A 144,179-nucleotide genomic window follows, 5' to 3' on the forward strand; every position below is an offset into this window, starting at 1 on the left:
TGAAACTGATCAATGATCAGCTGATCGGCTTTTCTCTCTTGTTTGTTTATCGCCCACTTTGCGCCAGAAAGAGGAAACCAGCGGATATTGCGCTAAACAACAGCAGCACGTTTAAGCTTGATCAGCTGTTGTTAGAATGTATTTAATATTAATTTCTAGTATCAGCTGATGTTTGCTGGAGCCACAGCTGTAAAGCTGCTGGTCATGATGTCTGTTTAGATATGTGGTGAGAGGGAAACATGAAGATGAAACCAGGAGATGTCCTTACTGAACCATCAGAGCTGAACAGGTGATGGAGAAACAGGTTTACCTTTTAGGTGACATGAATGAGTTGAAGTTATCAACTGTTTCTGAGAGATAAATAACACCAGGATCCTTTTTTATGTAGCTGACAGCTGGTAACTGTGCAGGGGCGGGTCTAGCAAAGTTTTGCCAGGGGGCCAGGTAGGGCATTAACAGGGAAAGGTGGGCACAAAGAAATACTTTTCTTTCTTATTCTCATTTAAAATACCTAGTTTTTATTAAATAATTATCTAAATCTTACAACCAAAGTTTTTATCTGATGTAAAATGTATAGAAATCATACATATACCAACAAGACTGTACATCACTGTCACAACAGCATTTGTTTTCATTCAAAGGCTTTATGGCTTTAATACCTGGTGGGTCGGTCTGTAGTAAAAATGCCCAATTTTTTTGTCCCAGTCCAGCCCTGCAGGTTAATACTGGCAGTGTCACCATGCCAGCTGACTGTATTTTATCATCAGCCAGTGTTGTTCTTTATCAATATTACCAAAGTTTACCATAAGGCAGCATAGAAAGTATTTACTTGCTTTCAGGTTTTATTCAAATGTTAGTCTTTTCAGTTGTTTCCCCACTTTTTTCCTGTTTCAAAATCAAACACCAGTTTGTGAGAAGATTATCTTCTTTTTTTAACAGGCAGATAAAGTTTTGCATTGGCATTGGCTAATTTGTCAATTGTTTGTTACAAATGTTCGTATTTTAATTTTCAAAAATGTTTTTGCCCAAAACATATGTGCACTATATGTCAGTAAAAATACTATGCAAATATTGATGTCCTTGAATGCTGAGTAAGCACTGACAAAGCACTGATTGTATCTCTTGTACTTTATCAACGCAGTATCTAAAAACTTTGCACCGTAGTGGTTAAAATCTCATTCTAATAAGAGTTAAAAGTGCATTTGGTTATTAGGTTTATAGGATTATTGAATTATGGTTAAGGGTTGGTAGAATTTTTTTTTTAAACATTATCTGCCAATTAAATATGCCACCCTTCTCCAAATCTGTGCCCCTACCTGGCCCCCCCAACAAAAATTTTCTAGACACGCCACTGGTGTGAAGACCCCATACCTCCCGCTCATGCACAGTGTTGCTGCGTGTTGTTCTAAAGTGCATTTAAAACACGGGAGGGCATGGTGCTTGCTGCCAGAGAGCAGCAGGTGTCAGCACGGCCCCTCCCGAGAACCCTCAATGTCTACATGCATTTAAAATTGAGAGATGGGCACCGGCACCAGAGGTGAGGTTGAATACACAGACCGTCCTTCCTCTTCCCCTTTGAGAAACACGTCAACACCTGCAACCAAACTGTTCTCATCTCTTTATACTGTCTTATCTTCTTCCTTAATGTCTGTCAACACTACCCCTGTATATCTTTTAAAAAATGTCTTCACACTTTGACCTTGAAAGTTAGACTCTTAATTAAAGACACTTTTTTTCATTTCCCACTGTAGAATTGAACACGTTCACCACCAGGGGATGTGTTGAGATGTTTTGGATGTCAACTTGTTTGAAATTTCTTTGTTTCTCAGCATTTCTTCAACAGACTTTCTTTTGCAGAATAGCATTATAAGAACATGCTCTTACATGCCTGACCACCTTCTGGTAGATATTAGTATTACACAGCACAAAAGCATAGTCTCAGATCATCTCCAGCTTGGGGTTTTGGAGAGAAATTTATACTGTAGTGGATGTTTCTGCATATCCTGCTGATGGTTTTAGTTTATTTTTGGAAAGGAATGATAGTGTAACCACACATGCTATGTCTCCTTGCACAGTCTTGAGAGTGTAGATACATCCTGTTCCAGTCTTGAGATACTGGGCCTTTATAGAGAGGAGAGTTGAACAGGTCCACATACAGGCATATACCCAGTAGAATCGATATCTGCTCCTTTGTCTGAGTAGGAACAGGGTGAAGAATGCCTCCTCCATCTGGCTATTAATTTGCATGTCTCTGACCAAATTGTTAGAAAACAAAACATTCCCCAAGCATCAATTGGGCCCAGCCTCCTTTAATGAGACATGTCCTCACAGCCCAGCCCTGTGCAGCTTGACTAGCCTACCAGAACAGGCAGGTACCCCACTCCTTCGTGTCTGTCACATCACGTTTTCTTAAAAGCTTTATTTTAGTTACTGCTTTCATTTACTGCTTCTGTTGCTGTAACTTTCATGCTATGACCTGCTAAACCTATTATGTAACTGCATACTTTGGCGCTGTTTTTGACATGCATCTATTATTACATATGTTAAAGGGACATTCTGCCATGAGGCAAACAGATGCACTACTGCTTGTGGTTTCTTTAAACAACACCTGCAGTCTCAGTAAGCTACACTAGCCAGAGTTTGCAGAGTTTGGAAAGCAAACGTGCATGGATCCTAGTAATGCATGCATATCTTGGCTATACATAGAGCACTAAATAATGATGCATCTGTTTATTAAACAGCTTGAAAACACAAGAGACAAAATATATGTCACAGTTTAAAAGTACGAAACAGAAACATTTATACATACAATAAGTTGAAGTTGAGCTTTCATTAGTGACAAAATGTTCACAATATTCACATGATAAAAACAGATTCAGCAGATATTTTCTTCAATTTCTTCAATAGATTTTCATTAGTTAAAATGCATCTGACTTAATTTCCCACATGCATTAGTATAAAAATTCCTATTTTGAAAATCTGTCACACACATTTTACACTATGTTTATGTTATTTTTAAGCACTGAAATCTGATCATTTTACACATCCTGAGGGATTCTGGGGCGTACGTCAGTGCACTCGCACTCCTCTTTGTGATGTGAGGTCTCCTCGGACTGAGCCTGACCTTTGGTCTGGCACGTGGGGCAGCAAGCGGTGTGGCCGTCCTGTCTGCAGCTTGGACAGGACAGAACCAGCTGGCAGCAGTACTGGGTGGAGCAGAGCTTGTACTGGTCCCACGGATGGCCGCAGTACCTGCAATCTAAACAGAGTCTGTTATCTTATTTAAAAAAATACATGTATATTAAGAGAATATTAGATCTTATGGATGCTTTCTGGTACTTCTAACATGCAGAGAATGGGCTCTGTTTACACACTAACCTGAGATGATGTCACTGTTTGAGGAGATGGCGTAGCGTTCATCAAACACAAAAAGCTTTCCACGATAGAACCCCTCGGGGAAACGCTCCAGGTACTTATGAATTCCACCTTTCAGCTGGTAAACCTCCTTACACACATCCTGGTACCAGATTTAAGAGATAAATATGAACAAGAACTTAAAATATTTGATGCAAACATTTCAGAAATATGCATTTCTCAATACCTAAACTACTAGTAAAAGGCTCCCCCTTGTGGAGAATCAGCAACCTGCAACAAGTGAGCGAGTGAACCCAGCTCCACTAAAAGCTTTCCAGACTGATGACTGAACAGCTTACTTTGGAGCGGAGGTAGGCGGAGCCACGCTCACAGCGGATCCCTCCTGTGCAGTACATCAGAACCTTCTTGTCTCTGAACAGCTCAAGGTTCTGGTCCACGTAGTCTGGGAAGTAGCTGAACTTACGGATATTTGGCGCCAGGCACTGAGTGAACTGCCCCTGAAGGCAAAAAAAACAGCAATTATTAACTGTTACAGCCTTTGCACATTACTCTCTAATAGCACAACCTCAATACCGCTGCTTCTGGCTAAAATACTGAGGCTTATGAAATTGATCCCAGTCATGCTTTTCTGTTTGGATACAGACTCATTATTTCCAGCTACAAATATCAGTGTTCTGCCCATCCTTACTATTTGCTCATGGTAGCTTGTGTAGATGGTGCACAAAAAACTTAAATTACAACATAAATCTCTGGGCATGTCACAAGTATGCCAAGATCATACATTACCCTGAAACCACCAAAATGATCGGATTACAGTTGAATGAAGTCAACAATCTCCTAAAGAAAACAAATTTACTACTCACAATTTTACTCTCATAATAGTTGCGGCAGTCCAGGAGGACGGTGTCATTGCATGAATCTCCTTTAGTCAGAAGAGCCTCCACTTCTTTATGAAACTCGTCGGGCTCCAGATGAACTCCTGAGAGGCAAAACAGACACATACCTGACATTATATACAAGCACAGCATAGAGTTTGTCATCAGCTGGTACAAGAGCACAGCTATGGCTGCAGAGCAGCAATCAAAGCAGACATTTTGCACCTTATTATGATAATAAAGGCAATGATATTAGTAAATCAGCTACAGGTGTCACTTACATTATTAATAATTTCTGTAGGCTTACAGTGTCAGTACAAATAGTACCTGCCAGCTGGTAAGATATAAGATCTGGGTCCACTCCCATTGGGACAATCTCCTTGTAGACCCCAACCTTCAACTCTGTAAAACACTCTGCGCCACCGTCACTGGTCTGAACAAACCCACATAAACAGCACCATTAATATTCAAAGATTAACAAAAATAAATTAATAACTGCTTAAAGTCTGATTATGGACAAACCACACCCTGATGGAGCCTATAACAGAGTCCTACGATCCTATGAAGCAATATTAAGAGAGGGAGGTGACACTAGTATATAAAATTTCCCTTTATCTGATTCTGACCTTAAAATCCTCCTCATCCATCTCGAACAGCGGATGTGAACGCATTGCTTCTATGTAAATGTCAGTGGCCAAGTTTGTGCCACCAACTGTTCCGTTGATGCCTTCAGTCGCCACCCTCACCTGAAGAAAAAGATCAACACATATTTTAATGGCACGGTTTCACTGAAATTAAGAGAAAAGCCTTTTTTCTTTGCTCTTTCATAGAAGTGTTCCTCAACCCAAGACTGGATGGGACAATTCATTCACCTTGCCCGTTAAGTGGAGCTTCTCACAGAGAGCTTTCTGCCAAGCACAGATGACATGTGGCTCCTCGACGCGACAGTAGTGATAGTAAAGCAGAACCCTGCCTGGACCGCTGATGGAGAACGAGAGAACAAAGAACAAAAATAAAACATCAAATTCAAAAATTAAAACGGGACACATTAATAATCTACATATATAGATTAGAAATATAGAATATAGTGAAATAACTGTATTGAGATTGTCTTTACTTTTTAAGTTGCTCCTCAGAGATGTGGCTAATATCGGGAATCCACACAGAGACGTCCACCGTTTCTCCACTGTGCTCATTCACCTGCGTTGCTTCGGGCTCTTCTTCCAGTTGGCTAAACAAATGCTCATACTCGTCCTGTGCGAGCTGCTGTATTTCAGCATTGTGCACTCTGGCCACGTGTTTGTGAATGGCGGCGTGCTCGATGAACGTCTGGCCGCAGCAGCACCACAAAGGGCTTCCTTCCTCGTGACTACCGTCCTTCTTGGATGCCACAAAGGCAGCAAATGACTGAGGGGATAACATAAAAAACAATTAAAGAGTTAAATCTTTAACATGGTCAAATAGATGTTTAAGATTATAAGACAGTGGCTGTGTGATCGTATGCCACAGTTTGGTGCATATGTTGCCCAATATGCGATAATATTGAAATTTGTCCAGAGTAGTTTAGAAACTGTATCCGTTTCTAAAATAAATGACTCAAAAGTTGGTAAATAATGACCCTTCCTTCTTAACAATATATTACTATTGTATTATTATTATATTATCCAACTTAGAGTGGTTGGGCGAGATGGAGCCTATCCCAGCTGACATTGGAAGGTAGGTGGGGCACACCCCATCTGTCAGTCCATCACAGACTGTAAAACAGGACATGGGAGCATATCAAAGTACAAGGAGGAAACCTATTGGGGGGGGGGGGGGGGGGGGCTTCCTTGGCCTCTAAGTTATACAACAACAACAACAACAACAATAATGATGATAATAATAGGAAAATATAGTTTTTTAAGTAGAAGAACTACTTTTTTCTGCTACACTCCCAGCACACAGCTGAGAAACCACTGATTAAAAATACAAAATTACAGAATGCAAAACAGATCATAACGGTTTTTTTTTTTTAATATTGTTGTTCATAAATATGTAAACTGTCACCAATTGTCTTTTGCAATTTGAAGTTTTTTTTCATGAGTGTGCTCAAATGTGTATGTATTTTCAGATTTTAAATAGAAAATACAGATTACAGATCAGATTCATTTAGATGCTTAGAGAGGCCAGTGACAATTTAAGGCTTTTATCTTTCTTAGATTTTGAGATATTAATGTTCAAACATTGCCTCAGACTTCAATGTGCGAAAAACAAAATTAAATATCTTGAAATTTCACAATAATCGTTATATATGTCCAACAATTGAACCATAAAACAGGGATTCCAGTCAGTGTGTCCTGATGCTCACCTTTCTCCTGCAGAAGCTGTAGTATCTCCTTTGTGGGGCAGAAAGTTGCTTCTCCTGTTTGAATCCATTACAAATTGAAGAGTCAACCTCCCAGTTTATAAACTCTGAGCAGGGTGTATCATCCGCCGCCATTGTGTTTTTAAAAGAGCTTTTAAAACAGTTGGCGACTAACCCGTCTCACCAGAATTAAAGATAAATTCTAACATATTATTTTAAGGAAACAAACAAACACATCCTCCAAACGTGCACCGGAAAACTCAGCACAAGACTCCGGACACCAAAGACGGGTGCACTTTCCGGGTTAGCCGGATGTGCTTCACTTGAATCAGACCGCTTTTATTTTTCTCTGAGCGGCTGGCTGCTGAATGATCCATAGATAAACTCGTTTAACGGACTCATTGTTTTGTTTCTCGTTCAACACATATTTTGGCTTTGTTACATTCACATCGAAGCGGGGTGAAACATGTCCAGGAGGCGGCACAGCGATGAGAACGACGGTGAGTCGGTGCACGTTAACGGCGTGTTATTCACACCGTTAGGCTAACCAGCGGTGGCTAGCTGGCGTTAGCGAGCTTTTCATGCGTCCCCTACGCACTGTTGGGAGGGTTATTTTACTAGTTTAATGTTTGGGTTTTATCGGCGAGATCCAGAAAGTTCAAAACCAGTGATGACCGCAGTATTCAGTTACATTGTGGCGCACTGAAAGCGAGAAAAGTACTCAAACAGTCGCATGCAGCCGCAAAATGAACCGGTGCAGCTAGCTGCAGGATTAGCTGGCGTTAATCAGAGTAGTCAGCGACTATGGGGGCGGTAACCAAACACTTCAAAACATGCACGAGATTTAGTGTTAACATCTGATTGAAAGTTTAACTATGGATCTGGATTTATGGGCGGGGAAAATCACCTAAAAATATCAAATATTTTCCCGCAGAGTGCAAGATCCTGAAATTAAATGTGACCTGGTCTGTTTAAAGATTAAATCAGATCTCTTCTCTTAATCTGGGACTATGGTAACTTTGCATATGTACATGGGCAAATCAAGTTTCTTAATATAGCACTTTTCAAATACTACAGTCATTCAAGATGCTTTACAAGATTAAGATTAAAACAGAAAAGAAGGGAAATGCAGAAATAGTAGTAATATTCATAGCAACCACAATAATAGCAATGATGGTAATAAAAAGCAGAGATGTCAAAAGTTATTTTGTGTCTTGGTTCACACACAGCCGCACATACAGTTTGAATTATAAAACAGTTTTTGTTAATTCACAGAAAATACCCTGTCTTTTTTTTTTTTTGTCACGTCTCTCTTTTAAAAATTATACATTTGTACAGTAAACGTAAACATGTCTGTCATTTAATTGTTCGCCTGTTGCTTAATTACTTTGGCATAGGATCAGTAGCCATGGAGTTCTTTATCTGTATAAAAACCTATAAAAGTTATGAAAATACAATCAAGAAGCCAGAATTAATGCCCTCCTTCACACTTTTGAAAGCTGCCCATGGAGGCCAGACTGGAGTATTTCCTGGGCCGATTGTGGCCCCTGGCCCTTATGTTTGACACCCCTGGTTAACAGCATAGCAGCTAAGTGCTTTATTAGCCTGTTTTGTTTAAGATTCAAGCAGCATTAGGTGACCAGATCTTGCAAACCTTAGGGTTTGTATCTATAAAACAACTCGGACATATATTTAGGGCTGAAGCCCTTTAATGAGTTGTGTAGTGTGATGTGTAGTTTCTTTTCCAGGAAGGTGCACATCAGGTTAAGTCATCAGATTTTGAAGGAGTTTGCTAGTATGAAGTACCTACGCCGTGCACTTAAGACAAGTATAGAACTGCTGTTAGGTGTGGCAGTCTGCATGCGACACCAGGAAAATAACTTATTAATCCCAGAAAGAGAACGCTGTTGATACAGTGCTGTTTGGTTTGATAAGACATAACGAACAACCACTCGAGACTACATCCTTACTTTTAATATATTAACAGTGTTAATAAACCTTTATATAAATAACAGAAAATAGAGAAAAAATAATGTAAAAATAATTTGGTCCCCTTTAAATGTTCAATTCAATTGCTGGATTCATGTTTTGTTAATGCTCTTATTCTTTAAATGACAGTGTAAGTGTGCTTTTCTGAACTTCTCATAGCTTTATTTTATCAGACCATTGTTCAATTCATAGTCCTGTGCTGTCTGAAAACCACTGAACGTGAAATGACGGTGTAACTGATGAACACAGCGGAGAATTTATCATCCTTACTTTGAAAAGACTCATTGAGATTAGAGTGCACTAGCTAAGAGAAACTGACAGATAATTCCTACAGGAGCTGGTTGAGCCTCTTCTGGCTCTGATTATTGTGTTACTCTTTCACCTTTCCAGGAGGTCAAGCCCATAAGAGGAGGAGAACATCGGAGCCGATTGAGATCGAAGACCGTCTGGAGTCACTGATATGTCGTGTTGGGGAAAAGGTAAGGAGACTCTACAGGAAGGACACATTTTTATTTTCAGGATGAGTAGCTTCATTTTCCACTCTAGAGAGATGAGCCACACAAGTTCAGTGCAAAACTTTGCTTCTAAAGTAAATGCCAGAATGTTCTTTTTAAGTCTTCTTTGCTTTGTGTTAAATTGCTTTCTAGTGACAAATTGCTCTTGTGCGAAAATATTTCCTTACAGAGCACATCATCCCTCGAGAGCAACCTGGAGGGCCTCGCTGGCGTCTTAGAGGCAGACCTCCCAAACTACAAAAGCAAAATTCTGCGCATTTTATGTGCTGTGTACGTTCACACCTCTCACCCTTTGATTTCTAATAAATTTTGCAAGTGTGTTTTGTGTGGCGGCAGTCATTATATGTTGTCATTTGTTGACAGTGCCCGCCTCCTGCCCGAGAAGCTGACCGTTTATACGACCTTAGTCGGCCTCCTTAACGCCAGGAACTACAACTTTGGGGGCGAGTTCGTTGAGGCCATGATCAGGCAGTTGAAGGAGACGTTAAAAAACAACTTGTACAGTGAAGCTGTTTACTTGGTATGCTGGCTTTTATAATAATCCTACAGATTGCTTTTAAACTAATTAACATGGCCACTTTGTATTTATTTTACATAATGACATCTCTTTCTTTAGGTGCGTTTTCTGTCTGATTTGGTCAACTGCCACGTGATTGCTGCTCCCTCTATGGTGGCCATGTTTGAAAACTTTGTCAGTGTTACTCAGGAGGAAGATGTGCCACAGGTAGGCAGATGGTTTATGGTGTGAAACAAGCTGCATTGTACCCAAAAGCAATTTAAATAATTTGTAATGTTCACATTTGAGCCAGACCTTACATTAAAATAGTAATTATTTGATTTATCTGTTTCTTTCTTTCTTTTAATTTTGGTGAGTCTTTATCATTATGGAGCACATTTTGATCTTTTTTCACTAGCCCATGGCTGTGTCACAGTCCACACTGTGGTGGATTATGATCCAGTCCTTTAATTGGTCTCTTTTTTGTCAGGTTCGGTCGGACTGGTTTGTGTACGTCGTTCTGTCCTGTCTGCCCTGGGTCGGGAAGGAGCTCTATGAGAAGAAGGACGTGGAGATGGACCGGCTCCTCAGCCAGATTGAAGGCTACCTCAAGTACGTTCCCCGGTTTGGTTAGATTTTAATTAAGCAATCATCGTTTGCTGCCGTTGTTCCGTTTTTATTCTTGGCTACATCCACATTTTTCAGGAGGAGAGTAAAGACCCATGTCCCCATGCTGCAGGTGTGGACTGCAGATAAACCCCATCCACAAGAGGAGGTGAGTCTTGCAGTCGGTTAAACAACAGCAAATATGTGCAATGGTCAAAACAGTAAAAGTGTCTCCTTATGGCCTCATGTTTACTAGAGCTTGCTGTTTGGATACAGCAATGTTTGTTTTCGTCTGAGTAAACGGATCGTATCTTCCTTCCTCCAGTACCTGGACTGCCTTTGGGCTCAGATTCAGAAGCTGAAGAAAGACCGCTGGCAGGAGCGTCACATTCTTCGTCCCTACATCGCCTTTGACAGCGTGCTCTGCGAGGCCCTGCAACACAACCTGCCCCCCTTCACCCCACCGGGCCACATGCCCGACGCCCAGTACCCCATGCCCCGGGTCATCTTCCGCGTGTTTGACTACACCGACGCCCCAGAGGTTCATTACAAATAAAACGCTGTCTGTCAAACTCTTCTTCTGCAACTTTTTACATATTCATCTCTTTCTGTTCAGGGACCTGTTATGCCCGGCAGCCATTCTGTGGAGAGATTTGTTATAGAGGAAAACCTGCACTGCATTATCAAAACTCACTGGAAAGAGAGGAAAACATGGTGAGCAATGAGGGCTTTTTGTTTTTTGTTTACACCTGAATGTGTGAATAAATAGTGACTCGTATTAATTTTTTACTAAAATGCTTAAACAAATTTTTTGTTGTTCTATTCCTAACGCTCAGCGCTGCCCAGCTCCTCAGCTACCCAGGGAAAAATAAGATCCCACTCAACTATCATATCGTCGAGGTATATTTTCTTTCTTGTTTCTGGCATCAAAAAGTAGAAACAGTGCAGAGCTGTTTTAGTCTAATCTGCTGGCTTAATGGCTTTTTTTTTCTCTTGTAGGTGATCTTTGGGGAACTTTTCCAGCTGCCCTCGCCGCCTCACATCGATGTCATGTACACCACACTGCTGATCGAGCTCTGCAAACTGCAGCCCGGATCGTTGCCCCAAGTCGTATCCTTGATTATTTTATCTTAAAAAATAACCTTTAGCTGCTCCTTTGAAAAATTTGAACACTTGTTTGAATTAAATACACCAAACTGTTGCAAAAGGCAACCGTGGCCATCTTTAATTTAGATTAGTTTTAGAGATTAACAGGGCCTAAGTATTTTAGCAGTCGGTCTTATGTAATCATTGTTCAAACCCCAGGATTCAATACTGAGACGCTGAGAGTTTGGTGAAATAGTTTATCGTGGGTAACCTTGGCTGTGGGGCTAAAAGGTTAGCATTTGAGTCAAATGTGTGACTGGATTCTCCTCTCTGTTGTTCCTGTGACATTTTCTTCATAATAATTTAATACAGGCAGCAAAAATATGCACCAGATAATGCAAAAACACATATTTGCCATGTCGCGATCAAATTGAATAATTCTTCTAGGGCATCCATTCTCATCTGCTTATCCTTGTCAGGGTCACAGGGGGGCTGGAGCCTATCCCAGCTACCATACAGCGAGAGGTGGGGTACGCCTCGGGACAGGTTGCCAGCCTGATTAAGGGCTGGCAACAGAGAGACAGACAACCATTCACACACACACATTCACTCACACACATTCACTCCTATGGGCAGTTCAGTTAACTTGAACTCACTAACTGTAACACAACAAGGAGCTTAATGAGTAGAAGTGTCTGTGAAAGGACACAAATGGAGATCAGATTTGACTTGTCTTAATGAGCACATATGTAGAAAACACACTCTAGTTGGGAAATTGTTAAAGGTTTAACAATTAGAAGTTGTTATTGGAGCCTTAACACCTGCCCGTTAGTTGGCCCAAGCCACAGAGATGCTTTACATGAGACTGGACACCATGAACACCACCTGCATAGACCGGTAATGTTTCTGTGTCTTAACTTTAACAGTACAAAGAGGTTTCCTGACTCTCATTTAACTCTAATGTGATCACACTGCTAATTTTTGCAGACTAATCAACTGGTTTTCTCATCATTTGAGCAACTTCCAGTTCCGATGGAGCTGGGATGACTGGTGAGTGACTGACTGGGAGCATTTAAAGTGGCTGTATTTATGTTTTGCCTTTTTAATATTATAACCTAAATCATGCTCTGTCTTAAAGGTCTGACTGCTTGACCGTGGATCTAGAGAAACCCAAGCCCAAGTTTGTCAAAGAGGTTCTGGAGAAGTGCATGAGGTATTGGGGCACTATTTATGCTTTCTTTGTTTTCCAGTCCTGTAGAGGAGATCAGGACACAAGTCAGGTGTAGTAATATAGTTAGAGAGGGTTTATCTTCTTTATCTTGAGTGTTTGTGACGGTGTATCAGGGCCACTATAGGGAAGAGAGTACAATAACAAGAAAACATTTAAAAAGCCCTTTGGATTAGAAAATTGTAGCGGAAAGAACGTCTGTGTTTTTGCTCATTTCTCTGCTGTTCTCTGTTGTGCTGCTTTAATTGCAGACTTTCATACCACCAGAGGATAGTGGACATCGTGCCTCCAACCTTTTCGGCCCTCATTCCTGCTGACCCCATCTTTACATATAAATATCCAGACGAGAGCGCCTGTAAGACTGCCAGACATTTTGTTTTCTTGTTACTTAAAAACAAAAAGGAGCAGACTGATAACTAAATACTGGACTCTGCTGCTTCGTAGCCTCGTTACCGGGTTACCCCATGTCCATCACCGTCAGTAACGCCATCAAGAACAGAGCATCTAACGAAGAGATCCTCACCGTCCTCAAAGAGGTCCCCAACCCCAATCAGGAAGATGATGATGGTTTGTTTCTTGTTTCGTTTTACTTGCTCCTGCATGAAAAGTTCATTTGTGCAGTGCTGTCTTTCTCCTACACTTCTCCCTTCTTTGATTACATTTCTTTCTCGGTCCCTCCAGACGAGGGCGAGAGCTTCAATCCGCTGAAGATCGACGTGTTCCTGCAGACTCTGCTCAACCTAGCAGCCAAATCCTTCAGCCACTCGTTCAGTGCGCTCGGCAAGTAAGGAACATCTGTTGCCACCAAAATGTTGTATTGTATTCATCTATGATACAGAGAGATGTATCAGATGCTTTTCTGCTGTTATACAAAGTGCCAGAAACTATTATTTTTTAAGAGCTGAAATAAAAGGAAAATTATTTAATTTAGTTGCTTTTTATGCTCTGAATGCACATGCAGTGACTGGAGAGCTGCTGGCCTCACCTGCGTCTGATTGCTTTCAGGTTTCACGAGATCCTGAAGACTCTGGCCAACAGTGACGAGGGAAAGCTGCACCTCCTCAAAGTGTTGTATGAAGTGTGGAGGAACCACCCGCAGGTACAACAAACAGACCCACGAGCATGTAAATGAAGCCAGTTTTTTTTTTTTTTTTGTGGTTCATGTAAACTCTGCTGATTGGCAGATGATCGCCGTGTTGGTGGACAAATTGATTCGGACGCAGGTTGTGGACTGTGCTGCAGTCGCCAACTGGCTCTTCTCTCAGGACATGGCCCACGAGTTCACCAGGTGGGACACGCAGATGTTTAGGTTTTAGCTCTCATGACGCAAGCGCAGCGTCTTCTCTGTAAACTGAAAGACTTTGTGCCTCATCTAGACTTTTCATCTGGGAGATCCTGCACTCGACCATCCGAAAGATGAACAAACACGTGCAGAAGATCCAGAAGGAGCTGGAGGAGGCCAAAGACAAACTGGAGAAACAGCAGCACAAGAGGGTAACCCTCCCCCCAATATGCAATCATCATTATTTTAACGTTAAACTTAAAATAATGAACAAATTGTGTAAAATGAATTCAAATTTTTGTTCACTACTAGCGCGACAGCGGGGACGACGAGGATATGGACAAGAACAGTGAAGATGAGGAGGGTCAGCTGGAGGAGCAGATCGAGAGACTCCAGGAGAAGGTGGAGTCTGCTCAGAGCGAGCAGAAAAACCTCTTCCTTGTCATCTTCCAGGTACGGAAGACTACAGTTTATCTTCTTAACTACTTAACCGGTTTCAAGGTTGCAGCTCTCCAACTTATGCAACTTCTGCAGGTGGAAGTAAACAAGGGATTTAATCTTTTGTAGTGCCCTCTAGTGGCCCTGTGTCAAGTGGCTTGTGTCTGTGTTAAATCTGAGCAGATCCCCACATCACTGCAGCTGATTGCTCCTTAGAAGGTAAACATTGTGTGCTAACAGCACTGTAGAAAGGGTTAGATCTATATCATCACAAGTGAAGACACATGAAACAACTGCTGGGTTTGAATCTGACCCGCCTCCTCCGGCTCAGTCAAATGTCAGTGAAGGAAGAATGAGGGGACGGATTAAATTCTGGGATTAGACCAAAAAAAAAAAAAAATCTCCGAACAGAATTGATTTTCTACCAGGGTTGTGTTCAAGAAAGTGGAATCAGTAAAAACTGAGGTTTTCAGTTCCCCAACAACAGAAGTTAAACTCTGGTTTAGTTTCTGGTTTTGGCCTCCTCTCGTCACCAAAGCAGCTGACTGCCACTTTATTTCATTTCCTCATTAGAGAGACAAGGTCAAAACTCATATCGGACCACAGTAACAGACGATGTTTTAAAAGATAAATGCGATCACTTAGAGTGAACACACTCAGAGCTGACTGATCAGTTTTTCTGGAACTGAATACTCCAAGGTTGTTAAACTTCCTGGATTCGTGTAGGCTAAAATGGTTGCCAGCGTCATGACAGTCACCACTGCCGACTCTTTCTTCTTTCTCGAGCTGAAGAGATTAAAATGCAAAGATAAAAGCTTGCTCCATAAAAGCATTTTTAAATGAGGCTTTTCCCCATCCTTAGCGTTTCATCATGCTGTTGACGGAGCACCTGGTTCGCTGTGAAACGGGCAGCGTTGACATCAGCACGCCCTGGTACAAAAACGGCATCGAGCGGCTGCAGCAAATCTTCCTCATGGTAAAAGCACAAAACACTCTCACACACATCATTAGATTTCTTTTATTAATGCCCACTTAGTCTGATTTTAGTTTTCTTTGGGTGAGTAAAAATTTTGACTTTCTTTACTCCTCCGGAAAAGGACAAGCAATTACTTTCTTTGTAGTTTTAAGACTTTTGAGACAAACACAAATTTCACACACATTATTAGGTTCAATGGGACTTATGGCATCCATAAAGCTACTTGGAAAATCAGAAAAATATAAATGACGAAGTTGTCTGCCACATTTTCATAAAAAAAAAAAAAAAAATTTATGTAATTTCAAGCATGCATAGCACACTGCATGCAGGCCAGTAGTGCTTACATGCAAAGTGAGCCACTCTGACTCTAAAAATCTAAAATATCTGAGAGCAGAGAGGCTGGAATCTCATTTATAAAGGCTACTTTGTCTTCTATTATCCAATTTATTTTTCTTATTTAATTAACAACATAGGGGTTCCTTATATTATAAACCAGGGGTGGGCAACTCCAGGCCTCGAGGGCCGGTGTCCTGCAGGTTTTAGATCTCACCCTGGGTCTACACACCTGAATCAAATGATTAGTTCATTACCAGGCCTCTAGAGATCTTCAAGACATGCTGAGGAGGTAATTTAGCCATTTAAATCAGCTGTGTTGGATCAAGGATTCATCTAAAACCTGCAGGACACCGGCCCTTGAGGCCTGGAGTTGCCCACCCCTGCTATAAACTAAAGGCCTTTCATTTTGAGGGACCTAGCAGCACTTGGCAAGTGGGGGAAGGAACAACTCTTTTAACAGGAAGAGATGTCCAGCAGAACCTCAGGCTCAGGTGCAGGCTTTAAGCTGCTAGGAGTAGCACTGTAAACATGAGGCAAATACTGCTATGCTGGACATGAGCCAATATAAACATGCCAGCTTTATGTGATTCACTCAGTTCCAGTTGGCTTTTGGTTCAACAGGAGAACGGGCTGGAACCCTTTACTACCAAAAGAGACATTTTGGGGGGGGAAGAAAAATCTTTCCACACACTGCTAAGTTCTGTACCTTTAATGTATCTGAATATGGAAACCAAGGCTAGCTTTACCCTAAACTCACTCTGTGAACTCTATTGTGACGTCTCCCCCTCGTTCTGCAGCACCACGCGACCATCCAGCAGTACATGGGAACCCTGGAGAACCTGCTGTTCACCGCCGAGCTCGACCACCACATCCTGGCCGTGTACCAGCAGTTCTGCGCCCTGCAGCTTTGAGACACACGATCCCGATGAAATGTGTACTTGTGTTCACCCGATGTGATGAAGCGACACATTAGAAAAACCAGCTCTTGCATCAAGAATCTCCTCTTCAGTTTTATTTTTATTTTCCTGTCTGGTGCCATTCATTTCACTCATGTGCAGCCACATCAGAGGATGTCTGTTGAGAAAATCTTTAATTTGTGGTAGCGCTCCTTTTTTTTTCTTTTGGATGTATTTCTTTGTTTTCTCTTTTGTTTATTTTTACCTCCTGGCCGTATTGTTATGAATGGATCTTTTTAAAAACTGTATGAAGACGGAGCTACAGAAATAATCTTCATAGGAAGGGAGGTTCCAGGTCGGTTCTGACTGATTCTGAATCTAGAGAGTGCTCTACTTTTTTATATTTGTTTTATGTGGAATTGGGAAGTAATTAAAGCTCTACAGAGTCTTTATCCATCCACTCGTTTGTGTTATTGAGTCTTCATGAAAATACAGAATGGGGGGGGGGGGGGGGGGGGGGGAGCATCCAGTTTGAGGTTATCTGAACATACCAATGTAAATAAAAATTGAAATATTGTTATAAATGCCTAAAAAGGACAAGTAAACATTTACACAACATCTAGTGCTTAAGTGCATAAGTACAGCCTTACTGCTTTCATAGAACTAAGAGGTACTGCTAATCTAATCCACTTCATTTATCATCAGCAAGCTTGAGCACCTCTATAAATGCAGAAGCTTTGTCAGTTTGCCGCTCTGGAGCAATTGGGTGTGTATTCAGACATTTCCACAATCCTCACAGGAGCAGAAATTCACCCCAGAGATTGGAGCAAGCAGACAGAGTCAGTAACTCCAGAAAGCTCATGACTCCTCAGACTCTACAGGCCTCTGTTAGCATGTTATTTGATAACAGTACAATTAGACAAAGACTGATCAAGTATTGCGTGTTAGGAAGAGTTTGAGGACACAGCCTCTTGTCTCTAAAAAGAACATGGCAGTGCAGTTTAGTTTTGCAAAGCTGAATCTGAATAAACAATAAGAAGCTGTTGTAAGACTTTAAGAGAACTGCATGAATTAATGCCATAAAACTTGATGAATCAAATGAATTTTATTGTAGAGATGGGATTCTGCAAGGTACTCAAACATAGTGTGAACTGCACAGTCCTGTCAACCTTTGCACAAAATGAGGCAAAGCATCAGTATCCTGTCCTGTTGCCTCTTAGCTCAAAGAAAGCATCAGATTTGAACTCAGTAACATGAACAAACTCAAGCAGGAAAGATTAACAAATTTAATGGTAAAAAATAAGATTTACATGATTTAGAAAAGTGTTCTTATTTACTGTGTACATGTTTTTTGTCATAAAGTGCCCCACAGCTGAAACACTGTTTTCTTTTATTGCACAAAGCCCACATGTCTCACCTGTGAGGTTTCAACATTATTCAAGGGTTTTAAAACATCTGCAGTCCTTAAGAAGGCCACACATTTACAAAAAGAAAGCATTAAAGTGGTTAAAACACTTTTTAGGAGTTTTTTCTTATTTTATTGTTTACAGCGGTAGAAAGATGTTATGTTTATTTTTAACAACATTCAGGTAGTCATGTTTGAAAAACAGTTTTCAGAAACCTGCAGAAAACCCGTTTAACACGTAAAGGTAAGACATGATATCTGGAGAATATTTGTGATTTTTACAGTGATTTTTCAAAAATGTATGCAAGTTTCCTTCCTACGATCTATAAAGTCAAGTCTCTCACTGTACTAGGATGGCATCAGGAGTTATTTCAAGCAGCACGAGTGCTGACTGACGGCACAAAGTCAGTCCCTGAGAGGCAAAATGAATCTGCACACGAACGAGTGTGCTGAGTCATGTGACTCACAGTTTATGACCTTTACATGTTTGCTGTTCAAAGGAAGACTGTAAGACTAAAGTGGAGTGCACTGAAGGACAGTGGATACATGAATGCTGACACATGTGGTCTACATGTGAAATTTAACTTAATCCATAAAAGCAGGTTTTGTAACGAAGCACCGAACTCCCATTACCATTTACTCTACTGTACCTGGTCAGGTGTGGGTGGGTGTTTTGTACCCGTGTACACAACGAACTTCATTTTGAGGTAACATTTCATTTATATTAAATCTGAGTGAGTAAAAGTGCAGTGTCCTGTATTAAAATGGTTTCCTTCTTTTTCTTCTCATAATAATAATAATATTATTATTATTATTATTATTATTATTATTATTATTATTATTATTATTATTATTATTATTATTATTATTATTATTATTATGAGAAGAAAAAGAAGATGGAAATTATTTTAATGTATTGACACAGATTATTTACATGCCAAAGTGGCTGGAAAATAATAATTTAAACTTTTTTTGAGGATTGGAAATTTGGATTATTTACTTGTTACATCCAACAATGTACCAAAAGTTTGTGACTTAATCAAACTACACACAAACATCTTTATTTAAAAAACAAAAACAAAACAAAAAAAGATCATCTGTTCGAGTACCTTTCTGCTCTCACTCATAGTGGCATGTTTCCTCTGTATTATCAGCAGCTTTATGCCTCCACGGAGGGTGCTCATTCCTGTATAGATGCTGGCTCTCTCTGGTCCCGTAAGTCGCTTGTTCTTCGGCCTCCAGTCGCCTGTAGCGGGTGTTGAAGAAGACGAGGAAGCAGCAGGTGAACAGAGTGCACAGCCCTGCCATCACCATCATGGGCACTGAGGGTAGGAGACGACAGGAAGGTCGAGTTTTAGTCCAAACGCTCTCCTCAAAGACATTACGCGTCTATTACAAAACATTTCCACTTTCATGGAGGCTTCTTGTGTACAAGCGAATGTCCTCATTTTTCTCAGAAACCAAAATCAGGTACAAAACAAAAAAACAAAAAAACCCCAAAAAAAACCCCAAAAACAAAAAACCAAAATCAGGTAATTCTTTGTTTGTACATTCATCAAGTCGCAATCAGCCCAAATAGCAAAGAGAAATTAGAAATGCATGCCATGAAAGAGTTTGGGACCGACTCTATCCAGCACGGACCTCAGATTAAACTAATGCACATCAATAAACTTTAAACCGACCAGCAGCAGACAGAGGTTTGATGTAACATCATGCGACCTACCCTTCCAGCTCAAGGCTGCTTCCCCGCAGGTGGACAGGGGAGAGTCTGCGAGCCGTGTGGTCAGAGCTTGAAGGAGGACGATGTAGACAACCGATTGAACCTGTCTGGAAGAAGAAAACGGTCACATCAGTCTCAGTAATGCAACTTCACATTTTTCTATTTACTATCTAATCTCTGAGGCACATGGTCGACTACAGGCACACCTGATATAACATGATCTGTCAACATCAGCACAAACTTTTTAAATGGGTCATGAAAAGCTGAAAGCCTTTGAGTGCATCTCCAGGTGACGTCAGGCTACATTTTACTGAAACACCCACAACAGTGACCCAAAACATTTTGCAGGTGACAGCACAAATATGAAAGCCATTTGTTATGATGTCAGCTAAGCAGCTGATTTTTACAGTAAGCAATCTCCTGCAAAATTAAAGCCAAAAAAAAAAAAAAACTAGACAAAGATTTTCTAAGATGACTCTGTGCATCGTTTGAAGATTTAGTGAAAATTTAGTTCCCCCCCATTCTTTAATAAGACTTTAAGACACAATTAGATGATAAATACATTCCTCATATTGTCTCTGAAGTGGTTTTACGATCTTCAGGATAATTTACAGCAGAATTTTGCAAGAACTCCAGTATTTTTAAAAAATGAGATAAAACCATAAGTATGTGTTGCTCAGACATTAGTACCCCGATACAAAGACGAGTCCAGCTGACGTGGCCTCTCCAACGGGATACGAACACTCCACCGACAGCTCCATGGCAACCGGGTAGATGGAAAAACCGAAAAAGCCGAAGAAAGAGCAGACGGCGGCCACGGCGACTTTCTGCTGCGGCATCAGAGACACCTGAGAGGCCGGGACCAGAAAGAAAGGGGGTCTTTTAGGCTTTGATACAATATAATATATGTTTTTTCCACATATTAAAGTACATCAACAGAGTCACCTGAGTCTTTTTGTTTTAACACTCAGGTGAAGGTTTACTATAATACTGGATGGCCACTCTTGGTCACTCTCGAGCGTTCTTAATATTCTGCCACCCTCGTGTATTTAAACAGGGGTTGTTTAACTGCGTTTACAATCAATAAACTACAGACTTGTTTATTTTGGGGCTCGCTGGCACCCACAGCTTTTTAATTTCTTTCTATTAAGTCAGACACATTAGAAGTGAGAGTCAGTGGGAGACTAATTAAAACCTGTGAGGGGAAAAAGCTTTTTAAAACTTTTCATCACCTCTCACTGACGACACGCAGCCTTCTTGATGACCACTGACCGTTAATGCTTCAGAATAAATACCCAAATAAAGTCCTGAGATTCTCGAAGCTTGTTTTCAAGTGTTTATAGGAGAGCTTTGATTAAATTCAGTCATTGATTCATACCAGTCGCTCGTCTTCTAGTGCCTAAATTTTAATGCATATCCAACTCTGTACATTTAGATGTATTTACATACAGGCTGTATTTATTATTATTTTTAAATATTTATATTTTATTTATAAGCTACACATTTCGTTGTTCCCTTCCTCACACCTGCAAATGTGTGAGAGTATATGCCAGAGTCATTTTACTGATGAACCAAAGTGGCTCCTCAGTGGATTTTTCTAATGTTAGTTCAGTTTCCTGTGATGAAAACATGCCTTTCCATAAAATTTAAAATGTGAGCTCCAAGGAGGGCAAAAAAACAAAAACAGACCACTATATTCATAACATAATATTTTCCTGACTTTCAAGTTTATTTTTTCCAATTTATGTAACACACATTAGTTGGTGTGAGACTTTCACCTTCACATCACTGTTTTTTGTCTTTTATATCAGTTAACGATCATTTTAAAAGTTCATTATTTTGTCCATAATACTGGAGAAGAAGGGTTTTGAGCATTTAAGAAAGTATATGGAGTAAATTATTTGTGTTTATTTGAGTTACTGTCTGCTGCATATAAATCCCGCGTCTGAAGACAGTTTTCTTTATGTAGTGGATGTCCTCTCAATAACCTGATATAGAATTTTAATTTATGCTGTATTTTACTGAAACACTACATTAACATAACAGAGCTGTCAGCATAACCTGATAAAAAGACCAAACAAGCCTTCTCTTCAAAGTGTTTGCACATCAAACACTGACTCTTTCCATTTCCTTTAAGCGCCCTCAACTTCTGTCTGACATACACTTCACGCAAATATAAACGTCTGCCTGGAAAAAACTGTACGTTAGTCTGCGAGAGGCGTTTACCAGTTTTAATATAGACAAAAAATTAACTTCAAGAATCTGCCGCACATTTCTGACAGCATGGTTTGTGTGTCAGCACACAAAAAATACTTTAGATTAAGAAATAATCATTACAATCTGTCGTGAAATGAATACAATCCTGCTGAAAAGAGTTCAGCATTAATGTTCATATTAAATATCAAAATCAGAGGAGAAAAAGAAAATATCCATAATTTCCTAGATTTCCATTGCAGCAGTCTCTAAAACTCGGAACAACAGCAGAAGACTGGCGACTGACTCACCTTTGGAGCCAGCTTCAGTGGCGAATGGCCGTTTTGAGATCTATCAATCAGTCCAATGGTTTTTATGCCATAGATTATTCCTGCTCACTATGCGCCCGTCTTTATGGTCACAGTTTACACTCCATATCATAACGAAAGGCTTAATAGTTTCATAAACTTGACAGTCGCTTGATTTGATCCAGGACCAAGGCTTTTTTAGGATAAACAGTACCTAGTATTACGTCATTCTCACATTAGCCGATCTGTAGCATCCAAAGTCTAGTTTATATGCTGTGCCTGGGAACAGTTGTGTGAACTGGAAGAGGACTCTTAATCAATGACAGCTGTATCCATGAAAATCACTGTAAGTAATTAACAAATCTATACAGCATGTGAGAGGACAGCATGTCACCGCTTCACAAATAAAGCCACAAAATGCTTAAAAACCAAGAACATCGTGCTCTGCAAGAGTGCTTTGTGCATGAAAGAGAAAATGAAGGAGGCTGAGGTGGAGCTGGAATGCTGAGATGGACTGAAGCATACTTAAGCCAAGATCATCAGAGGTAGTATTAGCAGTGGTCAGTGGGAAAGCAGACAGGAGGGATGATCATGAAACACTATATCTCCACGTTATATAAAAATTCAAATGAAGACATCACATCACAGCTTTAAATCTGCAGTTTATCAAACACCACTGAGCAGTCCTTGCCTTTAAATCTAACCTCTCGTCTTCCTCTCCTGTCCTCCTACATCTTTTTCCATCTCTAAGTTACCTCACTCTCGTTTCTCTCCGTGTGAAGTGCAGATACCTGAAAATTCTATTTAAGTAAAGTAACTAAGTATTTGTACTTCGTTACTTTCTACCTTTGCCCCTCAGTGAACGTAACAATCAAAAGTCTTAATGCAGAGCCTTCTTCCTGGCCTGACGAACAGTCAGGGACCAGCTACGTTTCTTTGTGTAATAAATGAATGTTCTCACCACTGAGAAGGCGATGCACGCCACAGCACAGAAGCTCATGTTGATCTTTGTGGCTTCCATGAACTTCTTGGTTTTGTCGACATAGAGACCCAGAATACCGGCGCCGATGATGCCAAACACAATGAAGAGGGCGCCGCACAACCCAGCAAAGTCCTGCAGTGGTCAGATTTGATAGGTTCAGTAGGTAAATAACTGTTGTAAGTCATGTTTTCTACAGCAAATAGCATCTATGCAAGACTGGGAAAAGCTTTCTTTCACTTCGTTCAATAAGATGTTAGATTACTGTGCAAAGAAATTACACATTCATCAACCTTTTTCTTAATTTATTCAGTTTGAGAGCTGTAACATCACCACCATCTAGTCTCAAATATACCGTCTGGGTTGCTTTTTTTTTTTCCATTTATCCTTCGATGACATTGATTTGGAGTCTTTCTCCTGGCATATACTTACGTTGGTGTATCCTTTTACACACAGGATCTGATCCAGCAGCGTGGAGAAGCAGGTGAAAACGGCGATCCCTGAGCCGAAGCAAAGCAGCAGGACGAGGTAGGCTCTGTTCGTCAGTAACTACAGAAGAAACAGACCGGACGATTTGTAAGAGAAGCCTCAGGGGAAAACAAGCGCACTGCGGCAACATCAACAAGGGAAACATGTGCAAAGAAAATGAAATGAAGCGGTGAAACAACAGCGTGCTGGCTGCTGTTTACTCTGTCTGCGACTCCACGCTCACCTGGCACAGGTAATGCAAACACATTTGTGCAGAGCCTGCAGACATAGCGCACAAACTGTGTTGTTGGGAAATAAGATGCTAAAATCAGCACTGTGCAACTCGCATTAATAACAAAAGCTGCGTACTGTATAGAGAGATAATCACAGCAGGTGCAGGGAAAGTATGAGCGGCACGTTTGGGGGGGAAATGTCACGGATGCAGAGAGAACATCCTCACTTCAGAGACACTCATCGCCGCCTCTGTTAGAGACGTCACTGCTGCCGATGGAAATGTCAGTCGCTGCAGGAAGAAACGGCATCAGTGCAGCCAGACGAGCGCTCGCAAATGTCACTGTCAGCGAAATCACTGCTGCTGCTGGAAATGTCAGTGGGGTTTGAAATTGATCGTTATTTTCATTATCATTTATTATTTATGTCAATGTCAGATGCCGCAAGTGTTGGTCATTAACTTTTGTCTTCCCTCCTGCAGTTTGTATTTTGTTGAGTTTGTTGTTCGTGGTCTCTCCATGCTCCTCTTAGATGCAGATGCCAACCCCCTCCCCAAGCCTGGTTTCTGCTGAAGGTCTCTTCCTGTTAAAATGGGGCTCTTCCTCTCCGCTATCGCTAAGCTCCTAGGTGTTTGCTCATGTGGAATAGTCTGATTGTTGGCTACTGTTATTAGTGCTACATAAATTAAGAAAATAAACTAAATTATGAGTTTTTCTATGAATTTATTTTGTGTTATCACCTCCAACCAGTCACGGCAGATGGCCCCGCCCCTCCCTGAGCCTGGTTCTGCTGCAGGTTTCTTCCTGTTAAAAGGGAGTTTTTCCTTCCCACTGTTGCCAAGAGCTCACCCAAAGGAGGGTGTTTGATTGTTTGGGTTTTCTTGCTGTTATTGAAGGTTCTTTACTTTATGACATACTACTCCTTGAGGTGAGTGCTGTTGTGTTTGGTGTTATATAAATCAAATTAAATAGAAATTTTTAAAAAAGGTATCAAAAAAGCAAAATTTGCTTTATCCGAGTTTATCATTACATTTGCTGAAGTGTACCAGTAATGACAGAGGTAGATACCTCAGGTTTTGTTGTCACGTCATTTAGGAGCTTGTTTGATTGGTTTCGACATTTTAGATTAAAGAATAATATAACTCCAGTTTGCCGTCACTCTGTACAAAAATGACAATTAAGGGGAGTAATTACACTGCAGGAGCATGCAGGTGGATGCTGGAGTGGTGGTGGGGTTAAACCATCAGACGGAGATGCAGAACAGGCTAATGATCACTTATAATCGCTGTCTATTCTAAACATGTGTATGGAAAGAATATTATATAGTTATGTAATTAAATATTTTAGACATTTGAGTTTTTAAAATTCATAATCGCTTACAGCAAAAAAAGAAAAAATCTCACATGAAGAGTGCTAAGCTACATTTTCACCAGAAATAAATCAGCCGAGCAGCTGAAGTTATAACATTTACCTGGATTGTGTTTTTTTAATATCTTTAATTCAACTCTTAACCTTTTCACGTTGTTTTTATCTGCTTAAATACTGACTAACTGTAACAGTAAGATAATTACAGGCAGGACTAGCTTAACAGTTGTAGGATATGTCTAAAAACATCTTAAACACCCCTCCATGGTTAGGCTCACAGGAAGCAGAGGTCTTTAGTTTGTTATTCATGATACTAGGCCAGTTTTGACCACACTAATAACAGATCCAAAGTGTGAAACAACAGTAAAGTTGAGGGCCAGAACTGAACAGAACTGTGAACTGAAATTCACTCTAAAGCCAAATGAATCTTCAGTTTCAGAGATTAGAATAACTGAAATATCAGTTAACCAGGAAATCAGTAAATATGGCTCGATGACACACCTCAGGCTCTGTTTGCACTCAAATGTTTAGAAGTGTTTTTCTGCTTTGTGTTTTCTTACCAGCTTGATCCCTTGTACAAACGGCTCTGAGTTGGAGGTCTCTGCGCTGGCTGAGGGCGGCGTCGGGGGGGCACTGCTGCGTATCCCCACTGTTGCTAGGACACAGATGATGCATGTCGGTATTGCATAGGCTAGAAGCTGGAAGAGGAGAGAAACACACATAACGTAAAGAATAATGGGTGATTGCACCTTATCTGACACAATTTATCATCATTAGAAGGTGAGGAGATCAGAGGCAGAGTGCAGGGTGAGAAGGTGCAGTCACACAGTTCTCTGTAGCAATCACCTAAATCCAAAACAAGAGCTTTTTAAAGGTTTTAATAATTTCGCCCATACCAGACAGTTACCAGTCAAGAAGGGTTAGCGAAAGAAAAGGAAAAACAAATATTGTGATGATAAATGGGTGACTGCAGCTTAAATCAAACACCATTTATCATCGTTAGCAGCCGAGGTGACCAGAGCCATATTTCAGTTTTATGTACACTGACAAGCCACAACATTAAAAGCAGTGACAGGTGAAATGAATAACATTAATCATTTTCTATTAATACAATTTTATGCTTGGGACACAAACTGTATATAAATGATGGACATTTCGCATTTTTGATGACTCGAGCTGAGCGTTTTAGCCGTTGCCATCCAAGTTTTGATCTGAGAAACTGAAGAGTGGTTTACGAAGCTATGGTAACGATTCATGAATCACAACAATAAAGCTACCCCGTTTAATGCCTGCTTTGACTTAAATTTACAGAAGGAGCAGCCGTGTGTAACTACAAACTATAACTAGAAAAATTTGCATTTCCTGCGAAAATGCAGTGTGGATGCCTTAACGGCTGAAGATATCTGCTGAAAAAAGCTGAAAAAGTTGAAACAAAAAAAAAAAAAAAAAAAAAAAAAAAAGATGCCCTGAGCAGGATTCGAACCTGGCCCTCCTGATCAAAGGGCAGCTATTTAGCTCAATGAGCCAAACACTTTCTCACAAAGAAAAGGTGGAGAGATTGACAATTGTGCTAGCAGAATTTGGGCAAAAAAAAAAAAAGGGGTGAAAATTCTGCTGAAAAGAGTTCCATCAGCAGAATTTCTGCTGAAAAGAGGTGAATGAGCAGAATTCTGCTGAAAAGAGTTTTTTTCTGAAAACAGCAGAAAAAACTGAAAATTTTGCTGAAAAGAGTTGAATGAGCAGAATTCTGCTGAAAAGAGGTTTTTGCTGAAAAAGAGCTGATAAAGTTTGGATTTGTGCTGAAAAGGGGTTAAAAAAACTGAAAATTTTGCTGAAAAGGGGTGAATAAAATGAAATTTGTGTTGAAAAGAGTTTAAAAAAAGTTTAACTGTTAAGTGAAAGAAATGTTGCCATAAGCTGGATTTGAACCCAGGCCTCCCAGTCTGAGAACGGATGCTTATCTCACTGAGGTAAAGCACAGCTCAGCCCATCATGCAAAATCAGTGACCACATTGATAATGTGTTCCATTCATTTCAATGGTCAAAAGTCATAACACACATCAGCAGAAATAGCAGAATTTTTTAAAGTTTAAACATAGCATTTCTGCTAAAACTTAGTATTTATACTAAATAATATTTTTTTTCCTGCCAAATCATAGCATTTGTGCTGGAACACAGAAAGTTCCACCAAATCATACAATTTGTACTAAAACATTATTTATGATTTAGCAGAAACATTGGGACTTGGTAGAAATACTATGATTTACATGAAATACTTTGACTTAGCAGAAGTACTACAATCTAGGAAAAAAGTACTAAAGCATAGCAGAAATTCTATCATTGAGCAGAATTACTAGGATTTAGAAGAAATACTAAGATTTGGCACAAACACTGATGTGGCTCAAGAACCTTTATTGTGCAGTTATACTATGATTTGGAAGAAATACTATGTTTTAGCACAAATACTATGATTTGGCTCAAATACTATAACTATCCTCGGTCAGAAGGAGAGGCCGACATCCAAGGATTAGATTACCACAGGTGGAGTTTATTGCGGTCAGATGGATGGTACAGGGAGGTATGGCATACAGTAGGAGGATGTGGAGAGGTGATATGGTGTGGTTTCTATGATTAAGAACAGGGTATGCATTACAACATGCATACAGATTAAAGATTAAGAAAACTGGTAACAAATTCCTCCACTACAAATCAGTCTGATGCCACTTTTTACAGGGTTCCCGTTTACTAAGGCACTACCCAAAAGGCGCCACAAGAGGGCACTCCAACACAAGAGATGACCTATTTACACTGATGCACTTAGTAAACAGCCCCTACTTAGCCACTACATAATACAGTGATATTACAGTATACAAATTCACACGAATACTATGATTTGGCAGAAATACTATGACTGAGTAGTAATACTATAACATAACAGTTCAATGTTCTTGCACAAATACCACAATATGGCAGAAATACTATGTTTTAGCACAAATACTGTGATTTGGTATAAATACTATGATTTGGCACACATACTATATTCCGCAGATACACTATAACATAACAGATATGCTACAACTTAGTAGTAATACTATAACATAACAGAATTATTATTTGGGCACAAATACCACGATTTGGCAAAAATACTATGATTGGGTACAAATACTATGATTTGGCAATAATACTGCATTTTAACACAACTACTGAGATTTAATTGAAATACTATGATTTAGAAGAAATACTATTACTCCATACAAATACGATACTTTGGGACAAATACTATGTTTTGGTTCTAATACTATGATGTGCAACAAATACTATGATTTGGCACAAGTACTATGATTTAGTACAAATACTATGATTTGGCAGAAATACTATGACTTAGTAGTAATACTATAACATAACAGATTTCCTAAAAAAAAAAAACTATGAAATTGCATTAATTCTATGACTTGGCAGAGATACTACGTTTTAGCACAAATACTATAACAACACAGAAATACTATGACTTAGTAGTAATACTATAACATAAAAGATATACTATGGTTTTGCAGACATACTATGATTTTGCACAAATACCATGATTTGGCACAAATGCTATGATTTAGCAGAAATACTATGATTGGGTACAAATACTATGATTTGGCAATAATACTGCGTTTTAACAACAACTACTGAGATTTGATTGAAATACTATGATTTAGAAGAAATACTATGACTCCATACAAATATGATGCTTTGGCACAAATACTGTGATTTGGCAGAAATACTATGACTTAGTAGTAATACTATAACATAACAGATTTCCTAAAAAAAAACTATGAAATTGCAGTAATTCTATGACTTGGCAGAGATACTACGTTTTAGTACAAATACTATAACAATGCAGAAATACTATGACTTAGTAGTAATACTATAACATAACAGTTCAATGTTCTTGCACAAATACCACAATATGGCAGAAATACTATGTTTTACCACAAATACTGTGATTTGGTATAAATACTGCGATTTGGCACACATACTATGATTTGGCAGAAATACTATGCCTTAGTAGTAATACTATAACATAAGAGATATACTATGGTTTTGCAGACATACTATGTTTTTGCACAAATACCATGATTTGGCACAAATGCTAGCAGAAATACTATGATTGGGTATAAATACTATGATTGGGCAGAAGTACCATGTTTCAGTACAAATACTATGATTTGGCAGGAATACTCTGGTTTAGCAGAAATACTCTGATTTAGCAGAAGTACTATCTTTTGGTAGAAATTCCTGCTAAAAGGTACAGTATTTCTGCGTTTTAGCAGAAATACTGTAATTTGGCATAAATATTATAATTTGGGATAAATACTATGATTTGGCACATATAATATATTCAGCACATATATTATAAAATAACAGAAATATTTGGCCCCAAAACCATGATTTTGCACAAATACCATGATTTTGCAAAAATACTATGAATTGGCAGAAATACTATGATTTAGCAGAAATACTATGATTTGGCAAAAGTACTTAGATGTAGTAGAAGTACTTTGCTTTAGCAGAAATACTATGATTGAGGAGTAATACCTAAACATAGGAGAAATATTGATACACAGACACACATACACAGACAGTAAAGGGAACAGGAGCTGTGGAGAGTCTGGGCTTGGTATATGTAGGTCAGTTAAATTAGCTGCACCTGCTGTAGTCAGCCCTTACACACACAGACACAGAGAGAGGTGTGAGTTTTCTTCAGTGTATTTCTGACATTCAGGATTCCCCTCGAACAAATGGCCATAATTTCCTAACCGTAGAGGCTAGAACGGTCATTCAGACATTGTTTTGTTCAGAAGAGATGGGGGAATCTTCAGGTCTTCATAATTCAGAGATAAAATATAAATTATTAAAGATATATGACTTGTAATACACTGTAACTGAGTAGAGGCGAAGCAAAAACTGCCTTGACTTGCTCTCAAACAACCTTTGGTAACTCTAAATCTATATGGAGCATCAAAATCATTCTTTCACCGTAAGAAACAGCAGGCTTTGGTGAACAGTCATGGAAATTTTCAGGGCTCTGTGGAAATCCATCAAAAAGATATGACGAGAGAAAAAAGTGGTTCATTTCCAGAGATTGAAATCTGATGAAATCTGAGCGAGGGACAAATTTCCTACCCTCAAACAAGTCTAACTCATCTCCTAACGGTAATAGGTGAGAAAGAAATTCTTGAATTGTGAGCGTCAGGAGTGTCTGAAGATATACGGGGACAAGCATGATGTCTTAACTTTGCTTCGTTAAGGAGATATGACAATTTGAAAATGCCTCTCATCAGAGAAATCCAGCGGTGATTTTGAACAAACTCTCCATTGAGTTTATATGGAGAGTTTTCTGACTTTGTGTTACTCTGAGGAGATTTGCAAAGTATCTATAAGTCCCACAACAATGATAGTGACATTTTCTGAAAGCCAGCAAAAATACCTACGTCTTGATGTATAATTTGTGGGGCTTGAGTGGAAATTGAGCGAGTAGCAAGAAGTTGTTTGGACATGAAGAGAAAATTTAAACAGTTTCACTGTCCCCTCTGAGTTAATTGCATAGCAACCATAGCAACGCATGTATTTTCTGAAAAATCACAATTTTGCAACTGAAGACTTAAAGAGAGATAAGATGAAAACGGTAGAAGATCTGAAAAAGCTGAATCACACAGGAATAGCCCAATCATTTGAGAACGTTTTAAAGTTTGAATGGAGTTTCTAGGTGAAAGTATGAGGAAGTAGTTAAGTTTCAAAGACAAGAAAGTTTTAGCAGAATTGTGGAAGTTTCCCATTCATTTCAATGGGACAAATTAAAGGAAAAAAGTGTAATATTTTAAAAAGTATAATAGTAATAAACACCAAAAGTCAAAGCCGGCATTAGCAGAAAGAGCAGAACAGTTTAGAGTTTGAACGGTGAAAATAGCACAAAAATTGTGGAAGTAGATCCACGGCGAAAAGTGTACGGAAACACCCGGAATAATAAAGAATAAAGAGAAACAGGAACTCAATAGTGTGGATGCCTATTAAGGCATCCACACAATAACCTGGCTAGACTAGAGGACATGCCCCCTGCTGGCTATAGTGCATAATCCACGCTCTGGTTGCCTAATGTAACTGCCACCTGCTTTTATATATATATATATCAGTAGTCACTTCAATTTGCTCGCCTCAAAGCTGAGAAAAATGTAAATCAGGACCCGCCCACTCGCCGGCAGTTATGTTAATCATCGTCATTTGAAGTTGTCATCATTGACTTTCTGTTGTCTGAGTGGATGTTAGGAGCTTCCATCATCTTTAATATACAGTGTAGATCTGGGTTAAAAAAAAATAAAATAAAAATAGCACTCCCCGAGGACAGGAGTCTCTCTGTGTAATGCACATAACACAGCATTGTCTTGTCCTGTAGGATCTGGGCCTGATGCACAAACATTATGGCAGGCGAAACATTGTGCTGTTGGTTTGAATGTTGTGGCTAATCAGTGTATTGGAGCACTTGTCCTGTAATATTCTGGGGATCTGTCACAACCACCAATGTCCTTCACACTCACAAATCTTTTTATGAAACAGCCAAACCCGGTTGTCCAATTACTGGTGTTCTCATTTATTATAAGCATCACAGACTACTCTGCTTTCTGAACACCAAAGGTTTCTTTGTTAAACTCACCAGCTTTGGGATCTGTGCAGATGTTTCAGCCATCACAGGAGAGATGATGTTAGCGAGGAGGATTCCCAGGGGATTAGCTGAGGACAAAAAAAAGAGAAGTGGAGTTTTACTGCTGTCCTATATCACTTTCTGTTCCCCGTTTCATTCACAACACAACATCTGAGCAACATATCTGACCTTTAATCACCCTTTAACATCAGCTTCCCATTTTAATGTCTTTAACAGGCATACATATCAATAGACCTTGTTAGCAGTCATTTTAATAATGTAACAGCTGCGTCCACACAGGAGTTTGCTGACATGCTAAAATGAAAGCGCTTTGTAAGCAAACCTTCAGGGAGCATAAGCATAACGCAAAAAATAAGAATGACCATGATGATCAAACCAGCCTTTATTTAACTACAGTAGTTTTACCCATTAAAACTCCAAAAGGATTAAGAAACATGACAACTTTTGGTTAAAGCCACAGCTCTCAAGTCTCCCTGTCCTTAATTGTGCATTTTCTATTTATTGCATGTTAAATTTTAAAAATAAATAAATAAATAAAAAATGGTGGTGGTGGTGGCTAGAATGTTACGTAGCCTTGTTCTCAAGTTCATGCATTCACAAGAGTTATGTTGAGTTATCGCAGTTACAAACTTGGGTGTCCTGCCCGCATCACAACATTACCCCATCGGCCGTTTACAGGTGAGGGGTAAAAGCCCACCATCAGCAGCCCTCACATTTCTAAAACTGCCCAGTTAGCAGGTGGCCAACAAAGAAAAAATTAGCTCTGTTGTTCCTGCTGTCAAGAAATTCCATGAAAGCTGGAAAAAATATTCCCTCAGGAATAAATCATGTGAAAAGTAAAAGTGTTAATGATGAAAAATTATCACCCAACAAGTTAGAACAGGTCCTAGAACTTTCTATGAGGAAATCTAGACTTTTTTCTGTCTATATGCTGTGCTGTAACATAAAGCAATCCATTTAAATGCTGTATGAAGGTTTCATTTATATGTATTTACCACTAGAGCAAATGCATTTATCTCATTGCAGAAAACACACGAGGGTTGAGGTTGTTTAGTTTTGCTTTGTGAACATTAGAGCCCAGACTGAGATGTCCACAGCCCGGTTCTGGCCCTCGGGCCATAGTTTGCCCAAATGTTACACAAGAACACTAGAACCACCACAATCAGGAGCTACAACTCAGTGCCCACAGACTCCAGTGTTAAAGATCTGACCTTCATAGATAACTTCCAGCTTCATAACAGCTGTAGCCAGGGTTTGGTTCAAAAAGGCTCAAAGTTTGGTGTTTGGCTGCTTTGATTGATGTTTTTTTGGTAGTTATTTTAAGCATCCAAGAAGATTAGATTAGATTGTTACTCAGCATTTTTAACAGGTATTTATCAGTTTGATGCAGTCATTCAATTTATGCCGATCCTTCATCAAAACTGGTCATTTTTATTCCAGAAAACCAACATGGAGAGAAACATAAAAATAAAGTGGTTTCTAATTAAACCTCCATCTTTGTACAGACTATTATCCTTTATATTTCTATACCTTATATCTCTGTCTGTTTCCTTTTCACTGGCTTTATTTACACTCTAGAATTTCAAACTAACTTTGGAAAAAAGTCTACATTTATTTATCAAATTCAAAAATATTTGAATTTTTTTTTTTTTTTTTTGTGAATTTGCCTGAAAGTATAAACTTAAAAATGCTTCAAAAGCCAAATTCTGTGAACTCCTTAATTAAAACTGCCATAACAGATTTTTTTTTTGGCATAAAAATAAAATAAAAAGAGTATTGCCCCTTTGTTGTTTGACATGCACATGACTAACACACAGCAGAACATCTGCACAGGTTTGTAGATGCTGTACTGAAGGTGTGAAAGGTAAAATCGCTCACCCATCGAGGCGATCATGTTAGCTGTGGCCCGCTGATGGTCGGGGAACCACAGGGCTGCCAGCTTGGTGGGAGCGAAAACGATGAGGGGCTGAGCCAAGGCGCCGAGGGTCTGTCCCAACATCACTATCGGGTACTGGATTTTAAAACTCTCACCCGGAAGCGTGCCGAGGAACCGCAGCACGGCTCCGAGCATGTTCAGCCAGGCACCCAGGATCAGCTGTGACAGTCAGAGGACAGAAGGGTGAAAGTTTACGAGAAAATCCCTTCATATCTGGGAGTGAAATAACTGTCAGACAGTTTCAGAAGGTCTTCTCAAAGATCAGTCCAAGACAGTGGGAGGTCTTCATCTTTAAAAAGGTGCAATTAATCTCAGATTCACGAAGTAAAACTAGCTTGCATGGTGTGGTCAGAAGCAGGTGGGACAGGATGTCATGTGGGTGAAGTGACAAATATAAATGGTAGGGGTTTGCATGCCTTCTGGGCTAAAAACAGCAGTCCACAACATTTTCAATTACTCATAGTTTTATTAATCATGCCACTATAACTAACTGGTGTCAGAGTCATTGCACTCACTGGTGCTCAGTCGCAGGTCACCTACTCTGTATTATGTGTCACTAGATTCAGAGAAAAAGAATAAATTCCTTCATGAACACCTCATCTCCAAAGTTTCCTGCAGTTTCTGCATAATCTCGTTATCAGACATGCTAACAAACATTACCGCTGCCAATGGCCTGCGTGCTTATTGGAGGTAGCGATCCATTTTTCCTGACTCAGAGGTCATCCGCCTCCTCTCCCTCTCCTATGGCTGGTTGAACTGGTTATTGGGAAGCTGAATCCGGTCTGACTGCTGCGTTTATCAGTTCACTTCATCTTCTGTTTACTTTAAACAAATCAAATTTGCAGGACAATTTCCTGTACAGCATTTTTCCTGGGAGATGACTCCAGGATGAAAGGAGCATATAATGGCCATATCTCAGGCTTCATTCATTTTTAACTTGTACCCATTTCCATCAAGCCTATGTTTATATGCACGCATACAGCACTAGCTCTAAACCATTAAAATCCTCCCCTGGAAGGTTTCTTCTCTCTTCTAAAATCATTCACTACTCACTTAAAACTTTGTGTTCTAGAGTTTAGAATAAACCTCACACTGTGCTCTGAGGTTTACCATCTCATACTAAAACATATAATATTAACAAAAAAAACCAAGCAGTTGGTACCGTTATCCTCAGTCCAAGAGTATCCAGCATCCAAGTGGTTGCAAAGCTGAGCGGTATGGCCACCACCATGTAGACCAGTGATAGCCAGTTGATCTCGTCCAGAGTAACTTTCAGGTACTGGGCAGACTGGTTCGCCACTGGTGCAAAGGTAAGCCATATCTGAGGAGACACCAAGATTTTTTTTTTTTTTTTTTTTAAGTATGGAAAGCTACACACACACACACACATACATACATACATACACACACACACACACACACATACATACACACATACATACATACATATATAGTGAGAGTGCGGGAGGTCCAATGCATTCAGATTTTGTACAAAATATTAAAAGGACAAAAAAAAATGCACAATAATGGCTGACGTTTATACAAAGTGTACAAACTAAATGTGGCAGGGCAACATTTCAGGGAAATCAAATAATAATTTTATTTTTTTATATGAGGACAGCAATACAAAATCACTTAAATAAAAGAAGTGTATAAAAATACATATATACTTAAAGAAATTAAGGAGTAAATATAACTGATAATACATTAGACCTGATAGATCTGGCTGTATTCCTGATATAAATATGATCAGTGCATTTCTATATATTGATATATGATAAGTATGGCATATGAGACCAGGCTGCGTGTTTAGATCCACCGTAGAAAAACCACAGCAGACGGGGCAAAGCCTGAACGACCTTTTGTAAATCTGCATTGTGTAAAGGTTTGCAGTGACTCTAGCCAGCAATTTAAAATGTCAGCTCTGTCAAAAAAGGTAAAACCGAAGGTTTACTTCAGCAGCGTGCCAACATGGATATTTCAGAAGCTGCTTTCCATTCAGTGCTGTCAGCTTAGTTTTGTGCAGGTGGAGAATAATTACACTAAAGTGCTTTATCACAGTGCCAGTCAGGTACAAATCATTTAGGTGGATATTTAACAACCACTCTGTTAGACATCATCGATTACATGACATATACAAAGCATCCCTATTTCAGTACATCATCTTAGTGGTCACTCCTCCTAAAGCAGGTGCACTTTAGTGATCAGATTCCTGGAGCCTGTTTTAGTCTTGTGATCTGGACACAACTTTAGAAAAAGAAAGGAAGTGACAAGACATGCTCATCTCACATGAGAAGGAGATGATTTCTGTTGCTTATGTTCCTAGTGTCATGTGTCTGCCCTCACATGACACCACTTAGCATGCATGAGACAGGAAATAATAGGACACTTTCATCATACTCTACAAGCTGGACAAAGCTACAATGCTGTGCTGAGCTGGTGAAAAGACATGTTCAACAAAAAGACTTCAGCCTTTAGAAAATTCTCTCATATTTCACCTTGATTGTGGATGAATAAGAGTGAGTTTATCAATAGAGGCCTACAACATTTATTCAAGAACAATGTTGAAGCACTTACATTTGTGGTGAGAAGGTTACATATGCACCCATCATGGGCATGCATGTCATGTTCATTTTGGGCTGTCAGTGATTTCTCTGAACTGTTCTTTTTCCAGGATGAAATGATTCTACAGCATATTTGATGGCTTTAAAAAATTATGAACTTGGTGCACAAGTTTGAATTTATTTTGGATTTTCTCTAATCTACACAGGCTCACATATACACTTATACTCACTCAAATCTTTTAATAAGTGGTGCTGAAGGTTTTACAATTTCGTTTAACTTGAACTTAACAATTGACTTCAACTGGTAGTTTCTATTTTCTCTACTTTTTTGACAACACTTATGGGATTGACCAACACTCAGAACAATGGGAAAGTCCAAGGAACTGAGTGAAGACCTGAGGTTTGTAACTTCTAGTTGAATGCAAAGTAGGTAAATTATATTAGTCTTTGCAGTTTTGCTGTCGATCAAAAGCAGAGACATGAGTGGGAAAATCCTCATGGATGAAAAATACTTCAAAAAAAAAAGAAAAAAAGAGCTGCGGTTGTGTAAGCCGGTTATAAGCTACGACTAAAACCACATGCTGTGCTGACAAAAAGGAAACAACAGCTGCTCTCCTGCTAGATAGTAAACCAATGTAATAAATGTAATAAATAAACTCATTGTAAATGTAGGAGCTTTATGTATTCACATAATAATGACATCTTTGATTATTTAAAATTGCTGCTGCGATTGCATTTCTCTGCTAATAAACTCCTCCAGACTTTTTTTTAAAGTAGGGCTTTACTGTGAAAAGTCTTGAATGTGAATTTATCTGCAGAAGAAGAAGCTGAAACTTTAATGTGCACACGTACTAAGCAGTAGGAGCTACCCACACTCCCGCTGAGATTTTGCCAGACTTGTGCGTCAGACTACACCGTGTTACATGACAAGAATTGTACCTGATAAACATCACCATGTTGTCACTGTAACTGATGATTTTCGTGTAGAGCAACTAAAAAGTGCACTAAAAATAGCTGAAATATCTCGAATCTAACCTGAATTTGTATAAAGAAGTCCTATTTTCATGACAAACATATAAAATACTTAATAATTGTAGCTTCTCAGGACAAACCAGGACATGTTTATACTTCTATTGCTTAAAAGGTTTAAATTATCCGTGTGTGTAACACCTTTTCAGACAGAATCCAATGTCACGCTTATTTAAACATGTTTAAAAAGGAACGTATCCATGATTTTTTTTTTTTTACTACACATATAACCTATAATTCACCTGGAAACAGGCAGCACATGTGTATGTGTGTATTTTTGGCCTGATGCACAAACAAACTGAATGAATTTGACCTGTAAACTCTACACCGAGACCACAAAGGCAGTACCAGTCCTGTCCTCTATTGTGTGGACGGTGAACAAATCCTAATTCATGCCGAGCTGGCGGGAGCTGGTCAGCTGATTTGAACACACAATGCTAGTCTTGTCCCCAGCAGGGAGGAATGCTTCTAGAAACGGTTTTCACACATGCCCCTGTTTTGTTATTTCACAGGTCGTATCAGATCAGAGTATCGCTTCCTCTCAATCCCACACGCGTCCATGTTTCAAACTGTGCTAAAATTAGATTTCATGCAGACTCAGACACCTAAAAAGCATCAAGGCGTGCACAATAACTGTAGGCAACATTAGGGGTGGGGGGAAAAAATCGATACTGTGTAGTATCGTGATATTTTGTTTGCTAATAATGTATCGATACAGGGACAGGAGAAATCGATATTTTGTTACAAAAAAGTTTTTGTGCTCTGACTTCAGAGCATGTTGATCCTTTTTCTCAGCAAGAATCCTGACATTCCTTCACTGTCCAAATGTGTTTAACTTTTTTTTGGCAGCAATAAACATGACAGTTTACTTATTTTAATTTAAGACATGTTTTATTTTAATTAAGTTTAAAACTTTTTTTATTTTATGTAAAATTATATTTTGTTTTCATTGACTTTCAAATTCTTCAGTTGCTGAAGGGGCTGCATAGTTTTCATAAATTGCATAGTTCAGAATAGCTATAATTGTACCAGATGGTTGCATTCAGTTAAGTTGGACTAGACTGTAATACAAACCGTTCAGTTTGTCAACAATAAAACTGACTGAAATGAGAGAAAGACTCAGTGCAGACTTTGATATTAGATAAAATGAATATTGATAACGTTTACCTTTATGTACAGAATCTGAATATCGCAAAATATTTTTTAAAAAATTGCAATAATATCGTATCGTGCGTTAAGTATTGTGATAATATCGTATCGTGGGATGTATGGTGATTCCTACCTCTAGGCAACATGCGATGCTAACACGCTAAAAATGAAAAATCCTAAATTATCTGCAGAGATTACAGTTAATGCAATCTTGTCACAAGTGAAACTTTAATTTCAATATTTAAAATGTTTTAATTTAAATATGTTAACAAATTTTTTATCTGCAATTTGTAAAAACTGTTAGATGATAAAATAAAATTGCTTAGATTTGTGATTATTCATGACTTGGGATTATGTTTTTCCATGTTTGTAGCACCTTTTAAGGTCTGTTAGAATAAACTAACAAACAGAAATAAACTGCATTAGAAGAACTGGTTTATGACCTTCTGTTTTCTAAGTATTATTATTAATATAATTTGAACTTTAACTTAAGAGGGACTTACTTTGCAGGCCCAGCACGTTGATATTTGATCATTCTAGTAAGCTCTTAAGCAACAAACTCTATTCTTTGTCATGACACCGTGGGCAGAAATGTTCACCTGTTAACTCTGTAAAGACTCCAACAGCAGCTCCGTCAGGCTTACAGATCACTTCTCTTTCAGTACCTGCTTTAGAGAAGCCACAGCTTATGTGCACACTTTATGAATGACTGCAGGAAGACAACAACCGCTAACTGCTTTCACTTTTCTGTCACTGTGGAAACTTCGCTGACACGCTGAGTAAAAACTCACTTCCCACAATAAACCCACTAAGGTAGTCTGAGTCACAGCTGTTGTTATGTCGTGGAATAAAACACCAGACAAGGTTGTAAAATTAATTCTTAATGCAATTACAGATTTTCCATCTTCCCTACTTTAAAAACAAACTGTGATATCGCACCCTGCACCTTGACTCACAGGCTCCTTCTCTAGTTTGTTGCTGTTCTTTTCTTTATTATTTGTCTTATTAGGGACAATAATTAATTAATAAAGTTAAGAAAATGAAATAAATAATGTTAGGGAGTATTAGGATTCCTAGTTTCATTTTATCAGATTTTCTATAGATACCACAACATATCATCAATTCTCATCTCCACTGTCATCATATAGGGAAAACATGATATAATGAAAATAGAAACATGGGAGCAAACATTTTTCTAACACATATAAATGCACTGGTCAGGGTCTGTAACATAAGTTTCAGGTGTACACTCTGCACAGATATGTGGATGCTTAAATTAAAGGAAAAAGGGCGTTATGCAACATTTAATTACTGAAAACATGATTAACATTTTCAAACTCCCCTTTAATTACCATGCAAGACTAAATGAAGCCGTTGAAGTGTTTTGAGCATCTGATTAGTCCTTTATCCATGGTTGCATTGACGTGTGGTTGGGGTGGGGGTACAAAAGGATGTAAGCGCCACCCCATGTGTCCCTTTTAGCTCCGCCTCTGGCACACTGTACTTGTCAGCCCTGTTGCACAGATTTACATCTTGTTTGCTTATCAGCCTTATTTATCAGCCACGGAATGACTCTCTATGGCCTGAGGGCCTTAAACGGGAAGTGGGGACACCTGTTCCTCGGAACAATAGCTCCCATAGGGAAGAGGAGTCCCGTGGAAGCAGGAAGTAGGAGAACGATTGCGGGAGGAGCTCAGCACACCCTGCTTAACACTAACATCACCACCGGGGAGTTATACCAAGTCAAACAAACATATAGGGGGAACACCACATGTCCCGTGTCTACCTGTATTCATAAACACACCTGGTTTCACCTTTCACAGACTCACCGTTGCGTTGGAGCAGTTTAGGAGACACAACACCAGCAGCACAAACCACCTCCTCTTGTAAAGTTTGAAAAGCTGTCCATTCTTCAGGTCAGAGTTTGGTTCTCTGGAAACAGCAGCGTAAACAGTCCGAATGTCGTTGGAGACTTCGCCGCTATTATCCATTATTATTATTATTATTATTACTAGTATTATGACAAGTTAACCGGTTAAGCCAAACAGCTGCTTAGCTCCCAGAAGTTGAACAAGCACCGAAGTTTCGGTCGCTTTTGGTCAAAAAATCCCAGAAACCTGAGAAATGGTGTATGTCTACTAAAGTAAACAAGATATAAATCCATCCTGCTGTCTCCCGACAGACTGTAAGGACATTTTGTGTCTCACACAGAAGCCGGTAACTCAGTTTGAAGCCTGGAAAAAGTCAGCAATCCTCTGAACATTAATCAGGGAGCTACAAAGATCTTCGACTGAGAGGATGAGCCACTCCGCCCTGAAGAAAAGCGCTGTCAGCATGCAGAACTTAAAAAAGGGTTCTTCAAACTGAATGAGTCTTGCCTTCATAAACGATAAATAAATAATAAATCACTTCTAATAATTTCCGAAACACTGATCTGTGTGTTTTTTTCTCAATACATTTCAAGTCTAGAAAAAATCTAAAAGATTCAATTAAGCAAAACTTTGGACTGCGTTTATCATTTCATAAAGGATAAACACAGATAAATTAAACGTTAATGTGTACTGGTGTAACAGACTAAACCAAGGGTGTCAAAGGCCAAGATCGGCCTGCCAAAGCGGCCAACCCAGCTCACCAGGTGGCTTTGCAAAATTTCCAAATTGCAGAGAAGTCATTAATAACTCAATGCAGTGTTACTTTTGCTGTGGGGTGTACAAGCATTCCACATCCATCCATCCACCCACCCTTCTTAAATACTTGTGCAGTTAGGGGATGCAGGAGGAGCCTGTTCTAGATGACATAGGGCAAAAGGTGGGGTGCACCTTGGGCAGGTAAGCAGTTCATCACAGGGCTAATACAGAGAGACAGATAATTATACACTCTCAAAAACCCAACTAGAGACAGTTAATCTGCATGCATGTTTGGACAGTATAAGGAAACTGTAGAAAACGCGTGCAGCCACAAGGAGAGCATGCAAACTAACTCCGAAAGGCCCCAAATGGCCAGGTGGTTTAAACCAGGAAGTTGTTTTTGCTGTGATGAAACAGTGCTAAACTGCACCCTGCATCGGTGTTAAAATATATGTAAATTTAAGATATTTCCAGATCTAAGGTTGAATCATAAGGAAGTAATGATGTTGTTCGTTACTGTTGAGGGTTTTGAGGGATTTTCTCCATCCTCTGTAATCCATACATTTTAGCATACATGTGCATGCAATGGTTTTGCTGGTCTCACCCATGGACTTGATCAGCTTGGCAGATGTGACCAGTCTACATGAACCACACTAAGTTTGTAGCCGGGGGGGACTATTAAGTGGTGACAGTTAAATTTGTGTCAACAAGATTAAAAAATGAGCATGCACACAACGATTCCACATATTGCACCACAGCATAAACTGGCAAAGGTCACTTCTTCAGGCTTCAAGTGTCGTTCACATTGCACCTGCGGAATGTGTAACACTTGCCATCAAAAAGCAGCGCTGACATGCAGATTATGTTATTTTATTATTTTATTTATGAGTAATCAGAAATATGACTAACATGACAGAAAAGAATGAATGCAGAACTAAAATGTAGTACCCCAATTTGTTATTCAAAGTGACAAAGACTGTCTTTTTTAGCTATTTATTCTAAAAAAAAACTGATGTAAAAATCAAACAACACACAGTGAAAAGACTTCCATTCACTGAAAACATGTTTTTAAATCATAGCACTGAAATTATAATGTATTTAACTTAGTCTTGAGATACAAGTTATTGTCTTTTGTATGTTGATGAAGCGAATTAGACTAAACTAATCAAAAGTGTTGTAAAATGTATGGTTGTCTTGGAGACTTTGCCATTTACGTGTCTAAATGAAGGTGTAAAGCAGTTTTATATGAAGGTAAATTTGTAATTTCGGGGTTTTTTTGCATGCACAAAATAAATGTGCTGTGCTGTAACAAGTTTGTGTGCCCAGGAATGTCTTTGCGTCAGCGAATCAGTCGACGTGACTCACCATTGCACTACTGCAAACTTTTTTTCTTTTAGCAGGAGCAGAGTGAGAACTCTTCACTCTTTTGTCCTTATTGACGGCACATGACCACAGCTCCGCCCTCTCTTTAACCCTCTGTGACTCAGTGTGGCAGTTCTGCAGCTCTGATTCACAGGAAAGTCGCGTGGAAAGAAAGTGAGAAATCAGATCAGTTCTGCTTTCATTTATTTCACCTGGTGTAAATTGCAGACGTGTTATGTTATCCATTAACCTGAAGACATTTGTAAGTTCAGGGACAGTTTTGATCAGCTGTTATCATGACTAAAATGAAATGCAGTTAAAAATGTTGGTGAACCAATAATATGTGTTTTTTATAAATAATAAACAGCCATTTATGATCTTGTACAGATCATCGTTGAAGTCTGCTGTTGTAAATCTCAAGCGATTTGACAAACAGATTTTGATCCAGATTTCTGGTAGGTGTTTAAGAGAGCACTGCAGGTGGTCTCACTTATGAATTTAAAAACAAAAGGGCTGTAAAGAAGAAGGATTTTCCACAATTTGGCATCCCCAAAACTTATTCTTATTACTGGCTTATTTCCATGGCTGGATTAGCCTCTTTTTAGAGAAATGTGCAGGGTCCCTTTTGGCTTCCAGCTTCATCATTTCTGTGCAAGAAGAAGACGACCCTACATTAATCAACAGACAGAAAAAAAATTAAAACCATACAATATTTTAAAGAATTGTCTAATAAATTATAATATGATGGAGGTTTATTTGTTTACATAGAGAAATTAAAGCACAATTTTACAACCCCAACAGATTTTCTACTGAGAACTGATTAGACTATTTTATATAGAACCCAAAATAAAGGAAGCTTCAAAAGTAATTTGACCAAGAACAATTGGAAAAATTGATGGTTTGCTGCCCTGGAACCAGTTTTGGATCCTGGACAACACAGGATAAGGGCCACTGCCTGATCCACATAGCACCTAGCCTTCTGTGGGAAGAGGGCCCCCATAAAGATGGGCTCCTGTGCTTCACTTAAGGCCATGTGAAGTCCTGGTGGAGTTTCCCTTAGGAGAGCCTACCAGAGACAAATTGCTTTTGACAACACAGCTCATGGGAGCTGTCAAGTATCACAAACCCCTCTGGTGCAATAAGGTGACAATCTACGCCCCAAAAGGAACCATTTTTCAGTTTGCTGATGATGCCTACATGGTGAGCTGATTTGGGCATATCCTAGCAGGAGGAGGCCCCCAAGCAGAACCAGGATACGCTGGAGAGAATATGTCTTTCAGCTGGTTTAGTTAATGTCCTGGTGTCCTTCCAAAAGAGCTGGAGGCAAACAAAATCTTCAAATTCCACTTAATGATTTATTGGTCAAAAACCTCTTATAACTTATAAACTATGAGTCTTAGAAGCACAATGTGCATCAACAATACATAGAAATACATATAAAAAGATTTAAAATATCACATGACTTCTGACCTCTCCTTAAAGGTCAAGAATTCACTTGATGGTCAAAGTGATAATAATGATAATAATGCTACATGGAGCTATTTATCTTTCTCACTGACCTTGTTTGTGCTGACAACAGAAAATGCTATATGAGGATGATAACGATTATGTTATTTTATTAGAATTTGTTATTTACATTACAGTAACAGGTTATAATTGTTTAAATACATAACATTTTTAATACACGCATAATTTTCCTGAATGAGTGGAAAGTTTTAGAAAATACCCAAAACTGTGACCTAAAGACTTTTGTCACTTGATAGTCATTACAAAATAATTAAATGAAAGCGATGTATGTGCTACAACATAAATAATTTAAAGTATATTAAATGGTAAATGGTAAATGGCCTGCATTTGTATAGTGCTTTTCTAGTCCCTAAGGACCCCAAAGCGCTTCACACTACAGTCAGTCATTCACCCATTCACACACACATTCACACACTGGATTTCAGCACGTCAGATAACAAAAGCTTGGACTTTGCACTTGTTTTTACTGCACTGCTGACTTCTTAAATAAAAATAACATTAAAAAGAATAAATAAAACAAAGTGAACATATACAAAATTCAAAACTAATTCCACTTTTATCTTTTATCACTTTTATTATTTTTTAAGCGAAATGGACTGAAACTCTGCGTTCTGTCAATGTAAAGACATTAAACTATACATTTAATCCCCGTGATTTCTTATGATAAGAAAAAAGAAGTGTTTCAACAGCAGGTCTCAGTTTTTCTACATGATAAATGTGTCAGTTACAGAAAACGTTCTGGTAGCTCATTGACCAGACTATCTTGTATTTATAAACCATGAAGTTAGGTAATTCAAAGGAAATGTTCCTGTTTTTTAAACCGAAATTTCTAAAGCAGGTAGTGTAAAACATAATAATAAATGCCATAAAACTTATGAAAATACACTTAGAAGTCCAAAATCCATGCACTCCTTTACATTTTCAAAAGCCTTCCACTGACCCGCTTGTAGTCTTTCACGGACCGATTCTGGCCCCTGGTCCTTATGTTTGACACCTATGAAGTGCAACCTGGTGTTGCTATAAATTTTTATTGATTAATATGAAAGAATTCAAATAAATAAAGTATTTACAGCTTATAAACCCATAATAAAGAAAATGGTGCCAACTCGATAATCAATAACAGAATCAGCGGATCGATTTTCCGAAATTTGCCGCCCTCGTTCAACTCGCGCCCCTCTTCCCCCCCTCCCCCGACTCTACCGCCTCCGGCTCGGTCGCTTGGCCGCTCTGCGCATGCGTTCTGCCGCTTCGAGAGAACAGTTTCGGCCTGTTCCGCGACCGCTCGGTCATTTTCGCCTCTTTGTTTTACTGATAGTGGATTTAACTCGGATTCAACCTAACATCCAACGGACCGTGCTGCTCCCAAACAGGTTAGTTCGTCTACCTGCACTTCTCCTCCTCATATGTCCGTGCTCGGCGGGTGTGTGGCCGGTTTACGGTCCCGGTTTGCACCCCCTCCTCTACATTTTTTGCTTGTCTCTTTCCGCTTGGTGCTACGGGGCACGCTATACGTGTTGTGTTATGTGCCTGTGTGTGCGTGTGTGTGTGGTAGTGGTGGTGGTGGTGGTGTATGACCGGGCCCTGCAGTTGTAGACCGGGGATGGGGGTTATTTTTGAGGAGGTAAAGTCTGCCGTAAAGGTGGCTTTAATGCTATCCGGGATGCACACGGTTAGCCGTCCCGGAGAGGAGGCTCTGGCAGCAGCCTGTCTGCCTGTCTCGTCATGTTTAAATGCTGTTGTTCTTCTAAACCAAACACCAGTTTTTGCTTCCCAGTGAACTGGAATGTTCTTGAAGGAAACAGCTCATGGTCCACCATTAGGCTCAACACCTCCTCCCTCTCCTTCTCCTCCTGCTGTTGTTGCTGTCCAAAGTTCAGAGGAGGATCTGTGTGTGAGGTTCGGATTAATTGGAGACACAAAGTTGATGCCTTTTCTTTTCCCTCTGGGTGGATGTCGCCCCTCACAACCCTGCTCCTCCTGCTCCTGCTGCAGCAAACCCTGGGTGACATTGTGAGGGGGAAGGCGTGCAGCCAACAAGTCTGTGCAGCGCTTTTATTTGTACGTACATATGTGTATGTGTGTGTAGGGGGAGATGCGGATAAGGATCAGCTTTACACAAGCCTTTTAGTATGGTGGAGTCAGTTGGACTGAATCCAGGTTTAGATGCGAGGGTTTCCCTTAACTTTACACCACGAGGAGAATCTGCAGCCTGGGAAGCATGCTGTGGGTGATTGCAGGTTGTGTCTAGGTGAGAAGTGGGTCCAGTTTTCTTAGGAATTAATATGCACGGTCACAGACAAAGTTTTTGTGTCAAAACCTGTCAAATCAAGCCGTTTTTAAGTGTAACCAACCATCTTATTGTCAGAAAATGTGCTCTTAAATTGGATGCTAGCAGTGAGATTTATGTGCACATGCCTGTTGTCAGAATTTGGTTGAAAAATCAAAAAGCCTGATCACGTTTTCTTACATACATATGCCATATTTAGTTACAGTTAAAAGTTTGGTTAGTATTTAAAAAGAATGGTAAATGGCCTGTATTTGTATAGCGCCTTACTAATCCCTAAGGACCCCAAAGCGCTTTACACATCCAGTCATCCACCCATTCACACACACATTCACACACTGGTGATGGCAAGCTACATTGTAGCCACAGCCACCCTGGGGCGCACTGACAGGCAAATTCATTTTGAGAAATCTGCTCATGGTTCGGATGTTTGAGCAGAAATGCACGTGCACATTCCAGTATTCACAGTTTAGATAAGGGTAAAAAAAAAAGGTTCAAAAGTCTGTGAAATCATGCCTTCGTTTTGTCTGCATTGGAGCCACCCTACTGCCAAAAAAACCCACTCCTCACTTGCTGTTCGCACTAAGAGCTTTATGTGCACAAGCCTGTTGCCGTCTTCATCTGCTGGAGGGGAAACTTTGTCCTTTCTTACTTTAAATCTGAATTGAAAAGCAGGATTTTGCCTCTTTAAGAACAGATGAAGGCTGTCTTGGTCCAATATGCATCCTATGGCTAAGTGTAATGTAGTGTATAAAGTCTAGAATGGGAGAAATTGTTTATATTAAATTCTGAGAAGGTCATTTAACTTCTTTTTAAAACAGAAGTTATGAAAGACTGAATATTTGTTCATTTCTGTAAATGGTGTAAACAATCCTGTACAGCAGTCAGACGGAGAGTTTTGTAGTTTAACGTTTAAGTGTGACGTTGCTGTCTCACAGTGGAATAAGGTCATCACAGAAACCACTGTTACACACAGCGGCACATTTTTAAAATCGCTAAACAAACAAAAGCCAAAAAAACAAATTCAGCCTCCCTCTTGCATCGACGTCTAGACATCTTTTGATCTGCAGGTTACCAAATCAATGCTCATGCTGACTATAAACCACAGGCCGTCAGACTGAGCAGACTTTTGTTGCACGGAAACCAGGGTGCTCATCATGCCAGTGATGAATTCAAGCTGCACCTTACAGCAACAGAAAGTTGACCTCCATAACCTCACTGATGCCATTTGATTCAAAACGTTGCCTGATGTTGGATGGGTGAATAATTTCGCTGCTTTTCGGAGTCTTGATAGCTTTGATTCGCCTGAGATGTCTCTTCTAACCTGCAGCCAGTGTGCTTGTGTTTAAACAGCTGAGCTGCTTTCTGATGCTTTACATCATCACAGAGGGAAGAGATGCAGCATTTGGCAAGGCCAGGTTCTCCTTGATGGGGCTTTCACTCACTCTTTTTGTTTTCTTCTGCACTTCAGTTTAAAGTGAGTTGCTGCTATTGTCTGTCACAGCTCCAGCTTTTAATTTAGGTTGTAAAACACTTTGATTCACTTTAAATTAACTTCACTGAGCCTCTCAAACTGTGCTTGCATTTACCACATGGTATAGTTGCTTCATAGCACTCCACATATCCTCTTAGTGTCTACTTTCATATCGGGTTTCTGCTGACTTTGCAGGGGAACCCTAAATTACCTGCAGCTTTTCTTTAGCGCCGACCTCTGACCTGGATTCAATGACACCTAACGAGGTTTTCTAACGTTACAGTGAAATTTCTGCATTTTCATCAGTGGTTAATGGATACAAATGGCCAAAAGAACACGAAGCTTGACCTCTTTACCCCGAAACATGCATCTCTGCACTGTTTTAACAATGTTAATGGTCCCACTGGGCAGTCTGATAAAACTGTCCGCCCTGCAGGACAGGCGAGCAGTATACGACCTCTTAAAGCATAGCGCTTCTTGATAATGAGAAAACTCAATAGTAAGTGAAGCTCCGGTAGATATAGCATTTGTCTCTTTCCTTGGACAGGAAATGATCTCGGGCAGCTCTCTAAATGAGCTGCTGAACGACCGTGGAGAATCCCTCGCCTGCAAATCATGCTGCAGCTCAGCGAGGCTGATCTCACCCGCTTCAGCGCTACTTTCGCTTTTTCCTCCTTCACACGGTTTCTTTGAACATTCAGTAATGGGAAATGGACACAGTATCACCCCTTTGGTTCAGTCCTTGCCCATCTTTACAGGTCATATACCGGCAGCAGTCCTAATAGTGTGTGTGTGTGTGTGCAAGGTTCTACAGATACTGATAAGATGATGTGATACTGTTGGAATTTCAGGAAAAATTAAATTAGAGGTATCAGATGGGTGCAAAGCAGGATTGTGTGATTAGTTGGTGATTTTTGAAGTAGCAGAAGTTGAGGGAGGCTTACATTCTTTACAGGACAGCACCTCCTTTTTAGCTGCAGCTGTGTGCTTCATGGATGCCTCTGTGTCAAGGAAGAGGTGTCATTGAAATTAATGATCGCTGGGAGGGGAGCTGTCTTTTTATAATGCAGCAGTTGTCAGTCTGATGTGGCCTGAAGGCGCGGTCATGTCACCATTTAAACCTGCAAAATAACTTCCTAATTTTTAAGTTGAGAGAACGCTGATATAGTCCATGAAATCCTTATGAATTTGTCACATTCTGCTGTGGTTAAATGCACATTGGAGCCACACTGAAGTCTTCTTGATTGTAGTACCAACTGGCGATTTTGCTCTTTAGGGAAAGGTGCAGAACGAGCTGGTTGACCTGTTGGCTCAGGATGTTTCTGGCAGCTCATTAATGTGGCACTGTCATTTTCCGGTGCAGCTGTCTAACTGGTGTTGTACATTAATGAAACAAGACTCAATTATTTAACTGACTGGTATTTTTGGTGCCTACTAGCAAGGGCAGCCAAATGTAAACTTGAGGTTGTTATTATGGCCTATAATTATTTTTTTAAAGTAGTGCTGCCTCCTTGTAGTAGAGTGGAATTTGGGACAGGTCTAACCTGAGCAGTTTTCACTCATCAGCTTTGGGCTTTTTTCCAGGAATCAGGTTGGGATGCTTTTCCCAGTATCACATGTAGTACGCAGCAGGAAATAATCCACTTCAGCCATGCTCCATGTGGTTTAGGTGAGGGGAGGAGCCTGGATGGAGCATGCAGGCGACTGCTTACTTTTCACCCACTTGCTAGTGGTGAATGTGCCGGTCTATTAGCTGTGCTTTTTGTACACTGACTCATCCCAATATGGACTATGTAGAAGGATGCTGGCAGGTGAGATACCAGCTAATGTCCAACCCGACTGCACCGAACATCTGCGCTTTCACAACCACTCCAGTCATTAATTCCTGGAAAGACTCAGGGCTGCAGCGCATGTGTGCAAATGGCTCCAGAAAATTTAGTTTTCTAGTTTCTGTTTAATATTGAAAAACAGTACATTTAGCTTTAAACCAGGATTTCTTTGACCACAAGTCAAAACCAGTGTCTAGACACAAAAAATGAAACCAAATGAGATTGAAACTCAAGATGAAAGTTGAGGGTGTGTTTGTGCTTCAACTGCTTTATATTTTTCAACTAAGGGTTTTATTTTTCTCTTCTTTTATTGCTTTTTAAAAAGTCTTGCATAGGTCGTTTCACACAACAGGAGCTGTTGTTGTCACTTAATCACTAACAGCATCTTTTTCTAGTGTGATCAGATCTTAGAGTGATTACAAGCTGCTTTCACACATGAAGAGGAGGCACACACATCACACACATCAACAATCTCCTGCCAGGAATCTGCTGATATTTGTCAGTACTTATATTAATGCTATGATTTTTTTTTTTTTACTCCTTATACTGAGGCGATCATTGTTATTCTTTCACTAATAAACTAAAAAGCTGAGACAAAAATGTAACGCGAAATCAACACGAGGAATTGATGGTGCTGAACAGGCCAATCATAATTGCTGTGGGCTTCTTGGGAGGTGCACATCAGGGTACGATGCACAGTTCCTGCTGAAAATTGGACATGATGAGGAATGAGAATAGTAGTTTTGAATCCACATGTCTTGTCTCCTGGATACTCTACCCAGCAGAAGCCTCAAGTAAACCTAATGAGCTTTATAGTAGTGAGAAAGTCAGCTGTGACCAATAACCTGGCTATGTTCTCCTGACCTTGTCCAGATTTCAAGTCTGAAAGCAGTTTTATTGTAGCAACAGAATGGGACGCAGCGTCTGACATTCCCATGTTATTCTCCATAGATAACGTTAGCTAATGCAAACAGCAGCCAGATTCTTTGAAGAAAATTTAACATTTCCAACAAACCCAGGGTGGAACCAGGTGGAATTATCTATTTTGCAACACAATTTAGAAAGTAGTTTGTTTTCCTGTGTTGTTATTTACATAAGGGCACATAAAAAAAATCTCAGACTTTCTGGCAGACTTTTTCATTTATTGCATAAACACAGTGGGTTATCTGAAGCAGCCATAAGGCCAGAGGACAGAAGGAGACACTTAAAATCGGTACAGACTTGCAGTGAATGTTTTTGAAGCAGCTCGGTCTGCGCTGGCTCTGCTGATAAGATTCATGGCTGTGCTCAGGCTTTCGCAGATCCTATCTGTTCTATGTCAACATCTCAAATAACTGGTTGTCAACAGGTGGTGTGAATTTAAATGGTTTGCTTTGCCTTTGTGTTGACATTAAAAACATTCCCTGACATGCTAAGTGCTGCATTCAGGTGGATGAAATGGCAAACAAAAGACTGTGTTTCACGTCCTCATTCTCCTTTTTGTCTTTAGTTATCTGCTTAAATGTAGATGACACGACCGCAAGTTTGTTTGTGTTAGAATAATTGGTTAAGTCGTTTGTAGTATTTCAGGATGCATGTAGCATAGTGACAGGGTAATAAACAAGCACAGCGCGGCTTCCAGACTCACTTGTTAGTTCAGCCAGTTTAATGAAGACAGGAAGACGGTGTACGTTAACAGCTCGGATGCACAGAGCTGCTCTGGAAAGGTTTCTCTTTCTGTGCTTTCAGTTGATGTCACCTTCCCTCTGGCAGCCATACTGCAGCTCTCCAGCTGCAGCTGACTGATTTGCAGAATATTTGGTAAATCTGCTGCACTTGTTTTCACTTGTAAATGATATTTTAGCACTCTGAGAGTGCAGACTTTGTATTGAGATCGAGTTCCTTTTGGATACGGGCTTGTGGCTCAAAGTTAGGAGTAACTAGCAAGTGGTTTGCAAGGTTAGGCAGCCAAAAAAATGCTAAACATTATATCCAACCAAGATCAATATTTGAGATGCTTGCTACACACCGAGCAGGACTTTATTGTTAAAATATAAAGATGGCGATTAGGGCTGCCACGAATAGTCGACTAGTCACGATTATGTCGACTATTAAAATCGTCGACGACTAATTTAATAGTCGACGCATCGTTTGAAGCTTTGTAAGATCACAAAGGACGCAGGAATGAGTAGTAGGATTTAAGAGTGTAATAACGGACTGAAACAGAAGATGGCAGCACTGCATGTCCAAGGATGCCAGCTGCCGTTAAACCCCGAAGAAGAAGAAGCTGTGTCCCAGAATTCATAGCGCAGCCCAGCGCAGTTGTCAACAATGGCGGCAGCTAGTTAGTTTTAATATTACTCTTATTATTCTTTCTGGGTCACAAAATAAACGTTTAACATATTTTCAGGCGAGAATGTAACTGTGTAAACCTCAAATATCTGCTCAGTTTATCAAGACACCACATATTTTCAAAAGCGCTCCGACGTTTTCGGAGACGTCTGTTACCCCACTAGCTCGTTAGCTAGCCGGGGGCAAGGCTAACTAGAGCCGTGAGAACACCGGACTCACGGCAAATCGTTTTCAAACCCACCGCCGTCTTTCGCTAGTCAGGTTAAACATATATATAAGTCACTTAGATAACTTAAAAATGTTATTGTTTGGCTTTCTTTAGTATTTTATTTGTTCCTGAGTAAATCGGTTTGGCTGAGATTAAAGTTATAGTTTTTGCACAGCTAAAACTGTCAAGCAGACAGCTGATTATCAGAAGTGTGAGACGCTGGAGAATATACTCCGGTGTCCTGTTATATTTTAGAAAGCAAGGAGTTTATTAAACTTCACCGAAACAATCTGCAAATTTCATTAAAAATTAATAAACTACCATCTTGTCTTTATTTTTAGTTAGCACAAACACTTCAAGCTGTAAGCTAATGATAGTTATATAAGACCAGATGCTGCTGGTGCAATAAGCTGTACGTCCAATGGATGATGATCTGATTAGTCGACTAATCGCAAAAATAATCGGTGACTAGTCGACTATCAAAATAATCGTTTGTGGCAGCCCTAATGGCGATGCAGCTTTCTGGTTCACAAACCCAACTTTTATCTAAAGGTGCAGCTGTAAATCATTATGGTCATTATCCTCTGGAGTCCAGAGGCTCATTATTTAAACTCCTCGTAGCTGTATGCCATAAAGTTATGATCGGGAAAAATGCAATCAGTGGTTTTGCCAAGTAACCTTGAACACAGATATTTCTTAATATACACCAAAATATTCAGAGCAGCGATATCTGTATAGATAAAATACAGGTTCTCAAAGTATGCCCTGGGGGCCAGTGGTGGGACTTGGTAACGTTTTGTGTGGTCGGCAAGCTTGATGAGACTTTCTAACACTAACGTTACAGATGTTATCAAGCGATGCTAAATTAAAGGTACAAGGATGACAGTTAACTGCAAAAACCACAGCTTCTTTAACAGACACATTGGAAACACTGACTACATGCACTCAAAAGTTTCCCCATCCTCAAAGGTGAAGCTATAATTTATTTATTTTTTGGCCTTTTAGCCTTTATTGGATTGAGATGGTGTAGATCAGCGGACCCCAACCCCCGGGCCTCAGACTGGTACCGGTCCGTGAGTTGTTTGGTACCGGGCAGCGAGAGTTGAGGCTCAGGTGTGAAATGTATGGTTTTTAACGGTTTTCAGTGTTATTTTGTTATCGTTTTTATCGTTAACTCGGTGTCCCTGGGTCTTTTCACGTGTGTTATGAATAAATCTTCTTTTTTTCGGTACCGGTACTAGTTTTATTTTGTTGTATTTATCCGCAACACCTTAAAGGCCGGTCTGTGAAAATATTGTCGGGCATAAACCGGTCCGTGGCGCAAAAAAGGTTGGAGACCGCTGGTGTAGATCACAGGTGTCGAACTCCAGGCCTTGAGGGCCGCTGTCCTGCTTGTTTTCCAACTAACCTGACCTTGTAGCTTCTTATTGGCAAAGCACACCCGATTCAGGTAATCAGCAGCAGGCATGGCAGGGCTATCTCAAAAACTAGCAGGATGGTGGCCCTTGAGGACTGAGTTTTACACCGCTGGTGTAGATGGACAGGAAAGTGGGGAGAGAGAGGAGAAGACATGCAGCAAAGGGTCGTGGGTCAGACTCGAATTGGGGCCGACTGCTCTCTGGCCATTCGGCATATGGTCGCCTGCTCACCCACTGAGCTAAACCAGGACCCACAAAACAATAATTTTGAGCAAAATGCAGCTGAAATATACAAAATCCAAGCACATTCATGAAAAGAGTCTCGTCAGTGCTCTGCGTGTAGCTTATTTGGCAAGTCTCAAGCAAACACCAGTGACAGCACTGATTAAAAATTTTCCAGTTTTTCTACTCTTTATGTTCACCACCACCATCTTAGATTGCTAACTTGGTTGGGCTGCTCTGACTTTCGAAGTAGTACGAGCTGAACGGGCGTCCCACATTAGCACGCAGGCTTCTGACGTAATCTGGAATGCAGCATAAGCCCAGTTCCAGACCGAAAGATTAAGACCTTCACCGAACCACTAGTCTTAATCCCCGTTTTGGCAATTGAGCACAAGTGTTTTTTAAATTTTTAATAGCAGTTTCTAGTCAAAGATATTGTCTCTTATACGCCGTCAGCCAAAATAAAAAGTCTAATGCTGCTAAACAGCTGAATCCACATTCACAACAATGTGCTGTTTTTATGTGTGTTCTGTGGGAGAGCAGATTTTATTAACCCGCAGCTCTCAGTGATGCCAAGTTTGTGATTTAACTGCAAAGGCTGTAAAATCACCAAAATTCAATTATGTAACTTCCCAAGCTGTAAGTTGTATTGCAGTCTTTTATGTAGCAACCTATCGCCATGCCCTAAGGACAAAGGCGGTTAATCCAGTGCTGAACATGTGACTTGTTAGCTCGTCATAGACCACATGAGTTTGAAAGTAACAAATGAACAAAACTTTCAGTTAGTTTTGTGTTTTGTTTTTTTTTAGACTTGCCGCCCAGCTTTCAGTCGAAGGATCCATAAAGTTATGATGCATAAAGTTACTCAAGGACGTGTTTGAAAAAGGTTGTGACCACATCGAATCACCACTGTTGTCTTGCCTGTTTTGATTTTCTCCCCTCAAACTAAGCTGCAGACATACAATCTAACAGGTCAGCTTTTATTTAGTTGTCAGCTGTTTGATAAAATGCGGTCAAGGGTCAGCCAAGGTCTGACTTCTCCCTGAAGTCCAAAAAGAAGCGTGGCACAAGTGACATTACTGTTTAGCATCTCTGTCCTTTTAACAAGCCCAGAAAGCCTTTTCTAAGTGAACGTCGACACGCCAAATGAGGTATTAATTACTTGCTTGCCTTGTACTTTGGCCAAGCTCGTACAGAGCTCTGATAATAACTCTCATCTCAGGATCTGTGTGTGACGCGCCCTGTCTTTTTCCCGCGGCCGCTAGCCCACAGTTTGTGGTTAAAACTGAGAAAAGCAAGACGGGACTACAATTCTGCCAGCCTGTTAACCAGCAAACCCACGTAATGGCTCATTGCATTCTTCCTGTTGCAGCAAGCTTCTTCTCCACCACACACTGACTGGTGCATTTGAATATTATAATTTATGAAACTAAAACAGGAAGTTTTAAGTATATGGGTGTAAAAATTAACAGTGTGAAGCTGTGATTCTCCATCCTTCCTGTAAAGACTGCAGCGTGCCAACAAGCGGGCATATTGTTTGGGTTTAAATATGCTTTAATGGTGTCGGTGGAGGGTTTTATGTGTAAGTACGTTGTAGTTTATAGTTTGTGCCTTACATGGGTTGCTTTCATTTTGCTTCGTCTTGTTGCTTTGTATTGTTTGAACTGTTTGACAAATGTAAGGACTTTAAAGATATAAATTTGTGCTTTGTGAAGTTGTGACTTCACAGTCCGTCACCAATCACGTCAAACTACACAAACATACGTCTATTGCATTGATGCTAGTCTTTGGTTAAAGTCCTTCAGTTTTCCTTTATTCCCTTTATTAAAAGTAGAGATTAAAAGTAGTAGCACTCTTTTTAGTCTTAAGTCAGCTGGACTTTTTTAGGTTAAAGTGCTAACGACAGCCATGACTGGATAGAAAACGTTCAGACACAGTTCTCCTGAATCGACTTTATTTATCTTGCTGTCAGTCAGCTGTAAAAGCTCTAGACTTCAAAATAATTTTGTTTTGCCACTCATACCTTGCTAGGGATGGGTATCGTTTAGGTTTTATCCGATACCGGTGCCAAATCGGTACTTTTGAAACGGTGCCGGTGCTTAAACGGTGCTCGAACCGGTGCTTAAAGAATGGAGAACACAAACTTTGTCCAAAAACCTCTCATGTTCAGCTGGTTTTTTTTGTAAAAAGATAACAATGTTAGCCTTTTCTGCAGCTATGTGGCATATATGGTATCACTCTTGGCTGGAAGCAGTGCTTAATCAATGGAAAAAACACAAACTTTGTCCAAAAACCTCTCATGTTTAACTGTTTTCCACTTTTTCTTTGGTCATTTTAGCCTTTTTGGCCAGGGTGAAGGGAGTATCTGCCATCAAACAAGAAGACAGCCGCATGTAGCTATGATGATGTTTGCTAGTTCACCTTACCTGCATTAATGTAATAACGTGGTTAGCCTACTCAACGTAAATTACACACGAACAACATTAAGCTACTCACGCAGAGAAGAACGGCTGCTGCTGCATCATCATCCTCATCATTTCTGCTACACTGGCAGGGCTAGGGGCCAGGACTCTATTCCTCGGGTTTTTGGGGGATGTTGCTCCGGGTCCGATAACTGGCAACCCACCCGACGTGCACGGTGTGAGGTCTCGCAGCAGGCTATCAAATACGGCGCATTTCTCGGCTTTAAAAAAAAAAAAAAACTCTATGCGTCGCCAGCTGTTTAATTGGATTCTTGGTGTTACCTCCTTTGACAGTATCAGCTTAAAGCACTTGTTGCAGGCTGCTGAGTTTGCATATTTTGCTGTGAAGTACAGCCAGACTTTTGACCGCTTCGCCTTGGGCATTTTTAATCTGTAGCTCTGCTCTAACAGAACGTACGTACCTGGCCCCGCCTACTATCCTCGGAAACGTAAAATGATTGGCTAGAAGTGTATCACAGCTCAGGAAAAAAAGCACCGAAATAAAGCACCGAAATGTGCGCTGCTTTTCGGTCTGGTTACTACTGTTTATGTCAGAACGCACCGGACACCAGTACCCATCCCTATACCTTGCCTTCAACTATTTAAAGTGAAGTGACCGATGTCTCAGTAAAGGTTGGTTGTCTCCTTCCCCTAACACCATCAGAAGAGGCACCTCTTTGACCTGGAGACCTTTTTCTCAGTAGGGTGTGGATGTTTATTTTCAGGTGTAAAAGTATAAGACAGAAATTACAGTTTTAGGTCTTGTTAATTGGTGATAAGGGTTAATAGGCTGTGAAACCATCAAGGTTAGAGCTTTAGGAAGATATGTATTAGAGATGGACCGATCCGATATTACATATCGGTATCGGTCCGATACTGACCTAAATTACTGGATCGGATATCGGAGAGAAATAAAAAATGTAATCCGATCCATTAAATATCAAAAAAGCACCTCACAAAACTTGCGACCTGGCGTAACTCTGCTCATAACAGTAGCACGTCGGAGCAGTATGCATCACGTGATAGAGTGGCTGTGGCGTGCGAGACCTGTCAGCGGTCTGGTTGTGTATTTGGAGCCTGGCTACCAAACCGCCATTTCATCTCCGAGAAAGTTATCCCAGAGAGAAGTAAAGCAAGTGTGTAAGTTCATCTCTGAATGTTTGTAAAGCATTCCAGCGTTAGGCTCAACAACCGATATATGGAGCGACTGCCTCTCTCTCCCTCTCCTGCTGCTACTTCAATCGTGAAACTGATCAATGATCAGCTGATCGGCTTTTCTGTCAAGAGTCTGTCTCTCTTGTTTGTTTATCACCCACTTCACGCCAGAAAGAGGAAACCAGCGGCTGAACAACAGCAGCACGTTTAAGCTTGATAAGCTGTTGTTAGAATTTATTTAATAGTACTTTCTACACCAGGATCTTTTTCTACGTAGCTGACGCTGGTAACTGTGCAGGGGTGGATCTAGCAAAGTTTAGCCAGGGGGGCCGATAGGGCATGAACAGGGGAAAGGGGGCACAAAGACATACTTTTCTTTCTTATTCTCATTTAAAATATCTAGCTTTTAATAAATAATTATCTGAATCTTACACCCAAAGTTTTAATCTGATGTAAAATGTATAGAAGTCCATTACTGTATATAGTAACTGTTAAGTCTAATATAGTAAGCTAGTACTTTTTTTTTTTTTTTTTTTTTTTTGCTGGGAGTTTGCAACCCTATTAGTTAGGTTGCTTAATATTTCTGCTAAGTACTCTTTAAAATACCAGAATAGGGAGGATGGAGTAGGTTTAAGTTTATTAGATTGATCAGTATTGCTGAACTATGAAATATTTTGGGTGCAGTGTATTTTTTGCATACAGGTATAACAGAATAGCTTCAGTGTTTGTTTGTTTTTAAACTTGAGTATGAACTTATACAAAATGCAGCAAGATATTAAAAAACAGTTTTATTGATTAAAAAACACACTATATCGGATTCATATCGGTATTGGCCGATATCCAAATTTATGATATCGGTATCGGACATAAAAAAGTGGTATCGTGCCATCTCTAATATGTATTAGAGATGGACCGATCCGATATTACGTATCGGTATCGGTCCGATACTGACCTAAATTACTGGATCGGATATCGGAGAAAAATAAAAAATGTAATCCGATCCATTAAATATCACGAAAGCACCTCACAAAACTTGCAACACGCCGTAACTCGCCTCAGAACGTTAGCACGTCGGAGCAGTATGCATCACGTGATAGAGCGGCTGTGGCATGCGGGACCTGTCGGTGGTCTGGATAGCATTTGGAGCTTCGCTAGCGACCTGGCATTTCATCTCCGACAAAGTTATCCCCGAGAGAAGTAAAGCAAGTGTGTAAGTCCATCTCTGAATGTTTGTAAAGCATTCCTGCGTTAAGCTTAACAAGCGACTGCCTCTCGCTCTCCTGCTGCTACTTCAATCGTGAAACTGCTTAATGATCAGCTGATCGGCTTTTCTGTCGCGAGTCCGTCTGTCTTGTTTGTTTTTGGCCCACTTTGCACCAGAAAGAGGAAACCAGCGGCTGAACAACAGCAGCACGTTTAAGCTTGATAAGCTGTTGTTAGAATTTATTTAATATTACTTTCTACTCCAGGATCTTTTTCTACGTAGCTGACGCTGGTAACTGTGCAGGGGCGGATCTAGCAAAGTAATTATCTGAATCTTACACCCAAAGTTTTAATCTGATGTAAAATGAATAGAAGTCAATTACTGTATATAGTGACTATTAAGTCTAATATATATATACCCTAGTAAGCTATAGTACTTTTTACTTTGGGAAGGTACCATCTGTGCAGTCTGCAATTTTGTTGAAGAAAGATGTTGAATCTATTTAATATTTCTTGAAAAATAATTGATTTCTGTGCATTTTTTTCACACTTCATCAAATTAAGGTTGATTACGTCGATTAAGCATCATGAGGTGGAGCGTGAGGGGTGGTTCCCTATTTTTTATTTATTTATTTTTGTTGTTGCTGGGAGTTGGAACCCTATTAGTTAGGTTGCTTAATATTTACGCTAAGTACTCTTTAAAATACCAGAATAGTGAGGATGGTGTAGGTTTAAGTTTATTAGATTGATCAGTATTGCTGAACTATGAAATATTTTTTTTGTATACAGGTATAACAGAATAGCTTTAGTGTAGTTGTTGTTTTAAACTTGAGTATGAACTTATACAAAATGCAGCAAGATATTTAAAAAACAGTTTTGTTGATTAAAAAACACTATATCGGATTCATATCGGTATCGGCAGATATCCAAATTTATGATATCGGTATCGGTATCGGACATAAAAAAGTGGTATCGTGCCATCTCTAATATGTATATAAAATTCCCCATAGTTTCTGTCATTTTTCATGCAAACTCTGGTTTTTGGACTCTTTTTCTATTGGTTTTGGATTGTTGCTTGGATTAAATAAGAAACCCAAAACCACTCAGATTGACTTTGAGGGGCATTTTCCTCAATGATTTAAAAAATTTAAAGTGGCAGTAGACTCCTGTCTCTCCTCTGTGCCTCTGTTGCAAAGATTGGTTCCATTTTAACCTGTTTGCATCTCCTGGTTGCATTACACTAGTAAGTAAACAAATTTGTTGCTTTAAGGTAATGTAAATAACCCAAATCGTTATTTCTCTATGGCGTAAACGGTCGACTGGGCTTTCAGTTTCTGCCAGTCTCTCCTTTCACCTTCTGTACCTTCTCTTTTCTTTTGCTGGGTCAAGGTTTTACATTTATTGTGGCTGTTTCACCGTCCAGTTTTTCAGCTACACAGAGCGTTTGATGGTGACCCTCGTCCTGTTGTGGTTATGAGGCTTCACTGGCAGACGGATGTGCAAAGTTACACAGAGGCTTACAGGAAATCAGCTGTAATCATGTCACTGTTGATTTAGTATTTACTACATAAATGCAGTTTTAACATACAGATGCACTCCACTTCTTTGGGCCTAACTCAACCAAAACTGGCAGTTTGTTGGAGATAATTTGGAGCAGTTGGATCTGTGACGGTTTGATTTGCAGCTCGTAACAGCAGTCGGTTTAGTTTAGACCCGAAAAGATCAAATTTTTTTTTTTTAGTCAATGATGAGAAAACCTGTATGAAGCTCAATGTCTCATTATTTGGCGTATAAAATGCAAGTTTTTTATTTATGACAGCAAATTAAATATTGATGGTTCTAGGCTTTCTTAAGAAATAATCAAAAGGTAAATTGATAATAAAAATAACCCTTGGTTGTAGCTCTATTTCACTTTATTCCATCTCAGTAGTCTTATTGAACGGTTGCAGTTTCTCAGTATGATGGGGGCCGTTACATTCAATTTCTACTGCTGTAAAACGGCAGATTAAGAAGGCCCCCATCTTCCTTACTACCGGAAGAAATGCATTCGTAATTTGAAGAGCATAAAACTCAGCAAGCAGAGGAAATGGCTTAAAGTGCTCAGGGTTATCGATTCAAGCTGTAAGACGCGTTTATAATTCCTGGTGTAAGAATGGAAGCGGAGACATGGACAAGCAGTGCTGCTGTTAATGTGGCCTTAAGCAAAGTAGGCCACTCCCAGTCACACCACTGGTGCTGTTAAGTTGCAAATTGCAGGTGACTGTGGCTTAACTGGGTGTAACTGAAAATATGAAGCAAAATTATGAAGAAAGAAAATACATGTTCAGCAAACCCTCCCTGGGTAAATAAAGGTTTAAAATGCAGTATATCACTGAGGCATTGTCAGGATAAGTGGTAGGTGGAGGACTCCTGCACTGTGTCGGCTTGTTAGAGCAGTGGCATTTCTGATGGGGGCCTGAAGACGGACGGAGTGAGTTAAGTGAATTTTGACACTTGAGTCCTTTAGAAAAGAGACTGGTGTAAGGTAATTACAACACTTAAGAGCTAATTGTTTTATTTTATCCAAAGACAAATAAGCTGGCTAACTGGGAGAATATATATCACAGGTTTAATTCTCACAGCATTAAACTTGGAGATATATCATGTCTGTATATCAATTATCTTTTGATGGCCAGTACCAGTTATTAGCAGAGATGGGCGATTACTATTGCAAAAAAAGGGAATTAGATTACCGTTACTTTCCCGTAAGCACGCTGCGTTACTGTGTTACTAAAACCGTGATTCTTTTGTGACAGTGACGTAAGCGAGTGCGACGAGTATGAGCGTACAGCGTTTAAAGCATGGAAGTACTGACCTCACTTTGAGTTTGATTCTGTAAAAAGTGACAAAAACATTTGCGTCCGCTGTCCACTGCATGGGAAGAAAACTTCTTTTTACAGCGAAAAAAATCCCTTAACTTCCGAGGAAGCACCGAGTGCGCTACCAGGGAATGGGCAATTCACAGACAAACTGGCGGATTCTTCCACTGAGCGCTGCGGCACACCTGCACCAGGGCAAACATCTGCCTGCCCCACTCGTGCTATACAGTTGAAAATAGAGCAACAGGACCGCTAGTCTTTGATTTTATTTATTTTCTGCTGTGTTTTACTTGCATCTATTTGAAAGACTGAGTGTAAACACAAAAAACATTTTATTTTATGTGCCGGAATATGCAGAAAATAGGTTTAAATGTTAAACAAATGTCTTCCAGTCAGACAATGTTGCATATAATTTAATTTTTGCTAGATGCATAAAGTTAAAAGATTAAAACTAATAAAACACATTTTAAAGAGACTTTTCTATTTGATTACACTTTATATGATGGATTAGGCAGAAAGTAGAATTGGGCTGAAAGATCTATCGCTTTGTCACCTATTCAGGTTGTAAATCATGTTTTTAAAAAGTAATTAAGTAGCTAATTACTTTTGAAAATAAGTAATCAGTAAAGTAACGGGATTACTTTTTTGGGAAAGTAATCAGTAATTAGTTACTGATTACTTTTTTCAAGTAACTTGACCAACAGTGGTTATTAGTAATGAAGGAGACGCATAACTGATACTTGGAACTGATTTCCAGCAAAAGAATAAAACGTTGAAGTCAAAATTTTGACTAAAACACCAAGTTATGGGAAGAAAGCTCTGCTTCAAATGATGTTACTCAATTCCTAAAATGTATTTTTTTATAATGTGTTCATACTGTCGTAATCTGGATTATTTGTCCATGTAAATGTGCTTTTGGGTGCTTTCTTTACTGTTTTTAGATGCATGCATTGTTGTGGTATTCTGTTTTTCTGTGGTTATCAGTTTTTTCCTCTTTTTTTACATAAACCCTTACTGTGTCAGGGATTGTAGATGAAACTATTGTAGGTTCTTTAACTTGTAATATAAAGCACCTTGAGGCAACTGTTGTTTGTGATTTTGCACTATACACTGTATTTTCCGCATTATAAGGTATCTTTAAAATCCTTTAATTTGATCAAAAATCAACAGTACGCCTTATGTATGAATTCTGGTTGTGCTTACAGACCTCGAACCAAATTTTATGTGGTACATGGCGCTCAAAAATCTGTAATCTGGGTCCAAAACTCCATCTGCTTCAGGTCCCAAAGTCAAACGAACACTGCAGCATCACTAAGAGTTAAAAACTGACTAAATTCTTTCATCTTTAACAAAATGATCAGCGTTGCTGCTTTACCAGGTGTAACAATTAAGTTTAACATCGAGACATCCATGAAAACAGAATTTATTAAATTAAACAGAGTTGGACGTTAGCAGGAAGTTAGCTCGCTAGTTTTTACCTAAACATGAAACCATGTTCTGACTGAGAGATTATTGAAAAAGTTAAAATGTACAGCTCTGTCATTAATCGTTAGTCATTACTATACTGGAACAACATGGGAATAGAGCAGCTGCAAGAGAATTCAGCATTAATGAATCAATGGTACGGAAGTGGAGGAAGCAAGAAGAATGAATGACTTGAGTAAAGTTTGACTTATCTGACTGTTTTGTTTCGCTTAATGCAGCTTATAATCCGGTGCGCCTCATGTATGAAAACAGACCTGTTCATTAACCTGTTCATTAATAATTTTATTGTATTTTTAATTTTGTTAGTTGTTTTGATCTATGTTGTTCAGCACTTTGGTCTGCCTGGTGTGTTTTTAAAGTGCTATACAAATAAATGATGATGATGATGATTAGAGCAGGGCCATATGACCAAAAATATTTAGCACGATATACATTTGAAAATATGCGATAACGGCACTAGACAAAAATACTTTACAACTCCACAACTTTATTAGTGCAAAAACCCCCAAAAATATTGATGTATTTTCACTTTAACAAGCAGTTGTTTTTTTATGTGATTTAAAGTTATATAAAAATTTTACAGTGCAAATGCAAATTCCTTGCTGACAGTTTAACCAAAAGACATTTCCAGTGGAAATTGGCCGACACATCCTCAGCATAACCATGTATAATATCCACAAAACTTAAAACGAGGTTCTACACACGCAGTACGGTAATATTATGTTGAAGCACAGTACGTATCACTCCGCGAGGCTCCTGCCTACAGTAGCCGTAATGCTCCGACAATCCATCAAGCGTTGCAGGTTCGTAGCTTAGCAAAGTCATACTAAAACATTTGACAGATTTTCGAGCGCTGTGTACCACATAAAATCGTTTTGAGGTCAGTAACCACAACCAGAATTCATACATAAGGCACACGGTATTATAAGGGGCACTGTCGATTTTCAGAAAAATCAAATGATTGATATTAAGTGTGCTGTATTTTCCAAAAACACGGTAATAACGATGGCCCGCTAGCATGCGCTACCAAAATAGGGCTTTGTTGTGTATCTGACGTACGAAAGCTAAACCAGTTCCACACCACTGAAGTTGCAGCATTTTTACAAACCAATTCTGGTTCATCCGTTTCATTCAAAGATCCGCTTTCGCCCTTCTCATTCTCCGCCGCCGCCATGCTTTTTCCGCCATGTGCGTATGAAAACAAAGGCACTGCGCATGCGCGGTTTACCCATATTCTATCGCGACATTTCATTTCCTTATCGTTGCCCAACATTATACCGGTATTACTGTGAATGATATGATATGGCCCAGCCCTAATGATGATGACGATGATGTCTGTGTAACAAAGCACATTATTCGGCACTGGAACTATGCTAGCTAATAACTTAAGCAAAAAGGTTGATGATGTTTATTTCAGCCACAGTGATATCGGATGCCTTACTTTTGGGTAATTGAGTATTTGAGTAGTGTGTAAATGTGCCTGTCTGTTCTTGCTGATTGGTTACTCATCAGGAGTAAAAGTTCATCAGCAATCAGGTAGTTCTTCTGGAAGGTCATGGCTCTAGACCACAGAGTAGAGAGGGCAGAAAGAGCTAAATCAGCTGATTTAAATATATTTATTTAAGAGGGAAAAAAGATTGACAGTCCCTGCTGTGAGTAAATTCAGCTGCAGTTTAGTGCTGACCATGCACTTGCTGCTATTAATAAATTACATCTGCTGTCTTTTTGGTGCTACAAAAAGAATCACACTCACCTCTGTGGTGTAATAGCGTTATGATATTATTCAGTCTTAAGTGAAACGTGTGTGGCTTTTGCTCTTTGTTGAAACTGCATCTGAACTCAGTTTTATGCGATGAAAGCTAATCCTTTGATCTTATCTACCAGACGAATGCCTGTTTCGGTCCTAATTGTGCTTTCATACAGATTATTTTGAGCGGGGCAGAGGGCGGTGGGTGCTCAGAGCCAAGGACTCTCACAGAACGAGGGTGCCATGTAAAACTCAAACTTGTGGCAGGCAGTTAATTTAAGTGAGCATGTTTATGTAGCAGTAAATGTTTACCCAGCAACCGGCAGTCTGAAGGCACCCTGCTAATACAGTCTGGGTTAATAGTGTTTTGGTATTTTTGCAGCCATTATCATAAACAAAATCTTTATTTAATGTGATGCCATGTTGATCCTGTACTGTAATCTGCCAACTTCTTCTTCTGCCTCTCAGGAGCAGCTGGTGATGATCAAACTAAGCAACTGGGTTGTTTATCTCTACTTTTTCTAACAGCACAACTGTTCTATGACATTGTTCTGATTAATAACTTTATTTTCTGCTGTGCTACCTCGGAAAGATCCTGATTTTTGTCTCATTAAAAAACCCCTCACTCAGTAGTTGAAATGCTAAGCCTATTTGGTCTTAGTTATAATATGTCACACAAATCACTAAAGATAAATGTAATTGTCCACTCGTGTTAGTATAGACCTCGTAAACATTCCAAAAGTTCAGGCTGAACAGAGTAAAAATAAGCAGCGTAAAGAATGTAAATAATGTTAATAACTTAATAACCTAAATGGGGCAAATTGTGCGTAGTTCCTTGCCTGTATTTGTGTTCAAGATTTACAGTTTGAAAACTCCTTATCAAAGGTCAACATCTCTAATACAGCCGGATTATTTTAGAGTGGAAAATTACACCACACTATACAAAAGCCGTGGAATCGATGCAGACTTGTGAGCATGCAAATGTAATTTCATTGGGGTTAGAAGAGGTAGCAGCTAATTAAGGTTTTAGAGCTTAAAGAAGACCTTTTATGTTATTTATTCATATACAGTCTTACAGTGGATGCTCATTATGTGGCTGTGGTCCAAGCGGTAAAGCAGTTTCGATTCCTGGCTTCTCCAGACTCTGTGGCAAAAGTATCGTGGGCAAGATGTTGAATGCTGAGTTGCTCCCGGTGGATTCATTAGAGTGTGAATGTTGGCTAGAAAGCACTTTAATGTAGACAAAAAAGTGCTTGTATGTTTTTGTGAATGAGACACGTTAATTAAAATGGTTTGAGTGCTCAAGTAGAGTAGAAAAGTACCACATAAGAACCAGCCCATGTACCTTTTATCTACAAGTAATCCATATGAGCCAAAAGCTCAGACTTTGCCTGCCCTAAATGTTTTGTTTTGGACAGTTTTTCTTCTAGTATTGCCTCTGTACAATGTCAAAAAGAGAGGATGTAACTAATACGGGCATATCGGACACACAGCTGTGATCATGTGGACCTGGTATTTAAACCTTTTGGTTTTAGGGGAAGACAATCAGAAAAAAGTTAAAGACAGTGGATGTATTGAGCCACAGTATAAGATAAGACAAAGCAGCTCTATTTAGACCTAGAATGGAAAATGGGGAGCTTGAAATTAGGTAGTGGGTCCCTGTTAACCCATGTAAGGTCTTTAATATGATAACTGTGATGGATAGGTTGTTGTCAGGGTTTAAGACCTCCGTATTTCATAAAGGGACTTTCGCATATTTCCTAAGCAGCAAAAGGAAGCAGAAGTTAACTGACAAATGGGAAATGTACAGTCAGAACTGACTGGTGTGTGATATCACTTCTTTCCTTCTCCCAGCTTCTTGTCATGCATTGAAAATGATCATCTCCTGCCTCAAACTTGTCTGTAAGAGGCTCCAGCTATAAGTGCTTCCTCTCTTTGTCTGCACGGCTCGAGTCGGAGCTGCTGCAATTAGCAGAACCTACTCCTTTTCGTACATTAGAGGCAGTCTAAGCCACCCAGCGTTAAGTGTGCAATTTGCATCTTAATGTGGACGTAATTTTCTTGCGTACGATAACCATACGTAACTTATAATTATATATTATTTACAGTTAAAAAGCTGTGAGAATTGGCACTTCCAATTCTGAGGTCATAGCTGTCAGCTAGAAAAGGCTGAATTGCCTGCTCTGGGTTTGGGATGAGTTTTTGGGTCAAGTAGAAAAGTTCAAGCACCGCTTCATTTTTCATGAGTCAAGGAAGATTGACAGGTGGAACAGTGCAGAAGGTGAAAAAGAAAATTGTGGATACAAGCAATGGGAATGAGCTTCCTGTGAAGGGTGTCTGTGCCCAGCCATCCAGGAATGACTCAGAGTAGAGCTGCTGTTCTCCTGCAACAGAATGACCTACTGAGGTGGTTCAGGCATTTGAATAGGATGCCTCTTTTGTGAGTTGATTAGGGCATGTTTAGCCCTTCAGGGGCCCCGGGTCACACTAGAAAGATTATATATCTCAGCTACTTTGGAAACCTCTCTCTCTATCCCAACAAAGAATTTGCAAGGGAGGTTTGAGTGTGCCAGATGCAGAACATGGATGGATATAAGTTATTTTTATTCAGAAAAGTCAAGCGAAGACAGGCAAACAGAATCGTTTTGTACATTTTATCGAAACATAAAATTCAGAGATGTTCATCTTAAATGCAAGAGAGCTGAATCCTTGCAGCTGTATATTTGGTCATATTTTTTTTGCCAACCCCCCACAAACCCCAAAATGTTTAGTTGGCTGCTGGCAGTCCTCAGGATGAGTATCTGAGAGAGAGACGAGCTACTTCACAGCATGTAGCTAAGGTCGCACTGTTATACCAGTGTGTATTTCTCATGCACACTCATTCTCCTAATAACCTTTCTAATTAATCCACTCCTCACAATTGGCTGTCAAGAGGACAATTATGGATTTTTGTCTTAAAGTCATTGATGTTTTCCGGCTTTTTGGAAGATATTGCTGCATATCGGATTTTCATATTTTTGCTACAATTCATCACAAGACAAGTACAATGTTATCTGACATCTGAGTTCATTAAGCCTGTTATGCTCTTGTACTTGAGGAAAATTGAGCTGCACTGAGCGCTTTTTATTGAATACTTTATATGAATAGAAAATATTTATGTACTTTTTTTTAAACAGCTGCTCTAGCTGCTGTCCTTTGATTTACCTCATTAGTTGTATTTATGACTTTGTTGATCTTCAGGATTTCTTGGAGTAAAAGTTTCTCACAGCCAGAAACTTAGACCTCTGTCTTCAGTCTCAAACCACAGTGCAGAAGTTCAGCAGAGGTTATCAGTGTTTGCAGCCAAGAATGGTTTCAGCCAAAAGGTGTGGTTGATGCAGAGCTCTGCTGTTATCTAGGGCTTAACAGTGTGGTGAAGTCTAATGAGCAACAGTTTGCTATTGTGAACCACTGGAGAAAGTCTTAATTATCTTACATGTGCACATGAAAAGAAATGCATATTTTTATTGATATAGCCTCGAGGCACGCCTGACTTTTAATGAATTAGATTATTAAGCTAGAAAAAAACAGTCATTTATAGTCATGTTTCTGACCATCTGATGAATGTAACTGCAATGCTTTTGATCTGCTTTGGTCTGTGTCAACAGTGCGCACAAACTATTTGCCAATATTGTAGCTGTGCATGTTAAGGAACCTCAGTCATGTGATATTTCTTTATTCGGTGTGTAAAGTGTGCATTGCATCTAAAATCAGTGGTCTCCAGAGATTTGGTTATATTAAAGGTACAAATAATTGTCAGCTAGTCCCTATCAGTTCTTGCTGCTTTGGTTCTGTGATGTTTATACAGTGGCTTGCAAAAGTATTCGGCCCTCTTGAACTTTCCCACATTTTGTCACATTACAGCCACAAAGAGTGTGGCAGTCAGTTACCCATAGAGTGCTAATGACTAAATAGCATGCACCTGTGTGTAATCTAATGTCAGTACAAATACAGCTGCTCTGTGACGGCCTCAGAGGTTGTCTAAGAGAATATTGGGAGCAACAACACCATGAAGTCCAAAGAACACACCAGACAGGTCAGGGATAAAGTTATTGAGACATTTAAAGCAGGCTTAGGCTACAAAAAGATTTCCCAAGCCTTGAACATCCCACATAGCACTGCTCAAGCGATCATTCAGAAATGGAAGGAGTATGGCACAACTGTAAACCTACCAAGACAAGGCCGTCCACCTAAACTCACAGGCCGAACAAGGAGAGCGCTGATCAGAAATGCAGCCAAGAGGCCCATGGTGACTCTGGACGAGCTGCAGAGATCTACAGCTCAGGTGGGGGAATCTGTCCATAGGACAACTATTAGTCGTGCACTGCACAAAGTTGGCCTTTATGGAAGAGTGGCAAGAAGAAAGCCATTGTTAACAGAAAACCATAAGAAGTCCCATTTACAGTTTGCCATAAGCCATGTGGGGGACACAGCAAACATGTGGAAGAAGGTGCTCTGGTCAGATGAGACCAAAATGGAACTTTTTGGCCAAAATGCAAAACGCTATGTGTGGTGGAAAACTAACACTGCACATCTCTCTGAACACACCATCCCCACTGTCAAATATGGTGGTGGCAGCATCAGGCTCTGGGGGTGCTTCTCTTCAGCAGGGACAGGGAAGCTGGTCAGAGTAGATGGGAAGATGGATGGAGCCAAATACAGGGCAATCTTTGAAGAAAACCTCTTGGAGTCTGCAAAAGACTTGAGACTGGGGCAGAGGTTCACCTTCCAGCAGGACAACGACCCTAAACATAAAGCCAGGGCAACAATGGAACGGTTTAAAACAAAACATATCCATGTGTTAGACTGGCCCAGTCAAAGTCCAGATCTAAATCCAATCGAGAATCTGTGGCAAGATCTGAAAACTGCTGTTCACAAACGCTGTCCATCTAATCTGACTGAGCTGGAGCTGTTTTGCAAAGAATGGGCAAGAATTTCAGTCTCTAGATGTGCAAAGCTGGTAGAGACAGACCCTAAAAGACTGGCAGCTGTAATTGCAGCAAAAGGTGGTTCTACAAAGTATTGACTCAGGGGGCTGAATAATTACGCACACCCCACTTTTCAGTTATTTAATTGTAAAAAATGTTTGGAATCATGTCTGATTTTCGTTCCACTTCTCATGTGTACACCACTTTGTGTTGGTTTTTCACGTGGAATTCCAATAAGATCTTGCAAAGAAAAATCTTTGCAAGCCACTGTAACACCAGACCAGCAGCTAGCTGCTGAAAGACGATGGCTGCCCCTGACAGGAAGATTCAAACAAGGAAGGAGACAGCCGTGCAAATAAGCAACCCATCCGTTCCACCTCTGGAGTAATGTAGCAACACATCTCATCGACACATACCACAACAACTCGAATGAGGTGGAAGGTTGCAGTGTAGGGATGAATTTCCAGTTACTATGCCAGTTAGGATCTAGATTTCCAGCAGAAGTCTACATCGAGTTTTATGGTGTTTTTATGCTCACCATGCGCAGAGTTGGATATCATATCCTACAGTGTGTACCACTGTGTTTTTGATGCATAAGCAAAATCACACCAACGCACGATCGTGTGCACGACAATTTTCGACAATTTTAATGATATTTCATGATAATCCAGTACAGAAACTCAGAGAGATAAAGAGAGCAACAGTTTGCAAACTTAAGACTTTTTGGGGAAAAAGCATAAATACATGCAAGTGCATGATGATTCTGAGAGAGTGCACTGGCAGATCACTGCTGTGGATCTGAACCTGCTGCTAGGACTGCTAATATTAGTGGCTGTGCGCATTATGTCGGCAAATATGCGTGGCTGCACATTTTGGCGTAATTTAAAATATGATTTTAAAGAATGCGCTTAAAGGTCAGGTGCTAGGTTTGCACAGTGTTTAACGTCGTCCTTATAGACTAAATTCTGTTTCATTTTGACTTTTAGATTACTTGATAATCACATCGCCCCCCCACCTCTTTAAACGCATAGTAAATTATGTGCCAGGAACATCCATAATTAAAGTCAGCATCTTAAATAACCCAACTGAACAGGTAATTCTCTTGACATTAGCTGATGTAAGATGATGTAAACACAAGAACTATATTTTTTTTCTAAGCAAATGGGACAGAGAGAAGCAGGGAGTGGAAAGCATGATTTCTAAAGCCTCACTTGAAGCTTATCTGTTTTGTCTCGGTGCCGCCGGGGTGGGCTGTGTGTCCTCAGCCTCTGGATATTAAGACTGTTTACTCTTTGAAATAGTCTCCTTATGTAGGCCAGTGTCTGTGTCTCTGTCTGCACAGCGGGATCACTGCATGCTCCTCAGTAGCGCGTGTGTTTGATTACTTCAAGAAGCTAGATAATGAACCCATTTGGCAAAGTTAAATCGTTTAAACATTCTTCAGAAGCTCCCTGCAGGGGCATTAGTATACTTTGGTTTGTGCAAACCCTTAGTCATTGGTCTTTCTTCTTCCAATGGAGCTAGAGTCATAAAAAAACCCAACCACCAGTCCAGTTAATGCTGCTACTGTAATCTACTTATTTCTCATTCTAGGATCCCAATTATAACTGTTGCATGCCATTAAAATACTGTGAGTCCACACAAGAAATAGTTGTTTATCTCCACACATGAAACTACTCCATCTAAATCTTTTCCAAAGCATGCCCTGACACAGATTTTTGGGTGGTTTGTCTCTCCCTGATATTGAATTTTGCAGAAACCATGTGAGGTCCTTCGTGTAAGTACAGAGGAGCTCTATGTTTGGCTTACCGATTGTTTCGCTTGCCCTCTCAGCTGAAAGCATCAGGTCCTACGATCAATAGCTGTATCACTCTGACCTTCTCAGACAGTTCCTCAAGCAAAGGAGGTTTTTGTTTTGTTTTGTTTTTTAAGAAAAAAACAAGAAAAGGATGTTTTGCATCATTGCAGAAACCTAACAAGAACAAGAATAGGGGTATACAAATTCATAGGCTGCATCCTCCTGAAGACCCGGCCTTCGCGGTCTACGTGGGCCAGGTCCTCCAAAGGTCGGGTAGGCTGGAAGTGAGCGGCTGTGAAATTGGACAGTCTAGCCTTCAGTTTTGCATCACCGCTGTCTCAGTGGAGTTTAATAAACTCAGCTGTCTGCTCCTTTCTATCTAAAATATAACAGGACATAAATTCCCGATCATCTCACACTTCTGTTTAATCAGTTCTCTGTTTGGCGTTTATTCGGCTGTGTGAAAACTATAACTTTAATCTCAGCCAAACAGATTTACTCACGAACAAGTAAAACACTGAAAAAAGCCAAACAATAACATTAAATTATCTAAGTGACTTATATATCATGTTTAACCTGAGTAGCGAAAGACCACGGGGGTTGGGGTGGGGTGAAAACGATGTGCGGGGAGTTTGCTGCTATCGCCTCGGCTAGCTATTGTCTCGGTTAGCTATCGATTGAAGATCACAATTTTTTATTTTTTTATTTATTTTTTTTTAAAAGAACATGGTTTATTCAGTAAGACTAACGACAAACTAGGACAAACTCACCAGTATTTACAGAGGCCACAGAAAACGGAGCTGATTTTCCCACATACTTCAATCCTGTCAGACCTATTTTTGCTTCCCGAGTAGTTACCCCCTGCTGGTCAATAAAGAGCATGCAAATTTAACATACTTTTAAATTGGTTTTGTTTTTCAGACCTGGAAAGTCCATCGTTTATATACAGTTCATTGGTTTCCCAGACAGACACCCCAACTTTGGTTAAAAACTGGTTTCTAAAGTCAAAGATGGCCCAGAAAAAAAGATCAGATTGAAATGTTTATTTTGAAGATGGCTTCATGTAGAACCCCACACAATTTGTAAACCATACGACAAAAGGGCTTTTTTTTTAGCACAAGTTATGAATTTGGTTTCCCAAAAACAATTAATTTAGTAATTAGTCTCGTTTTAATGTTTTCATTAAATTAATCTCGGTAAAAGGTTGCCAGATTTCACAAAATGCTGACTTGTTTTCAGTTGAGCAGAACTGATCTGCATGTGAAAGGCTAACAGAGCTGTTTTAGTTATGGTAGTTAATAATTTCTACAGCTGCAACTAGGAGATCTGGATCAGTAGGGCTGCGTAATAATTTGCAGCTCTTTTAATAATGTGAATTGTTTATGTCATTTATAAAGGAGATTCTTTTGAAGTTACTCCACTATTAGCTTTTCCAGTGTTAAAAAGGAAAGTAGAAATGTGTAATGTTGCAGTAAAACCCATACTAAGTATCTTTCTGTTAGTTTTTTGTTTTTGTTTTTTTTACTCATGAGATAATCGCCAGTTTGATCAATATTCATTAGATATAAGTTAATTCAAGTTGGTGTGTAGGTAGTGTCCAGGAACATTTTAGAAAGCAAGGTGAGAAATATTCTCTCCATGGCAAAGTGAATGATTGTGCCAGACCTGCTTAAAAGAAGTGGGATGCTGTAACCGCGATCAGACATGTGAATATCGGTTTCTTTTCCACGTTGCCTCTGGGAAAGACTTGGTGTACTCAGCCCCCCACATCTCACTCCTCGCTCTTTCCAGTCTGAAGTAAAAAGGAAGGATCTTCTCTGTGCTTAGGAAATTCAGAACAACCGCATCTTTAAAAGCATAAACGTAAAATTTCTAAAACTTTCAGTAACTGTTTTGGATTACTCGAGCTCCAGCTATTTCTGTTCTTAGGATCTGTTCTGTTTTGTGTCTGACCTGTGGGGCAAATTGCATATTAGCTTCAATAACTCCACTGCTGGCCCTCACAACCTCAACTCAGAGCTCAATTATTCAAGTGTTGCTGCTTCCTGGCAGCCCATACAGCCTCCTGGCCTGCTGCAGTCTGCTTCTCTTTGGATCCCGTCTATTGTCTGACTGATTTCCCCAGGCACTGAGTACTGGCTGGAGGATTGAGGGCCATCAAACAGAATTAAGAGGAGACAATAAGTGTGTGTGTGACGGTGGATGTGTGTGCAAGTGTGTGAATACTCAGGCAAGAGTGCTTTTCCATTTTTGTGTAGTTTGTGTGGATTTTAGTCTCTGTGTATGTGTTTGTGTCTATGTGTGTGTATTGAAATGAGGCCCGAGCTTCCACAACAAGCAGAGGCCTCTCCTCCTGGCTCCGTCCACTGATGCAGGCCTTCAGTGTCCGTCGCTCCAGCTGGCGGCCAATTTATACCGAGGCCAAACACTCCAATACCCACAGGCAGGCCAACAGGGGCTCTTTGTGATCCCAGAGTGTGTGTGAGAGAGTGTGTGTGTCTCTGTGTACTTATCAGCTACTGAGCCAGTTGTTCGGCTCATGATTGACTGCAAACGTTGTTAATCTTAAGTCTTGGCTGCATTGCTGAGTGTGAATTGCATTATAATAGTGGCTCAAAATCAATGAGTGCGCTGGAAGCTGTAAAGCTGCTGTGGGGAGGAAGAAATGTCTTGTTGCAATTTAAAACAACGACAACAAAAAAAAATCCGTGTGTGTAGATAAGAAAACAATGATTTATCCCAAAGAGGGGATAAAATTACATTTTTTACTAGTGACTTTGTTAAGGAAAGCCATTAAAGTCAAATAGATTCATCAAGTTTGCAGCGATGATTATTAATTACCTTATTGAAGCAACTAGTTTATCCCATCTGTCCAGAGCAACTGGTTTTAAAACTGCATCCACTAATACTCATCAGCTGGGCTGGGTGATTAATCAGATTTTATTTTCAGTTATGATTTTTCGCTTCCAGTAATCTTGAAAACAAAATAATCGGGATGAAATGATTATCCTTTTAACTTTTTATTACTACTCGGATCAAGTGCACCCCTTTCCCTAGAAGACCTCCCTGAAGCTCAAACTAACTTGCTGCTTAGTTCAGTTGAATCCAGGATGACATAAAAAGAGCTTTTGTTGGACAAGAAATATCTGGAGGAAGTAAAATCATGAGATTTTTCGTAGATTTTACTGCATGCCCGCTGCATGATCTCTCTGAGTCTTTTGGGTTTTTCACTTGGGGACTGTTGGTTGTTGGGCTTTCTGTGGCTTTCTGTAACTTGTCCAATAGTTGCCATGCAGACAGCCCCACACTTCACTGGTGCCTAGATCTCTCTTTTTTCTTTCTCTCTTTCTTTCTTTTTCTTTCTTTTTTTTATTTAGATGAGCTTTGTTTTGTTTGTTTTGTTTCTTTACTTGCCTTAGAAAACCTAGCTTATCTTTCCCCCCCGACCATTTGCTGTAGTGTTTGGGAATTGTCTTTGTCCCACTCAGAAAATTCATCGAAGTATTTAGAGTCATGGTTTGCATTCTGAAAGAAAATTGTTCCCCTTATTACCTGGTTCCACATGAGCAGTTGGTGTGTTGTTTCTGAAACCCTCTGCAGATATTACACTAAGCTTCTGGAAACAGCGATGCAGCAGTAGACTGAGGATCACCCATTGTCATTGTGGTCACAACCAACGCCACTCGAATTTGAAATGCTGTGTCATAACACAGCTTTTCTCTGTGGTCTAGAGGTTGTTCAAAAGTAGCAGGAAAAATATTTCTCAACCTTTGACTCTTTTAATTTGATGGTCAGATCTGATTTGTTACTTTTACTGAGTAAGAATTGAAGATTTGCTGGTAGTAAACACATTTTAATGTCCAAAATAATGCTGTCAAAGGAAAGAAATACCCCTTTCTTTGCTAAAAGTTCTATTTTCACTGCTAATCCCCTCTTCACATTATTTTCATGCAGCCACTGAAATCATCAAGGCCTTAATGGGCCTAGCAACCAGTTGACCGACCTATCTGTCCTGTTGTTCTGGTGTGTTTGGAGTGGTTCGCTTAAAACCTGGCTTTTGGGTAGTTTTTGGCCAGATGTTGGCTGTATCGCTATGCAGGTTTCCACAAAGATGTGGTTTAAGTGCCTTGTTACTTATTTATTAATTTTACTTATTATTTTATTGAATAGTCTCCCAGTAGGTCACACTATGAGTTTTAAAACCATTTCTTATGATCTGTATGTCGACGACATTCTGCTGTACCGTTCTGTAAACCCAAACTGGATAATGGTTAGTTAATGGTTAGATAGTAAATAGCAGTGTGCCTGATTATCATTGATGCTCACATTAAATCTGACCTGCTCTCATTTTTTACAATTTAAAAAAAATAAATAAATAAAAATTGCAATTGCAAAATTGCAGACAGTTGTCTCAAAGAGTGAACTGGCGATGCCCATCATGTCTTCATCTCTTCCCACTTAAGTTATTGTAATGCACTATTTTCTTGTCTGTCTAGAGCATCAAGTAATCGCCTTCAATTTGTCCAAAATGGAAGATTTTTAACTCTCAAACTTTCTCTTATCGCCCCCCCCGCCCCCCTTTAAGCGTCTGCAGTGGTTTCTGCTCAGGTTTAGATGTAAGGTTAAAATCTTGGAACTTGCTTTTATTACCTTAGGAATTGACTAGTGGGTGTTTTTGACTGCAAAACCCATCTCACAAGGGCACAAGTCCACTGCGAGATGTCTCATGGTGCAACCCGAGCGACATGAGTGCTTCTCCACAGGGAGAAGGATGGAGAGCTGAAGCCAAACAAAAGCTAAAGCAGGCAGGTGATCTAGAAACAAAAGCTCCAGGCAACCTTTAAGAGCCTGACTTAATCTACTTGCATCTTTTTGAATAGTGTGAGTGAGTCTGGGTTTTTAGGAAAGAGTTGCACATGATTTATAATGCCTGGCAACAGTAATATCACTAAAGTGAATGAATGCAAACAAGAAAATCGTTCCATATATCTGTGTATATTTTTGAAATCGTTCTAAAAACATGTTTAGTTTGGATCATTTATGATGGTCGTCTTCCTCCTGACTCTGCTCAAATTATTCATTCACCACATGACATAAAGGTGGCACTTGGCAGACTGTAACAAGTAACCTGCTGCAGTGAAATGTCATTTGGTCGGCTCAGTTTGTTTCTCTCAAGGGTCAAGAGGGTCAAAAAAAAAACCTCTGACCTTCACCGAAAGTCGGCACACTGAAATTTCACCTGCATTGCTATTTCTGCCCCTTTGAGGCAGCTGGCTTTGCTTACAAGCTGTTACACAACAGCTCCAAAGATATGAAATGACTCCCTGAAATGTTTTGAATTGACTGTATTTTGCCTAGAGGAACAAATTTAAATTTAAGGAGCTTTAAAAAATATGTTTTGACATGAATTATAGGCGATGAAACTATATTTTGACAGTAATGTCTCTGTGGTGAGCTAAACATGCTTTTCAGACAGGCTCAAAGTCTTTCACCTCATTTTTCTCCTTTGTCTCATAACGCTCTCCTTGCCTCCCCTTCAGCTTCGCTGTCCCTCAGGGTAGGTTTACCTTGCAGTGTAAAGACCTCTGGGAGTGTGGTCTTTCTTTGAATAAATCTTTGTTTGTGGCGCCTCCTCACAGGAGATGTTCTTACATGTTTGAGATTTATCATCAGAGATCATTTAAAATTGATCTCTGATAAAGACTGGAAGTGAACATACGAAGATGCCTTCATCGCAACAATACCTTTTTATTTAAGCTATAGATGAATATCGCCAGCACAAATTAAAACTGTTGCCTTGACGTCTGTTTTCAAGGGGGAGAAACAGTGCTGTGATCAGCCTCATGTGGTCGTTTCTGTGGCTAATGAAAAACCAGAGCGACTGGTTTCAGGAGAGCGCCGTTGGCGTGAATGTGAGTTTCTTGTGGCAAAAAGTTTCTGTTGGACAGGTTTGAGTGGGAGGCTGTGATGATGTTGATGGTCTCACTGTGAATCACTCCAAAAAGAAAATGAGAGTGGGAACGGAGCCACATAATTTGCTACTTTTACTTTCATCTCACGTTCTTACTCAGTATCAGAGTTTCTTTAAGTAACAGAAGTGATTTCTACATAAAGAAAGATTTAGACTAACTATCATCTGTCATTTTAGTTGTTTCAGTCATTTTTTTGTTTTTTAAAGATGAACTTTCTCAGATGTGATTGATGTTTCTTTGATTGATGTTTTTTAACTGTTTTTAAAATAAATTAGACAAACAGGCCTTTTCCACGAGTACTTTTAGTTTTAGGGTTTTCCATCAGGTGGTAGCACCTGGTACCGGGTACTTTTTAATACCTACTCAGACGGGGTTCCAAGCAATCTGAGGTGATCTGAAAAAGTGACACCAGCAGATTGCATGCCACCAATTGATGAGTCATAAGGGCGACTCCTTCATGAAAAATCAATACTGTCATATTTGAATTTGGCCAGTTCCACAAAAACCAACAAATCAAATCAAATCACTTTTATTGTCACATCACATGTGCAGGCACACTGGCACAGCACATGCGAGTGAAATTCTTGTGTGCGAGCCCCACAAGCAACAGAGATGTGCAAACACAACAACACAAACGAGCAAAATACAAGAATGGCCAACCTGAAACTAATAAATATATGTACAATATATAATAGTGTATGCATTTCTGGATGTGTATACTAAATATTTTCCTGTGTGTGTGTGTGTGTGTGTGTATACACATTTTTACAAATTAAATAGTAAAAAAAAAAAAAAAAAAAAAAAAAAAAAAAAAAAAAATAATAATAATAATAATAATAATAAAATATACAGAGTTGAATATGTGCAAAACAAGTGGCATTTATATACAGTGTGGAGTGCATAATGTTGAAGTTCCAGTAGTGAAGCTGAGGTGTCTATGACGTGTTCAGCAGTCTGATGGCCTGATGGAAAAAGCTGTCTCTCAGTCTGCTGGTACGGGACCGGATGCTGCAGAACCTCCTTCCTGATGGAAGCAGTCTGAACAGTTTATGGCTGGGGTGACTGGAGTCCTTGATGATCCTCCCCGCTTTCCTCAGGCACCGCTTCCTGTAGATGTCTTGGAGGGAGGAAAGCTCACCTCCAATTATCCGTTCAGAGCACCGCACTACTCGCTGGAGAGCTTTGCAGTTGTAGGCGGTGCTGTTGCCATACCAGGTGGTGATGCATCCAGTGAGGATGCTCTCAATGGCACAGTGATAGAAGGTCCTGAGGATGCGGGGGCTCATGCCGAATCTTTTCAGTCTCCTGAGAAAGAAGAGGCGCTGCTGGGCCTTCTTCACTGTTTTGTTTGTGTGTACTGACCACGTAAGATCCTCAGCCAGGTGTACGCCAAGGAACCGGAAGCTGCTCACTCTCTCCACAGCAGCGCCGTTGATGGTGATGGGGGTGTGTACTTCTCTGCACCTCCGGAAGTCCACTATCAACTCCTTTGTCTTTGCGACGTTGAGGGTGAGATGGTTGTCTTGACACCAGTGGGTCAGGGCGCTGACCTCCTCCCTGTAAGCCGTCTCATCACCGTTGGTGATAAGACCCACCACTGTAGTGTCGTCCGCAAACTTCACAATGATGTTGGAGCTGTTAGTGGCTGTGCAGTCGTAGGTGTAGAGTGAGTATGGGGAAGCTCGCGACGAGGCTGCCATACTCGGCGCCAACATTATGGTCGCCGAGTCTGACAAAAAGCCGTGCACCGAGCAGCAGCTATACCACCTCCATTGTTGTGTTTTGTTTGTGTCCCATACAAATGACGTCATGGGGCGTGCATCACGTGGTACTGAATTCTAATGGATCTATTCTATTCAGTTTTATTTATACAGCGCCAAATCACAAAAACAGTTGCCTCAAGGTTCTTTATATTGTAAGGTAGACCCTACAATAATACATAGAGAGGAAAAACCCAACAATTATATGACCCCTATGAGCAAGCACTTTAGTAATAGCGGGAAGGAAAAATTCCCTTTTGAGAGGAAGAAACCTCAGGCAGAACCAGATTGGGCGATTGGTGTAAGAGATTTCATTTTTAGTATTCTGAGATGCTGTATGAGCCAATACATTTATAAAATAGACAACTTTTTGAGCCCTGATGTGTTAAATTTAAAGTGCCAAAACATTTGAAGTCTTAAACGGTGTACCTAGTCTTGTCTGGTGAAGCACTTTTTGTTGCTGGGCTGAGACATCTGTGCACCGCAGCCTCTTGCAAATTGCATGTGGGGTCGTTTGACTGACAGCAGGAGAAAATAAAAGTGGGTAAGAGCAAAAAGTGCAATATTGGAAGTTATTTTCACATCTCTTTGTGAAAAGGCAGCAGGAACTTTGATGTGGCAAATCACAAGAACAATTACAGACTTCAGGAAATGAAGTTTGTAGATAAAATGCTGCCAAAGGAACAATTTCCCCCTGGTTAGCCTCTGTTGCTGTATTGTTTTACCTAAAAGTGGGATATCGTATGGCTCTTTGTGATTCTAGCAAATATAATGTGCACATAAGCCTTTCAATATGACGGACAGAAAAAGTTATTTACTTTTCTCCTGGCAAAAAGGAAGCTGTTATTATTTGTGTTTATATCTACTGTGAATGTGTTGAAGCAGACTTTCTACACCATGAACAGATTACCTCTCTGAATCACTACTTCATGACTTCAGAATAATGAGGGTGAAGAAAAACTAAGTGAAGTTTGTTCTTTTTCAATACAGGTTAAGGGTTGAATGTCAAGCAGTCAGGAAAAGCTTTCAGAGCATCATTTAGGGATACACCGCAGATATTTGGCTCATATCCACCTGTTTATGCCTAAATAAAGCTAAAAGGAGTATAGTGATGAAGGAAGCCAACAGCAAAGAGTTGGCAATTAGGAGGCATTTCACACCTCTGATACCAACAGCTTTTCTTGGTATGTTTGCAGTATATTTATTTATTCATTAAATTTAAACACAAACTGTGGTCATAGTGAGTCTTTCTGTGTTGGTGTTTCTTGCTCTCACTTTAGGGTTGTTGTAAAACAGGGCCTATAGTTTGTTGTGGACTCAGACCAGTTATTCCTGCTATACTTCTTTGAGGACTGCCATGGTTGGTACGCTGTAGCGGTCAGTAAAACCTGGCAGGCATGCACAGAATCCTACTTTCACTACCCGATGACAACATTTTTGTCACTAAGACCCCGTGGAGCCCAGCAGATTTGCTCATAACCCTTGTCGGGAAGCATTGCAAGCACAATGCTGTATTGTGCTTGCAGTAATCTTAATGTGGTAATGTCAGCTTGATTTTTTTGATTATTTCACTTCACCAGTCAGATTCACTCCACGTGAGATTTATGTGTGAGGACACATTGGAGTGAAACTGAGATGCAGGAAAGCTGAAATGAAACTATATTGCAAATAATTTAGGAGAATCACATTATACCTGCTGGCTGGGTAGAACCTTTCTATTTCTTTGCATATTCTCCTTGTGCCTGTGTGGGTTCTCTCCAGGTACTCTGGCCTCCTCCCAAGTCCAAGACATTAGCCTAACTGGTGACTTTAAATTGGCTTCAGGGGTGAGCAGTTGTTGCTCTGAGTACTAAATGGACTGGCGACCTCTCCAGGGTGTAACATATGTGTATCGCCCAATGTGACCTACAGCTCACCAAATTACCCCTGGTATCAGATTGTTACTGTGTTGCCAGATGCCTGTAGTGTGGCACTAATTAATAAAGCTGATGCTTCGTTCAAACCGAACACCACTGGTGCACACACTGAAACAATGACGCGGTGAATAAATGCATAATTCAGCGGGCAATGTGAAATGATGGTATCAGATTGTAAGTCACTGTGATTCCCACCTCTGCTGCTGACAGGTGAGACGGGCAGGAAATGAGCTGAGACACAGAGGAGACTGAAATGCATCAGAGACCTTTCATGAATTTGATAATGGTAGTTGCAATTAAAAGCTGTGTGTCTTACCCACTTGTCCTCCAGGATGCTGCTTTTATCTGATAGTTGACAATGGTGGAAGTGTCTCTAATATAATGCTAGAAGCGCTGTGCCTTTTGTGCTGCTTTCTGCAGCTTTTAAATAGCTGGTATCCTTAAATGACCCTGAATGCAGCGGCCTCAAGTTGGCACTGAACTGAGCTGAGCTCAGTTGTGGTTTGTTTTGTGGTACGCTTTATATATACTGTATATTTCATCTCTATTCCATCCCACAGACAGACATAGATGGTCAAATATGATTTCAAAGCAAAGCTCTGACAGCCTGAAGGTATTTTTTCCCCTATGCTGTCCAAATAAAGACGTGATCTCAGAACAGCGTGTTCATAAAGAATACAGATGCGTGTTCTTCCAATACGATGTGGAAGACTGACTTTGCTACAGGTTTGTAATTGTTTTGTTTAGAGGTTGCAAACTAATCTCACATGCACGCTGCAGTGCCAGAAGTTTGTGGACACTTCCTCTTCTGTTTTTAATCAGTTATGTCTTGATGCTTCAGCATACTAGAGCTGCTATGGGCCAATAATTGTTAAGTTTTAAATACCTAATTAGTCACTTAAGGTAAAGCAAGAAATGACAAATTTTAGAAAGTGTCGGCAGTGCGCATTCGGCTACAAAGAAGCAGTTTTTATCGGGCTTGTGTGGAAGAAATGACCAACACTACATCCAACACCTCTGGGAACATGATGGTTCAAAACTGGCAGGAAGCCTGTAATGTTATATAACATTACATTAAAGTGAGAGTCTCTTATGTTGAAATGTAAAGTTCAGGTGTACAAATGTGTATTTCAAAGCAGCTGACATGCCTCAAGGAGAGTTTTATTCCTATGTGTTTATTATTGGACTCAAAATGGGACAAATGAGCCTCATTTATCTGATAACGTTGCATGATGGAGACACTCAGTCAGTCTTTCTGCTGAACAATTTGTTTTAGCTCCCTACTGCATCCCTTTAAATCAGCGTTGGGCAATTAATTTTCCCAGAGGCTGCATGAGAAACTAGGACTAGGGCTCCACCAATAATCTGAACTCAATTCTGCTTAATATATATCTCTTCATAAATTGGTGCCGGCAAGGCCAGGATTATAATTTCCGTATCCACGGAGCAGTAGGGACTGTGGGATGCAAATTTCATCGTCAGATGTTTGCATGCCTGTCTCTATAGGCATGTATAGTATTACAGGAAGGACTACTAGGCCCTCGGGTCTGCAACAGAGTATAGTTGAGTCCCAATATAACTATAACCCACACCTGCCTTTAAGCCATCATTCTCCTAATTGGCTGCCCTTGAACTTGAAGCTGCAGCAATTTTTCTGAGAAAACCATATAAAGGATATCTTCACTCTGACGTAATAGACGAACAAAGAAGAAGAACAAAATGTCATGAACATGGTGTTTACAGCAGTCTTAAGTTTAAGCTTTTGGCTCACAGAGTTTATCGGTACCTCTACTGACCTAACTATTAAGTCTGAGCATCCACCACAGGAGTAGATACACAAGGCGCTGGTGGATTTTTACATTTAAAAGTCATCCACATATTGTGCCAAATGATGAGGCTAGGGTAAAATGATGTTTCATGCTGGTTCCTTTTTAAGCTCATTTCTATTTTTATTTGTATTTTTTATTTTTTAAAGCTATTTTTATGTGTGTTCCCGGTGGGGGTCATCTCAGGCTTTGGAAACTCTGAACTCAACCCAACGTCTGAAGAAATATCAAAGATTACATCACAGAAAGGTTGCTGGATGTCATGTGACTGTAACATGTGTGTGAATCTCATCGACGTGCTGCCGATCTGTAACAGGCCGCCATACAGTGTGTGTGTGTGTGTGTCCTCAGCAACCGTCGCCGCATGTCATCTCTGTCGACTAACTGGGCTAATTTCATGGTCTGATGAGCAGACAGAGGAAGGCTGGCAGACTCACCGTTGAAGGCAGTTTCTTTTGAAGCTGTGAGTGTGTATGTGTGTGTTAGGGGTGGTGTGTGTTTGCCCATCGTGACTGGTGTGGTTGGACTCCTACAATTAGGTGATGAATCACACAGCGGCGGCAGAGCCAGTCACTGCAGCATGGCCGCTTTCCCTGTGTGGAGGACGACGGTGACGTTCACGAACGCTGTGCAATGTTAAACTAAAGCGGGGTTTCAGTCAATCCTGCTTTTTGTGTGTGTGTGTGTGTGTGTGTGTGTGTGTGTTCCCTCTGGCCGAGCAGTCGTTGTGGCGTGTGGGTGGTACTGAGATGTGTAGTTTTCCAGAGTGTTTTGACTGTGGGTGGCTTTCTTTCTTTGGTTTTTCAGTAAAACACAACCAAATATAAAGCTGTTATTTTAATAATTAAAAATCTAAATAATTATTAGGTTAAATATCTGGTACTCTGGCTCTATGATTATGCAGAGCAGCTCAAGTTAACAGAAGGACGGATGCTTAAAATCTGACAGCAGATTTAGAGACCTGTAGGAACCACAGCCGTGCTGGTAGATGGTTGATATTTTATTCACAGTTTTTTCATATATAAGACACTGATGATCTTTTAAACCATCAAAATCAGGTGAATTGATTCACAGATATTAAAGCAAGGCCCTGTTGCTATAATTACTTATTATTTACAATATTAAATCTGCTTCTTTCTGTGTTTGTAGGCTTTGATAAGAGGCTCTTCAGGATGAGCAGCTAACACTGACTGCCGCACAACCACAGGAAGAGACGTGGCTGCTGCACCACCCACAGTTGACGCATGGCGGTATTAGGGGTAAGAATCGCTCTGTGAGGTTTATCGGTGCTTGAAGAAGTTAGAATGTTTTCACAATAACAGGAAGCATCTTTTCCTTTCATCTTTTCAGTTTCTGTTTATGTATAACCTGTGATATTAACTGTCCTCTAAAATGTTCTGTTTTGGTGTTATGATTCATAACAATGGTGAAATAATTGTTGAGCATTTGAGTGGTTTTCAAACATTTTATGTCCAAGGGAGACCGAAGAATGAGCCAAAATTTCAAGGGACGCTTATTGACATGTTTACAGAAAATAGCCTTCATTTGATTAAAATATCATAATTTCTTCTTTGAGCTATATACAGCAGTATGGTTTAAAAAATGTACAGCTTTACTGCTAATAGGCAAGCAGCAGACACATAAGTTTGATTAACTCATCGTCAGCGAGTGTGACCTCTAACCCCAGGTTGCTCTCCGATGCATCCATCAGAGTGTGAATGTGTGTATGAATGTTAGTTAGACAGCACTAAAAACGCAGAAAAGTGCTTGTGTGAATGGGAATGAACGAGTTGTGTAAAGCGCTTTGAGCGTTCAGATAGAGAGCTATATAAGAACCAGTCCATTTACCATTTACTTTAACAAAAGCACATGTTAAATTAACTCGCAAAATTCTTCCCATGACCGGATGTCCCAGCAAATTTCCCCCCACGGTCTGACTGTGCATTGCTCAGAGAAACTAGGAAAAAAATGGAGAGCTACATCTCAGACTGTACAGGCCTTGGTATCCTCCTAAAGGTTGAAGCAGATGACGGTACGATTGGAAAAAGTCTGAACAAGTATTGAAGGTCTGAAAGGAAAGCCTCTTCTCTCTAAAAAGAAAATGACAGTACGGCTTAGGTTTGCAAAGCTGAATTTGAACAAACTACAAGACTTCTGGACCAAAGTGGAGACGTTTGTCCATGATGCACAAAACCAAAGACAGCATATCAGCACAAAGACACACCAGTCGTCTGCACGATGAGAGGGCTGAGGATTTGGGCACCTTGCAGTTATTGAGTCAACTTTGAACTCCTGTGTGTACCAAAGTATTCTAGAGTCAAATGTGAGCTCATCTTCCATTTGCTTGAAGGCTAAGGCTTAGCCCAAAATGGGTCGTATAACAGAACAATGATCCCAAGCACAGCAGCAGATCTACAACAGAACAGATCTCAGCCTGACTGAGCTGCTGTAGTTGGACATTCAGAGAGCTGCGCATGAATGCAAACCTCACTGAAATGAAGCAACATTGGAAAAACGATTGAGCCAAAATTCCTCCACAGTGATGTGTTAAACTGATAAAATCATAAAGAAAATGATTAATTCAATGTATTGCTGCTAAAAGTGGTTCAACAAGCTCCTGAATCAGGTGTTTATTTAGTAGATTTACAGTTAGCTCTAGAAATGTGCCTTCATCTGACTATCCAGTCCTGTGAAAAACTGTAGTTCAAACTACTGCACAACATTTGGAAACCTCCGGCCTAATAAGAAACTGAAAAGGTTTCACTCCGGTGGTGTTTTTTCAGTGCTTTACTTGAAAAGTTCACATTTTGGGAGGCAGCTAAAGAGTTGAATGGATAAATTAGCATCATATTTATTATTTAGTAATGAACTTAAACATTTGATTCTGCATCAAACTGCTTTTCTGCCTGAAAAATTGGTTTATTACTTATTTATTTCCCCCCCCCCCCCCAGAAGTAATTATAAATAACAGATGTTCAGTTTAATATTATGCTAGCTAAAATATAAAGTTTCAAATTTAGAAAAATTTTATTCAGTATTTACCTTTGATCAAAAATATTTTATTTATTATCTTACCACAAACTTCTTCTATCATTAGTAAGTGCTGTTCATTACGAACTCTTTAAATGTCTCTAAACTTGTGTGAAAACCTGATGTTTTGAGGAACATTTTTGATTGTTTTCCATCCTGGTGTGGAGACTCTTGAATCGGTCTGACACTCAGGAAGGATTTCTGAGCAGCTTTGAGCCTCTAAATAATGAATGTTGGCTGTCTCACTGTCTCCTTCACTGAGTGCAGCTGGCCAATATCTGAGGTATCCTTACTGGTTGTTGCACATCTGATCATTTGGCCTCAGCAGTCAGTCTGCTGTTGTCAACCTTTATGTCTCTGATTTATCTGTCAGGAAGGAAATATTGCAACTTTTGCATATTAATTACATTTGATCCTTATGGTAAATTTACTAAACCATAAAAACATGTATAGAGTGTTGGATCTCCTCAGGGTGACTCTTCAAGGCTGAAGGGCTAGATCCAGTCACATAAAAGAGAAAGATGCCACTCAGACATCCTCTTCTAAAAACGATCTGTGACAGTGGAGATCAGAGCAAGTTTTAAAAAACAAAAATAAAGCTTTTCAGGTAGTTTTCCAGGTAGTTTTCCCCACTGTAATTCAGTTGTAACTAAGTCAGTACATCCGTCTCGATCTGAATGAGACTGACTAAAGCAGGGCGTGGAGGAAGGCCACACAGTGTCGGAACCACCAGAATATAAAAATGGATTTTGAATATGCCTTTTGCTCATTGTTTGCACGTGGAGGCAGCAAAACCAAGACAGAGCTAAATGAAATTCAAGGTCAACTTAATGATTTATTTATCAGAAATTCACAAAAAGCCTTATAACTATGAAAGTGACCTATACAAGTGTGGTGTTTTGTCAACATATAGATAGTACCATATAAAGACTTAAAATCTCAATCTCTTCAATCTCAAAATGAATATTTAGAAAAGATTCGAGCTCTCTGAGTGCTTCTTTTTTTGTAGTTTAAGGCTTTTTGTCTTTTTTTTTCTTTTTTTTAATTATAAATAAATGATTAAGTTGACATTAAGGACCACAATGGACGTAAGCCAAATTTTATTGACCCCATTCGACACACCTACACCTACCTAAGTGTAATCAGAATTCATTCTAAACCTTTCAAGCTATACTATTTACAGACAGACACACAAATGCTACATAAAAGATTATCAGGTGGAGTTGATCAGATGGGGTCACCAGTGTTGCTTGATGTAATCAAAATAGGCTGAAGTTAAGTTTAAAAAAAAAAAAAATTAAATCAGAAGGAAAGATAAAAGCCATTTTTGCCTGTCGCCTTATCTTTGATTGAGCCTCAGTTCTGTTTATCAAGGCGACACTCTGTCAACTGTAAACTTAAGGTTTCCACCCAAAGCAAACGAACGTGTGTGTGTGTGTGTGTGTGTGTGTGTGTGTGTGTGTGTATGTGTGTGTGTGTGTGTGTGTGTGTGTGTGTGTGAGAGAGTGAGTGAGCGGGGGCAGTGTGCATGTAGCACACAGCTGTTTGAGGCTTTATGCATGTGACGACTGTAGGAGCTCTGAACTGTAGGAGATTACAGTAGTTTAACAGAGGACACACATTTAAACTGGAGTAGGAACAGTTGAGATTTTCTAGCCTAATTTTAAGCATTTATTAAAAAAAGATGAAACTCTAGTTATTTAGTACATAATTTTCAACTTTCCAGTAAGATCTGTCTTGTTTGTAATTTTATTTGTACTAATCTAAACAGATCTAAAAGGATTTAAAGTCACATTTTTAGCAGCCACTAAGTGAAGTTTCTGGTCTGACAGGTGAGTTGACCGTTAACACCCGAGCAGAGTTTCTGTGAGAACGGTCGACTCCCTAAAGATGCCCCTCGCAGAGTGAAACCACAGTTAGTCATGCTGTTACTCAACGCAAACTCAGCTCCTGTTTAGCAAATCACTGATTCAACATAGCTCCCGTGCAGCTCTGTTAAAGCATGAATCACCAGATGAGCAGCTCCCCCCGCAGCCTGTTGTGCCAGCCTGTCTGAGAGCGCCGCTACGCTCAGCTAAAGGCTCGGCCGATTTCGTCGTTAGTTCGAAGTCATTACTGCCAGCATTTGGTGATTCACCTGGATTGTCTCAGGTAGGAGGTAAATTGAAGGGAACAGCAGGGCTTAAATAGCTGCAGTAGGCTATAAAACTTTTTCTTCAAAGGCATCAAAAGATTAAAAACCCTGTTCTGACGAAAGCGTGAAAGATGGCTAACTGCTAAATTTGTCTCCTCCTCCAGAACCCCGACATGCTGACGAGGAAGATAAAGCTGTGTCACATCAACGCCCACATCACATGTCGTCTGTGTGAGGGCTACCTGATTGACGCCACCACCGTCACAGAGTGCTTACACACCTGTAGGTCCTCCCCACCCCTCACTCTGTGATTTCAAGTACTCTCGCTTCTTCTTTCTCATCTGCTCGCTTCTGTTTTTAAGTCTTCTGTTGTGTGTCTCTCACACACACACACACACACACACACACACACACACAGGCTGTTTTTGTCTCCCAGGATTTTTCTTGGCTCTTTGCCGTTCGGGGAAAAAAATCCTGGAGGCTGAGCGATGCTTCTGATATCTGTGCAGCGCCGCTTGTTGCTGTTTCTGTTGGTCAGGTTGACTGTTGCTTCTTCCTTTACTGTTTCTGCAGAGCATAATCTCAAAACAATCTTTATTTGTGCTGGTGTTTTCCAACAAATGGCTTTGAATATGAAGTAGATGCGCGTACAAAGACTCACAAGAGGGCAGACCAGATATTCTGCACATTTATTAGTCTCATAAAAATATCAAACTAAGTCACCTCTTATGCATCAGCTGGGTGTTTTCAATAAAGCGCCGTGATAACACCTGGTTCATGCTGCAGGTAGAGGTGTTATCTTGTCTGATCCAATGCCTTAACCCAGACACAAAGACTCATCTGGATCCATGAGCATCTTTAGAGTTCTCTTACAAATTCTATGAAAATAAGTAGTTTTTTTAGGACGTAACCTTAAAAACAGAGTTTAGTCAGCGTCTTCAGTAAAAATGATGAAAAACCCTCTCTTAATCAAAGCTGTGTCCACACTGGACGCGACCAGAAGTGACCATAGTGATAACCGCTGGTGACAGAAAGTGGGCGGGGCCCGAGAGAAACTTTTCTCAGTTTCCAGGCGAGCAACTGAAGAGACCAATAAGAGTGAAGAACACTATTAGTCGACATGTGGCCTGGTGGTATATACATTAGAGGATCGCCTAATTAGCTGGAGCCTGAAATGTTGCAAGTGATCGGCCACCAGCTTCAAAGCGATGCGTGAGCAGCCCACTGCTTCCAGTCTGGATGCAGCAATGGGACGCAGGTTTAAGCTCAACTCATACAGTGTAATTAAAGGCGTTTACGTGTTTGTGAAGGCAGGCTGTGCGAAGTCAGTACAGCTGTCACTGATGTTAACTCAGCCAAAGAGGTTTTGTAAAAAGTTCAGTTTTGGCACAATGAAAATTGTGCCAGAGGTGATGATTGGGTCGACGTTTGATCTGGATCTGCATTCAGGATTTTTTTTTTTTCATCACTGTGAGGACTGTGGATATTTCCCATCCTATCTGAAACTGAAAATTAGTCAAGTGGTTTTATTGTCATTCCAACCATGTGCAGCGGTACAGTGCAAAATGAAATGAGACAGTATTCCTCCAAGACCATGGTGCTAAATATGACGTACAACAAACAATATAACAGACAATCAACACAGGACTACATAAAGTGCAATATACAAAAAATATACAAAAAATACAAAAAATAGCAAACCAAAAAAACAAAGACTGCAACACCAGACACAAACACAATAGTGCAATAGAAATGTGCAAAAAGTCACTTTTAGGTTCTTTATCCATGCATTGGTCTTGTTTTCCACAAACACAAAACTTTAATCCCTCTTTTCCCCCCAAACACACACATTCTGATCCTGCCTTTAACTCCTAAAGTTTCCTGGACTTAAAAAGACTCTTTAACCAGTGTCTGAAGGACTGATTATAAAGGCGTTAAGTTTGACTGCTCACATTTTGTTTGTCTCATGAAGAGGCTCCTCGTGGCTACACTTTCTTACCTTTTTTTTTTTTTTTTTTAATATTAGCAAGTCTTAACCTTAATTAATGTTAATTTTGTTTTTTTTTTTTGTTTTTAACATGAGCTCCAGATATAAGGGCCACACTTACACCACCTGCTGGTTAGTACAGTTTTGGTGATAATAGGATTGGTTTTAGACAGTCTGTTGCTGAAATACAGAGTGACCACTTCATTAGTGCACAAAAAAAAATCAATCAGGTAACAGAGTTCACCTGTGATGATGACTGTAAGGTTTTTGTTATTGGGTAAATACATCAAATCTTAAGATACTTGGGGTCTTAGTCATGACATTGCATAACATAAAGAGCCATTTCTTAAAAGAAGGAACCAAAAAGAGAAGTCTTTGCAGAGGACTGGTTCATATTGGAGAACATGTGTATGCAAGGTACGTGTCGGAAAAATGCAACTGAAAATGGTTTTGGTTAAATCAGATTCAAAAACTGATATCAAAAACTTTTTTAAAAATTTCTTGGAACTTCTAAACCTTTTCAAGTCGTCTGTTTAGACACGGAAAACTGAGTTGCATAAAGGTAGAGCCTATTTTAATGTATTTTGCTGGTGTATTTAATAAAATGGCATGATCGGCATGTAAAAACAGAAGCAACGTCTGGCAGAGCTGCTTTAGAGGAAAAGAGTCAGATACGTTGCACTGGTTGTTGTTGGTTTGTGCTTTCTAGTGCGTGAAACCAGACGGCGCTCATGCAGAAAGTCTGATTCTGTGTGTTCACCGGCGTCTGATCGTAACGGCTGCAGAGTTCATAATAACTACTGCGTATGAGCTGATTGTGCTTTTGAAAAGTAAACAAACAAAGTAATCCAGGACTCCTCAAAGGCCAAGAGAAGCTAAAGTGCAGCTTCAGTTGCAGCGCTTCCGAAATTAAAATGTTTTCTGGTCTTACAAGATGAAACTGAATGGCTTTCATTTGGAGCATTTGAGGTAATTTACAGATTAAAGGCCTTTTTAATGGAGTTTGAAAGTTTGGTCAGCAGCCAATTTGATCGCGGATTTGATTAGTGGGCGAGTAACTGAGAGTTGCTCCGTGTATTGGCAGCAATAAGTAAGAAGTTGATGTTTTTAATGTAGAAGGAGCTTTGCAGAAGAAATGAAAACGACAAAAAACCAAGAACAAAGAGGAAATAAAAGGCTTGACGACATCAGGCGCTGAAACCTCAAAGGCGAAGGAAATGTTGTTTTTGTTGTTTTTGTGTTTTTTATAACTTTACAAGAAATCATGTTTACTCTGCTGCTGAATTTCTTTGATATTTTTTTTTTTTTTTTTTTTTTTTTTGCTGATTTGTCACAGATCTGATCACACAAAGTTTAATATTAGTCAAAGATAACTCGAGCATACAAAATGCAAACCAGACATGTAAAGCCAGGTGTCTGCGTCTTTACCGGGGTAAAACCTGCATCACTGCCATTATGTCAGTTTTTCCACAATCAAAGCTGAAAGAGAATGAAACAGTGCAGACTTCATATTTTCAGCAAATGAGATGGTTGAGTTTGAATAACTAGGCACCCGATGGGGTATTTTGTTTTATTTTTATTTTTTTAAAATAAAGTTCTCAGTAAGTTTTAAACCTCTTGAGGGCGTCTGGCTTCACCTCCTCCAACATGTCACCAAACACTTCCTGAATACTGAGTGAGGCCTGGTTTATCCTGCAGTCTCACTTTTAAATCAAGTCATCACGTGCTGAATGGCTGCACATTGTTTAGCATTTTATTGCTTTTTTCCCCCTCAACCTTGAACTTGACATTTCGTAATCCCCGCAGGGGTCTCCGAGTTGTCGAGGTCTTGGCCTGTCTCCCCCCCACAACCTTAAGTGCCCTCTAATGCTCACATGAGAGTCTTTAGATTGCCTAGCTAACCACACCAAGCTGCTCATGTTGGCAGATTAAGATGGCTGTTTTTGTGAAATCACAATTTTCTGATGCAGGATAATAAAAAGTGTCCAAGCATTCTGAGCTGGGGGGCGCTCTCACCCCCTGTGGAGCAGCTTAATTGAACTTGACACATTTATTTCAGGAACAACACACTCAGCATTTGGGGAGATTAAAAAATGATTTGATAAATTGGACACTGATTAGAGCAGAACAGTGAAAATAAACATAACCCTGTATCAGACATGTGCTGGAATATATGTTAAGATAACCACAGACATTTTAGTACCTCTCATGCCCACCAGAGGGAGCTCTTCACTCACAGATGGAAGCCCCTCTGCCCACTTAAGGCGTCTGAGTCCAGACGTGACGCTTTGACTCTCCCTCTCACTTGGAGAAAGGCTCCACCATTGGAGAGTGGAGACAAAGAGATTCACATCACGTCACCACTGCAGCTGTTCTGACAGATCGAGCTCTATTGTCACAGAAACGGGAGGGGAAAAAAAGTGTGGCTGAGATGGGTAAAGTGGTGAACCACGTGCTGCAAATTACAGTGCTGGGTTGTACACAACATGTGCTGTACACATGAAGGGATCCATAGGTGAGGGGTCAGTTGCTTTAAGCACAGGCATTGTTGGCAGTATGAGATTCATTAGACGCAGTTTGTGATCCAGTATGTCTTTTTTTTTTTTTTTAAATTAGTGCATCCTTGGATTACTTGATTATCTCACTGTCTCGTGTATTAAATGGTAAGTGGCCTGTATTTATTTACAGCTATACACACAGTCGGTGATGTTTGCTTTTTTTGGAGCTAAGACTCTTTCACATGCACTTGTGATTAGTGAGATGACCCGCTGTGCCACCTGAGCCACCTTTTACTCAAATCAACCGTTTTAATGAGCAGAAATATTTCAATGTTTCCTTGGGTGATGCTTTTATTTACAACCATTTAATAAGAACTCAATGTGAATGAGCCGGGTCAGGAAATAAGGGCGCAGCCTGTCTGGCTGGGAAAAGGAGACGAGATTATTAATGGAAACATTTGCAGGTTGTTGTTTGAGCGAATGCTCTTATCGTTCAACAGTGAGTGCAGCTAGGGAATCGGCTTCTATAATGACTTTAAAGTTGTAAGTTGTTGTTATTATTTTTTAAATTGAGAAGATCCATAAAAATCCGTAAGATTTGAGGAGATTTTACAGTGGGGAAAAATAAATGTATGCTATATTTGAGATTAAAGAGAGAGGCTGTCTTTAATGCCTATGTAGTCTAGCAGAGAGCACTGATGCTTATCATTTCTAAACTACATCATCTTGTCACCGAACGCCTGCTTACATAAGCTGATGTCACTTTGACCATTAAATATCAGCTGGAGATGGTAAAATTCACCTTAGTTAAGTTTGCCAGCTTGCCCCTGAACTTTGCAGACAGACTGACTTTAATCACCTTCAAAAAATAAAACTAAAGCTGTTAGCAATCAGTACTACCTTTGAAATCTTGCTATATTGTGTTTAAGAGTTCTCAACTGGAGTTGAACTGGGGTCAGGCTGGTGAACCAGTACAGTGTAACCATTAAGGACACATTCTCCTTTATTTGCTTTATTCTCCTTTATGGCCTGGAAAAGCAAAGCCTGTTGAAGAAATGAGGATCGGACTAAAAAGACATTAAAAAGTTTAAGAATACTAACACACATCCAAAAACACCCGTTGGTAAAAACTCTGCCTCCTGGTGGTGAGAGTTTTAGTTGCATTTTAAAGAATCCAACTGATGCGGGGTGTAATGGTTGACCAAAAGATCAAATTGGCCAAGTGTGTTTGAACTTTAAGGTCATTCGTAGATTTACATGAAGAAAGAAAGAAAATAAAGCTACACAGCAAGTACAACAGCGCTGCACAGAGATCAACGAATGCAAACTCGAGTGTTAAAAAGCCGAGGAAAACGGTTTGCTTTTCATGTATTAAGCAGGGAAATCTAAAAATGTGTGGCAGATTCTTTTCTCTACAAATAAAGACCTTGAATGAAAGATGCTCTGTGTGCGTGTGTGTGTGCCCACGATGAAGAGTAACCGTACATTTCTGCTGTGCGTCTCCAGTCTGCAGAAGCTGCCTTGTGAAGTATCTGGAGGAAAACAACACGTGCCCCACGTGTAGGATTGTTATTCATCAGAGCCATCCACTGCAGTATATCGGGTGAGTGAGGAACCACCGCAAAGTGCACACACACAAACACACACACTCACTCACTCATTCACACTTTGAGTGCCATCAGCTGTGCTCTGCCAGTAAACAAACTGCCGAGGACCAAAGAGCCGGCGGTCCTTTTCCATTTGATTTCTGCTCTTCTGCAGGAAACAAAAACCCTCTCGGGGTGGTCCGGCTGCTTTCTTTTGTAGATTTGCACCTCGCACAAAAACACTTAAAGCCCACACCCATTCACAGCTCTGTTTTCTGCACAAGAGTCTAGAAAATACATGCTCATTGTACAGTTAGTACAATCAATGTATTATTAAACTTTGACCATTTAAACATGGAGGGCTGAGCGTGAGCAGCTTCTCACATTAATCACACAAGTCGGTGTGATTTCATTGATTAGGTTTGCCTGTAATCTGTGGCTGGAACGATAACAGCTCTCCCCGTCTGCCTTACACGATAACATCGGTGCAGAAGGTTGTTACTGTTAGTGATGCAATTATTACTATGATTTTTACAATAATTTATTTATTTTTGCCTGCATTGCTCACCTGAAATGTTATCAGACCAGGAAGGACGGCGGTTACATTTTTATTTCCCATGTTTTTCTCCTTTTTTGGATGTGCAGTAATACTTTCGAACACCCGTTAAAAAAAAAACCCAACTTTGGGATCTGTGGAGTTTCCCTCTACTCTTATTAAAGACTAGTAAAATACACGAGCTAAATTATATTTTTCTCTTTAACCAAAGCAAAGAGATCCCTTTATCCACATTGCACATTTAAAATGTAAAAAACAGCTGTAGCCCACTGAGATCCAAAGATGCTCATTATCTTATTTTTATGTTTTATTTGCTTATGCTCAAAACTCTTCAAAAGAACAAACATGTCTGTGTGCATTATAAAGCGCGGCTCAGTTGCTATAAAGTAGATATACAGTAGATGATCCTGCAGCTATGATCATAAACCGCTGCTGGGATTTTGAATCAAAGTGGCATCGCAGCTCGGCGTTCCCCACTGTTTCTTGATAACTAAATATGAAAAAGGAAAGTTGTACTTCAAGTCTGTTAATTGAGTAGCGATAAGTGCGTTGACTTTTGTAAATATCTTATTGCTTTTGGAAGCCGTCTCCGGCTGGTTAAATCCTGCTCTGCGAAGCATCGTGTGGTGTCTGCCCCTCTGAGCGCTCACGCATTAACGTCTGATAAATGTGGCACACAAACCTAATGTGCACCAGCAATTTAGTCATTACTGTGTAAACTGCGCTTTCTGCAGACTCATTGTTTTGCAGGAAATGCTCCATTTCAAACGCATTAGCTCTCTGCGCAGCTGTTTGGGTTTTTTTTCTTCCTCCCTTCATTGTTTGCAGGAAATTGGAGCTGATGGAAAACATCACAAGTGATTTGAAGGCAAAACGCCCAGCAGATGACAAGCAAAACCCCATCTGCTCATTGGGAAGATTGATCAAAGTTGATGTTTGAGATTTAGGCTTAAAAATCACAGTCAGATGTCTCTTCAGAGAATCAGCTGGGCAGAACAAATCCTGCCGCTCCGCCCGCCAAATGTGGCTTTCTTTGATTGTTTTAATCCATTTTGTTTTCACATACTTTAAATTGTTGCGGTTACATGCGTGCAAACAGCTTGGGAATCAGTAGCTCTGGGAAGGAAATGTGCACATATTGTTGCCACTTGGTCTCATTTAGTTACTTCAAAACATGGTGTTGATTCATGCCACTACTTTTTTTTTAAATGATATATTTGTTACATTTACATTTTGGTTTCTATGTGTGTTAACATTTAGAGACAGTTCAGGGCTGCTGGATCATTTTATTTAGAGTTAATGTGCACGTCACTCTAATGTTTTCATAGGCTTTTAAAACCGAGTCCATAGAAGGAGGAGAACAATGCCTGTAACTCAGTGTCCATGTGGAGTTGGCCACTGGTAGCCAAGGCTTATCTCTTCTTCAGGAAGGAGCTCATGTGATAAGGACATGGTGGCATGGGGGAGGGAAAGACATGCAGTGGCTCATAAGACCCAATCAGAGCAGCAGATGTGGGTGTGTGAGACTGCAGTCGTTTTAGTTGGCACAATCACATTTTAATTGTTGGGTTCTTTATGCTCTTATTTGCTTCTTTATCAGTGATAACTCAGGTGATTTGCACAGGGCTGGATGATGAACACACTCATTGTCCTTTTTTTTTTTTTTTTTTAAATGGGATATTTATTTGACCTTTTAAAGTCTCATGATTCAGAAACTTCCAGGCGGGATCAGGAAATAAAAACACAGAAACACACAAAGTATTTGTGATTTTTGTCTACATTTCTCACAACGTGGACATTTTTAACGCCAGTAACAGATCTCAGGGCTATAATCAGTTTTGTCCAGCAGGGGTCAGTGTTTCCCTGCTTTTTTGCAGGGGATCAATCCTCAGCATTAGGTGGCTAATTTCGGTCCCTGATATAACTCCTCCTCAGTGGACAGCAGGGGAGACAAACATGTCACATTTTTATTTATTCATTTTTCTCCTCCATAACCTTGCAACAAACAGCACACTTTGTCTGTTAGCTGGCTGTCAGCACTGGGTGTCAAAACACACCATCACACATAACGCGTACCCACTGTGCACCATGTCACCAGCACGGGGGAAGCGGCCATTTAACCATTTAACACTCTGACAGAGCGCATGCTGAACATCAGCCTTTGAGGGTGTCAGTTGGGGCTTTGTGAGATTATTTTCTTGCACGTCACCTTGAGATTTTCAGTCATTTAACAGGATAGTGTTTTACAGTGCAGGGTGGCAAGAACTTATAGTTTTACCTCGGGGCATTTGCAGCATGTCATAACAGGATGCGCAAAATCTACAGGTTCTCAATAGTTCAACCAAATGTTATTCCACCCTCTCAGACTGCTGCGTGCAGAGGCTGGACTGATTATGCAGCATTACATACAAGAAAAGGAAAAAAATTAAGGGGAATTTTGATAAGAAAAGAAACAGCAGAATATTGTTTCCCACGTTCTCTCCTATCATGTTGATGATCTCATGACTTCAGACTGAGTTTTTTTGGGGTTTTTTTGTGGATTCCAGTCCAGACTTGAAGGTAGGGATCCACTGCTGTGAGTTACAAAAACATGCAAATGTGTTATGAAATTGTACAAGTGCATCTTTACCTTGTTCGCTGTGAGTTTTTGAATCTCTGGGTTTGAAACTCAGTTGCTTTTCCCTTTTTATAATGTTAATTTTCACTGCGTGTTAAAGTAACTAATTATTTTCTTGTCCCTTATAGCCATGACAGAACAATGCAAGACATTGTCTATAAGTTGGTACCGGGACTACAAGAGGGTAAGTATTGTGTATTTATTTCCTGGGATGCAACCTACAAGAGATCCTTCCTTAAAATGTAACTTTTTAGCTTTCCCTTGCATGCATGCTTTGATAAACTGACTGAAAAATGCATCATTTTAATATTGTTTTTCCTCGCTGTTGTACGTGAACCTCAGAACTCCTAAGGAACAAGCTCCCTGTAGTGCACACATGCTTCTCTAAATGTTAAAACGATGACAGCATCAGCCTTGGCAAAAAGGACTTCTGTTTTTAACTCTTTTTTTTTTTCTTCCTTTGGCTCTTGTGCAGCGGAGATAAAGAAACAAAGGGAATTCTATCAGAAGTTGGGGATGGAGGTGCCCGGAGACATTAAAGGAGAACTTTGCAACATGAAGACTCATCTAGATCAACGCAACGGTACGTTAGCCTCGCAGACTCGCGCTGTTTTCAGAACCACAGAGAATCTTTCTTATTGCTTCATCTAGTTTGGAGCTGGCTCTGCATTAAACCAACACTTAACATGCACCTGTGACAGGTCTCTTATTTGTTTGACGTGAAGGATTTGACCTTTAGTCAACACAGCCTTAACGGTGGCACATAACAGTCTCAGTGAATGCAGCATACGAGAGGATGTTGTTTGGCTTTGTCACGTGATGCTGCTGTGAGTTGAAGGTCCTCCAAATAGCACCAGGGCTCAACCTGGCTGAAAAAAGTACTGCAGGCATGAAAACAAATATTTCCTGCAGCCTCTTTGAAAAATGTTGTAAATAATGTTGTATTGATTGTCCGGGCGGATTTTACCTGTTGGCAACCTAAACAATCTAAGACACATGCACAATATGCATTCACATATTATACTTAAATTATGCATGGTAACGTGCAGATATTGTATTTACATACTTGCACTCAGTATGTTAGTAGAATTCAATTTTCAATTCAAGTCAGTTATGTTTTTTTCATATCTTCTCATACCATCTCAAAACTATTTATATTGTTAGACAAATATCCTACAGTAATGCAGAGAAAACCCCAACAATTAGACGAACCCCTATTAGCACGAACTCAGCAACAGTAGGAAGGAAAAACTGAATTTTAACAGGAAGAAACCTCTGCAAGAATCAGGCTCAGGGAGGGGCAAACATCTGCTGTAGACCGGTTAGAAGTGACTGGATGGAGACGGGACAAAAGACGAGCTGTGATGGATGTAGATGGGTTTGTTTGTTTGTTCCCAAGTCTTTAAGAGTGTGGCATTTTGATTGTTTTGCTTTTTTTAAATGAATGTGACAAGTGAAGGGTAGAAACCTTACTGAGAAACCTGCCGGTCACAGATCCCTAAAGAACAGCCTGCTTATCATGTTTCATTCTAAACTATTCTATGCTAACGTCATGTTGTTATAAATGAGACTTCACCTCTGCAGTGTGGATGTCGTGCTGATAATGTGTAAAGAATGAAGTCTCTGGCCAGTAATGAGAAACATTAGAAGCACAACCAAGAGTAAGAGCAGAAGCCATTAAACAGTACAGATAAAGACAATTTAGCCAATCATAACGAGCCTCTGGCCTGCTCTTTGTGCACAATGGCTTTTCCAAACCTGCTCGCTTCCAAGGGTTGGTGTAGATGTGTACCCAGAGGGCTGTCATGCTGGCAGGCCTAATCGCTAGCTTAATCCCCCTCTCTGATTTTGGTAATTAAGGTTCAAATGGAAGTGGAACTGCTCTCTGGATTCTCGAGCTTTGTCGCTGGAAGTCAGGTTTAGCTATAGAATATACACACACACACCTCTAAATGTTCATACCCAAACACATTTTAAGGACCATTTGCACAGACGCCAACAGAAAAAGAAACAAAGCAACTCCTGGGCTCCATTTCACCATTGAACAAACAAATGTGTCTCTAGCTTTGAGCAGTGATAAAAATAATCTTGACTTGAGGAAACTATAGAAAACCAAATGCATGTTATGGAAATAGAAATTCACTCTCTTTCGTGCGTTTCTGAAGATTTTAAAGCTACCAGCCTTTTAAGGAATTGAAAGCTTCCTTTTAACTCCAGTGAATTTCAGATAATTGGTTTACCGTCTGGTCTCCCTCAAAGCTCGTCTCTATATACAATCACTGAAAACACAACAAAGAAAATGTCACACTGCACAACAAAATTTCTCTTTTCATTTCATCCATCTGTTTCAACAATGTAAGAAAAAGATCTTAGACTATTGAGCTGTTATAACTTTATAGTATTTAATCCATTCGTGCATGTGTGTTGAGCCAAATGGAAGTCTGAATAGAAAAGGGCATCGTGCATAACATCCATGTGTCAGGTAGCCAGCTAATGGCACACCATCTTGTGTGCAGTTCTCCGTAATGCATCCACGGTGAGTGGTCTTTTCAAATAGCCACTCTTGAAAAGACTCACCATGGTTGTACAACACCATTAGTGTTAGATAGTTTTGCAAGTGCCACAAATTGAGCTAAAAATACAGCCACAGTTCCCCAGTCATGGTTTAGATTGCATAAAAAAGTTTCGACAACGCCAGCAAATGTTTGAGAGAGACAAGAAAGCCGAGGAGTGTCACAATATTACACATAGGTTAGATTGATCACAAAGTGGTGCTTAAGGGGTGGTTTAGCAGCAAAAATCCTACTAGGCTGAGTATGTAATATTACCATCATCTGTCTATACATACAAGCTAATGCAGTATGAGGCACTGTAAATAAAAACGCACATTGCTCAGAAGCGATAAAGTGCATCCTGGGTATGTGTTAGTCATCTGGTTGTGGTTGACTTGTTTTACAGGTTGTAAATTATCTGCATCCATCTTTAATCTGGACTCAGCGATTTGACATTGCATCCAGATTCTTTGAAGACCTGTCAGGACTTTCATTAAAGTTACAGAGATTCTGTTTGCATTGACTTGAATACATGTGGTATAAAAGCTTTAAAGTAGTAGGCAGTGATTTTATGTAGGCAGGCGGTGTTCGGTTGCAGCGATGGCTCATCTGAGTCATGCCCCACGTCCCACTCCAGGACACGGGGGTCAATGCCAACAATTCTTCGCCCCAACTGGAAAAATAATAATAATGAGGTTTTCTGGTTTTAAACTACTCAACAAAAAACTACTTTGTACTCTATTTTAAAATAGACAATACAAATCTAGTTTTAAATTGTGCAGCTGCTGGCCTCTAGAAGCTCTACTGTATTTCTATTTTCTTCTGTTTTGTAGCTCTTAAAGCTGGGTAGATTTCCCAAAACGGTGAAAAATATTAAGTCATAGTCAGAATTTGTTTATCCAGCATCACCGCGAGCAGGCTGGTTTGTTTACTTGAAATCTTTCTCTCCCACCTGAGAAAATGGACGCTCCTCATTAGGTTCCTATCTAAGAATAGCAAACCAAAGTTAACAGATGGTATCGCAGAGATCACACTGCACTAACAACAGGTGACAGTGGGCGCTCTGTAAATGTTTCTCCTGCCAGAGCTGAGCAGTTTTACGCTTAATTAAAGGCTCATTTACCCAGAATCTCAAAATTAGGAACTTTTTTTTTAGGTCCTTCTAATCAGCTGAATAAAGTTAACCTCTTCCGCTTTATAGAAGACGGATCGACACTTTCTAATCCATGAGCACAGAAGTCACAACCAGAGGTTGTAATATTTGGAAGAAAGAGTGTGTTTTCAGGAAATAAATGACGCAATGTCTGTTAATTAAACAGAGCACATGTAGTACAGACCTGCATGTGGATCTGAATCAGGGACATTGTGAGTCATGTTGGGACCTTAATCCAAATGCTCCCTCAGTGCATTAATACCCTAAAGAGATGAACAATTACAGAACAAAAATCACATTTTATTGATTACAGGGGACCAGTGGCAGTTCATAATTTGCCCATTTTCTTCCTTAAGTGTTGGCTCTAAGTATGATATATTTGCAGCTTGTTCCTTGACAGTGCATAATCCAGCTCTCTTATCAATATGTTCCAAACACTTTCCAAGGCGGCTTAACAGAGTACCTCCAAGCTCTGCATTCAGTCTCACAGTCTCTCACAGAAACTGCAATATAGAGTTATCTGTCAGTAATATGCTGATTGATTGGAATATACTAAACATGCAAAGCAATATTAGAGATGTTTCTGTGGACTTTCTTGTGTGTGTTTTATTCCCAACTGAAGGTTTACTTACATTAAGACAAACGTGGCATGTGCAACAGGCCCAATATTTTAACCACTGATAACACTGCCATTAAGCTATAATACTGCACGATTTAAGCCTTTGCACAGTAGATCTAAGCCGTGTTAGCTGTGCTTTTAAGTGCATAAGCTGAGTTTTTTCCAAACACTGTTAAAAATCTGGCCTCCTCTAGTATACAGCAAACTCATTTCTCTAAATGACCTTCTTTTCTGAGCACTTTACACAAGAAAATAGGGAGACATGGGGCGATGATGAGTCTGTCGAGTGCCCTTTTCTACTTCATGACAATATAAACGCCCACTCACTAACACACAGTTTACTCCATCTCACTGCCATTACACAGCAGAATCACTCGAAAACGTTGTAGTACATGCCTTTGGGATTCGACTGTTTATAAGAGTTCCCACAAATCATAAACCTGTCAGAGTAGATGATTTTTCTGAAACAAAAAGAAATTTTGGAAGAGACAGACTGCTCAGTCTTTCTAATCCCCAGACCCAAGCAATCAACCCATTACACGATGCCATCACCTCGAACAAAAGCCAGGACTTCATGTTTGAGTCACGCAGATGCTCAGGAGTTGTTTGAAGGTGAGGCACAACAATAAGAGCAAGACCCTGGTGATAAGCAATCAGTGAGGCACACTCTGGAGACAATCACCACAGAGACACCAGAGCAGCTCAATAATACTTGGTGGAATTGGTGACAGTTAGCCCAGACAGAAAATGGTCACAGAGGGGTGCTCCCAATAGCATCTGTCTGAGTAGGACTAAACTGTCCACACACGCGCGCGCGCGCGCGCGCACACACACACACACACACACACACACACACACACACACACACACACACACACACACACACACACACACACATTATTACATCCACTGAATCCAGGAAGAACAGACCGGATTTCTTTGTTTTTTAAAGGTTACAGAAAAGCAATACTTGCCCATGTGGCAATTTTGTCACTGCAATGCAATTTTGACTTTGATAACCAAGTTTCATATCTAAAAATTCAATACTACTACAATATCACAGCCAACAAGAAAATCCCTAGAGAAATATATAAACCTCAGCTGTCCCGGACAACTGTGGAGCATCTGTTTCACAGTGTGAGGTTTGAAATTATCGGGAAGTGTGTTAGATTTAGATATATATCTAAAAGTCTCTACAGTGAGACAGCATGTCATTTTTGAAAATCAAATACTTCGAATGAGACTTCATTTTTAGATGTACCTAAAGTCAAATGAACATCATAATTCTGCCTCACACTTGTAAATGTTTAACCTTTTAACATCCACCAGGTCACTGGCGATTCACTTAGGTTTAGGGTCAGGAGCGGGGTTCGGGTTTTGGACTCCACCGAGGCTGTCCTTTGTTAGCGCTTCTTTTCTTAATTTTCATGGACAGAATTTCTAAAGGAGTCAAAGGATGAATGGCGTCAGATTCCGAGATCTCAGGATCCTATCTCTGCTTTAGGCAGATGATATGGTTCCCTTGGCTTCGACAGGCAATGTTTGGTGACTACAAAAATAGGCTTCCTTCCAAAAATAGGGTGTCTAGACTGTCCATTAGAGAGCGGTGGAGAAGCGGAGTCATTTGGATGGGGGTCAGAGTAGAGCCATTACTCCTTCACACCATAAGGAACAGCTGAGGTGGTTTGGGCATCTTTCTACGATGCCTTCTGGTCTTGTCCTAGGGGAGGTGCTCTGAGCACTGGTGTAACCTTCCTGTATGTTTCTGGTTCGGCACACTGCTGTCTTCACTATTTGTCTTGACCACTTTAGTTTTCTGGGCTCGTGTGGATTCTCGCAACCACTGTGTGTGTTGGTGTTCAGGCTCTGGAGATTCAGGTGGCCCTGATGGGAGTTTGGGTGTTGTCACAGTGTGAACCATCACACCGTCTGTTGTTGTTTCTGCTTGTTTCTCTGTTCCTGCTTGAGTGTTTGGTTTTTGGGTTTCATTGCTGTGTATTTTGCACTCTTTGAAGGGAGGTGATTGTTGAGGGTGAGGGTGAGGGTGATGCACACATGTTCACAAGTAAAGGTTAGGTGTTCTAGGCAAGTCCTACCAGGAGGAGGGTCAAGGGCAAATCCAGGATGTGCTGGAGATATTATATCACCATTTCCTTGGTGTTCCCTTAGATAAGTTGCGGGAAGTAACCCAGGGGAGGGACGTCTGGGCTTAAAACTGCTGCCCAGCAGCACATGATTGATGGATGTTAGAATAGCAAAGCTCTGACATCATGAGCGCAGTGGGCTGCTGGATTGATGACAATCCATGTGTTAATGCAGATGTGTTCAGAGTTATTTGTTTGTCTTAATAAATTTCAGTTAATATACTAGTGAATGGAGGTAGTTAACTTTAACAGAATGAAAATGGGTGCAGATCAGTGCATCACGCATACATTTTATGTTATCCAGATGTAAAAGAAAAATTGCCACACTGGAATAAGATGACAAACCTGCCGTTTACATGACTTGTGATGCAGACCTGTGTTTTCAGAAAAGCTGCAGAAATGGTGCATCATAGCATAAGCATCCCTTGAGTTTAGCGTGTATTCTTTCAAAGCAGTTCGCCAACATTATCTCAGGACAGACGTTGGCAATCAGTTCAGGATGTTGTCTGAAATTGCCCCTTGTCATGTGTAGAACACAGCAGGAGCCAGCCTGGGTCAAATGCATTCTCACCTTCAGAAATATGGTTTGCTTTAGGCGAGGGTGCTGTCTCCATAGAACACGGGGGAGGCAGGAAATGAGGCATTTACTTGCTCGCTGTGAACACTATGCGTTCAATCTGGCATCATGCAGAGTTTACACTAGGAAGCTGGCAGGTTGAAGACAACTTGATGTCCAATTTGGCTACATTTGAAATTTGCTGTAGCTTGTCTGGCTTATTTGGTTTTAGAAATTTGCAGTAATTGTTAGATCTCTTCCTGCCTACTTCTGGTAACGAACTGTATGTAAAGCAAGTGAAATTCGTATATTGATGCAGGTAACCTTGTTTTCTACTAGAATTAAGTTACAAAAAAAAAAATCTCACCTGTAGCGCGTGCGTGCGTGCGTGCGTGTGTGTGTGAACTCCAAATATAGTTGACCCAGGGTCTTCAGACTTCTCCCAGAGCCAGACCAAAAGCTCTGTGTGATGCATTATTAAACAGTACCTTACCTGCCTTGTAACACTCTGAACACATTATCCTTCAGCAGTGCAGCCTGTGAGAAATGCCTTTTTCTTCCTATTTTACCTTAATGTTCACTAGACTGTGCTGCTCTCTCTGAAAACCAGCATATCCGAGAAAAGGAACAAAGGGCAAACTCAGACAGGGTTAAGTTCAGAGCTGAAGTCACTCCTCATGCAGACCAGAATAAGCGAACGCTTTTTATTGATTAGAAGTTCACCTGTGCTAGAGACGTGCCTGCACAGACGATAAGTCATACAAAGGATGCTTTAACACCCTCAAAGATGTAGTTGGTTTATAAATGGGCTTCTGCAGGAGGTGTTTTCACGCTCCAACAGGCACAGTCTGTTTTAAATACTGCAGGGAGACAAACCTGCCTTTAACACAGCCACAGTGGACATCAGTAACCCTCAAATCTCTTAACTTGCTAAACATAAAGAGAGAATCTGGATTGAGTCCTACAAACAGCATCTTTTTTTTTTTCTAACTCTTTGCTTGTTTGTTTGTTTGTCTTTTAAACAGGTGATGCCAAATCAGAAGACACGGCCAATAAGGAGGCAGGAGAGGAGAAACCAGAGGAGGACAACGACTATCACCGTAGTGACGAGCAGGTAAGCCTGACGGATGACAACATTTGCTCCTTGTTTCCTGCCTCCGGGGCCTTCTCAAGTGGCAGCCTCTCTTCTACTTTGTTGCATTTCAGAAAGGCACATCCCCCCCCCCCTTGCTTTGAGATATCGGCCTCTGTTCTGGCACAATCTTAATCCTCGGACCTCGCTGTCAACTGTTTTTTAATTCCAGATACTTTTTGCTGAAGAGAAAGTCTTTGTGAAAACTGTTGACAGCAAAGTCTGAGGATAATTCAAGCCATCGGGGACATTATGGTGTCCACGGCACCGGGAAAAACAGAAAACCCAAACATAATCCTATCCTTTGCTTTATTAGTACAGAAACGGATCTAAGGAGATATCTGCTTTGTTAGATACCACAGCACTTGAGTTGTTTTCAGTCTAATTATGTTTTATATTTTGCACAAAAGTCCACAAGGCATGGAAGTATATATTTTTTTTCCTTTGAGCAGATACTGGAAGTGAATCGGGTAAAATAATTATGGGTTACAAAGCATTGTGTCAGGAACAAAAGCACCAAGGAATAAAAATACTGTTTGTGATAATTGTTTGTACAATTGCCTTAAAAGCCTGAACATCAATTATTGCCTTTATAAAAGTGGCCCCCTTGTGGTTTACCAGGCTGTTTCACAATTACTGGGTTCTTTTGTCTTTCGGCTGTTTGATTTGCACGGAGCCACACAGACACCACAGACACACCACTGCTACCCACTGAACATATTTAAAATGAAAATGGGCCTTTTCTTGATTCCATTTGTATTCCGGCGTGTTCTTAAGCCCTGAAAAATGTCATTAATAATGCAGCGAGAGTGGGGTTTCTATTGTTGCCGGACAGACGCCATGTGGAAATAATGGCTCGCCGTTTGTTGTACAGGCTGAAAAATTAATCTTGTTCACGTTTTAGCTGTTGCTTTTCTAAAGAATTGGATTTATATTTTAAAAAACAAAACAACCACTTCTTTGCTACCATGTGGGGAAAACAGGCCGCCCTGATGAGGGTGAAGATCTTGCCCTTTGGATACGCGGCAGCAGTGCAGAATGCACTCGGAATAGCTAATACAGTGGGCTGCGTGAGCTGAATGCAGTGATGTCAGATGTAACTCAGCCTCAGAAGGGTGGGAAGGGAAAATAAGATGAGAGATGGAAAAGAGACAAAGTGTAGGAGAGAGAGGTGATGTCAGGTCACCATGCAGGGGGTGAGGTGATCATAAATACGATTCTCTGGGTTTTATGTCGGAGGGAAGTCTAATGTGAGATGATGGAAAAGTGAGCCTCATCAGAACATGCAGAAAGGAAATGGCTGAAATAAGAGGATGATGATGGTGCACACTCTTAAAAGTAGGGAGCTTTTAGACCACCAGGGAGTGAAAAGAAGAAAAGGGGGGGAAAAGCCCTTTCACACAAAAATACAACCTTGATTTCAGGAAGGCTGCTGCATTGATGAGAACGGCCGCTGACACAGATGTGATGTGGCAGGAAATCATAATACAGAGTGTCATCCTGCATACATTGACCAGTCGGATAAATGCAAGCACACGCTGCTGGCATATCACATTATCACTGGAGTGGTGTTTTTCTGAAGTCACCTTTACAGTCATTTATACTTTGTGTGAAAAAGGGCTACTCCTGCTGTCAAATACTGCAGTTTGCTACTTATTCTATATATAGAGCTGATGTTTGTGGAGGTGCCTGCTGTATCCAGGACTTCATATTTAGGCTGCCTTCGTGTAATATCATGTACTTTGATTGACAAACCAAGTTCCAAAAATGCTGAGATGATGTATAAGATGTAAATCAGTGCAGTACCGTATTTGCAAACAATTTTACCTTTTGTTTGGATTTTCTGGACAGCACGGAGAGAGTAAAACTCAAATATGCAGAGCTAGCTGTTGTGGTTGAGACCCTCGGGATAAAGGAGCAGCTAAAAGAAGCTTTATTGGGGTTTTTGGTCATATATATACATATTATTCTCGTTGAAGTAATTTGATGGCATGGCTCTGCAAAACGGGATGTTGCATCTCTGAGCAGATGGAAGTGAAAACAGCAGTTTCAGTTGGGGGAATGAAGATGAAGAGCAATTTTCTCCCAGAAATTGATCGCCCCTTCATCACTGAGATGTAACAACCAGCAGGCGTTGTGAGCATGCATGGAAGACTTCCAGAACGCTCCCCCGCTGTCTTCTGGACGACCTTTTAGAGTATAACCTTGGGGTGTTGCTAGGCGAGAAAGAAACTTGCAACAAGCTCATCTAAAAAGGGAGAAACTAAATTCCTGATAAAAGCTGCAATTAATCAGAGCAGCCTACTTTTGCAGCAAAGCATGAAGCTCGTTTCTGAGGTTAATGTTTCTAGACGAGGTATAAAGTCTCCAGATGGGGTCACCTTCAGGCTCATATCAAATTTTAATAGAGTCAGAACAGATTGTGTAAATTTAATAAACTACAGATATTTTGGGTTTAAAGAGTCTACTTTGGAGACATTTGCAAGAGCAGCTTCGCTCTGAATTATTTATTGATGTCTCCAAATGTAATTTATCAGAGATCCAAATTCAAAACCCACACAGACAAACTTTTACTCCACACAGAAGAAGGTGCAGATAGAAATGTTGCATCAGCGCTCTGCAAGCATTCGGGACTCGGCAACATGGTGTAAAGCTTTCGCTTCATGACTCCTGAAGGCTCGTGCGATATTTTCTTGATACGCCTCTCCCTTGCATCATCACGTCTGTGTGTTTAGCTGAAGCGGGAGTCCTCGGCTCTGTGAGCACGTCACTAATCTATTTTAATGTAATGAAACTGCCTTGCGGCCTGCTATCAAGCTGCCGTGGAGTCCAGATCACTGCTAAGGGTTTTATTTCACATTATGAGCCTCCCTCATTGCCAACACCACTGGAAAGCAGATATATTATGAATCTGGGTTTTGCTTATTGAAGGGCAGGCTGCTCACTGAAGCGCTGCCCGTGTTTACTTGAGAGCAGAGATGATTTCCAAGTTTAAACAGAAACCAGGGTAATGTTAGCTCTCTCAGTCTCAAAAGAGAAAGATGAAAAGAGGAAGAGGAACACCCACAAATGAATAAATCCAACGCTTCTGCCTTTGTCTCCTGATATGTGCCGCTGGAGCCCAGTAGCAGTAATGCATTCTGACTCCCGCTACCATCCACTGCCAAAAACCACCTACCATGTTACCTCGGGGGGGTGGGGAGACAAATGAATGGGCCAATGGCATTAAGTGTCGGTCGCGTGAAAGAAGCCAATAAACAAAAAACCCCAAAAAACAGCAGCAGAGGTTCAGTGAGATGTTGTGAGGAAGCAGAGGAGGAAATCAACACCAGCGTCAGGTTGAGTTTTTATGAGAAGGTGGGTGAAACGAGCTACAAATCCACCTGAAGTCTTCGGTTTCTTCACACATACCGTGTGAGCTGAATCGATCCCTGCGGCCGGGCTTCTTGGTTTCATGTCTTTGCAAAAGAGATGCTGTAGAAAGGTGGAAATATGTTTGTCGATGTGGGCAGGCTACAGTTCTGGTTACACAGCCAAAACTAAATTGTTGAATGGATTATAAATGGAAGGCAAACCAAATATTGTGGTTGTTCACAGCCTCAGCGACAACAAAAACTGACAAATGGGGCTTAAAGGCTGTTTAGTTATCCAGACTGAAAGCATTTCTGTCATTCTTTAAAAGCAGCATTGAAGATTGAAGCAGTTTTCACAATGTTGGTATAAATCAGGTTTGGCGATTGTCAGCCATCTCTGTCTTCACTGGACGGTTACCTGCCTTATACGTTTATAAGCACAATCAACGAAACCTCAGCTTTGTATCAAGCTTTTTAATGTCTACTTCAGCTGAGTTGGATAATTTTCTCACATTCAGCTCTGCTGGGTGAAAAGTTCACAGCTGCAGGACTTGTGAATTCTGCCATGAGGTTTTTGACCTTTGCGGAGGTGGGAATTTTGACCTTTAGGTGCTGCCAGGTGAAACTTTCTGGGCTTCTCAAAGTAAGAAGGTGGTTCTTATGAAGACTGCAGACGTCTAAGTTGTTCTGAACTTTCCTAAACCAAAGTGTTTATATATTTATTTATATTTAACTTTACACACATGACTACAGTTTGACTGTGAAACAGCAGCATTTGAAACCGCTTGAGGCAGAGTTATAGGCTCTGTCAATCATGTAACACTAGATTTACGTTGACATTCAGAACAGGGCTCTGCAGTGGACACACTCCACATTGTCACTGATGCTAGCTCTAGCACTGCCCTACTACTTGCTCAGGATTTAAATCCTCATCTTCTGTCTCCTAACAGGTCAGCATCTGCTTGGAGTGCAACAGCAGCAAGCTTCGCGGTCTGAAGCGCAAGTGGATCCGCTGTTCAGCACAAGCCACGGTCCTCCACCTCAAGAAGTTCATTGCCAAAAAGCTTAACCTGACATCATTTAATGAGGTACAGATAATATCACGCTCCACCAGCCCGGGAAACAATGATGACAGGGAAATGAGTCTGTCACGAACTAATGTAGTTTTAGTGTAAAATTAAAGCTGTAAAGGAAGCAGTTTAAGAGGAAACACTTCCCCCCTCAGCGCTTGTTGTCTCCATGTTGATAACCTTGAGAGTCTGCATCACTCTGATCCTTTTATTGCTCAAAGCTAGACTTAACCTGTACATTTGAAGCTTTCTACTAGCCTCAATTACAAAGGAACAGAAATGGCTTCATATGTTTGTTCTTGGAGTTTAAATTAATCCTCATTTTATCTGATGCTGAGCCTCAGTGAGACCCTTAAGGCCATTCTCGGTCTGAAAGGAGCTGTTTTTGCTACTCCCCTCCCTTTAAACCAACTATATTGTCATTAGCTGCCCCTTGTAAACAGAAAGTTTGAACAGCAAGTGGGTGGGGCTTCTGTGCCCAGTCATATTAGGAATATCTTTGACATTGTTCAGAATCAGTAGTGGGTTAAAGCTAAAAAGCTGCTAGAAGCTGAGAATCACAAGCAGCCTGACCAGCAGCTAGAGGCGTGACCCGCACCCTGACACCATCATTTCAAACATTATAAATCCAAACCTGAAAAACTCCACAAAACCTCACGACCATGACACTTACAGGCTTTCCCTCCAGGAAGTTTTACAATAATTCCTATAGTAGTTTGTGATTAAACATTGAGATTGCAGATTACTGCTTTTAGTCATTTTAATTCCTGTTCTTACAAAATATTGTTTCTTTTTCCAGAAATGGATTTGTAGCAAATTGGAACAAATCTCTTAATTTTTGGCGCTTGTTTTAAGTTTTCGGAGCACCAGCTGTCCCGTGTGGGCCCCGCGTATCAGAAAGTTTTAGTTAATTGCAAGAAATTGCATAAAAGGTCACTTTATTGTAATTCTTCTGTACTGACTCATACAATGCCTTTTGTGTTTGTTATATTTAGCAGGAAACAAGCCCATATGAGATCTAATTTTTCTATTAATTATCGTTACCGCCCTGTTATAAGCAGCGGGGGATGGGAGGGTGGAGGGGAGTAGGCGATAATTTGACAGATGGATTTTTCGATTGAATCATCAGTCGCCTCCTTGTCGTCTATTTTTCTGTTTTCTCCGTGTCCTTTTTTTTTTTTTTTTTTTAAACTGGCTGTCACAGAGATGAGTGGGAAGGCTCCATCATATCGTCGGCCTCCATAACACAGCTTTGGCGAGGCGGATGCTCTCCCAGCCAGCCATTGTTGTCCTATCTACTGACTATCAAAAGATGTTGTTTGAAACGATTTCTGCTTTCAATGCAGAGCCGAGCGCAGAGCATTGTCGGGGAGCAGTACACCAGTTACTCATTGATCATGTTTGTAAACCCATCGTTGTGGCCACGTCAGCCATCTGAATGTCTCTGCAGGAAGTGTTTCCGTCAGATGAAACTAGGATAAAAGGAATGCCCAAAATGGAGGAAAATCAGGGATCGATTCCTGGAATCAAATAGATTTTCTTAGGTCTTCTTTGATGACCATATAAAGACAATAAAGATGTTGTTCTTATTGTTGTTCTTACATTATAAATGTGCTACAAGAATAAGCACATTTTTGGCATTTAAAAGACTATCTTGGAAAAAGCTAATCTTCCAATCTCAAAGTTTCACATATAGGAGATGCATGTTTAAAAAATCCATTAATTCTTTTTTTTTTTTTTTTTTTTTTTTTTTTACACACTCAGTTCTATAGCTGTGGAAACTAGTTCACAACAGCAGTCGCCTCAAAATGCTTTGAACTGTAAATTTAATAACAGAAAATGAACCAAGCACTTGGCAGCTGTGGAGACGAAGAACTCCCTTTAAACAGGAAGAGACGTCCAGCCAGGCTTAGGCCCAGGCAGCAATCAATCACTGATCCATGCTGTAACTATAAGCTTTGTGAAAAGCCAAACTTAATTTTAAAAGTCCCAAATCCAACGTGGGAAACTGGTTCCACAGGAACATGGGAGCCTGAAAGATGAAGGCTCTGCCTCCCGCTCTACTTTAAGGAGCTCCGGGAAACACAAGCCAGGGGCTCTGAGAGGGATGAGTGCTCTATTGGGGGTCTTTAAGTTATGATGGGACTGATTATTCAAGAATTTTAAATTAAATTGTGGTTTTAACAGGAAGGCAATGAAGAGAAACTAATATGGACGGGATGACTCTCTTACTCGTTCCTGTTAATACTCTGTGACATTTCAGGGAAACCTCGCTTGTCAGGAAGCTTTTAGAGCAACCTCATAAGGAATTACAACAATTCAGCCCTTTAAGTAGCAAATGAATGGACAAGTTTCCGAGCATCACTACAAATGATTCATTTAGTTTAAAATCTCATAGAACAAAATTCAGAAGATCACAGTTATGCTTTGATTGGTTTTGGTGTGCCAGATTCTGGTTTCCTTCTTAGATTGCTTTTATTTATTTTTTTCATTCAGCATCTCATTTTTCTGATTTTCATTGTGAGCATCTCTGTTTAGATAATGATGATTTAATAAGTTTCTTCAGGGTTTAAGGGTAAAAAGCATCTCAGCTGTACAATTCAATTTTAGATTTATGGTTTTGTTTTGTCGGACAGAAAACCTGATTGGAGAATGAAATTCTGCCCCTGAATTGCATCCTCCAATCAGACCTGGATAGTTTCAACTCCTCCCAGCCTTAAAATGTGCTCTCTCTGAGAGCCAGCAGGTGGCGCTGTGGCAGTGTCCCTCCCCGGCCTTCACTTTCTCTCCCTCCCTGCGTGCCTCTCAGTATTGATTGGCAGATGCAGATGCGAGGAGCTGCTCAGAAGAATATCAATGCCGGCTTCACGGGGGAGCGGTAGATTTGGCGAGCCGGCATCGTGTTCAGTATCGAACTTTTGGATTCTCTGTGCGGGTGCCAGGGGCCACTCGATGTCAAAATGAGCCCCCCACTCACCCATCCACCCACCCAGCTACATCTCCAGGAAACACTGATGTTAGAATAGAAAGAAAGAGGGGAAAATAGTAGAGTTTCACTTTGTCCTCGCACTAACCAGCAGAGACCTCCAGCATACGCCGCTCATATTAACGTCATGTTGTTAACTACTCTTGCACAAATCGGGTCAGATATCGTTCAGTAATTTGTTTCTGTGCTTCTTTTCTCAGCTGGACATTTTATGCAACGAGGAAATCTTGGGGAAGGACCACACTTTGAAATTTGTTGTTGTTACAAGATGGAGATTTAAGGTAAAAGACAAATGAGTTGTGAGTTTGAGACTGGTATTACCAGTAATATCCAGTTGAATTGATTTCACTGAAATGTTTTTGCTATGTGGACACTTATCAACTGAAAACTAATCAGCTGACTACAGACTGTTCATGTATTGATATAATCAGTTAATATTGGCGACTTTTCCCCAGAAGTAAACTCCAATAGTCTGATGCATTTCCAGGTTATATTTTTACTGAACAGCCATCAGGCAAGCATGCTTTCACCACATGCCATAGCTCCATTTGGTTAACTAGCACAAGCGACATGAGTAACAGTTAGCATCTCATTAGATAAAGCTAGTTATCAAAGCTGCTGTTATTCCTTCTGCATATCATATTTAATTAAATTCAGTTTTACTTATATAGCACCAAACTACAACAGCAGTCACCTCAAGGCGCTTTATACTGTAAGGTAGACCCTACAATAATAGCATTTACACAGATGGTGCTTAGATTTGTAAGAAAAACTGAATTTGAACACAGAGTTTGGCCAACATATCTACAGTGTTTGCTGCAGCAGTGAAGCAGTCCTTTGGTTTCTCTGGCTGATGTAATCTTCTCGTCTAGAATCTATACCATATACCTGCCTTCATGAGTACCCAGTGAAATTTCAGTTGTGCAGCGTAGGTCACAAAAAACTTCCTAGAAGGACGTCTTCCCAAATGCTTTTCAAGCTTCTTTGGAAGTTATAGAGTATGTAAGTTTATTAGATCACCTATTATAAAAACAAAAACACACAGACTGTAAAAATCTGTCAAAAACTGGTTTAAAATTAAAAATAATGAAGTAATAAGTTCACCTTTTTGTACTCAAGACTTCTTTTAATTAATCGAGTGTAACATCTGGCTTCTTGAAAATGAGGACAAATTATGTTCTTAAAGCGATTTCCCCAAATTCAAGGACTTGTGTTCCAGTTAACAGTGGCGTAAACACAGACATGTGTTGATACATCACGTCTCCACCTGTAACAGTTAATGTACAACTAGGTCTCTGCTGTAGGTGGAAACCCATTTAGTCTGTCATAAATCTGTTATTTCTCGTAGAAGAACCTAAACTATAGCACTTAAACATTAGCATCATATTTTCTAAGCCAATCCATGCTTCAGTGCAGTTAATAAGCTAATTGTGAATGGTTTAAGGCCTTTTGCTCGAGCTTGTGTTTTGCTTGTTCCTTGCAGAAATCCCCCCTCCTGCTCCATTACAGACCCAAGATGGATCTGCTGTAGCTACAACGGACACAGTGGTTGTTTTTTATTTTTCTTTCTGGCCCAGTGGCCGCGGACTGTGCCGAAACCTTTTTAATTTATGCAAAGACGATCAACCAACACCAAGCAAACGCCCGACGGTAAAAGTCAACACAAGCCAGCAAACGTCCATCTAACGGGGAGGGAAAGTGGGACAAACTGACACAAACTGGCCGCCTCTCCAGCACAGACACTGCAACACTGGCGTGTGTTTTTAGAAACTAAAACAACCATTTTTTTCCCTGGTCTGCTACATCCTACATATGTGAACGAAAAAATAAAAAATATGGAGAAAAAGCATATATTTATACTTTTGTACAGAAGAGACACACGGAACCAAGACACTACTGGTGCTCTGTTTACACGCAAACAAGATGTCGGGAATCGTGTGACCGTCTTTTCCAGCTCCATGCAGACTTCATCCTCCTGAGATGATGACTGAGCGGAGGACAGGATTATTTTTTTTTAATATAAAAAGGTGTTTTGTTCTTTTCACACCGCACTCGACACGTCTTGGGAGCACAGAAAGTATATGGAAAAATTTATATAACAGGCATCAAATTTAAGCTGTTTATCAAGTCTCTGATTTCCCTGATTTTTTTTTTTTTTTTTTTTTTTTGGTTTAAATTTCATTCTGTTGGCTTTGTCTAATTTGCTATTGGGTTCTCAATTGTCAATTGTGAATAGGTTAATTTTTTGTGTAGTTATTTATGTTCTATATACCAATATTGTACATAAAATGTCATTACAGAGAGAGAAAGAGATTGAAGAGAGACTTTAGACTGTTAAAAGAGAGTGGATCCCAGAAGTGCTATCTATATGTTGGGCAATAAATGTCCAGAGGTGATAAATTAGGATTTTTAAAGACAGACTCACTATCAGTATCAAATTATATAAATGCATTTTTATGTTGTCTGAGAAAGACACAAAACAGCTATATCAAATCCTCTGCCATTTATGTGTATGTGGGGTCTAAATGTGTTCCTTTGCCCCGATAGATGAACTTTTAGGGGGCCGATGAGGAGAAAGCTTCACCCCAACCTCATCCTTCCCATCTCACCTTCCTTCAGTAGAACACATTTATTGTTAATTTTAGTTATATTAACACATTTTAACATTACACAAAACACTCATGTCCGTAGATGCCCGGAAGATGTTTCATTTTTTAAACATTGTTTTCGGTACCCACCGTGCAGTCTTTTAATATCCGTCCCTGTGTTTCTGCAGTCTTTCAGTGGCAGCAGCACCAGGCAGGTGTATGCCCATACCACCCACATGTTTACAGCTTTTGGTTTGAGCTGCTAGCTGTAGATGTTTTTTGGCACCCTCCATCCTTCCAGACATTTCCTTCAGCTCCATTTTTACTGCAGAGCTACCGAAGCTGCAAGGTAGAAATGTAGAGATACAGACAACTCCCTCATCTTAACAGCCTCAGAGACGGTCTTATCCTAGTTTCTTTTTTATGGTGAACATGGAAGGGAAGTGACATTTATTATAAACTTCAAGCTCGTCTCTTCAGATGGATTCAAACGTCACAGATGTGCCAGTTCTGCAAACATGAGTGCAGGTTAGCGATATCGCTATTTTCCATTTCTGGGTTATACTTTGGTTAGTTCTCACTGCCAGCTGGAGAGCAAAGGTGCAAAGTCTTTAAACGCATCAATACGACAGCATTTCTGAAAGATAAGTGAATATTTTTAGGCTTGTAATCACACGCAAAACAAAAGAAAATCAGTATAAAACTTGGATTTTCCTTTTTTTTTTTTTCTTCCTTTTTTGCAGAGTAGCCAGTGTTCAATATTGTTGACTTAACAAGACGATTTTATGAGTCTTTTTGAAAGAAATATCGTGCAAATTCAGGTTTCTCAGCGAGGAGGCTGAGGTTTTTTTTGAACATTTTGATAATGAAATGACTGCTGTTTGGTCATTTGGTGCTTATAGATGTGTGTTTCTGACCTTGAGGAGGATTGTTCCTCATGCGGGAGCATGCCGTTCTCAACTTTGTGACGCAGAAAACTGATGTTATGTCAAAAGCAAAATGTCTTAACCCTAAAAATCCTGAACCGAACTGTCTTTGACCACAACTGGATCCCTGAGCAGCGTGTCAGACCTCAAGTAGTCTTACCTCACTGACTTCTCTTATCAGTAATTAAAAACGGCAGTTCAGCTTTTGCGTTGTATCGCCCCACAACAAGCAGTCTGTCTGTACGCTCATGTGCGGGGTTCCTATGCATCTTCAGATCTCACAAGTCTGGCGGAGTGATTTGAAATTGGCCGACAAAGCAATGTGTAGGGACTCGTTAGGACCTATGACGTGTGTATTAAATGCATTATAGCCTACAGGTCTGTACAAAACCAGCTCTACCAAAACTCCTTCTGCATGCTTCATTCATGTGCTGACCTTTATGTTTCAAGGACCTTAATTCAGCTACCTTTTGTAGGGTGCTCATTGTTTATGGTTTTTATGTAAATTAGTATTTTATTTTATTATTATTATTTTTAAAAAGGTGAAATTTGAATTGGCCTGTCCAGAAATACCTCTCCGGGTATTACTTCTCCTCCTCTTTGTTCTTCTTAATTTTTTTTTTTTACTTGGTCCGACTCTTGCTACAATAAATTTTCATGCATAGAAAGTGATTAAAAACCAAAAACAATGAGCCTGGCCATGTTCTCAGCTCGTGGAAGAGTGTTGTGTATGTACTAATCCCTGCAAACGTAATGTAATATCTGTGTGATATTATGTCTTTGTAAGTGCAGACTTGGTGTTTTAAAGGCTTATACTGATTATTTCGTAGTACTCGGACGAGTGTCGAGTACGCTTCCCGGAGCTATCACTGACACTGAGATCTGTGTTTTAAGTCCTCTGGTTTGCAGTCCTAGATCGTAATCGTGTTTTCTGCCGTTCGGCTGTCACAACTCGTTTGGAGTTCTCGTCGTGTTTGGTTGTCACTGATTAAATCTCTTTACTGTAATTCAGCGATTGAGCTGTAAAACACTTGACAAGGTGCTACTGTACTCACGACTACAAACGGAAAAGATATAATGCAGGACACTGCTCCGGAAACGCCCTTGTGTTTCACATCCGCCTTCAAACGTTCACTTTTTCCCTGCTTTGATCGTTAGTGCTCTCATCCTGGTCATCGTTCGGCACGATCAAGTCTTTCCAAATGTTTCACTCTGAATCCTCTCTAAAGCCTTGAGTAGTTTACCTTCTGGATCTGTTGCATTTGTGTGTCGATGAAAACTAAAAATAAAATTTAATGAGCCCAAATAGAACAACTCCAAGGCGTTTTCTGTCACACAAAGAGCAAAATTGGTGCGCAGCTTTTAAGTCAAAATTAGAATTGTTTACCCTCTCGTGCTTGTTTTCTCCTAAAAGCCCTGTGACCTGATGGAAAGGTGGAAAGGGCGAGGTCTTCGCCGCAGTGACGGTCAGGCTGCGTCTCTGCTGCTGGTGCTCTCTATGGTGCTAACAACTACTCGCTTCAAACTTCAGAGACAAAAAGGATCTGTGTCGCGAAGCTCTCGCTCTCCTGCCGCCGTACGTGCTCCAGTCCTTGGGCGTCTGATAAAGAAGACGCTCGATCCCCTCCCTACTTTCAGATTGGGTTTCCCTACTTGTCTAGGCTCGCTTTGGAAAGGAAACAGAGGGAATTTTAAATAAGTCATAGACTGTGACGGGGCTGATGCTGTGACAAATAAAAGTGGTGAGAAATTGGGTGCACCTGCTGCAATTTCGTGCCTCAAAGAGAAACTCGCACTTATTACAGGCTTCACTGGTGAGATGTTTGCGCCTCCGAGTTCGATTGAGTCTCACTCCAATTTCTAACAGATAATTGGCTCTGAAAGACTAGAACATCCATGAATTTAAAATCGTGTACAGCTGGTTGTGTTTTCGTCTACACGTTTCTCTCAGGAGGTTCGACCTTCTCACCACCCGTGTGTAGATGATGCTGGCCGCATCTTGCGCCAGAACAGATCAGTGTTCGCCTTTTTATTAGGACTAACATCGAGACATCAGTGCTGCTATGCTGACAGGCAGGATGAGAGGCTTCCAGGAGGCCTGCAGATGGTGTTGCTATCTGCTCTGAAATGTCTCTGGCTCATCTCTGCTTTGACCCTGATCTCCTGTCAGCCTGTTTGTTAGCTCCTGCTGGGATCTCGGTGAAGCCCGGCCAAAGTTTAGCCGCTTCACGTGGACCGTCGAGTCTGAGCAGAGCAAGTTTGCTCCACCGCCATGACGGCAAGACGAGTAAACGGTTTATTCAGGCCACTTTGAACAGTTTTCTGAGCTCGGAAACTTTCCTCCTCAGCGGCAGCCGCATTCATTTCAGCTTTCATTTCAGGCTTGTTGGCAGCAGAATTGTTTCTGGCAACTTCAAATGGCTCTCCTGTGTTTACTCTGCTGTAATAAGCGTCCACTCTGGGAGTCTGGTAGCTTTCTTTGTTACCTAGCTCTCTTTCTCCCTTGTTTGAGTTCTCTGCAAGGCGCAGCAATCTCACAGGCTGGCTTTGTGTGCAGCAGAGACTGAGACCTCACTCGTATGAACCACATGAGCCACGTGAACTGAAACGGTCGAAAAAATATAGATTCGTTTGGCTGGGGTGTCTCTTCAGAGCATTTGAGCCGGCAGCCCTCGAGCACACAGGTGGTTCAGCTTGAAGAGCAAATGTCTGCTTAAATTATGGATTGTTTTGCTGCTTCGGGTGATTTTTCACTGCCGATCAGGGCAACAAAGTCTCATTTGCAAAGGCGCAGCAGTTGCGAACGACTCCAAACTATTGGCTTTAGCAATTCAGAACGAATCAGTCGTCATCTACTAAATCTCACAATGACATTCCCCTGATGTTATCGCCTGATCTGTCCAGTTTTGTATAAATATTTATTTATGCTCAAAAAGTGACCTCTGCAGTAGCTTTTAAGTGTTTGACATTTATGCTCTTGCTCATTATTTTGCAGTTTTTTTTACCCTTTTCTTTGTGAAACTGAGCAGACTCGTACAGGAAAAATGGCTTAAATGACTCATTCCCCCTCTTTCGTATTAAATAAAGTGTCGTCTTCGCAGTGTGTGACAAAACACATGGGTCATATTCATTAGGTCAAGTTTATTTAAAAAAAAGGTATGAATGTGGCAATGTGGTTATTGTACTGGCAAGGAAAAGGTGCAATATACAGTTCCCAGATGGTTCCAGCCTTTTTTTTTTTTTTTTTTTTAAATTTTGAAATGATTTTTCTTTTTCCAGTCAGGTCCTCAGGTCACTAAATGCCTTCTGGTCCTGAGGGTGACCAGGGAATCTCAGAACATACACTAATGCACCCAAAATTCAAACGACTGGATTTTACTTTAGTCTCTTCTTGTCACAAATACCCCAGACTGTTTTTTTCTTTTTGGGTTTTGGTTTGCTTTCAGATCAACACAGACTCTTATTCTGGTGTCCTTTTCCTTGCCTCCTTTTGTATTATTGTTATTTATTGCACATGTAATGAGTTGATCTCCACTGTCATTTAATTCAAGGAGTTTTGGGGCTGGAATTTCTTTCATACAAAACTACAGAAGCTTTTGTCAAAACCTAAGTGTGTATTTCATCAATAAATGCCTTTAAAAGTGCTTCTGGTGCCGTGTTGATTGGATTTCTTTGGATTTGGAAAGCTGCCATCGATTTTGTTTATTTAATGTAGACAAAAATTTTAAATGCACATTAGAATACACAGGCCATTAGATCAAACTGTACTCACCTGCCAGTTTTTAAGGTACTCCTCTTCAGCTGCCTGCAAACACATCTAATCAGCCAGTCACTTGGCAAGAGCGCTATGCATTTAGGCTTGTAGATATTTTAAGTGGTTTTGTAAACCTTAGGGATGCTTCTACAGTAAAATCGCAGCAGACCAGCCTGTCTGCTATATCCAGAGGCCTGAAAAAGAAAATATCAGACCTTGTTGATGTTAGAGGTCAGAGGAGGATGTTTCAAGCTGAAGGGAAGGATTAGTTCAAAGATATAGTTAAATGTAACCAAGGCATCTGTGAACATGCAGCAGCAGAAGACGCCGCATATTTGTACTATTGTTATGTTACCAGGAAGTCCATTGAGATGACTTTTACAAGCGAGACCTGATCAAAACAGCAGCGACCCAAAACATCTCAAATGTTACAAATATAACAAAATGTAACAATATTAAAATGACTTTTCAAAGTGAACATCCAGATATCTCCTTCACTGAATTCCTAATTTATGCTTTCGAACTCACCAGTAAATGGAGGCAGTTTAATGTTCGGGCTTTCTGTAAATTCTTCAAGATTACACAGCAGAAGATTCAAAAAATGTTTGACGAGTCTCGAGTTTTACTGCAATATTCAGGAAGTAGAGTCAAAATGTAAACAACCATCCTGCTTTGTATCAACAGTTCAGGCTGTCATGGTGTGGGGATATTTTCTTAGCACACTTTGGGCCCCTTAAGGCCATCGAGTTTACTGCACTCAAATGGATGGATGTGGTGGAACGGGTAACTGTGTAACGCTACATTATATGGTCAAAAGCATTTACTCACTCCTCTAAATCACTGAAATCAGGTCACTTCCAGAATTGGTTATTCTCTAGAGCGCAGTGAATTCCAGCGTGGTACCGTGATAGGATGCCACAATGTTAAATGAAGGTGAACGTTGCTCAGTGTTCGTGGCTGCATGTTATTTAGTCCTTCTGCCAACTAGAGATTAAAAAAAAATATAGAGAGACCTCTCTCAGGGAGAGTAGAAGACCATCCCCAACTTCTTATTCAAAATAAGAGCAAGAACTTTTGTCTTTGTACTTTAGTTCAGGATTTTCACATCCATGCTTGGAGCGTCCGTTTTTATATGATTCTTCAGGTTTCCTTCAAAAGCTGCCGCAGAGTTTTTTGTTTCACATTATTACTTTGAGGAGATATTTCACAGCAGCTAGAAAGCAACTGGTTTAACCAGGGGACGCTATAGTGAAGTAGACACAACTTTAACCTCTTTCCTGACAGCCGTGGGGAGAAAAAAGCAGCCTGCGAGCACTCTTTAGGTAAGATTTCCTGTTTTGTTACACCATATCGCTTTGTGTTGTGCCAGTACCACCAAAAATAAACAATTTCTGTTTCATCCAGTGGTGGAACATACAAAAATCAAATATTACCAAAAAACACCCACAAAACTATCAATGAAAAGGCCAGTCGTCGCCAACAGCTGCCTTACAGCAAGGTGGCAGATGTTAAATGTCAGACACTCTGTGGAAGAGTCTCAGGTTTCCGTCTGCTCACGCCGCAGCTGCAGAGTCATTCAGCCGGTGGCCACGATGGCTGCAGATGCATCACGTTTGACTTGGAGGTGGCTGTGTTTGCATTGGCCATCTGCAAAATACAACAAATAGGGAAGAATCTCACATTAATACACAACTTTTTATCTGCCCTTGTTGAAATAACACGACAGAAACTATCAAAAGATAAAACTGTGAGAATATTCTGTCTAATTAGCTACTGAACCAAATGGTAAATATGTTTATTTGTGGAGTAGCAAAAAACATCTTCAAATAATTAGTTTTACACCCACTCAAAGTGTCACAATCTAAAGCGGATACCAGGCTCATCTTCACAATGATTTGATGCACAAGATCCCCTTTGGGGCTGCGGTTCAACACACATAACAGTCCTGTCAGCATGAGGAGCTTGACAGAGGAGAGTTGATTGAGTCACAGGTTTCTCAGTCAGAAGACCACAGTTTGACTCCGGTTTGAATCTTGGTGCTTTGGTTTATTTGCAGATTAATTTAGTGTTTGCTCACTTTTTGTTTTGTTGTTTTTGCTTTTGCTCGTTTTTGGGCACGTGAAAATAGTAATGTTTAGAAAAGATTGTGCTGGATTAAAACATGACCCTTCAGATGGAGAGCCCGGTGTGCTTAAATGCAGATACACTTAGAGCTCCACAGCAGGTCTTCGACTAGCTTTCCTCCCCTCACCCCAACCAGTCACAGCAGATGGCCGCTCCGCCCTGATCCTGGTTCTGATCGACGTTTCTCTGTTAAATGGGAATTTTTTCCTTTCCACTGTCACCAAAGTGCTTGTTCAAAGGGAGGCGGAGGGAGGGTTCATGCACCATATAAATAAAACTGAAATAAGTTACCTTGTTTGTAAATCTGGCACAGCGATGGCTTTGAGAAAACTCCACTATTTGACATCCTGGGAATAAATATGGGCCAGAAAGTCAGAGGATCATCGTTACCCCGATGGGAGAATAAATGTCTGCATCAAATTTTATGACAATCCATTTAGTAATTGTGGAGAAATTTCACTCATAATAAGTTTTTAAATTTCAGGCTGTGTCTCCAATCCTGGGCCACTGATTCTCCATTTGAAATGATGAATGTGACTTCATTTGGTGCAAATAGAGAGGCATGATGTTAGTCGCTGTACGCAGTTTGAAGAGAAATTGCTCTCCGAAGACGAGAGGATGCGCTGTTTTGTTTGTTTTCTCGGGACCATTAGATGGCAGCTATTTCAGTCGGTATGTGTGGGCGGAGTGCTCAGATGTGTGAAATGAGAAGAGGAAAACCACATTATTGACTCATTAACCAATTCCGTGGTGTGGAGACTGTGGGTCTGCCTTTTGTTTTCCACTGCTGGTTGTTGTTTTACCACAGAGAGTCAAAGGAGTCAAAATCACAGCTGTTAATCAGAACGAACCACCGGAAAGGTGTCTGAAATCACCGCATTACATCATCCTGACTCTTTAAGGTTATGACTTCATAGATTAAACACTTTTAGCTGCGCGTATTTGAATTTGCATATAAGTTTACTTTACAAACACAAATGCAGTGCGATGCATAACTAAACAAGGGAAGCCAGTTTGTTTTAAATACATAACCATATGCACTTCGAAGTATTTGGGGTTATCAGAGATGTTATTTTGATGCTTGCAGTCTCCACAGACTAAACCATCTAACGTTTCCAAATATCTTATATAGTCTGCAATGTCATGCTTCAGCACTTTTTGAATCTGTGAGATCAATATTTAATTATATTTTTAAGCTTCAACTTATGGATGTGTCACTTTGTGTAAAAGATTGCACACCACTTTGGGATTTTCACTCGAATATTGTGCACAGTCATGTTAAAAACAAGGTTTTCATAGGACTCTCTGCAGCCCTATGAAAAACTGAGTACACCATCAATGTGTATAAAAAAAAAAAAAAAAAGGATTTAACCCTATCACCAATGTACGTCTTTAGAAAAAAAAAAAGAAAAAGGGTGGGGTGGGTGGGAGGTCATTTTCTACTGCTAACCCCCTCTCAGTTCCCTCATCTGCAATTGGTTACTGGACTTCCTGACCAACCGCCCCCAACATGTCCGGCTGGATAACCACTGCTCATCTACCATCACACTGAACACCGGTGTACCACAAGGCTGTGTGATGAGCCCTTTCCTCTACTCCCTCTTCACCCACGACTGCAGACCTGCTGATGGTTCCAACACCATCATTAAGTTTGCAGATGACACCACGGTGATTGGCCTCATCAGTGACAATGATGAGGCCGCCTACAGGGAGGAGGTGGATCGTCTGGCTGAGTGGTGCGACAGAAACAACCTGCTGCTTAACACCGAGAAGACCAAGGAGCTCATCGTGGACTACAGGAGGAATGCTGACCCACATCCACCCATCCACATTAAGGGGACGGCTGTGGAGCGTGTGAGCAGCTTCAAGTTCCTGGGAGTCCACATCTCCGAGGATCTCACCTGGACGACCAACTGCTCCAAGCTGGTCAAGAAGGCTCACCAGCGCCTCTTCTTCTTGAGGACTCTGAGGAAGAACCACCTGTCCTCAGACATCCTGGTGAACTTCTACCGCTGCACCATCGAGAGCATCCTGACCAACTGTATAACAGTCTGGTACGGGAACTGCTCTGCCTCGGACCGGAAGGCGTTGCAGAGGGTCGTGAAAACTGCCCAGCGCATCGCCGGAGCACCACTTCCTGCCATAAAAGACATCTACAGGAAGCGGTGTCTGAAAAGGGCTGGGAAAATCATCAGAGACCCCAGTCACCCATCACATGGACTCTTCACCCTCCTGCCCTCTGGGAGGCGCCACAGGAGCCTCCGGACTAAGACCACCAGGTACCGGAACAGCTTCTTCCCCACAGCTGTCAGACTCCTGAACTCTGCCTCCTGACATCTGACCCACGTTAAAACATGGACTGAACATACACACACCCACAATGGACAACTGTACCCTCAAACACAATAATAACATGGACTGAACCACCACTCACAACCACTAGCACTTTATATAGCCTCTGTAGAAACTATCCACGTATCTCACTTATCTTATCTTAACTGCTCTACTGTATAGCTCTGTAATAATCATTCTGTACATACGATAATTTTTAACCCTACAACTGTTTACAACTTGCACAGTTCCCATTTCTGTATAGCTGTATATCTCAGATTCTGTAAAGTTATTTATTTCATATTCTGTATAGTTTTTCATATTTATATCCTGTTCATAGCCTGTACATAGCTTGTACTCACTACAGCCTGTACATACTTATAGTTATAGAATATTCACAACATACTTCATACCATGTACATTATAACATTCCATAATAGACCCATTTCTGTAATATATTTACATATCTATATTTATTGTAATATATCTATATCACTAAAGCACTTCTGGATGGATGCAAACTGCATTTCGTTGCCCTGTACCTGTGCAATGACAATAAAGTTGAATTCTATTCTATTCTATTCTCTCCAGAGGTTCAATATGATCTTCTTATGCTAAATTCCTGCAGGAACCATATGTGTAAACATAGGAACCCCCTGCCAAAGATGCAAAGGCAGTACTGGGGTCTACTGCATCCTTAAGTACATATTTGAAACCAAAGTACAAGTGAGTGGAATAATGAAAGTGAAAGACTTCTTATAAAGCTGCAGACGTGCATGTTCGCGGTTTAAGGGTGATCCTTGTTGGTATGATCCGTAAATGACCATTTTCTTGTGAACATGCTGAAAGTTGTGGGGTTTGCAACAAATCAGGGAAACGGAGCAACTCAGAGGATCTAGTTTGATGCTAGCAGGAGGCAAGTGAGGGAATCGATGACCGGCACAGCTGTTTAAGCTCCAGTGAGCCAGTTCTCTTGATGTGTCCAGGCAGTCATGGTTGGAATGACAGCATAAGCAACCCCTCAGTTTTGACAGCAGCCCTCCCATCCCTCTGGCCTCGATGAAAAAGTCACAGCCTGCTGTTAGCAGCAGCACCTACCGTGAATCTGTTTAATGTTCAACTTTCCCAGTGTGCGAGTTCTTCTTTGAAAGAATGCACACACAAGGTTTTGTCATTGCAATTACAAAAACCATGTTGAAAATTTCATCCGGCTGCTGTCAGATTTCTCGCTGTAATCTTCACTCACAAAACTGAGCCTTTGGGGTTATATGATGATTGCACCTCAAAGATGAAAAACGTCTCAGGCTTATAGGAGTTTTATCTTTCCATCTTTTATAAATTCATTTTCTATTATTTATTTCTTTTCATTTTCTTCCAATTCTGCCCCTTTATGGGTTTGGCAATATTGTTCCTTCGGGTTATTACTGCTCTGTGACGAAACGGCCAGAGACACCGGTGGAGAAGGCAAAGGTCAATAATTCATCAACCAATACGCAACATTGACACCGCAGAAATAATCTGAACTCGAGGAGGAAGAGATGTTTGAATGTTGCACTGATGTTGCATTTTGCAGAGATATTTCTCATAAATAGAAAATCTAAGCAACACTAATATTTATTTAGTTTGACTCAGTGCTTGCTTTAATGTGCTCAAAATGTGAGCAGTTACTGCCCAGAAATAACCTTCATTTTTCTGCTGTGGCCAGCCTGTTAATTAACCTCCATAATAACTCAGTGAAATGTTGAAGACCTTTCCTCTGGGGGGCGATTCTTAAAACAAAATCCTGTAAAAGTGCACATCCCAGCAGGAAAATTAGCATAATCATCTGCTGATGATCGATGTGGAAGGAGCTTTGCAGGGTCTTACTGCTGTATCACTGCTTTACTGGGTAACTCAGAAGAAACAAACTGTGGTTTATTGTCCTACCAAAGCTGTCTACAATAAGTGTTTTATTGTGGAGGTATGTAAAGACGACAGGAGAGGTCTCAGTGTCTCACTCCAACTTTATTAACAGATTCACCAGAACTCCACATACAGAAAGCGCCAAAATCTCCACCCCAACACTTCCCTTAAACTTGGGTGTGAGTGGAGCCACCTGGTGGTCCGCCACATTATTGTTATTAATATGTAATTCTCTTTATCTATTAGAGGACTGGAAATAATCCCGATTTCTGTGGGTTTTTTAAAGTAGGTGCTCTCAGATGGCCAACAGTAAGTTCTTTCACAGTTGGCAGTGTTTAGATGTGTTTGTACCACTGCTGCCACATCTGCTTCATAATCTTCGAGTCGATCCATTTTAGTAGCTAGAAGTCACTTAACTTCAAATGCTAACAATCTGCTACTTAATAATCTAAGAAAAGAGAATCAATCAAGGGGCAATTTATGGAAGTGCCAAAAACCAACACAAAGAGCCATCTCCAAAAGGGAGCCGTTCACCTGTTAAAATGGCCAGATACAATAAAAGAAGGAGAATTGTAGATTTACAAAGTTGGGAAAGTCTCTTGGAGCAATTTCTCTTCATCAGTTGTTGTGGGATTTCTCTTTAATGTATTGTCCTTTAATGTATTGTCTTGATGAAATGCTTTCATGTTACTTAGTTTAGTACGTCTGGTTCACACCTCATTCACGCCGGAAAACAGACGGTGAGAAACTGGTGAATGTCTCCCAGGAGACGGAAGCCAGGACACAGAAGCTCACACAGGAAGACTTGACCCCAGAGTGGGGGAGATTCACACAGGTGATAGAGAGTCTTCCTGTTTAGAGCCAAGGTGTGAACTGCAACTGTAAAAGCCTTTTGTTCTGGGACTGTGTTTAAAAAGGACTTAAATTGTTCATTGTCAGAGACAACTTTCAGTGCGCCCTGACTGACGTCCCTCCTTATGCATGAGATAGCTGAAATAAAGGTGTTGTTACAACTCATCGTGTCTGCAGGCTTTGGTAATTAAAATTTCCACAACACAGTTCAAACAATTGTACATAAGTACATGTTTTTCAGATGTGTCATCCCTTTGCCAAAGTCTAGAAGGAGGCTTAAACTGTCACCCTCAGATGAGAGGAAATTTCTAAGAAACCACCAAGGGTCAAGTCTGCCTTTACCATAGACTGTGACAGTGCGATCAAGAAAGAAGGCCCTGATCCAAAATCAACACCGTCAAACTTGACTGAGATCTGCAGCTGACCACATGGACGAGCCAAATGTCTTCTGGTTTCATGGTCAGATGAGACAAAGACTGAGCGTTTTGGCCACAATAGGTGTAAATAGGACAGAAGGTATGTTTGGAGGAGTAAAAGGTGAAGATTTCAAACCTAAGAAAATCATACTAACTTTCAAGTGTGGTGGTGGTAACATTATGCTCTGGGGTTGTTTTGCTGGTACTGATATGTCTCACAGGGGTAGGTGGAATAATGGTGGATGGCCTCAAAGTTGTCCAACTTCATTTAAAATCAACATCTAGACAGTTAAAAGAATGTTAAACAATGGATAAAGCAGCTTAACCATAAACTTTTGGAATAGCCTTTCCAAAACCCCGACCTTAACCTTACTGAAAATTTGTGGACTGCCTAAAAGCCGGTCTTTGCCAGGAAACCAACTAATTAAAATGAACTCCAGTAAGTCTGTGAAAATTATGCCAGAAACTAGTCAAAATCCAAAATAAATAAAAATAAATCCCAAATAAATACATACATTTGTGCATCCAATCCTTGTTTTTTTTGTTGAAAGTGAAAATATGTGCTGTACAATTATTCTGCTGCAAATTTCTGAACAGTCATTCAATTCACATTTAATACAAATCCATAAAGTCTTTTATTTTGAAGTAAATAATCAAAGCCTTCCATAATGAGGACGCTGGTACCTATTAGATAAGTTTGTTTCATGCAGTCTGGAAATGGGTGCAGCTTTGAACTTATTTCATTTGAAGGAATGCAAATTCATTCCACTCAAACCTGCAGTAACTTTCAGGACTGTTCAAGCCTTAAGCATTCTTTAATGCCTACATGAGAAAAAGCCTATTTCAGTGATTAGCGGAACAACATATGGCTCCTGTCTCAGGAAATCAGCTATTCTTGTTTCAGAGAAGCAAAAAAGAAAAAGAAACAGCTTTGTGTGTGCTGATGATTTAAGGATTACAGACCCAAAATGTGCACACTGATCCGTGTAGGCTGGATATAAGACTACAGATGGTGTCAGCACAATGAACTGGGAGTAATGATACTCAGGAGCATCTCCCAAAGCCCTGTCCCCATGACAACAGCTGTCAACCTCCACCCCAAATAGACTTATTTTTACACACAAATCCAGTGCCATTCAAGGCTGTTATTTCAGGCATGCACACACGTGAAGCAGGAAGGACGCATTCATCTCTGTGCCAATTAGCAGCATCGCAGAGTTGTTCACAGGAGCTAAGCTGTGGTGTAAACATTACAAACTCCCCCCAGACTGATGTAGACGGTGCTTACTTATGGGCACCATGACTGCAGAGCTGTTTGCTCATCTTAAAGCCAACATGTGGCAGCAATCACTGCAAGGAGAGAGTGACCGAAACACAGCATGAATTTGCTGCACCTGCAGATACTAGCTTACACTGCAGCATGGTGAGAACTTTATATTAGGAAAGAGTTGTTATGCTTTTATACTTTTAAATTAGTTTAAATGTTTTTGTTCTCAAACTACTTCCAGAGTCAGTCATAGAATAAAGCACTCTTAGTGGTACCCAGACTGCAAGCAATATTTACAGCACTTTATTCCGTGCACGTTTAACTACTTCTACTCACAAACATTTTACAGCATTTGCTTTCAAAGTAAAAGCTGTGCCTCACAGCTGGTACCACATGTGCAAAGAGTACAGCTTACTCTGAAGGTGAAAAGCCTGTTTTTGGTTTGCGTCACAGTTTTTCCAAGTCATTGCACCTCAAGTAATTTGCAACAGTGTGCAGACAAATTTGCACCTTCCATGCAAACTACAGGTAACGACAACAATTTGATAACGATTGAAGCAACCACAACCAATCGTCAACTGATCGAGGAATACACTGCTGCACCACTGCACACCAACCTCAAAAATATCAACTAAATATTCTGAGGTTTATTCTTTGTTTTCATTGGTTTGAAAATTGAGATTTTGAGCTGTAAAAATGAAGAGAAATTAATAACTGTGAAAAATCCCAGACTAAATTCCCTTTTCACTTTTCCCAGACTGCCTTTTTTGTTGATTTATTTGGGCTTTTGTCCCAGCTTCATTTGTTTTTAATGACTCTGAAAGACTCACTTTAAACAGACTTAAAAACACTTCCTTGCCAATTCGATACTAAATCTATGAGCAACCCAAAACTTCTAGAAGTTAGAGCGTCTCATTCTCTAAAGTAATTTCTTCTAAGGCTTTTATAGTCTTACCCACAGCATGTGTTTTTCTAAGTACTGATACTGGCATGCAGCTTGCCACACAGTGTATTCCTGCTAGTCTTGAACATGTGGCTCTACCCAGCTGCCCAGCAGAATATAATCAAACCTGGCATTAGTTCTGGCTCTGCTTAAACTGAACCTCCATGGTGAGCAGAGAGTTTTTGAAGCGAGGCCATTTCTCATTCCAATTCTTCTGGGATTTCACTCTTTAACCTTCGTAACTGCCGTGTGTCTCGAAGTAACCTCCAGTCTATCGATGCCCCTGGAGGCAGACAGGAGGAAAAACTAAATGGCGTACACACTTGCAGTGCAGCGTTCCTGTGTGCTCCTCAAGTCCACATGCTGCAGCTTTCTCTGCCGTCAGCCTCCTGAGATTTGAATAAACTTTTTCTTTAGTACGAATGGGCTCATTAACTCTGCTCACCACAATGCAGTGAGACTGAGTGTGCTGTACCTGTGCAGAACACAGTGACAATGTAGTATATTACAATAATATGTAATCACAGTTTTAAAACAATCACTTTTGTTAAGCCAGTGAAAACAGCATGTGTACACTGCAGGTTATTAGTGGCTTAAACCTTCCTGTTTTGCAGCCAGTCATGGGAGCTGCTCTGATCCCATCTACATTAGCCTCAGTCTCACTCACAGCGTGTCAAATGCTGTTTTTTTTGTTAAGAGCCTTTTAGTGGTAACCTTATCTAGTACAGCATGCTGTAAGAGAGTATCGAGAGAGGCACTGATTCATAGGACTCGATTAAGAGGATAAAAACCATATTCTTAAAAAAGTCCTTTATGTAGAAATTAAACAACTTATTCTAGACTGGGGTGTCCAACTCCAAGCCGGTGTCCTGGATGTTTTAGATGTGTCCTTGATCCAACACAGCTGATTTAAATGGCTAAATTACCTCCTCAACATGTCTTGAAGTTTCTGGTCTGGAAATGAACTAATCATTTGATTCAGGTGTGTTGACCCAAAACCTGCAGGACACCAGCCTTTGAGGCCGGGAGATGGACATCCCTGTTCTGTTTAAAAAGCCAAAAATAATCCCCAAAGTCTCATTTTTTCAAGGTCAAAGGCTATAGAAAAAATTTAAATAAATAAAAGTGTTTAATATTTCTATACAGAGAACCTGTAGAAATAAATCCCATCTCGAAAGAACAAAGGGTAACAGATCCGCCCACCAACAATTATAACAAAAACATAGTCTATGAGATTTAATACTTGACACTTTTTATAGCAGAACATTAAACTTTTTGTGTTGTGTATGGTGAGAACTGGCTCAGATGGTAAACATGGGTAGTGGGCACTTGTGCGGGATCCTGGCCAATACTGCACAAACATCCGGAGGCAAAACAGCTGGGAATTTTTCCATCTGCAGATATGGTCCAAGTTGATGAGCAAACTGCCTTCAGATGTATAAAGAACACAGGATCAGTCATGTTGATTTCATTTGTCTTAAATTCATAATTTGGGCTTTTATCCATACTGTTGTCCTGCAGAACACATCGATTTACAATAAGCACATGTCATGGGTCTAATCATCCAAGAGCTGATTGATATTTATAGCTGAAAGATGCAACCCCCCTCTGTAATAAAGGAGGCCCTTATGTACCAAACATACACTTCTGATGTGGGCACGAGTTATTGTTGTGGAGTGTTAACTTTTGTTTAGCTTCAAATTAAAAAGACAAAATGTGGTTTGTCCTTAAGTGCCCGGCTTAAAAAGGTAGCAGAGCTGCTATATTGCAGGGTAATGGGAAATTAGCAGTGGTAGTGGATTAGCATAGGAGCTCATATGCATTGATTGAAAACCCCTTTCTGCAGACAAACAGACACAATCGTGGTAGCATTTAAAGAACAAAAACTGGCCTTTTAAGTATAATAGAAAGTCCAGTTGTCACAGACAGCATGGAGAGGCAATTCTGTCAGATCTGCTGCATAGGTAAAAAGAAACAAAAACCAGAAAACCCCGAGACCCCTAACCCTCTCTGCCCATGCCTAAATCCAAATATAAAGTAGACATCTGGTGCCTACATGTTGCATGGCTTGGACTGGACTAGCATAATATACAGGCTGCATACCCAAATACAGATTTAGGCAAAAGTAAATACATAAAAAAGGAAAACAAATAACCTTTTCTGATGTGAAAGCCAGTAATCCAAAAGGCAGCTAATAAACCTCCAAACAGGAAATCAAAATTGTGGTAAATAGATCTACAGAGCACACACAAGAAAATCCAGAATGATGTATTTAAAAAAAAAAAAAAAAAAAAAAAAGAAAAAGTAAGGCTAACTGATGCTTTTAATAAACAAAGTAATCAGCAAGATGAGAAACACCAGCGTAACAGGACCAGCTGAAACTAATTAAAACAGAAAATAAAACTAATGGCAAAGCACAAGAGACAAGACTAACAGGACTAAACAAAAGGAGACTCAACTAAAATGGGACGTGCGCAACAGAGATGAAGACTCGACAAGATGCAAGAACACACAAAATCTGTAATCTCTCTCACACACACACACACACCTGTTTAATATAAACTGACTCCAATCAAGCTTCAGAAGTTTGTGGAAGAATACTGATCGCTCACTTTGCTTCCTGTAATCATTGCTACTCTGTGGCACTCCTGTTTATTTAGAACCTTTTGGCTGAATATCAAATGACTCACATCACGTTTACTAAATCGGGAGAGGCTCTGACAAAATTGCAGCTCATATAAACACAGATATTGTGCTCCGTAATAGTCATGGCAAATTTAAAAATAATTAAAAAACGCCAATAAATGACATAATGAAGTCAACAGCAAGCTTAGTTCACAGAAAAAAGAGAAGGGATGAAGATTTGCATTATTATACGCATTATGGTTACATGACAATTATTTTATCTACATAAAATGCATTGAAGTGGGCAATTTATCATAATGAGTTAAAGGTTTAACCTTAAAAAAGACAGATGATAATAAAAACAAAACAAACACCTTTGTTGCCCTTAGAGTTTTGGGTACATTTTCTTGGGAGTCGACAGACTTCTTATTTCCCATCAAAGAACACAACCACCACCTTTCAGCTCCATAATCCCCTCCAAGGCTGCTTCTTCAGGTTGTTCACATGAAGTCAAAGACATCAATACAAAGAATCAGGCTCTGCTTTATTGACTGTGTAATCTTAACATCTTTATCGACCTACCTCTCAGTGACTTCAACTGATTGGCTCTTACACACTTCTGCGTTAAACCAATTAAAGCACACCGCCTCCATGAACTTAAGTTTTTAGCTCAGGAGCAGTTTTGACAGCACTACTTTCTGTCCACACTCCATACCAGTGGTGGCGGTAATGCACCATGCAGTTGTTTGCCAACCGCCAATAATACGTAGAAGAAGAAGAAGGCAGCACTACTTCTTTAATCTTTTTTACAAGTAGATAACTAAATTAAGCTTTTTTCCCCCCCACATACAAGAATTCTCTTAATGTCTCATAATTTATTTACTGCTGTGAATTCAGTTGGAGCAAGGTAAATCCAAGGAAACTGCACGGACTTCATCCAAACAAGAGCTCAGGAAGTCTGAGTCAACTTGTTGGCCTTAATGCCAAATCTAATTCTGAAACAAAGCTTGAGTTCAGCACCTTTATTCCCAAAATCCAGCTTAAAATGTTGTCACACAGGATTCATTTACTTCAATGCTCTGCTGCCTTTGGAGAGCTTTAGCCAGAGTATAAATGCATTATGCTTTGTACCTTAAACGTGACTGAATCTTTGTTCCTTCTAACATGTCATTTGTCTTAAAACTGTATACACTCTTCTCCTTTGAGTAATTCAGGCAGCAGGAGGGGGCTGGCTGTATGAAGTGTCTAAAGAGTGATTGCTCTCAGCATGCCAAATGGCAAAATTTCACAAAAAAAATAAATAAATCACCTAATCCTTGTGGATTCATGCATCTAGCTGCTTCTGCAGGTCGATTATTCTCCCTGCTATGGCCTTTTTGGCATGTCGAGTCAAGATTTTGATGAAATGCTTTCCTTGGAAAGCAGCTGAAGTAATTTTCTCCACACTACAATTTGAGAGAGACAGAGATGCACAAACAATCTGAAGTGGAGAGGAAAAACAAAGAAATCTCGCTCTTGCTGTGATTTTGAGCTGGGAAATGTTCCCCCTGCTTAAACGAGTGGAGCATGAGTCTGCTACAGCCAAACGCTGCATCAGTGTCACATGAGGCTCCATTAAGTGGCAGTTTAATCACACAGGTGCAGAGTGAAGTCAAGCAGCTGCCTGTTGGGATCTCCAGAAAAAAACAAAAATGTCAGGGCGCCTCAGAGAGCTGAGAGTGTGGTCCTGTGGCGTGTGGTAATATGCAGCGCAAGGAACTCCAAACTCTCATTACACATATTAGACATAAACAGTGCTTTGGTTTCATTATGCACTGTCCACTTTGGATGGCTTTACCTGAGTATTTAGTATTTTGACCTTCACGACCTCAGTCCCTTGCAAGGTCATCTCTTCTCTCCCGTCCTTAGCGCCACCCCTCCAGACTCTCTACTCTCACCACAGATCTTAAAGTCATCTGCAAACAGTATAATCTATGGACCTCATCTGTCATCCTGTCCATAACCACTATAAACATGGAGGACCCCGAAGCTGATCTCTGATGTTATCCCACCCCCAGATGTGAACCTTTTTCCATATAGTGTCTGTTAGTGACATGTGCTTGAGATCTAATCCAAATAAATCAATATAGTCACAAACATCAGAGATGCACTATAAAATGAAGAAACCGGTTCATCCAGTTAACGTCAGGAGTAAATTGTTTCCACCACATCTCTAGTTTGCTGTATTATCAATCATTTCTCTTTGACAATACTGAAACATCTCTATGAAACTAAGTCACTCAGTCTGAACTTTCTGTCTTTCCTTTCAGTACTATTAGAAACATCAGTAATGCTCTCACCAGACAAACATCATGACTGTTTTTCTGTCCTGCTGGCTGCAAGCAATTTGTAAATGTATTTCTTTCTTCTATAAGCTACTGCATAGTGATATTATCCTAAACAGAGCACTAAAGCCTTTATGGATAACGGTTTGCCTTATGTAAGATTTGCAGATTCTTGTATTCACAGGTTTGACTCGTGTTTTGCGATCAGGAATTTCTCTCAACTCCACTTATATCAGATGCACGTATGGCAATGTTAAAGAATTTGATGCAACTGGACTTGCAAGCAAATATTTAGGGTAAATTTCATGAGATTACTCTGGAAATTGGGACACAGATGTGAAAAAGTTTGACAGAACAATATAAAAGTAAAACCCAGAGAGAGCCCAGATGCCGCTGGACACAGAAGCAGATGCTGTTTCACAGATTTATTCTCACATGGAGGCATGTTTTATTTTTTTCAACACAACAAAGCTCTGGAGACTAACTTTAAACCGTCACTGTGGTGTGTCAGAGATGCATGGCTGAAGAGTCTGACTGCAGAGCTTTGACAGGCAGGGCCCAGGTGCAGTCTATGAGACTAATGATCACAGGTGAAAGGCAAGGTAAGTTTATTTATATAGCACAATTCAACAGCAAGGTGATTCAAAGTGCTTTACAGAGACATTAAAAAACAGAAACAATTAAAAAGCAATATTTAAAATGAAAAAGAAAAAAAGGAGAACAGTAGATAAAATCAGTAGTTAAAATGTAAGTTTTGAAATGTAAGCTTAAAAGTGTGGATTTGGTGTTTTATTCAAATGCAGCTGAGAACAGGCGAGTCTTCAACCTGGATTCAAAGAAACTGAGTGTTTCAGCTGATCTGAGGCTTTCTGGGAGTTTGTTCAAGATATATGGAGTATAAAAGCTGAATGCAACTTTTCCGTGTCTGGTTTTGACTCTGGGAACTGATAAAAGACCGGATCCAGATGACCTGAGGGATCTGGAAGGTTCATACTGGGTCAGGAGGTCACTGATGTATTTTGGTCCTAAACCTTTCAGAGCTTTATAGACCTGGGGCCCGTTCTTCGTACCTCGCTAAGTAGGTTAGCCGGATTAGATTGTTGACGATTTCGCGTGATCCTGGATCAGTCGGTTCCCCGAAGCTCATCCGGGACTTGCTGTCATAGCAACAGAGCCGTAAGCGTAAACCTGCTCGGGAGCAGGTTTACTTTATGTAAACAGGATTAGATCGCGGCCACGCAGGTATGTCCGCGTCATTCATACGAAAGCAACAGCGATATTTTTCCACTGTTTCACCATAAATAAATAACATCAATGTAACTAAAGATAATGCAGCACTTGATCCTTTTATTGATGTCACACAGATACATACAGGTCATTTCCTAAAAAAGGGAAATGTACTATTAACATTCTATTACATGTATGTGATTATTACAGATGTAATTCATATTTCAGAGTAGTAATTGTAAATTACTTCGTGTAATCAAGATGAGAGACCACGGCTATAAAAGCGAAGGTGGATTTGGGAAGCCTGTCGCAGTCATACCCTGTCCGTATACGCGAGCAACACATTGCGGAAGGTGCAAGATTGATAAGGAGAGTCCTCAGAATTCAGCGTATATTGCGGGACAGACAGGATCCTTTAGCTCAGCGCGACAGTGTGCTCATAGAGAGATATCGATATTCCCGTGAGGGTATTATTTACATAACCAACTTGTTGACGAGGGGGTGCAGGACCACCACCTGTCTTTTTTTCCTCTGCCCTTTTCTTGGTTGCTGTTATGAACAAACTAACAGAGTATTACAGGCCAGTATTACCTTGCCAAGAGACGAAAAGCAATCTAAGAGATAAATATTACCATTCTGTAGAATACTCCTGTATTCCACTTTTACTTGTTCCCATGTTCTTGTGGGTCCTGTTGTGGCTCTAATGTGAAAGGGGATATAATATAACATATTATAATATAATATAATGCCATATGATATTGGACAATATAGTGTCATATGATAGATCTACCCTACCGCCTACTGGTGTTGGCCAGAGGGGCCGATGGCGCGATATGGCAGCCTGGCTACAACCGTAGCTGCCTCCACCAGTGTGTGAATGTGGGAGTGAATGAATAGTGGTATCGTAAAGCGCTTTGGGTGCCTTGGAAAGCGCTATATGAACCCAATCCATTATTATTAGTATTATTATTAAATTACCTACGAGTTTGATTTGTCAGCAACTTTCTGCCAGCCCTCTCTCCTTGCTTCTGCAGCCTTTGCAGTGTTCTCTTGCGTTTTAATTAAACTCTGAAACTCCTGAAATCCCTCACTCATGAGTTCTTGCTCTGCTGCCGGAAAATACCGAGCGCGCCCCTTCGACATTTTCGCCGACCAATCAGCGGGTTGCCGATCAATGTTTCTACTATCGATGCGTAGCCCCTTTTACGACACCCAGTGATGTCACATTACTGCGTCCAGCTGTACTAATCGTCAACAGCAGGCGTGTTCGGGGAACCGGATTAGCGAGCTCACGGTTAGCGCGATGATTTGATCTTGGATGTGTCATTTGATCTTGGATGTAGTAAGCGACGTACGAAGAACGGGCCCCAGCATCAGAACTTTAAAGTCTATCCTCTGATGGACAGGCAGCCAGTGTAAAGACCTCAGAGCTGGGCTGATGTGGTCCACTTTTTTTGGTCTTAGTGAGGACTCGAGCAGCAGAGTTCTGAATGAGCTGTAGTTGTCTGACTGATTTTTTTAGGTAGACCTGTAAAGATGCTGTTACAGTAATCAAGCCTACTAAAAATGAATGCATGGACTAGTTTTTCCAGGTCCTGCTGAGACATCAGATCTTTTATCCTTGAAATATTCTTGAGGTGATAGTAAGCTGATTTTGTTATTGTCTTAATGTGTTTTTCTAAGTTTAGGTCTGCGTCCATCACTACACCCAAATTTCTCGCCTGGTTTGTGGTTTTTAGATGTATAGATTGAAGTTCTCTGGTGACCTGTAATCGTTTTTCTTTGGCGCCAAAGACTATTACCTCAGTTTTGTTTTTGTTTAGCTGGAGAAAATTGTGGCACAACCAGTCATTAATTTCCTCAATGCATTTACTAAGAGCCTGTACAGGGCCTCGGTCTCCTGGTGACATTGTGATATATACTTGTGTGTCATCTGCAAAGCTGTGATAGTTTATTTTGTTGTTGTTTATAATCTGTGCCAGTGGGAGCATGTAAATGTTAAACAGAAGGGGTCCCAAGATGGAACCTTGGGGAACTCCACATGTGATACTTGTCTGCTCAGATGTGAAGTTACCTATTGATACAAAGTATTTCCTGTTTTCTACGTATGTTTTGAACCAGTTTAGTACAGTTCCTGAAAGACCTGCCCAGTTCTCTAGTCGTTTGAGTAATATGTTGTGGTCAACTGTATCAAATGCTGCACTGAGATCCAGTAAAAACTAAGACTGACATTAGTGAACTGTTGCTAGGAAGTGGAAACACTGTCTGTATTCACACATATGCCATTGAACACTTTGGTCAGAGCAGTTTCAGTGCTGTGGTTCTGTCTAAAACCTGACTGGAAGGCATCATAGCAGTTATTCTGTGTTAAGAAGTAATTGAGCTGTTGAGAAACTGCTTTTTCAATGATCTTACTTAAAAATGGGAGATTTGAGATCGGCCTGTAGTTGTTCATTTGTGTCTTGTCAAGATTGTCCTTCTTCAGTATAGGTTTAATTACAGCAGTTTTCAGTGGTTCTGGAAACACACCTGACATTAAAGAAAAGTTGACGATGTTTTCAAAGCACTGATTAATGAGAGTCAAACCAGAAACCACCACACCAATCTTCTGACTTACTGAGAATTTGCTCAGACACAAAGCATATTCTCTCATATGTGACACTTTTATGAATGTCAGTGGACTCTTGAAGTGACAAAACAAACATCTTCTCAATAAATGTGTAAAACGTGTCTGTGCTTGACATTTAAGCTTGAGTTTTTTCTCCAAACTTTCTGACTTTTGCTCAATTCTTTTGTATGAGAAACACTCTGAATGTGACTCACGCACAGCTAATCTTTGCCTCAGTTTGTTCCGTCATACTGTCAGTCAGTGAAATATACTTATATACTTTTCATATTTGCATGGCTCTGTCTAAGTCACAATATCCATTATCGGTTCATTAAACCTAAATATGTTAAAGAAGTTTCTACACCTTTTTGGCGGTATACTGAAGACCTGCTTTTGATTGTAAAAAATATAATTGTGTTGAATCCTAAGGGTTCTTTATAAACTGTAAGGAATGCACTACTAGATTTATTCTGGTGGAAAATCAGTGTTTTTTTTAATTTTATTCCTAGCAACAGTTCACATACCTGTCTCATAAACCTGCTCAGGTTTAGGGCCAGTGGAGGGAAATACAAACCTACAGAACGTCTGGGCTTTTGGGCAGTTTGTGAACCCCTTTGCACAAATGCAGTCCACCTGGTTCCAGGTAATTGCACTAAAAACACACCTGGTTCCAGTTCCAAACAGCTGGCGCCTGCACCCCTCATCACTTCACCACAGCATTGCTGAGCCCAGAGTTGGAACCAGTGATCTGAGTGTTTCTAGTAGGGATATCACAAGTATTTCACCAGCGACTGATGTAACAGATGTAGCCCAATGAGTCATTTCTGATTTTCTTCTCATTAAAATAATTCAATCTTCTGTTAACACGACTGAATAACTGGTTCTCAAACTGTCAAAATGAGGGGTGGTTCTTAATATGCCCCCTAAGGCGCAGGACAAGCCCCACGCTGGCTTTTATTGGATCAATCTGTAATAATACAAAAAGTTGTGTCAGTGTTTGACGACCTACAGTGGGGCAAAAAAGTATTTAGTCAGCCACCGATTGTGCAAGTTCCCCCACCTAAAATGATGACAGAGGTCAGTAATTTGCACCAGAGGTACACTTCAACTGTGAGAGACAGAATGTGAAAAAAAAAAAAAAAAAAAATCCATGAATCCACGTGGTAGGATTTGTAAAGAATTTATTCGTAAATCAGGGTGGAAAATAAGTATTTGGTCAATAACAAAAATACAACTCAATACTTTGTAACATAACCTTTGTTGGCAATAACAGAGGTCAAACGTTTACTATAGGTCTTTACCAGGTTTGCACACACAGTAGCTGGTATTTTGGCCCATTCCTCCATGCAGATCTTCTCGAGAGCAGTGATGTTTTGGGGCTGTCGCCGAGCAACACGGACTTTCAACTCCCGCCACAGATTTTCTATGGGGTTGAGGTCTGGAGACTGGCTAGGCCACTCCAGGACTTTCAAATGCTTCTTACGGAGCCACTCCTTTGTTGCCCGGGCGGTGTGTTTTGGATCATTGTCATGTTGGAAGACCCAGCCTCGTCTCATCTTCAAAGTTCTCACTGATGGAAGGAGGTTTTGGCTCAAAATCTCACGATACATGGCCCCATTCATTCTGTCCTTAACACGGATCAGTCGTCCTGTCCCCTTGGCAGAAAAACAGCCCCGTAGCATGATGTTTCCACCCCCATGCTTCACAGTAGGTATGGTGTTCTTGGGATGCAACTCAGTATTCTTCTTCCTCCAAACACGACGAGTTGAGTTTATACCAAAAAGTTCTACTTTGGTTTCATCTGACCACATGACATTCTCCCAATCCTCTGCTGTATCATCCATGTGCTCTCTGGCAAACTTCAGACGGGCCTGGACATGCACTGGCTTCAGCAGCGGAACACGTCTGGCACTGCGGGATTTGATTCCCTGCCGTTGTAGTGTGTTACTGATGGTGACCTTTGTTACTTTGGTCCCAGCTCTCTGCAGGTCATTCACCAGGTCCCCCCGTGTGGTTCTGGGATCTTTGCTCACCGTTCTCATGATCATTTTGACCCCACGGGATGAGATCTTGCGTGGAGCCCCAGATGGAGGGAGATTATCAGTGGTCTTGTATGTCTTCCATTTTCTGATGATTGCTCCCACAGTTGATTTTTTCACACCAAGCTGCTTGCCTATTGTAGATTCACTCTTCCCAGTCTGGTGCAGGTCTACAATACTTTTCCTGGTGTCCTTCGAAAGCTCTTTGGTCTTGGCCATGGCGGAGTTTGGAGTCTGACTGTTTGAGGCTGTGGACAGGTGTCTTTTATACAGATGATGAGTTCAAACAGGTGCCATTCATACAGGTAACGAGTGGGGGACAGAAAAGCTTCTTACAGAAGACGTTACAGGTCTGTGAGAGCCAGAGATTTTCCATGTTTGAGGTGACCAAATACTTATTTTCCACCCTAATTTACAAATAAATTCTTTACAAATCCTACCATGTGAATTCATGGATTTTTTTTTTTCACATTCTGTCTCTCACAGCTGAAGTGTACCTCTGGTGCAAATTACTGACCTCTGTCATCATTTTAGGTGGGGGAACTTGCACAATCGGTGGCTGACTAAATACTTTTTTGCCCCACTGTAAGAAATGTTTTAAGTGGCACCTACCAGAATCACCTCATAGTCAAGCACTGGGTTTTGGTATAAACCCCTATACTTCTAGGAAATCAGCCAAAAACACCTATCCTGATGTTGCATGTGTATATGTGAGAGTCTTTAATATGAAAGAGCTTTATGTTAATTAAAAGCCAAAGCTGTGCATTTATTTCAATATATTCCTCCAAATCATCAGACATGAAATTCAACCACCCAAACAGCAATCTTTCTGCAATATTCACTTTTTAAATATTCTTTTACGTGTACGCACATTTTGAATTTACGAATGATATCATGCACTCCTTTATGGAAAGTAATTTTCAGATATGACAATAATATAGGCTACTTCAGATTGGAGCATCTATTATTTAAGAATTTCCTGTCAGCTACACCTAAACGCTTCTTTCTCTAATAAATCTGGTTCTTCCATGCAGATCCCTTTATCTCATAATCTGTCTACAGCTTGTTGCTGTTTTCCAAAGCCTTCAAAGAGGTTAAGTGTTCAATAACTTGCTGACTTTTAGTGTACAAAGCTGTAAGGGATATCTGTGCTTTAAAGACAATTGACCTTTAACTGGTTAGTTAAAAGTCTGAAGTGTTCAGTCACAGTTTCTTAAAGGATGATGGATGATCAGTATGCAGATTTCTCTGGCACAGCTACTGTATTTGTAGTTTACATGGACATGCTATCACAGCCATCACACAGTTTCCCTCACTTAGCTCCTTTTTCACAGTGAGTGCCATCATTGTCTCATCACCCAGCAGTGCTTATCTCCTGGAAAGCCTTTTCTCTTTTAAAAAATGTTATTTACATGCAGACCTGCAGCTTTTCTTTCCACATATAGATGTGAGATAAATGCAGGAAGCTACAGCTGACAGAGTGCAGAGTACTAACGCAGGGGCAGGAAATAGCTTGCAGTTGGCAGATACTCTTACTCTGAGGCAGCAGAGAGAAGTGGAGTCCTGTTGCTGGCAACCAAGAGTCATTCATAGCCAATAAAATGTAAAATTCAAATGCTTTCATTTAGGGGAATTATCAGTGAGTTTCCATACACAACTGATCATTAGTGCAGTGCCATTTGTGATGTCAAATGCACGTTAGCACCAGCAAAGGTGGCTGTCACACTCAGTGGAGTTATATTTATGAACTTTTTCAGTGCAATTCAGGTCTGTAAGGTAAAGATAGTATTTATAAAATATTCTGGTGGAAAAACCCAACAATCAAAGGAACACCTATGTGCATGATCCAGAAACCTCTGGCAGAAGGGCTGAGAAATGCCTTTGTTTCCAGAAATCACTGAAAAAAAAGAAAAAGAAGTAACAATTATTATATTTTTGGGCACATGCACAACAACAAAGATCTGGATCTGAACCTTCAGGTAGCTGGGGTCCTGTGAGTTTGCATTTTCTAAGTTTGGTATTCTGGTTTCATTCCATAATCCAAAGAATCACACATCCATTTGTCCCAAAATGTCTCACCAAAGAGGCATCCAGTAGTCACCCTAGTCAATCTGGAGAAGTAAATCCTTTCCAAATGGCCAAGCAAATCACCCAACCTGTAAGGGAGAGCCCAGCCAGCCCCCAAAGCAAGCTAATTTCTGCAATTTCATTATTTTGTTCACTACCTACAACTTGTATTTGTGTGTGTATCCCAACAAACAAACACAGAAACACAAAATGACTGTAAATTTGAACATCCAAAACATTCCTTCATGGTTCTGCAGTGCTCCCAAAATAAATGTGCTGGCATCTGAGACAAAACCTGGATGTTCATGGTTGTTTTAGTGAGAAGAAGCAACAAAGACCACAGCAGCACACAGGAAATCTCTAATCTCAGCTAAAGATCATCAAGAGTTGATCAGTCATCCGAGTGATCAGTGCTGGAAAGGAACAGGCAAAAGACAATGTCCAGACTAGGAGGACTAAGAGGAGTGCATGCCAAATTTCACAGTAAACCACAAAGTGAGTAAGCATAAGCTCAAAAAACATGTATACAATTTATTCCTCTTACTGTCAACTCCAACTTTGACACTAGCAGTCATCTTTAAACGAAGTGTCCTCCATTCCTCACAGTGATCACTAATGTAAAGAAAGCTTCAGAGCACATCCAACAACCTCTCTGCTGTTTCATCAAAACAACACAGACAGGAAATAGGTGGTGAATAGTGGTGCTTCAAAGGAATTAGCTGCCTGATGTTATTAATGTAACGCATTCAGCAGCACCTGCTACTGCTGTATATATTACAACACCTGCAATGTGTCACTGGTTTTCATTTGTCACACCCACACACATACTGTTGGTAGAGCTTTGTAGATTTTTATTTTTGTGGATTTTTTTTTATGTTGCCTAAAGGCAGCCAGGTGGTGGCTTATGCATCAACTTGTCACTTGGATTAAAAGAAAAGTTAAAAGATGGATGAGATTCAAAGGGGAAATTCCATTAAAACGTCCAATTTGATTTATATGAGTGGCAGAAAGACGGCTCCTGCACGGGTTTTAATGTAATTATATGCAGATAAGTTTTCGGATATGTGAAGTGCTGATGTGAATGTCATCTTTCATTGTGTGAATATCCTTCTAAAACTGTGCTGCTTCAAATTCTACCTTGATGTGAGCAGTGGTTATGAATTCATGAGTTTTGAATGGAATTAGTTTAGTGGATGTCTTTTTTTGAGGGGGGATGTGGGTGTTAAATTTGACTCCAAAAGCGTCATCACATTGTGACAAACTCAGAGCCTTTAGCTGAGAACTGATT

General features: G+C 40.3%; 4 protein-coding genes across 5 annotated transcripts; 2 read left to right on the forward strand and 2 right to left on the reverse strand.

Moving 5' to 3' along the window:
* Window positions 1–2,763: 2,763 nt before the first annotated feature.
* Window positions 2,764–6,870, reverse strand: tstd2 (thiosulfate sulfurtransferase like domain containing 2). Its single transcript, XM_085469989.1, has 9 exons — window positions 6,598–6,870; window positions 5,368–5,657; window positions 5,123–5,231; window positions 4,877–4,996; window positions 4,578–4,683; window positions 4,239–4,354; window positions 3,714–3,872; window positions 3,379–3,517; window positions 2,764–3,259 (listed from the first exon to the last, which is right to left on the reverse strand). Exons 1-9 carry the CDS (start codon window positions 6,727–6,729, stop codon window positions 3,039–3,041), a joined length of 1,392 nt encoding a protein of 463 aa, XP_085326115.1. The 5' UTR covers window positions 6,730–6,870; the 3' UTR covers window positions 2,764–3,038.
* A 34-nt stretch (window positions 6,871–6,904) lies between these two features.
* On the forward strand, window positions 6,905–16,902 carry ncbp1 (nuclear cap binding protein subunit 1). The gene is made up of 23 exons (XM_085469978.1): window positions 6,905–7,094; window positions 8,974–9,062; window positions 9,268–9,368; window positions 9,462–9,618; window positions 9,715–9,822; window positions 10,085–10,206; window positions 10,300–10,369; window positions 10,526–10,741; window positions 10,817–10,914; window positions 11,037–11,100; window positions 11,200–11,310; window positions 12,119–12,183; window positions 12,274–12,336; window positions 12,425–12,499; window positions 12,766–12,869; window positions 12,959–13,081; window positions 13,196–13,298; window positions 13,520–13,613; window positions 13,699–13,802; window positions 13,891–14,008; window positions 14,109–14,249; window positions 15,097–15,210; window positions 16,344–16,902. The coding sequence occupies exons 1-23, from the start codon at window positions 7,061–7,063 to the stop codon at window positions 16,455–16,457; spliced, it is 2,388 nt and encodes a 795-aa protein (XP_085326104.1). The 5' UTR covers window positions 6,905–7,060; the 3' UTR covers window positions 16,458–16,902.
* An 811-nt stretch (window positions 16,903–17,713) lies between these two features.
* Window positions 17,714–40,758, reverse strand: slc49a3 (solute carrier family 49 member 3). Of its 2 annotated transcripts, XM_085470000.1 has the most exons (10): window positions 40,324–40,758; window positions 34,915–35,073; window positions 33,695–33,911; window positions 31,808–31,884; window positions 25,671–25,808; window positions 23,480–23,596; window positions 23,030–23,182; window positions 20,258–20,415; window positions 19,571–19,674; window positions 17,714–19,169 (listed from the first exon to the last, which is right to left on the reverse strand). In XM_085470000.1, exons 1-10 carry the CDS (start codon window positions 40,483–40,485, stop codon window positions 18,967–18,969), a joined length of 1,488 nt encoding a protein of 495 aa, XP_085326126.1. In that variant the 5' UTR covers window positions 40,486–40,758; the 3' UTR covers window positions 17,714–18,966. The 2 variants fall into 2 exon arrangements, with proteins under 2 accessions (XP_085326126.1, XP_085326134.1); XM_085470008.1 differs by lacking the exon at window positions 20,258–20,415 and having other exon boundaries at window positions 18,963–19,169.
* A 4,500-nt stretch (window positions 40,759–45,258) lies between these two features.
* pcgf3 (polycomb group ring finger 3) lies at window positions 45,259–120,056 on the forward strand. The gene is made up of 10 exons (XM_085470020.1): window positions 45,259–45,380; window positions 84,075–84,184; window positions 88,254–88,371; window positions 94,081–94,177; window positions 97,462–97,517; window positions 97,809–97,916; window positions 105,383–105,471; window positions 109,793–109,930; window positions 113,099–113,179; window positions 114,382–120,056. Exons 2-10 carry the CDS (start codon window positions 84,170–84,172, stop codon window positions 114,427–114,429), a joined length of 750 nt encoding a protein of 249 aa, XP_085326146.1. The 5' UTR covers window positions 45,259–45,380; window positions 84,075–84,169; the 3' UTR covers window positions 114,430–120,056.
* The last annotated feature ends 24,123 nt before the right edge of the window (window positions 120,057–144,179 follow it).

This window comes from Copadichromis virginalis, linkage group LG2, assembly GCF_057382275.1.
Source record: "Copadichromis virginalis isolate Kocher_CV1m ecotype Utaka linkage group LG2, C_Virginalis_male_GT1.1, whole genome shotgun sequence".
In the NCBI taxonomy this organism is placed as follows: domain Eukaryota; kingdom Metazoa; phylum Chordata; class Actinopteri; order Cichliformes; family Cichlidae; genus Copadichromis; species Copadichromis virginalis.

What these genes read in the sequence shown, in the direction of transcription:
- tstd2 (XM_085469989.1), bottom strand. Translation starts at nt 6,729, where the DNA reads ATGGCGGCGGATGATACACCCTGCTCAGAGTTTATAAACTGGGAGGTT. An exon ending in TATATCTTACCAGCTGGCAG is followed by an intron (nt 4,355 to 4,577) that starts GTACTATTTGTA and finishes TTTGCCTCTCAG; the next exon opens with GAGTTCATCTGGAGCCCGAC. An exon ending in CCGCCTACCTCCGCTCCAAA is followed by an intron (nt 3,518 to 3,713) that starts GTAAGCTGTTCA and finishes ATCTGGTACCAG; the next exon opens with GATGTGTGTAAGGAGGTTTA.
- ncbp1 (XM_085469978.1), top strand. Translation starts at nt 7,061, where the DNA reads ATGTCCAGGAGGCGGCACAGCGATGAGAACGACG. An exon ending in TATGTCGTGTTGGGGAAAAG is followed by an intron (nt 9,063 to 9,267) that starts GTAAGGAGACTC and finishes ATTTCCTTACAG; the next exon opens with AGCACATCATCCCTCGAGAG. An exon ending in ATATCCAGACGAGAGCGCCT is followed by an intron (nt 12,870 to 12,958) that starts GTAAGACTGCCA and finishes GCTGCTTCGTAG; the next exon opens with CCTCGTTACCGGGTTACCCC.
- slc49a3 (XM_085470000.1), bottom strand. Translation starts at nt 40,485, where the DNA reads ATGGATAATAGCGGCGAAGTCTCCAACGACATTCGGACTGTTTACGCT. An exon ending in TAAACTGCTCCAACGCAACG is followed by an intron (nt 35,074 to 40,323) that starts GTGAGTCTGTGA and finishes GTGTCTCCTCAG; the next exon opens with ATATGGCTTACCTTTGCACC. An exon ending in CTCTTGGACTGAGGATAACG is followed by an intron (nt 33,912 to 34,914) that starts GTACCAACTGCT and finishes TGACTGTCACAG; the next exon opens with CTGATCCTGGGTGCCTGGCT.
- pcgf3 (XM_085470020.1), top strand. An exon ending in CACAGAGTGCTTACACACCT is followed by an intron (nt 88,372 to 94,080) that starts GTAGGTCCTCCC and finishes GTGCGTCTCCAG; the next exon opens with TCTGCAGAAGCTGCCTTGTG. An exon ending in CATCCACTGCAGTATATCGG is followed by an intron (nt 94,178 to 97,461) that starts GTGAGTGAGGAA and finishes TGTCCCTTATAG; the next exon opens with CCATGACAGAACAATGCAAG.